The 144,179-nt window shown below is 44.5% G+C and overlaps 1 protein-coding gene across 4 annotated transcripts; it reads left to right on the forward strand.

Annotated features, from left to right (window-relative positions):
* Nucleotides 1-3,262: 3,262 nt before the first annotated feature.
* Nucleotides 3,263-112,621, forward strand: LOC137377778 (sodium- and chloride-dependent neutral and basic amino acid transporter B(0+)-like). 4 transcript variants are annotated; one of them, XM_068047822.1, is made up of 15 exons: nucleotides 3,263-3,450; nucleotides 3,701-3,854; nucleotides 4,837-4,968; nucleotides 41,590-41,757; nucleotides 68,922-69,060; nucleotides 72,733-72,865; nucleotides 74,033-74,173; nucleotides 76,898-77,126; nucleotides 79,356-79,481; nucleotides 82,189-82,307; nucleotides 102,392-102,491; nucleotides 103,297-103,406; nucleotides 103,512-103,682; nucleotides 106,561-106,652; nucleotides 110,553-112,621. In XM_068047822.1, exons 1-15 carry the CDS (start codon nucleotides 3,379-3,381, stop codon nucleotides 110,734-110,736), a joined length of 2,070 nt encoding a protein of 689 aa, XP_067903923.1. In that variant the 5' UTR covers nucleotides 3,263-3,378; the 3' UTR covers nucleotides 110,737-112,621. The 4 variants fall into 4 exon arrangements, with proteins under 4 accessions (XP_067903923.1, XP_067903924.1, XP_067903925.1 ...); XM_068047823.1 differs by lacking the exon at nucleotides 106,561-106,652; XM_068047824.1 differs by lacking the exon at nucleotides 41,590-41,757.
* The last annotated feature ends 31,558 nt before the right edge of the window (nucleotides 112,622-144,179 follow it).

Consider the following 144,179-nt stretch of genomic DNA (forward strand, 5'->3'; position numbering starts at 1 on the left):
CCTAATCACTTTGCTCGTGTTTGTCGCTCATTAGCAAAATCAACTACTGAGACCAATGCCAAAAGAAGGGTGTCTTGTATGTGTACCACAGCAAAAAGGCAACAGAATGTAGCTAAAGTAGAGGCAGATGACTCTGAACATACTTTTGTCCTCTCTCTCAGACACAGTAAACAGCCATGTGTGACCGTGACCATTGGCTGCTTGAACATAGATGCTCTCATAGACACAGAAACGTCAATCAATGTATTGGGAGACAAACATTCAACAAACTTCAGGATTGCCCCATTCTCTGCAAACTAGGGAAATAAAAAAAGTTTCCCTTACAACAGCGACAAACCGCTGAAAATTCCTGGAATTTTTGAAATGCCAGGCTCATTCAAAGACACTAGAACGAAAGCTTTATTCTATGTCATAACTGGAGAATGTGACGTGCTCATCAGTTTCCACACAGCAACAGATCTGCACATGATTGCAATCACATATGCAATTCCTTCACTTAACAAAAAGATTCTTGAACTGTACACTGATTCCTTCACTGGTATCAGAAAACAGAAAGGTGATAGATGCAGGCTGTATTTAGATCTTAATGTGCCCTCAGTTGCGCATCAATGGTGATGAATACCATTTCATGTCAGGAAACAGACAGAGAAGGAACTTCAACATCTACTTGACCTTGACATTATTGAGAGAGTTGGGGATGAGCCTACCCCTTGGGTCTCACTCATACAAGTCATCAAGAAACCCAAGAGTGAGAAACAGAAACGAATATGCTTTGAAATGTGATCACCAAACCAAGCCATACAATGAGAAAGATACTTGACACTAACAATCAATGATATCATAGAGAAAGTGAATGGTGCTAAACATGCCATAAAACTTGACCTCAATGCAGGCTACCACCAAATTGAGTTTGCAGAAGAATTGAGATATCTTACTGTATTCTTGACTCACATCGGACTTTTCTGATGCAAGAGACTCAACTTTGGAGACAGCTCAGCAGCTGAGATATTTCAGCATTTGATTCAGTTTGCACTTCAAGTACTTGAAGGCACACTGAACAACAGTGATGACATTCTCATCTATGGTTGCACTGAAAGGGAACTCAAAACACGCCCACATGCATGCCTACAATGTCTCAGAGAATGTAACCTCACTTTGAACAAAGACAAGTGCGTGTTCAATGAAAGCAGAATTGAATTCTTCGGTCCTGTGCTCCGTAGTGGAGGAGTATCACCAGATCTACAGGAAGTTGAAACCATTGCAAATGCTGCAGATCCTAAAAAACATGCAAGAAGTCTGGAATCTGCTCGGACTCATCACATACTGCAGTCGTTTCATTCCTGACCTCGCGACGCTATCTGCCCTCCTACGCAATCTGACAAAAGAGACCACCAAGTAGGAATGGACTAAATCACACAAATAGGCGGTACACCAGATCAAATGACATTTGCCAGCAAGTTGCACAAGTGCCTATTTTCACCCTAAGAAAACCACCCAGCTAGTCATGGATACAAGCCCGATTGGCTTAGGTGCAGTTCTCATACAGAAAGACAAGACAGGGGTAACCCATCAATGGTTGATATGGCAAGTAGATTGTTTATGCCTGTAGAGCAACGTTATTCGTAAACAGAGAGTGGGAAGCACTCTCAATCACAGAGGTAATTTTACACTATTATCTCTATCTATATGGAAGCAAGTTTAAAGTAATGACCGAGCTTAGACCACTAGTGGGCTTGTTCAACAATCCACATAGCAAACTACCCACTCAAATAGAAAGTTGGATGCTCAAATTACAAAAATACAAATTTGGTGTTAAGTATCAACCAGGCAAGCTCAACCCAGCGGACTATCTTTCATGACATCCGTTGCCAACAGTCAGTCCTACTAGTCGTGAGGAATAAGTTGCTGAACAACATCTTAACTACGTGAGCATAAATGCGGTGCCAAAGTCGCTAAAACTAGCAAACGTTAAAGCAGCAATGAAACAAGATGGGGCTTTGCAATTATGTATGAAGGTGGTCACTAATTGGCTGCTGAACCTGTCTCCATGTCATTTAAGGCGTCGCCTCCATGAAAATCGTGCTTCAATTCTGTTTTTCCCCAAGAGCGGGTTTAGGACCTGGAGACGCTCCCGACTTCCGTTTCCTGCCCCTGACATGAACATCCAGCCTGTGATCTAATAGAGGTCTTTAAAATGATGAGAGGTTATAATTGAGAAGATAGAATAAGAATGTTTCTGTTTGTGGGAAACAACAAAATAGAAGCCATCACTATTAGATAGTCACCAAGAAATCAAATGGGGAATTCAGAAGCAGCTTCTTTACTCAGAGAGTGATGAGAATGTGGAACTCCCGAGCACACGGAGTGGTTGAGGTAAATGGCATAGGTGCATTTAAAGGGTATAAGGAAGAAAGAAATAGAGGGTTATGCTAATAGAGTTAGATTAGGAAGGATGGGAGAAGGCTTGAGTGAAACATAAATGTCAGCATGGACTGGTTGGGCTGAATGGCCTGGTTCTGTGCTGTATATTCTATGCAATGCTATGTACTGAGTATTGGACACAGGGTTAATGTATGCTACTCTGTATGGTTGGTTAGGGTGTTTACGATTAATGTTTTGTCAGTAACATGCAGTGAGTTATCAAATTGATTATTATCTCTAGTTATGCAAATCTATTTAAAGGATAGGAGGGAATTATCCAACAATTCTGTCCCATTCTTAAGCAAATACATTCAGAGCCCTGCATTAATATTAAATAAAAACAGGAAATGCTGGAAATACTCAGCAGGTCTGGCAGCATCTGTGGAGAGAGAGTTAACGTTTCAGGTCAGTGACCCTTCTTCAGAATTGGCCAATATCAGAAATGTAAAAGGTTATAAGCAAGTAAAGTGCGGCTGGGGCAAGAGATAACAAAGGAGAAGGTGTAGATAGGACAAGGTCACAGCATAGCTGACCAGAAGGTCGTGGAGCAAAGGCAAACAATATGTTCATGGTGTGTTGAAAGCATTGCCTGAGCTCCTGATTGGTCCAGGTTCACTTGGTGCTGTCTCCTTTAAAAATACAACTGCTGTCAAACCTGTAGATGCAGAATAAGTGCACTTTGTTGGTGAGTGTTCGGAAACTAATGCAATTAACCGGAAAAATTAATGTTTAATCTGCAAATTGATTATCAATAGAAATAGTCTGAGAACCTGGATAACAGCTTAAGGGACTGGCTTCTGACTTTGGAAGAATCATTGCCTGGTGTGGAGCTTAGTAATCCTTAACCAGAGTACCGAAGCAGTATAAAGTTTGAAAATTTTTGGACCAAAGTGTCTTCCTCAAGATTTAAATCCAAGTCCCCGAGCAAGTGGAAGAATCGATCATCACTGTCCAAAAATGGACCAGAGGGAATTGGTTTTATCTGGGTTCTCACAGAATAATCACCAAACACACCCTACAAAGGACATTGTGAGTATTTTATCAAAACATGACAGTAAAACTCATGTAAAACCCTGAGAGGTGCTGATGATTTGGGAATTTTGGTTGTGAATTGCAAAGACTCTCAGCGGGGTTCAGGGTGTTTCCAAACCACAAACTGATTACAGCGAAATGGAGAACAACACAGTGCATGTGCAATGAGTGAATACTGTACTTGTTGCTTGGGTTCTAGTCTGTTAAGTTAAATTTCTGAGTTGGACATTTCCTCTCTTTCCCCCAGGCTGCAACCAATGAACATGTGGGTGAAAGTGACGAGAATGTGGAGCGAGGGAACTGGTCCTCGAAGACTGACTACTTGCTCTCAATGATCGGCTGTGCTGTGGGTCTGGGCAATGTCTGGAGATTCCCTTACCTGGCTTACAGAAATGGAGGAGGTACTGTCGTGAAATCCAAAATACAGGGGAGTGAAAGGCAGAAATAAAGGGGACAATTTATTGATTTATAAAGAATATTAAATTCAATGAATTGGGAAACCATTTATTGTATGAGGTAAATAATATAGGGTTAAACAATGCTAGTTGTAAGAAATGATGAATTCAATGTCACAACTTTAAATTATTTGTAAGGTATTTTTTCTTGGGATGTAGGTGATGTTAAGGTGGTAGTTTAAAGTTATAGGTAAGAGTGTGATGCATCAAATAGATGGTGTTCTAAAACAAATATGAATGAGCCTTGGCAGATGTGTAGAATTGAAGATTTATTAATTTTGTATATTTTTCAAGTGTTATTGTTTAAAATACATGAACCGTACACATCAGACACAATTAATGTACAATCTCTGAAATCCTCAGTTATCAGTTACCTCAGTCAGGCTTTGGGGTCAGGATTGTAAATTGGGGTCATACCTGCTCTTATCAGGTGCTCTTCACAACCCCCCAAAACTGGATTGATAGAAACCAAGAACAAAAGTGTGAATATGTCATAACACGATTGCAGAAAGGGACAGAAAATAATTTGATTCAGGTAGAGTGAATTTTACAAGGTGGGAATTTCTTTGTAACTTCATTTTTTAACTGAACTTTTGGAACTGCAGCTGAGAGCTAAACATTTCTCATATTATGTGCATTCGCATCATAAAATCTTATTACAATCCTGAAATGGCCAACAAAATAGGGGAGAATGAAGATAAATTGATTTTCCGTATAGGGATAGATGGAAGTAAAAATATTTCTGGACAGATAGATAGACAGATAGACAGATTAGATAGATAGCGACAGAAAAACATGTTTCCATGGAGGTTTCAGGGTTAATTTTTAACCCAATTTGTTTGGTGGGAACGAGGAGATTCAGCTTGAAAGCCTGTTTTAGTTCCACTCGATGTTATACTCTGTTGAAGTCCTTTTCTCTATTTTCCAGGTGCATTTCTTATTCCCTACACACTCATGCTGGCACTTACTGGGATACCACTGTTTTTCTTGGAATCTTCCTTTGGACAGTTTGCCAGCCTCGGACCTGTTGCAGTGTGGAAAGCTGTGCCAATCCTACAAGGTTAATGTTTATTTAGCAATGTGAGCTTAGCAACAGTTTAAATGAGTATAAACGTTTAAACCGTACTAATATACTGTTATATTTTCCTTATTAACAGAGGCTTAATCTAGATGTGCTGAAGTACTGTTTATAAACTGATCTATCGTATACTTTACAAAGACAGATACAGACAGTGGAGAGACAGGCACAGCGAGTGAAATGTTTTCTTTCCTGATTCTAAATTTAATTGGATATTAGACCCTTCTTCATAGGCTGTCCCTCGGGATCAAGGATGATTTGATTCCACTCCGGTTCGATGGGTTTTGAAATGGATGATTAGTTCAATGTGTGATCTGCAGACTCTGCAACATGAGGGACAGGTGGTGCTTGAAGGGTCAGGTAGATGAGTAGTTTGGAGGTTTGTGTGCGAACTCCAACACCTCAACTTCGCCTCCGCATGTTCACGACGAAGTCCCTCGAGGTGTACACTGGCTCCCGAATGATCTTTGTCCATCTAGGATGGTCATGAACCAGGGACACCCATGATTCAATGGGGATGTCTGATCTCTTCTGGGATGCTTTAAGGACATCTCTAAAGTGTTTCCGCTGTCCTTTTTTTTATTCATTCAGGGATATGGGCATCGCTGGCTAGGCCAGCATTTATTGCCCATCCCTAATTGCCCTTGAGAAGGTGGTGGTGAGCTGCCTTCTTGAACCGCTGCAGTCCATGTGGGGTAGGTACACCTACAGTGCTGTGACCAAGCTCTGAGTAGAACAACTGCTTCAGAAATCTGATGTAAGACATGTGAATGACATGTCCCGCCCAGCAGAGCTGGTTTTGAGTGATTAGCTCCCCAATGCTGGGCAGGTTGACTTGGGAGAGGACATTGCTGTTGAACCACCGTTCTTGCCACTGGATTTGGAGTATCTTGTGCAGGCACCTCTGGTTGTGCTTCTCCAGTGCTTTAAGGTGCCTGCTGTAGGTTGTCCAAGTCACTGAAGCATATAGGAGCTCAGGGATCACTGCTGCCCATGCTCTTAGTCTCGGGTTTGAGATCCTGATCCTCAAATACTTGCTTCCTTATTTGGCTGAAGGCTGAGCTGGCACATTGGAGGCGATGATGAGCCTTGTCGTCTATATCGGCCTTCAACAAGAGGAGGCTCCCAAGATATGGACAATAGTCCACATTTTCCAGGATCTTGCCATTGATCTTGATTGAGGGGGAGGTGTGCTGTGGGAGCTGGTTGGAAGAGGGCGTTTGTTTTATGAGTGTTTAGTGAAAAACCCATTTTCTCATATGCTTCAGAGAAGCAGTCAACAATGATCTGGAGCTCAGTTTCAGAGTGACTGCACACATAAGCGTCATCAGCACACTGAAGCTCGACAACTGAGGTTGGAGTGATTCTAGTTTTGGATTGAAGGTGGCATAATTTAAACCGTTTCCTGTCTGTTCTGTCGATTATCTCCATGCTTGCAGGTAGTTTGCTGAAGGTGAGATGTAGCATGGTAGCAAAGAAAATGGAGAAGAGGGTTGGTGCAAAAACATGGCCTTTCTTGACCCAATACCTGTCTGTCTGTCAGTCAGGTATTAACACTGTTATGCTAATGTGTTGGATTCACATTTTAATTTTCTAAAACTGTTGTTGATTATTAGAGATTGTGTTGGAAGAAATAAAATCAAAATACTGCAGATGCTGGAAATCTGAAATAATAACAGAGTGCTGGAAATATTCAGCAGGTCTGGCAGCAGCTGTGGAGAGAGAAACAGAGTTAATGTTCCAGGTCTGTGACCTGGCCTGGAACTCACAGACCCTTAGTCCTTGTGCCATGAGATAATGGGAACAGCTTTTCTTCGTCTACCTTATTTAAACTTGTCATAATCTTGTACACCTCTATCATATCTTCCCTCAATCTCCTTTGCTTCAAAATCAACCCCAGGTTCTCCAACCTTTTAACTAAAATCCCTAATTCCTGGAGCCATTCTGGAAAATTTACTCTTCATCCTCTCAACGACCCTTGCAATCTTCTTATAGTGTGGTGACCAGAACTGAATGCAATACTCCAGGTGTGGCCAAACTAGAGCTTTATAAAGATTTAGTATAAATTCCCTGCTTTTTACTCAATAACTCTATTTATGAAGCCCAAGATCCTATATGCTTTGCTAATTACTCTCTCTCTATGTCCTGCCACCTTCAAAGATCAATACACATGAACCCTCACGTCCCCCTGATCCTCCACATTCTTTAGAACTGTATCATTAAGTCTATATTGCCTTCCCCAGCCCCTTCTGCCAAGATGCATCATCTCACACTTCTCTGTGTTAAATTCCATCTGCCACTTGTCAGCCCATTCTGCCAGTCTATCTCAATCCTACTGTACGATTGGTATCAACCTTACTTTTTGCCACACCTCTTATATATAAAGCAGTGGTCCTAGGACTGACCCTTGGGGAATATCACTGTCTCCCATCCTCCATGCTGAAAAAAAAACATTTACCACCACTCACCATTTTCTTTCCTTAAGCCAATTTTTTATCCAAGCTGACACTGATCCTTGAGCCTCAATTTTGTTAACCAACCTTTTTATCTGTTACTTTATTAAACACTTTCTCAAAATCCATATAGACAACATCCAATGCATTCCCTTCAACAACCTTCTCCATTACCGCATGAAAGAATTCCAATTAGATAAGTCAAACATAATCTGCTTTTTACAAATCTGTGCTTGCTGTCCTTCATTAACTGAAACCTCTCCTAGTGCCTGTTATTTTTTTCCTGATTATTGGTTTCATTTAGATGCTGCAAGTGGGGTATTGAATGAGGTTGAAGGATTTGGATAAATATTGTCCATTGATTTAAAGTGGTTCAGGGAATTCAGTCTCTACAACAATGGTAGTGTGCATCTGAATGTGGTGCATGATGAAAAATGGAAACAAATTAAGAGAGGTTAGAGAGAAATAATAAAAACTGAAGTGCTGCTTAGAATTAAAGAGCAATTTAAAACACATGTGTAGTTCAACAGTACAGCGAGTCCTGGGTACTAGAGCTGTTTGGATGTCCTTGGACTAAGGAGAAAAAAAATAGCCAAGGATCCTGTCACTGATTGCTAACTCCAGCAAAAAAGTACATCTGTGGGTGAGGATAGGGCTGACCCAGATGGGATGACCATCCTGGTTAATAGTTACCAATTTTCACTGTTTAGGTTCGTGCATAAAGAGTCATCATGGCACAGAAGGAGGCCACTCAGCCCATTGAATCCATGCTGGCTCTCTGTAGAACAATCCAATCAGTCCCATTCCCCTGCTCTATCCCTGGAGCCCTGCAAGTATATTTCCTGCAAGTGCCCATCCAATATCCTTTTGAAATAATTCATTGTTTCTGCTTCCATCACCCTCGTAGGCAGTGAGTTCCAGGTCATTACCACTCATTGCTTAAAAAAATCAATCCCCCTGCCTCTCTAGTAATGATAAATGTTATTATTATTGATAAGGTTTATTACTAGTGGTGATGTTGTTACTACTATTGATCATGTTTTAGTATTGGTAGGGTGTATTACTATTGGTAGGGTTTATTAGTATTAGTGTACTATATTAGTCAGAGTGTAGTTAAAATTAAATGAGGATAGTAGGCTTTGAGTTTATTTACAGGGGTCTTATCTCTAAGGCATCTACATTAACACTGAGCAACATGAGCTTCAGAATTGTGACATCACATCCTGTGATGAGGCTTAAGGTCTATATACATAACCTACCCAGCAACAGCTTGTGTACATTATACTATATCTCCCCCCAAGTCTCTGACTTCATTCATCAGGTCTGTAATGCTGTGGAGTTCTCATGAGTCTGCCATAGCATGTTCTTCTTTCATTTGTTTGGGGTATTGGGTCTTTCAGTTCTTCTTCCTCACTTTCCTGTGTCTGAATGGAACTATCGGATGACTCAGATACTCTGTCTACACTGTTGTTGGGGGTTGATCTGTTGTTGGTTGTATCACCAGTTTATCAGCTTGCTCTGGTAGCTGACTCTCTTGATGTTTTCCCATTTGTTTTTTTTCTGTGATGTCTGCACCAAAGATCTTCTATTTCTCCTCATCCATCGCTGGTCTGTCTAGACTCTGTAGGATCGAGGATATGGAGATTTCTCCATCACTTCCCCATATCGACCCTGATCTTTAATCCAAACTAAATCTCCAAGTCATAGGTCTGTTTGATTTTTTTTTGCTCTGTAGCGTCTATCAAGACTCTCTGTTGGGATTGACCTCTCTTTCTCTTCTTTCACCCTCACCTTTTGCCAGTCTTCTGCACCGATTCATGGATGAAGGGTTCTTGGGAGTGTTGGTAATTGTGTCCTCAATCTCCTACCCATTAGCAACTCACATGGGCCCAACCTGTTCTGGAGTGGTGTTGATCGATAGTTTGATAATGCCAGCTGAAAATCCTCATTCCTTTTCAGCAGCATTTTCATGTTTCGAATGCTTGTCTCTGCTTCTCCATTGTCCTGGGGGAACCTCAGCGAACTTATAACATGGGCAAACCCATACATTTCTGTGGAATCTATGAAGGCTTCATTCGTGAATTGTGGACCAATATCAGAGAGCACTAGGTCTAGAATGCCATGTGTGGTGAGAATTTATTTATATGGTAGGATTGTGGCTTCAAAACTCAGGCCATGTATTGGTTTGACTTCAACCATCTGGAGTCAAAATTAACGACAATAAGGAAAATGCTCCTTTTATGTTCAAACATATCCATTCTCAGGCAATCCCGTTGCCTGGACCGAAACGAAGATGACATTGGTGGCTCTCTAGAGTTTTGTTTGGTAGTAGCACATCTGATACACCTGGAAATCATCTCCTCGATCTCCTTGGAAACATCCAGCCACCATACCGAGTTTGTCACTCTTGCTCTACACTTGGTGATTCCTAAGTGCTCTTGGTGTAGATTCTCTAGGAGATTTAACCTATTACAACTGAGGTGGGAGGAGAGCACTGTCTTTTCTAGTCCCACTTCTCCACAGATCACAACATATATTTAAATATTTACCAATTACCGATACGGTCAATCGTAGACTCTACTCTTCATCCCAGAATAAAATATACCAAACAGGTTTCTTTTATAAACAACAAAATTATCAGCTTATTATAAAACAAGACTTATCCAGTAAAGAAGCAAAGGATTATCATTCAGATTTTAATACGGAGGTTCCCTTTTTAAATACCACCCCCACCCCAACACACACACGCGCATACACACAGACCCACACACAAACACACACACACACAAGTTATAGAAAAATAAAGGAATTTTCTCTGCAAAGCTCCTCTACAAAAAAGAAACTAAAAAGAATACTTTGTCCAAATACTTGATCATTCTTGAAGAAAAAGGATGAGATATGGCAAAATGTCATGCAGTCTGGCATCCAAGTATAAGTGGGTGGGTCACTCTGAAGCAGTTCCTTTCAGGAGGCATTGAGAATTAATGTGGCAAGTTTTTCCAGCTTCTCATGAGAATTGCAACATCAAGGGTTACAACTCTTACACACTGGATTGTTGCAGGGTTTTGCAGAGATGGGAGGAAAGAGATGCGCTGGGTGTTTCTCTCTTGGCAGGTTGATCTCCAAGTGCTTTCAAACAGAGTCCACACCCTAAATGAACCAACACAATATCTCAGAAGCAAAACCCCAAACAACAAGTCAGAACCTTCTGACCGCTATAAATCTTGACATGTCACTGCTTTGTAAACATCTTCCCCAAGTCACCAAGGTTTCTGATGTTTATTGAGCTTAAGACATGTGATATCCAGTCAATGCTTGTTTTCAAACAAGACCTCTCAGTGACCCTTGTAAGAAACATCTATGGAGTCTTTTGAGTTTTCCCAAATAAACCAATGTCCATAATTCTAACACACGAATCCTCAAAAAGATTTTTTTATTAGGAACACTTTCATAACAAACCTTAAAGCCCTTGGAATAACTAGTCTTTCATCATAGACTAGTAAGCCATCCACAATAGCAAGGTGGCTTCTTTGCTCGTGATATTTTCTTAAATCTGGGTTATTCGGCATATATTCTGGCCAACCTTCTTGGCAAAGTTATCTTTCTTTGTGCAGACTTCGTCCTCTTTCTGTAGGTTTCTAATTTGGCGTAATCTTTGAGTAGTTTCTGGCAAATCGTTGGTTATAGCTAAAGCAAAGACTTCCACTTCCTCCAGGAATGAGACATCTCCCACTTTCAGGTATAGCAATTGATGCTCTTGATAACACGTCAGCTGTCACCTGATGTTTCCCTGCGACATATTCAGCAATTGTGGCATATCTCATTAGTCGTAGTCAAAATCTTGAGGGTATTTTTGTTAACTGCTTTGAATTAAGCAATGTCATTAATGGTTTGTGGTCAGTTTCAATCTTGAGCTTAAGGCCCGGTACACAGTCCAAAAATTTCTCGCTCACCTATGTTTCTGCTAATGCTTCCTTTTCAATCAGTGTGTACCTTCGTTCTGTCTCTGACAACGAATGAGAAGCAAAGTACACAGGCCTGCGTCATCCATCTTTTTGAATCTGGAACAGGAATCCTGTTGCCGATGCATCTGCTGCAATCATAGTCTCTAGCTCTAGATCATAGTGTGCAAATACTTCTGATGAAGTTAACATTTCCTTGATTTTCCCAAAATAACTTTTCTGGCAGTTTCCCCAGCACCAGGTATTGTTGCTCTTTAGTAGTTGTTGTAAAGGCTCATTAATAGTGGCTAGGTTTGATAGGAACTTTCCTACCTGGTTAACCATACCCATGAATCACTGTAAATCTGTTATGTCCTTTGGCTCTGAGGAATCCTTTATTGCCTCCGTCTTCTGTGGATCTATCTTTGATGCCAAATACATCAATTATGTGGCCAAGGAACCTCACTGTCAACTGTGAGAATACACACTTCTCATTTAGTGTGAGACCAGCCTCTTGTAATCTGTGTAATACAGCTCTTACTCTTGTGTCGTGTTCTTCTTGCTTTACCTTATGAATCAGAACATTGTACATGTGGCAGATAATGCCCTCTAACCCTTTCAGGATTGTTGACATTGTCCACTGGAATATCTCTGGTGCTGACGCAATACCGAATGGCAATCTGTTGAAGGGTACATTGGAGGTAGCTAACAATTTAGACTCTTCGTCTAAAGGCAGCTGCCAGAATCTGCTATTCGCATCTAATTTGGTGAATATGGAGCTTTTTCCCAATTTGGCAAGGCTGTCATCAACTGACTCCATATGGTTCATTTCTACAGCTTTACTGAGTTGGGTAAGGTCCACACAAATTCGAATAGACACGTTTGGTTTCCTTCCTGTAACAATCCCAGAGCACCACTTAGTGGGTTTAGTTACTGTGGAAATAACTCCTTGGCTTAGCATGGCATCGATTTCCTTCTTTACTTTTTCCAGGAATGGATGTGGGACCTTTCTCGGAGTGAACAAGCATACCAGTTCTGTCTCTTTGTTGAGAGTAATGTGATACTCTGTTTTTAATTTTTCTAAACCTTCAAATAATTTTGGGAATTCATCTCTAAAATCGCTGAGCTGTTTCTGTTGTCCCTTGATCTCGTCCACCCTGCATAACAGCTGTAAGGCTAACCAAGCTTTCTTACAGAGTAGCGAACAGGTTTGGTTCTTTTTAACTTATTGGGTTCTGTAATGTTGTTTATCCTGTGTGTTGAGGTTGTTTGTATTTTTGCTACAACCTGTATTTGAACTTCTCCTGGCTTGTATAAGTTCTTGTTGGTTTTCCTAAGTTTCCTTCCTCACCCAGGTTGTTTTGTCAGATGGAACAGAAACTGTTGCTCCTGTATCTAACTTGAAGTTGGTTTTATTTTTCCCCACTAAGCTTTCTGTTTCCCAGCAATCTTCGTTTTTCTCTTGCACTTCCCCAAGGAAGGGAGTGTTGATTGCTTGTTTCGCTTTAGTTCATCTATTTTTTTGCTGGTCTGCAGTGTTTGTTTCTTGCTGCGACAGACCTACTGAAAGTGCCCTCTTTTCTTGCACTAGAAATATTCAGCTTTCCTGGCTGGGCAATTTTCCCACCTATGCCTCTGCTGGCCAAACCTACTGCAATTCAGTGCTGCTGCCTAAAGATATCTTTCCTGCCTCTCAAGGTTTCTGATGCCATTAGTCACTGTCTTCTCCACAGACTCAACTGATTCTAGAATTTTCAGGGTTGGACTCCCCCAATCCCCCTGAACTAGTAGTCGATTAAATTTTTGGACCTTTGCCTACCTGCTCAACAGAATGGCTTTTTACAAAGTCAAATCCTCTTTCAACCGAAGCTGGTCTGACAGCGCTTCGACTACTATTCTGTCCTAAATCAGTTCTTCTCGCAAGCTCCCGTAGTCACAATCCTCTGCTATTTTATATCAATCATTAATGAATAAATCGATACTTCCGCCAACTATTTGGGTATGTTTGTTGAATTTCACCCTTTCCACAATAACATTCTTTCTGATCTTAAAATATCCCTCCAAGGCTTTTATTAACTTTGCCATATGGCGTTTCCTTTTCAGCGATCCCTACAATAGTTAAAATGTCATCCACACTGTCTCCCATGGCATAAAGTAGAGTACTGATCCTGTTCCCTGTAGACCCAACACAGAATGATACTTGTCGAATTTTCAAATCCATCTCGGCCACACATCGGCCTGGTTGGGCCCCGCCACTCACTCTAAGCTCTCCGGTAAGGGTATCGAGTTTTCAAGGCTTCTCTCCGATGTTTTCGATATCCTTCATCTTTACCCTACAAAAGTTATTTTTACCGCTGCCACCATACAATATACTGCACCGTTACTATTAAATGAGGATAGTAGACGTCGGATCAAAGTAACAGGAGTTTATTTGCAGGAGTCTTATCTCTAAGGCATCTCCATTAACATTGAGCAATACAAGATTCAAACTCATGACATCAGATCCTGTGATGATGCTTAAGGTCTATATACATAACCTACCCAGCAACAGCTTATGGAAATTATACTACAAGTAGTAGCAGAGCTTATTAGTAGCAAGGTTTATTTGTAGTACCAAGGTTTATTATCTAATAGATAGTGGAGTTGCAGGGATGCTCCAACCTCTGGAGTGCACATCCTGTGCTATGCGGGAACTCCAGGACATTTCTCGTGTCTTGGATAATCATATTTGCAGGAAGTGACATCAGATGCAGCAGCCTGAGCTCCGGGTTCTGGAACTTGAGCAACAGCTGGTGTCACTGTGATACGTCCATGAGGTTGAGAGCTTTGTGGATAGCACATCTATTGATGTACTTAAAAGTATGCAGGGAGAGAGGGAATGGGTGACTGCCAGACAGTCAAGAAGAAGCAGAAAGGTAGTGTAGGAGACCCCTGCACTCTCACTCTCCAACCGGTATTCACTTCTAAATACTAAGGAAAGTGATGGTTTATCTGGGGAGTGCAACTAGAGCCAAGGCCATGGCACCACAGCTGGCTCAGTCAGATAGGGGGGCACAGAAAGATTGGAAGAGCGATAGTGATAGGGGATTTGATAGTCAGGGGATCAGTCAGGCATTTTGGTGGCTGCAGATGTGAATCCAGGATGGTGTGTTGCCTCCCTGGTGCCAGGGTCAACAATGTCACTGAATGGCTGCAGAACACCTTGATGGGGAAGAGTGAACAGCCAGCGGTCGTGATCCACATTGATACCAACGATATAGGTAGGAAGAGAGATGTGGTCCTGCAAAAAGGGTTTACTGAGTTGAGTAAGAAATTAGCAAGCAGGACCTCAAAAGTAGCAATCCCAGATTACTCCCTGCACCATGCAAAAGTGAGTATCGAAATAGGAAGTTAGTGCTGATGAATGCGTGGCTGGAAAGATGGTGCAGGAGGGAGGGCTTTAGATTCCTGGGACACTGGGACCAGTTCTGGAGAAGGTGAGAACTGTACAGGTTGGACAGGTTGCACCTGAACAGAGCTGGGAAAATTTCCTTGCGGGACGATTTGCCAGTGCTATTCGGGAGGGTTTAAACTGACTGGGCAGGGGTGTGGAAACCAGGAGGAAATGTCATAAAGGAACACCAAGGTGCACAGAATACTGGGAGAGATATATAGCATTAGAGTAGGGAATAGTAAGTTATTAGGTGGGGTCAGAGTAAGGGAGTAAGTAATAAAGTCTCAATGAGGGTTAATGTGCATGTATGTGAATGCACGGAGTGTGGTAAATAAGAATGGTGAGTTACAAGTGCAGATTGACACGTGGAAATATGATGTTGTGCTATAACAGAGACTTGGCTCAAAGCAGGGCTGGGTGTTAAATATTCCTGGACACAAGATGTTCAGGAAAGATAGGTGAGGGAAAAAAAAGAGAGGGGTAGCAGTATTGATGAAGGAGAGCATTGCAGTGCTGGACAGAGAGGATGACCCCGAGAGGTCAAGGATAGAATCTATTTGGCGAGAGCTAAGGAACAAAAAAGGTGCGATTACATTGCTCAGTGTAGTCTATAGGCCGCCAACTAGTGGAAAGGGTGAAGAGGAACAAATTTGCAAGGAAATTATAGAGAGATGCAAGAATTATACAATAGTAATAATGGGGGACTTTAATTATCCAAATATAGACTGGGATAGTTGTAGTGTAAGGGGCCGAGAGGGGCAAGAGTTCCTAGAGTGTGATCAGGAAAATCATCTACAGTTGTATATTTCTAGCCCAACAAGAAGGGAGTCACTGCTGCACCTAGTTCTTGGAAATGAGGGAGGCCAAGTGGAACAAGTATCAGTAGAAGAACATTTAGGGGAGAATGATCATTGTATCATAAGGTTTAGGTTGGTTATGGAAAAGGGCAAAGAACAATCTAGAGTAAGGGAGAAAGCCATATTCAATGGGGTAAGAACGGATCTGTGCTGAATAAATTGGAATCCGAGGTTGACAGGAAAAACAGTAGTTGAACAATGGGCTACCATCAAAGAAGAGAGAGTGAGAACACAGTCCAGGTATATTTCCTCAAAAGGGCAAAGAAATCAAGAGCTCCCTGGATGGCAAAAGCAATAGTGATGAAGATGAAGAAGAAAAAGTGTACTTATGACAGATAATACAATGGAGAACCTGGCTGAGTATAGAAGGTCCAGAGGGGAAGTGAAGAAGCAAAGAAAGAGTATGAAGAGAGACTGACGGCTACGTAAAAGGGAATCCGAAAGTCTTCTTTGGCATATAAATAGTAAAAGGGTGGTAAAAGGTGGAGTCGGGCCAATTGGGGACCAAAAGGGGGATTTACACATGGAGACAGGGAAAATAGTTGAGGTATTAAATGAATAATTTACATCTGTCTTTACTAAGGAAGAAAATTCTACCCAGGCCACAGTGAAAGAGGAGCTAATAAAGGTATTAGATAGTCTGTCTATACTTAATGTTGCTAAAACACCAGGGCTGGATGAGAAGCATCCAAGGATACTGAGGGAAGGGAGAGTGGAAATTGCACTGGCCATAAATAGATGGAGTGAAGGGGCGCATGGAGTGGAGAATTTGCTTGAGTGAGACGTAGTCAGAGTGTGAAGGTGGGACTTTGGTTCAGGTGGGAATTCGGTGCAGAGGGGGAAAGAGGAATAGACATGTGATGTTCCAGCATAGAAGGTAAGTGATTGGCTGGTGAATATTTTCTCTTTTTTTCCTATCTGAACTAAGAAATTTTAATTGAGGTTAATGGAACATTAATTGTTATATCGTGCTGGGATCAGAGTTCTAGCGAGTCATATAAATAGGGAACTAGAGAGGGCTTTAAACTAAATAGAGGGGGTAGGATCATGCAGAGGAAGATTGAGTAAATTAAAGGGAAATGACAAGGTAATAGATCAAGATGGCAATAAAGGTAATGATAATAAGAGTATGGCAGGAAGGAACAGCGATTGCAAATTTAAGAGTGTGCCAGCAGATAGGCCCAGAGTTTACAAAAACAGTGAAAAAAAACTGAATTAAGAGCTCTGTATCTGAAGGCCTGCAGCATTTGCAATAAAACAGATGAATTGTCAGCTCAAATAGAAATTCATATGTATGACCTGATAGCCATTATAGAGACGTGGCTACAAGGAAACCAAAACTGGAATCCTAATATCCAAGGGTACGTGAAGCTGGGAAAAGGTGGTGGGGTAGCTCTGTTAATTAAAGAGGGCATTAGTACTAGTAGTGAGAGATGACCTTAGATCTAAAGATCAAGAAGTAGAATCAGTTTGGGTGGAACTAAGAAACAGCAAAGGGCAAAAACATTGGTGGGAGTTGTTTATAGGAAACCAAACAGCAGAGGTAATGTCAATCACAGTATAACTCAGGAAATTAGAGGTGCGTGTAACAAAGATAATACAGTAATCATGGGGCCTTTCAATCTACATATAGACTGGGTAAACTGAATTAGTACTAATGTTGTGGAGGACGAATTCTTGGAATGTTTTTCTGGAACAGTACATTGAGAAACCAGCTAGGGAATAGGCTATTTTAGATCTAGTATTGTGCAATGAAAAAGGGCTAATAACCTTGTTGTAAAGGAGCCTTTAGGAATGACCATAATTGTTGCAGAAAATCCAGATTGTGCCCAATTGCTGAACAAATTCTCCGGACTCAGACGTTGAGAACAAACACTTTATTGCATGATATCATGGGGTAGCACACCTTACCTAAAGGCGGTCCAGTGCTGTTCCCAAAGAGCTACAGATCGCTGTGGATTTATATAGTATAACAGAGGCAGAGCTAACAATTTCACAATTAGATAAACGCCCACAAGATGATCACAACACTGCCTACGTGACTGTGCACCATGCAGAGTCCGAGGTCAGCAAAACATCAGTTTCAACAATAACAAGCTAGTTCCTTAATTCAATGCCCACTCCAGATACCATATCTGGCCGTAATGTCTGATTGTGGTTAGCTGCTCTGTCTACAATTTATGACTGTTGGTTGTGGTTAGATTAGCTACAAGCTGTGTCCTGTTTTTCTGCTTCTACAAAGTTAAGTAATAATTAGCAAAGCTCAGAAAAATTCTCCAACTATAATATGATAGAATTATACATTAAGTTTGAAAGTGATGCAGTTCAATCAGAAACTAGGGTCATAAATCTAAGTAAAGGAAACTATGAAGGAATGAGGGGCAAATTGGCTATGGTGGATTGGGAAACTACGTTAAAAGGTATGATGGTAGACAGGCAATGGCTAACATTTAAAGAACTAAAACATAGATACAACAAAAATCCATTCCTTTAATGCACAAAAATCCAGCAAAGAAAGTTTTTTTTTTTTACTCATTCATGGGATGTAGGTATCACTGGCCAGGCCAGCATTTCTTGCCCATCCCTAATTGCTCTTGGAAGGTGGTGGTGAGCTGCCTTCTTGAACCGCTGCAGTCTATGTGGGATAGGTGCACCCACAGTGCTGTTAGGAAGGGAGTTCCAGGATTTTGACCCAGCGACAGTGAAGGAACGGCAATATAGTTCCGAGTCAGGATGATGTGTGAATTGGAGGGGAACATGCAGGTGGTGGTGTTCCCATGCATTTGCTGCCCTTGTCCTTCTAGTTGGTAGAGGTTGCGGGTTTGGAAGATGCTGACTAAGGAGCCTTGGTGCGTTACTGCAGTGCATCTTGTAGATGGTACACACTGCTGCCACTGTGCGTCGATGGTGGAGGAAGTGAATGTTTGTGGATGGGGTGCAAATCAAGCGAGCTGCTTTTTCCTGGATGGTGTTGAGCTTCTTGAGTGTTGTTGGAGCTGCACCCATCCAGGCAAGTGGAGATTATTCTATCACACTCCTGACTTGTGCCTTGTAGATGGTGGACAGGCTTTCGGGAGTCAGGAGGTGAGTTACTTGCCTCAGGATTCCTAGCATCTGAACTGATCTTGTAGCCACGGTATTTATATGGCTACTCCAGTTCAGTTTCTGGTCAATGGTTACCCCTACGATGTTGATAGTGGGGGATTCAGTGATGGCAATGCCATTGAATGGCAAGGGTAGATGGTTAAGATTCTCTCTTGTTGGAGATTGTCATTGCCTGGCACTTGTGTGGCACGAATGTTACTTGCCACTTATCAGCCCAAGCCTGGATATTGTCCAAGTCTTGCTGCATTTCTACACGGACTGCTTCAGTATCTGAGGAGTTGCGAATGGTGCTGAACATTGTGCAATCATCAGCGAACATCCCCACTTCTGACCTTGTGATTGAAGGAAGGTCATTGATGAAGCAGCTGAAGATAGTTGGGCCTAGGACACTACCCTGAGGAACTCCTGCAGTGATGTCCTGGAGCTGAGATGATTGACCTCCAACAACCACAACCATCTTCCTTTGCGCTAGGTATGACTCCAACCAGCACAGAGTTTTCCCCGATTCCCATTGACTTCAGTTTTGCAAGGGCTCTTTGATGCATACTCAGTCAATTGCTGCCGTGATGTCAAGGGCAGTCACTTTCACCTCACCTCCACCTCACTGTTCCAACTTGGCTCGCAAAAGAAATCAAAAATTGTATTAGGACGAGGTGTATAAAGTTGCCACAAAAAAAAATGGTGAGCCTGAGGACTGGGAGAATTTTAGAATTCTGCAAAGGAGGACCAAGAAAAAGAAAACAGAATATGAGAGTAAACTAGTGAGAAACATAAAAACAGACTGGAGAAACTTCTATAGGTATTTAAAAAGGAAAAGATTAACAAAAAACAAATGTGGGTCTATTACAGCGGAACAGGAGAATTTATAATGGGGAATAAGGAAATGACAGAGAAACTAAATAAATACTTTATGTCTGTCTTCACAGAGGAAAGCACTAAAAACCTCCCAGAAATAATGGAGAATCAAGGGACTAGTGTAAATGAGGAACTACAAGATATTAGTATTAGTAAATAAAAAAGTACTAGGGAAATTAATGGGACTTAAAGTAGATAAATCCCCTGGACCTGATTATCTCCATCCCAGAGTGTTGAAAGAGGTGGCTGCAGAGATAGTAGATACATTGGTGATCATCTTTCAAAATTCTATAGACTCTGGAATGGTTCCTGCAGATTGGAAGCTGCCAATTGTTATCCCGCTATTTAAGAAAGGAGGGAGAGAGAAAACAGGGAACTACAGACTTGTTAGTCTAACATCAATCATAGGGAAAATGCTAGAATCTATAATAAAGTGCTGACCCTCAAACTAGTGTGTCAACCGATGTGGCGGACAAAAGACACCTACAAGAGATACTTCGTATAAACACTTTTATTGATACATAAATCACTTATTAAGCTACTCATTATTTCATTTGTTAAACTATTTGTTACTTGTTATAATAAATCACAAGACTCACAGCTTGGACTTAAATACTACCCGTTGTGAGGCAAGGTGATTAGTCTCCCTCCAGATGGGTTCCCTTCACTGAATCCCGGACTCAGGGTTCCCTTCCACAATAGCTGTTCCTGCAGGTCTTCGCTGCGGAGGCTCCTAGCCTCCCTTTTGTATCCAGTTGCTCCCAGCATCAAGAATGTCCTTAGTCACGTACACTCATGACTTGGAGTCATCTGTTTGCTTAGCTACTAGTTGCAAGACAAAATACATCTGCTGGCCTTGTTCTTCTTATCTATCCTTGTCTAGCAACCTTCGCAACCGCAGCAGTCTCATACATCTTATCACACGCCGTCTATTCAGCAAACTGAGTTCGTTAAACTGTAACCGCAGCTGTTTCACAGTCCTTGTCCTTGTGTAAGGCTGGCTATTTTTCCCTTCATGCTTTGCAGATGCTGAGCTGTTAGCCATCCGGATACAGTCCCCACTTTGATCCGTTAAGCATTCGCGAATTGGATCATAAAGGAGCCCTGATCATACCCCACTTCATGATAGCAGATATTGAAGTCCATGTCGTGTTACATTTAGTTATATCTATCATTTGTTCGCATTTTTGCACTTATCAGTCCCACGTAGTTTCCAACTTTCCTTCCATTTCAACTTTCCAACGTTTAAACATAATCATAGTATACATTTGATACATCAAAATCACATTCATACCAATAATCACAATGTGCGAAACAATTCTTCTCCACGGATGTATCTGTATGTAGATATCCCAATTCAAAATATCATCCCGCCAGTTGGTTACTCTAATTGTTTCAATCTTTCGTTTATGTATTAAAACAAGAAATACTCAGCAGGTCTGGCAGGATCTGTGGAGAGAGAAGCAGAGTTAACGTTTCAGGTCAGTGACCCTTCTTCAGAACCCTTCTAGTTTTTATTTCAGGTTTCCAGCATCGGCAGTATTTTGCTTTTATTTTGCTTTTATTTTTGTTTATGTCTACCAACTCCATCTTTCCTACTCTGGTTGGTATTTGTGGGTTGTAACAGAACGTACTGTTGCTCACTGGACAAGCCCAGTTATGCCCATTCTGGTACTCCTTCACCGTGGTGGTTAAGCAATATCTCCCCTTTCCCATATAGGCCACATGGGTTAGCCCTGACAATGCTTTCCTAGTTTCCATGGTGCAATTCTCAGTGACATTAAATCCACATTTTGACTCTGCTGTTTTATATATAGGATGAGGACGTATGACCACCTGGTTTTCCAGACTACACTCAGACAATGTTGTTCCAACTATCTCTTTTCCAATTTCCACAACATAGGGTATTGTATCATCGCATTTTATGTAATCTTTTCTCTTTATCACCCCTATATTTTCTACTTCGTATAATTGCATCCCTAACTTATCTCTTGTAATTGCAGGTATTCCCAATACTACTCCAAAACTCATAGATTGCGTATTTACACAGTCCTGACCTTTCCAGACCTGAACAAGTTTTCTGAGTTGGCACCTGGTAATTTTATCATTTGTGTGACTAGCTAAGTACTCCAACTGGGTGTCATTTATCCAAACTGGCACCTGTCCCCCATCGATTTGCCTTAAATTTTCCCTCGTTTGTTCTAACATCCATGAGCTGTATGTACAACAAACACATTCATTGTTGTAGTAGTACCTTATACAACTCTCGGGTCTTCTCAGGGCACCAGTCGGGTAGCTGGATATCTGAGATATTCAATATTACCGTTACCAGCTCATGCTGTATATCATATACAATTTTATTAGTTTTTATTATCGCAAGTCCATTTTCTGGTCCTGCAGTTAAGGCAGGGCAAGGGAGATCAGTCACTTGTGGCTACTGGGTCGTAACCCTACTCGTGAGTAATTCGGATGTGCGGGTAACCGTGGTGGTTGGTACTTCTTGTCCCTTGATCGGTTTCTACAGTCTTTATCATCGCACTGCCATACAGGGAGCTCGGGCCCGCTGGTGGGTCCCTTAATGTGGTCCCTTTTGGGCATTCCACACAGACCCACTGTCCGATAGTAACGTTTACAAGAAAGACTCACCGCAATTCGTCCCTGAGTCTGGGACTTCCATCTTCCTGTACATGTAATCCACACCCTGTCTGCCTAATCCCGTCCTCCCCTGTAGAGGAACCGTCAACAAAAATTTTGATTGCTGGTTTGATTGCTGGTTCCTTCCCTTGTACACATTCCAATGATCTTGAGACAAAAGGTCCCTTGATGGCCTTTGCTGTCAAAACCTGACATTCTTGTGCCAGCGGTATGGACCAGAACTCATTGCTAATATCCAACACAGTAAACCGCTTAGACTGTTTTTGTTTTTTTTTTGTTTTCTACAACTTTGATTGTCCTCTTAAATGTCAGATAAATTTCCCTTTGAGTGCTTTAAATAACCACTCATATCAATTTAATTTTGTTTATCGATTCCAATTTCTTATGCCCAGACTTGGTGGTACTGCATTTTTTTTCATTAAAGACAGAAGTGCTTGCAGCTATCTCTCCTTCTCAAGCACTTTGTCTCATTGATAAAGATGCTGTGACACAGAACATAGAACATAGAACAGTACAGCACAGTACAGGCCCTTCGGCCCACGATGTTGTGCCGACCCTTTAACCTACTCTAAGATCAAACTACCTACATACCCTTCATTCTACTATCATCCATGTACCTATCCAAGAGTCGCTTAAATGTCCCTAATGTACCTGCTTCTACTACCACCGCTGGCAGTGCATTCCACGCACCCACCACTCTCTGTGTAAAGAACCTACCTCTGACATCTCCCCTAAACCTTCCTCCAATCACCTTAAAATTATGCCCCCTGGTGATAGCCCTTTCCGCCCTGGGAAAAAGTCTCTGGCTATCCACTCTATCTATGCCTCTCATCATCTTGTACATCTCTATGAAGTCACCTCTCATCCTTCTTCGCTCCAATGAGAAAAGCCCTAGCTCCCTCAACCTTTCTTCATAAGACATGCCCTCCAGTCCAGGCAGCATCCTGGTAAATCTCCTCTGCACCCTCTCTAAAGCTTCCACATCCTTCCTATAATGAGGCGACCAGAACTGAACACAATATTCCAAGTGTGGTCTAACCAGGGTTTTATAGAGCTGCAGCATAACCTCGCGGCTCTTAAACTCACTCCCCCTGTTAATGAAAGCCAACACCCCATACGCCTTCTTAACAACCGTATCAACTTGGGTGGCAACTTTGAGGGATCTATGGACGTGGACCCCAAGATCCCTCTGTTCCTCCACACTGCCAAGAATCCTGTCTTTAAGCCTGTATTCTGCATTCAAATTCGACCTTCCAAAATGAATCACTTCACACTTTTCCAGGTTGAACTCCATCTGCCACTTCTCAGCCCAGCTCTACATCCTGTCAATGTCCCGTTGCAACCTACAACAGCCCTCCACACGATCCACAACGCCAGCAACCTTTGTGTCATCAGCAAACTTACTAACCCAGCCTTCCACTTCCTCATCCAAGTCATTTTTAAAAATCACGAAGAGCAGAGGTCCCAGAACAGATCCCTGCGGAACACCACTGGTCACTGAGCTCCAGGCGGAAGACTTTCCATCTACTACTACCCTCTGTCTTCTATGGGCCAGCCAATTCTGTATCCAGACAGCCAAATTTCCCTTTATCCCATACCTCCTTACTTTCTGAATGAGCCTACCATGGGGAACCTTATCAAATGCCTTGCTAAAATCCATATACACCACATCCACTGTTCTTCCTTCATCAATGTGTTTTGTCACATCCTCAAAGAATTCAATAAGGTTTGTGAGGCATGACCTGCCCCTCACAAAGCCATGCTGACTATCTCTAATCAAACTATGCTTTTCCAAATAATCATAAATCCTGTCTGTCAGAATCCTCTCCAATAATTTGCCCACCACCGATGTAAGACTGACAGGTCTGTAATTCCCAGGGTTATCCCTATTCCCTTTCTTGAACAAGGGAATAACATTTGCCACCCTCCAATCATCTGGTATTACTCCAGTGGACAGTGAGGATGCAAAGATCATCGCCAAAGGCGCGGCAATCTCTTCCCTCGCTTCCCGTAATAACCTTGGGTATATCCTGTCTGGCCCCGGGGACTTATCTATCCTCATGTCTTTCAAAATTTCCAGCACATCCTCCTTCTTAACATCAACCTGTTCGAGCATATCAGCCTGTTTCACGCTGTCCTCACAAACGACAAGGTCCCTCTCACTAGTGAATACTGAAGCAAAGTATTCATTAAGGACCTCCCCTACCTCCTCCGACTCCAGGCACAAGTTCCCTCTACTATCCCTGATCGGCCCTACCCTCACTCTGGCCATCCTCTTGTTCCTCACATAAGTGTAGAACGCCTTGGGATTTTCCTTAATCCTACCCGCCAAGACTTTTTCATGTCCCCTTCTAGCTCTCCTAAGTCCATTCTTCAGTTCCTTCCTGGCTACCTTGTAACCCTCCAGAGCCCTGTCTGATCCTTGCTTCCTCAACCTTAAGTAAGCTTCCTTCTTCCTCTTGACTAGCTGTTCCACATCTCTTGTCATCCAAGGTTCCTTCACCCTACCATGTCTTCCTTGCCTCATCGGGACAAACCTATCCAGCAGTCGCAACAAGTGCTCCGTAAACAACCTCCACATTTCTGTTGTGCATTTCCCTGAGAACATCTGTTCCCAATTTAAGCTCCCCAGTTCCTGCCTAATAGCATTGTAATTCCCCCTCCCCCAATTAAATATTTTCCCATCCCGTCTGCTCCTATCCCTCTCCAGGTCAGGGAGTTGTGATCACTATCACCAAAATGCTCTCCTGCCGAGAGATCTTCCACCTGGCCTGGTTTGTTGCCAAGCACCAAATCCAACATAGCCTCCCCTCTAGTCGGCCTATCTACATATTGAGTCAGGAAACCTTCCTGGACACACCTGACAAAATCTGCTCCATCCAAACTATTTGCACTAAGGAGGTTCCAATCAATATTAGGGAAGTTGAAGTCACCCATGACAACAACCCTGTTACTTCTGCACCTTTCCAAAATCTGCCTCCCAATCTGTTCCTCCGTGCCTCTGTTGCTATTGGGGGGTCTATAGAAAACTCCCAATAAAGAGACTGCTCCTTTCCTGTTTCTGACTTCCACCCATACTGACTCAGAAGACAAACCCTCCTCGACGACCTCCCTTTCTGCAGCTGTGATACTATCCCTGATTAGCAATGCCACTCCCCCACCTCTTTTACCTCCCTCCCTATTCCTTTTGAAACATCTAAACCCCAGAACATCCAACATCCATTCCTGCCCCTGTGATATCCATGTCTCCATAATGGCCACAACATCGTAGCTCCAAGTACTGATCCATGCTCTAAGTTCATCACCCTTATTCCTGACGCTTCTTGCGTTAAAATAGACACACTTCAACCCATCATACTGGCTGCAACTTTGCCCTGTCAACTGTCTAACCTTCCTCACAGACTCTCTGCACTCTTTATCTGCCTGTTCAACAGCTACCCCATCCACTGATCCGTAGCTCCGGTTCCCATCCCCCTGCCAAACTAGTTCAAACCCTCCCGAACATTTGATGTCTACAATTAAGTTCTTAAATTCTTAAAGCTGCTGGATCTCTTGCTGTGGCATCAGTTCTCATGTGGCCTTGGAACCGACTGTCACCTGCTTAAATAAACACAAAGAATCCATTGTGGCTCTGCCCTGAGCCCAATGGGTTAATTTGTCCAATTATATCTGTCAATTTAGAAATTTAAGATTTAATAATGTCCAATATATATAAATTTTGCTGTCAGCAACGGAAAAATTGTGTGGTGGATTAAATGGAAAAACAGTAGCTGCAGCAGGGTTAATTTTTTGCTTGTCTCCAAGGGAGCGGAGCAAAACATTCAAAGCTGCGTTACTTTACGTAACCTTTTTTTTGCAATCAAAAAGAACTACTCACCATTTTAAACTTTTTTTTTCAATTCTTTTTGTATCCTTATGGTTTTAAAACAACAAAACCATTAGTAACAGTGTCAACTTTAAAGGAAAGCATCCCCATCAGGAAAGACAGCATTTTATATTAAACTCCAATTGTTTACAAACTTTTAGCATCTTTTGTAAAAGGTTTCTAATGCAGAAATTTTTTTTTTTATAGAACAAAGATGATTCCAAATTCCAATTCACGGCAATAAACATTTAAAAATCAAAACTGCCAATGTTATATGAGCGAGTCTTATGTCCAGAATTAAAGACTACCTAAAAACTTGACATAATAAACTTGAAAGTTCATTGTGGCCACAAATGAAATTTCCAGTTTTCTCAACTTAACAGGTTAGTTAACCTTAATAGTATAAACTTAATTCAGACTTATTAACTTATAATACTTATTAACTATACACAGAACAGAATAGCACATGCTTCTTTTTAAAGATAGGCAAATTACATCATTTTTCTTGTTCTTTCTTCAGACGCCTTTTCAAATGACTGTAATAAAACCAAAAACTAAAGAAAAAGTTATTTAACATTCTTAAAACAAAAGATTTAACACCAGCTTCTCAAACAAATTTTAAACAGACAGAATCTTTCTCATATCTCCTTTGTTTAGCCTTCTCTCCCTTAAACCAATATCCAATTCCTGACATTTGCTACTTTAAACAGTCTTTAATTAAAACTGCAAAAATAAGAGAACAGATTTTAAACTGGAACTCCAATTAAAGCAGTGTTTTAAACTTCAAATTGGATTTCTGCCAAACATCTTCACACCGTCAAGGCTGAAGCTTATCTCTTAGAAAATTGTTCATTCTCTTTTCACAGTTGCAAAACCAACTTTTAACATAAAATTAAAGCTTTAATTTAAAATATAATTAAATTTTATATTCAATTCCTGGATGCACAATCTTAAATTGAAATGAACACACTCAACAATCACTTTTCATACTCATTTAATTCCAAACAACTTAGAAAATTGATTCCTGTAATGGGTTATGAATTCAAAGTACCAAAATCTGTGTCAAATTCCCTGTCCTGATGCCAAGGAACACACAGGTTCAACTAGTTCACAACCAAAACATGACTCAAGGTTCCCACAAAATATACACGTGTAAAAAAAAAAGAACAAGTAACAGACTCATGCTTTCAACATTAAGGCCAGACAACAAAGAGTTAACGACTGTCAGTTCTACAGAATACAAGTTGCACCTCCCAAGGACATTTATTTCATTTATGGAAGCTTCCAACATTGCACATTAGAATCAAAAGTCACAGTAACTTGTTTTTACTCACTTGAAATTTCACTAAAACATAGTCTTTTTATGTCACTCTGCCGTAAACTTAGTTAGTTTGGTCCCCTCGAGTTCTGCTTTTAACCTAACAATTTCCATTTTCTTTTCACACAATTCCCTCACGCAACTGGCTATTGCTATAGCCTTACTAAGCTTAAAGGCGTGTTTCACTTGTTCTTTCCTAGCCTCTTCCCAGTGTTTCTGTCCAATGGGTCCCGGAACCTCAAAAACCTTATCAGCATATTCGACCCACTTGGGCCATTTGCGCTTTAGGTACTCCTGGAGCACCTCCTCCCAATCTGGACAGGCATCCATCATTCTGCTGTTTGTCCGGCACGTCTATGGGTCGGACACGGTGACTTTAAGGTGATCACTTAACCGTGCCCACTAGGGATTCCAAAATGTTGACCCTCAAACTAGGGTGTCAACTGACGTAGCGGACAAAAGGCACCTACACGAGATACTTCATATATACACTTTTATTGATGCTTAAATCACTTATTAAGCTACTCATTATTTCACTTGTTAAACTACTTGTTACTTGTTACAATAAATCACAAGACTCACGGCTTGGACTTAAATACTACCCGTTGTTAGGCGAGGTGATCAGTCTCCCTCCCGATGGGTCTCTTCACTGAATCCTGGGCTCAGGGTTCCCTTCCGCGATGGTTGTTCCTGCAGGTCTTTGCTGTGGAGGCTCCCAGCCTCCCCTTTTTATCCAGTTGCTCCCAGCATCGAGAATGTCCTTAGTCATGTACACTCATGACTTGGAGTCATCCGTTTGCTGAACTACTAGTTGCAAGACAAGATACATCTGTTGGTCTTGTTCTTCTTATCTATCCTTGTCTAGCAACCTTTGCAACCATAGCAGTCTCATACATCTTATCACACACTGCCTATTTAGCAGGCTGGGTTCGTTAAACTGCAACTGCAGCTGTTTCACAGTCCTTGTCCTTGTGTAAGGCTAGCTATTTTTCCCTTCATGCTTTTCAGATGCATAGCTGTTGGCCAACCGGCTACAAAAGGATGTGATAACAGGACACTTAAATAATGGTAGGATTGGGCAGAGTCAACATGGATGTATGAAAGGGAAATCATGTTTAACAAACCTGATGGAGTTTTTTGAGGATATACGTTTTGGTGGCAGCAGCTTTGACAGTAGCGGAGATGCGGAGCGAACTTGCAGCTGAGAGGTCAATTTCAGTGTAAGTTAAAAGTTAATTCCCTTTTGTTTTTGGAGGACCAGGGGACTGCTGGGTAAGTAAAAACTATATATTTGGGTGGTTTAAAATCACTTTCTTTTAGTTTTGGTGGCAGCAGCTTTGACAGTAGCGAAGGTGCGGAGCGAACTTGCAGCTAAGGGGTCAATTTCAGTGTAAGTTAAAAGTTAATTCCCTTTTGTTTTCGGAGGACCAGGGGACTGCTGGGTAAGTAAAAACTATATATTTGGGTGGTTTAAAATCACTTTCTTTTAGTTTTGGTGGCAGCAGCTTTGACAGTAGCGGAGGTGCGGAGCGAGCTTGCAGCTGAGGGGTCAATTTCAGTGTAGGTTAAAAGTTAATTCCCTTTTGTTTTCGGAGGACCAGGGGACTGCTGGGTAAGTAAAAACTATATATTTGGGTGGTGGCTGTGCCTGAGACACTACACATGTAGTGTCTCCCACCCACCCTCCTCCTCTAACCAAAAAAAAGGACTCTGGTGTGTTGATAAGGTAAGCTTTTTATTTAGAAAGTTCTGTCCGTTGGATTGCTAACCTAATAAGTTTTGACTTTTTTTTTTGGTTTTTCAGTAGATTTGTTGGGAATTTAGAATAGTGGGAATGGAGGTTAAGGCAGTTGTATGTTCCTCCTGCAGAATGTGGGAGGTAAGGGTCGCCAAGAGTGTCCCTGCTGACTGCATCTGCGGGAAGTGCACCCAACACCAGCTCCTCGAGAACCGCGTTAGGGAACTGGAGCTGGAGCTGAATTAACTTCGGATCATTCGGGAGGCGGAGGGGGTTATTGAGAGGAGTTATGGGGAGGTCGTCACACCTCGGGTAAAAGAAGTAGGTAGATGGGTTACCGTCAGGGGAAGGAGAGGGAACCAGCAGGCAGTGCAGGGATCCCCTGTGGCCGTTTCCTTCAACAACAGGTATACCGTTTTGGATACTGTTGCGGGGGACGACTTACCAGGGGTAAGCAATGGGGTACAGGTTTCTGGCACAGAGTCTGTCCCTGTTGCTCAGAAGGGAAGGGGGAAGAGGAGCAGAGCATTAGTCATTGGGGACTCCATAGTTAGGGGAACAGATAGGAGGTTCTGTGGGAACGAGAGAGACTCACGGTTGGTGTGTTGCCTCCCAGGTGCCAGGGTTCGTGATGTCTCTGATCGTGTTTTTGGGATCCTTAAGAGGGAGGGGGAGCAGCCCCAAGTCGTGGTCCACATAGGCACCAACGACATAGGTTGGAAGAGAGATGGGGATTTAAGACAGAAATTCAGGGAGCTAGGGTGGAAGCTTAGAGCGAGAACAAACAGAGTTGTTATCTCTGGGCTGTTGCCCGTGCCACGTGATAGCGAAGCGAGGAATAGGGAGAGAGAGGAGTTGAACACGTGGCTGCAGGGATGGTGCAGGAGGGAGGGTTTTGGTTTCCTGGATAATTGGGGCTCTTTCTGGGGTAGGTGGGACCTCCACAAACAGGATGGTCTTCACCTGAACCAGAGGGGTACCAATATCCTGAGGGGGGGGAAATTTGCTAGTGCTCTTCGGGGGGGGGTTTAAACTAATTCAGCAGGGGAATGGGAACCTAAATTCTAGTTCCAGTGTACAGGATGTTGAGAGTAGTGAGGTCAGGGATAAGGTTACAAGGACGCAAGAGGGCACTGGCAAGCAAGAACCTGGTTTAAAGTGTGTCTACCTCAACGCCAGGAGCATCCGGAATAAGGTGGGTGAGTTTGCAGCATGGGTTGGTACCTGAGATCTCGATGTAGTGGCCATTTCGGAGGCATGGGTAGAGCAGAGGCAGGAATGGATGTTGCAGGTTCCGGGATTTAGATGTTTCAGTAAGAACAGAGAAGATGGTAAAAGAGGGGCGGGGTGTGGCATTGTTAATCAAGGAGAGTATTACAGCGACAGGACGTTTGAGGACTCGTCTACTGAGGTAGTATGGGCCGAGGTTAGAAACAGGAGAGGTGAGGTCACCCTGTTGGGAGTCTTCTATAGACCTCCGAATAGTTCCAGAGATGTAGAGGAAAGGATAGCGAAGATGATTCTCGACAGGGGCGAGAGTAACAGGGTAGTTGTTATGGGGGACTTTAACTTTCCAAATATTGACTGGAAATACTATAGTTCGAGTACTTTAGATGGGTCAGTTTTTGTCCAGTGTGTGCAGGAGGGTTTTCTGACACAGTATGTAGACAGGCCAACCAGGGGCGATGCCACATTGGATTTGGTACTGGGTAATGAACCCGGCCAGGTGTTAGATTTAGATGTAGGTGAGCACTTTGGTGATAGTGATCACAATTCGGTTAGGTTTACCTTAGCGATGGGCAGGGACAGGTATATACCGCAGGGCAAGAATTATAGCTGGGGGAAAGGAAATTATGATGCGATTAGGCAAGATTTAGGATGCGTAGGATGGGGAAGGAAACTGCAGGGGATGGGAACAATCGAAATGTGGAGCTTATTCAAGGAGCAGCTAGTGCGTGTCCTTGATAAGTATGTTCCTGTCAGGCAGGGTGGAAGTTGTCGAGCGAGGGAGCCGTGGTTTACTAAAGAAGTTGAAGCGCTTGTCAAGAGGAAGAAGAAGGCTTATGTTAGGATGAGACGTGAAGGCTCAGTTAGGGCACTTGAGAGTTACAGGCTAGCCAGGAAGGATCTAAAGGGAGAGCGAAGAACAGCAAGGAGAGGACACGAGAAGTCATTGGCGGATAGGATCAAGGAAAACCCTAAGGCTTTCTATAGATATATCAGGAATAAAAGAATGACTGGAGTTAGATTAGGGCCAATCAAGGATAGTAGTGGGAAGTTGTGTGTGGAATCAGAGGAGATAGGGGAAGCGTTAAATGAATATTTTTCATCAGTATTTACAGTAGAGAAAGAAAATGTTGTCGAGGAGAATACTGAGATACAGACTACTAGGCTAGATGGGATTGAGGTTCACAAGGAGGAGGTGTTAGCAATTTTGGAAAGTGTGAAAATAGATAAGTCCCCTGGGCCAGATGGGATTTATCCTAGGATTCTCTGGGAAGCTAGGGAGGAGATTGCAGAGCTTTTGTCCTTGATCTTTATGTCGTCATTGTCGACAGGAATAGTGCCGGAAGACTGGAGGATAGCAAATGTTGTTGCCTTGTTCAAGAAGGGGAGTAGAGACAGCCCTGCTAATTATAGACCTGTGAGCCTTACTTCGGTTGTGGGTAAAATGTTGGAAAAGGTTATAAGAGACAGGATTTATAATCATCTTGAAAAGAATAAGTTCATTAGCGATAGTCAGCACGGTTTTGTGATGGGTAGGTCGTGCCTCACAAACCTTATTGAGTTTTTCGAGAAGGTGACCAAACAGGTGGATGAGGGTAAAGCAGTGGATGTGGTGTATATGGATTTCAGTAAGGCGTTTGATAAGGTTCCCCACGGTAGGCTATTGCAGAAAATACGGAAGTATGGGGTTGAAGGTGATTTAGAGCTTTGGATCAGAAATTGGCTAGCTGAAAGAAGACAGAGGGTGGTGGTTGATGGCAAATGTTCATCCTGGAGTTTAGTTACTAGTGGTGTACCGCAAGGATCTGTTTTGGGGCCACTGCTGTTTGTCATTTTTATAAATGACCTGGAAGAGGGTGTAGAAGGGTGGGTTTGTAAATTTGCGGATGACACTGAGGTCGGTGGAGTTGTGGATAGTGCCGAAGGATGTTGTAGGGTACAGAGGGACATAAATAGGCTGCAGAGCTGGGCTGAGAGATGGCAAATGGAGTTTAATGTGGAAAAGTGTGAGGTGATTCACTTTGGAAGGAGTAACAGGAATGCAGAGTACTGGGCTAATGGGAAGATTCTTGGTAGTGTAGATGAACAGACAGATCTTGGTGTCCAGGTACATAAATCCCTGAAAGTTGCTACCCAGGTTTATAGGGCTGTTAAGAAGGCATATGGTGTGTTAGCTTTTATTAGTAGGGGGATCGAGTTTCGGAGCCACGAGGTCATGCTGCAGCTGTACAAAACTCTGGTGAGACCGCACCTGGAGTATTGCGTGCAGTTCTGGTCACCGCATTATAGGAAGGATGTGGAAGCTTTGGAAAGGGTGCAGAGGAGATTTACTAGGATGTTGCCTGGTATGGAGGGAAGGTCTTGCGAGGAAAGGCTGAGGGACTTGAGGTTGTTTTCGTTGGAGAGAAGGAGGAGGAGAGGTGACTTAATAGAGACATATAAGATAATCAGTGGGTTAGATAGGGTGGATAGTGAGAGTCTTTTTCCTCGGATGGTGATGGCAAACATGAGGGGACATAGCTTTAAGTTGAGGGGTGATAGATATAGGACAGATGTTAGAGGTAGTTTCTTTACTCAGAGAGTAGTAGGGGTGTGGAACGCCCTGCCTGCAACAGTAGTGGACTCGCCAACTTTAAGGGCATTTAAGTGATCATTGGATAGACATATGGATGAAAATGGAATAGTGTAGGTCAGATGGTTTCATAGGTCGGCGCAACATCGAGGGCCGAAGGGCCTGTACTGCGCTGTAATGTTCTAATAAAAAAAAACTAGCAGAATAGATATGGGGAAACTGGTGGATGTGGTATATTTAGATTTTCAGAATGCTTTTGATAAGATCGCACGCAAGAAGTTAATAAACCAAATTAGAGTACAAGGGATTGGGGGGAATACACTGGCATGGATTGAGAACTGGTTAATGGACAGAAAACGGAGAGTAGGAATTACAGGTTCATATTCAGGTTGGAAGGCTGTGACGAATGGGGTAGTGTCAGGATTAGTGCTTGGGCCCCAGCTATTCACAATCTTTATTAATGATTTGGATGTGGGGATTAAATGTAATATTTCCAAGTTTGCAGATGACACAAAACTAGGTGGAAGTGTGAGTTGTGAGGAGGAAGCAAAGATACTATGAGGGGATTTAGAGAGGCTAAGCAAGTAGGCAAACATTTGGCAGATGCTAACATGCAGGTCCAGCAAGCAATTAAGAAGGCAAATTGTATGTTGGCCTTTATTACAAGAGGATTTGAGTATAGGAGTAAAAATGTCTTACTGCAATTATATAGAGCCTTGGTGAGTCTACACCTGGAGTATTGTGTGCAGTTTGGTCTCCTTACCTAAGGAAAGATATACTAGCCATAGAGAGAATGCAACAAAGGTTCACCAAAGTAATTCCTGGGATGGAGGGATTGTCCTATGAGGAAAGATTAAATAGACTGGGCCTTTATTCTCTGGAGTTCAGAAGAATGAGAGGTGGTCTCATTCAAACATACAAAATTCCGACAGGGCTCGATACGGTTTTATAATGAAAGGATATTTCCCCTGGCTGGAGAGTCCAGAACCAGGGGACACAGTTTCAGAACAAGGGGCAGGCCATTTAGGACTGAGATGAGGAACCTCTTCACACAGAGGGTGGTGAATCTTTGGAATTCTCCTCACCAGAGGGCTGTGGAGACTCAGTAATTGACTATGTTCAAGACTGAGATTGATAGATTTCTACATATTAAAAACATCAAGTGATACAGGGATATTGCAAGAAAATGGTGTTGATGTAATCAGCCATGATCTCATTGAATGGCGGAGTGGGCTTGAAGGGCTGAATTGCCTACTCTATCACCTTATTTCTTATGTTCTTATGTTCTAATCTTCCTTAGACTCAGGGTTGGTGTCAGAGGACTGGAAAATTGCGCATGTTATACCCTTGTTCAAAAAAGGGTGTAAAGATAAGCCCAAAAACTACTTCCGTGGTGGGGAAACATCTAGAAACAGTAATTCGGGACAATACTAATATTCACTTGGGTAAATGTGGGTTAATTAAGGAAATCCAGCATGGATTTTTTTAACAGAAAATCATGTTTAACTAATTTCCTGGAGTTTTTTGAAGAGGTAACAGTGAGGATTGATGAGGGTAATACTGTTGATGTGGTGTACATAGGCTTCCAAAAGGCATTTGATACAATGCCACACAACAGACTTGCGAGCAAAATTAGAACTCATGGAATCAAAGGGATAGTAGCAACATGGATACGCAATTAGCTGAGTGACAGGAAACAGAGCATAGTGGTTAAAGGATGCTTATCAGGCTGGAGGAAGGTTTCTGGTGGAGTTCCCCAGGGACACTTGCTCTTCCTGATATATATTAATGATCCAGACATTAGTGTACAGGGAACAATTACAAAATTTGCAGATGATACGAAACTTAGAACCATTGTGAACTGTGAGGAAGATAGTGTGGAACTCCAAAAGGACATAGCCAAGTTGGTGGAATAGGCGGACAAGTGGCAGATAAAGTTCAATGCAGAGAAATGTGAACTGATTCATTTTGGTAGGAAGAACATGGAAAGACAATTTAAAATAAAAGGGTACAATTCTAAAGGTGGTGCAGGAGCAGAGCGACCTGGGTGTATATGTGCATATGTCATTGAAGGTGATAGGACAGGTAGAGAGAGCGATTAATAAAGCAGACAGTATCTTTGGCTTAAATAAAAGCAAAATACTGCGGATGCTGGAAATCTGAAACAAAAACAAGAAATGCTGGATTCAACACACCATTAACATATTGTTTGCCTTTGCTCCGTGACCTTTTGGTCAGCTATGTGGCCTGGTCCAATCTGCACCTTCTCCTTTGTTATCTCTTGCCCAACCCCCACCTCACTTGTTTATAATCTGTGACTTTTCTAATATTTGTCAGTTCCGAAGAAGGGTCACTGACCCGAAACGTTAACTCTGCTTCTCTTTCCACAGATGCTGCCAGACCTGCTGAGTGAATCCAGCATTTCTTGTTTTAGTATCCTTGGCTTTATTAATAGGGGCATAGAATAGAAGAGCAAGGTGGTTATGTTAAATAAAAACAAGAAATGCTGGAAATACTCAGCAGGTCTTGCCGCATCTGTGGAGAGAGAAGCAGAGTTAACGTTTCAGGTCAGTGACCCTTCATCAGAACTGGCAAATATTAGAAATGTAAAAGGTTTTACACAAGTAAAGCAGGGCAGGGGCAAGAGATAACAAAAGAGAAGTTATTGATAGGACAAGGTCACAGAGAATAACTGACCAGAACATGAAACAATGGCAAACAGTATGTTAATGATGTGCTGAAAGACAAAGCATTAGTACAGAGAGGGTGTGAATTGACTGTAAAGCACAAAGCACTCCAATCACAAACATAAAAAAATATAAAAAAAACAGAAACAGTGGGTAGGCACAGTAGAAACAAACTAAACACACTAAAAAAACTAAAATAAAATAACCAAATAAAAAAGAAAAAAGAAAAAAAAACTAAACATAAAAGAGGGGGGCCCGTCATGCTCTGAAATTATTGGACTCAATCTTCATTCCGGTAGGCTGTAGTGTGCCTAATCGGTAAATGAGATGCTGTTCCTCGCGCTTGCATTGATGTTCACTGAAACACTGCAGCAATCCCAGGACAGAGATGTGGGCATGAGAGCAGGGAGGTGTGCTGAAATGGCCAGCAATCGGAAGCTCGGGATCATGCTTGTGGACTGAGCAGAGGTGTTCTGCAAAGCGGTCACCCAATCTGTGTTTGGTCTCCTCAATGTAGAGAAGACCACATTGTGAACAGCGAACGCAGTATACTAAATTGAAAGAAGTACAAGTAAATCGCTGCTTCACCTGAAAGGAGTGTTTGGGGCCTTGGATAGTGAGGAGAGAGGAGGTAAATGGGCAGGTATTACACCTCCTGTGATTGCAGGAATGGTGCAGTGGGAAGGGGACGAGGTGGTGGGGGTAATGGAGGAGTGACGAGAGTGTCGCGGAGGGACCGATCCTTTTGGAATGCTGAGAGGGGAAGATGCGTTTGGTAGTGGCATCACGCTGGAGGTGGCGGAAATGGCGGAGGATGATCCTTTGCATCTGGAGGCTGGTGGGGTGGAAAGTGAGGGGGGGGAATCCTGTCGCTGATCTGGGAGGGAGGGGAAGTGGTGAGGGTAGAGGTGCGGGAAATGGGCCAGACACGGTTGAGGGCCCTGTCAACCACAGTGGGGGGGAAGTAGACAGCCTATACCCGGAGATGGAGACAGAGAAGTTGAGGAAGGGAAGGGAAGTGTCGGAGATGGACCACGTGAAGGTGAGAGAAGGGTGGAAATTAGAAGCAAAGTTGATTATGTTTTCTAGTTATGGGAGGGAGCAGGAAACGGCACCAATACAGTCATTCTACTAATATTCATTATAAGCCCACGGACTCCCACAGCTACCTCTACTACACTTCTTCACACCCTGCCTCCTGTAAGGATTCCATCCATTCTCCCAAAATCTGTTTCTCCAATGCATCTGCTCTGGTGATGCTACCTTCCACGACTGTGCTTCTGATATGTCTTCCTTTTTCCTCAACCGAGGATTCTCCCCCATTGTGGTTGACAGGGCCCTCAACCATGTCCGGTCCATTTCCCGCACCGCTATCCTCACCGCTTCCCCCCCCCCCCCCCCCCAGACCCGCGACAGGGTTCCCCTTGTCCTGACTTTCCACCTCACCAGCCTCCATATCCAAAGGATCATCTTCCGCCACATCCAATGTGATGCCACTACCAAAGGCATCTTACCCTCCCTTCCCCTGTCAGCATTCCGAAGGGATCGTTCCCTCCGCGACACCCTGGTCCACTCCTCCATTACCCCCCACCACCTTGTCCCCATCCCACGGCACCTTCCCCTGCAATCGCAGGAGGTGTAATACCTACCCATTTACCTCCTCTCTCCTCACGATCCAAGGCTCCAAACACTCCTTTCAGGTGAAGCAGTACTTGTACTTCTGTCAATGAAGTATACTGTATTCGCTGCTCACAATGTGGTCTTCTCTACATTGGGGAGACCAAACGCAGATTGGGTGACCGCTTTGTGGAACACATCCGCTCAGTCCGTATGCATGATCCCAAGTTTCCGGTTGCTGTCCATTTCAGCACCCCCCACCCCTCCACCCTGCCCTCATGCTCACATCTCTGTCCTGGGATTGCTGCAGTGCTCCAGCGAACATCAACGCAAGCTCGAGGAACAGCATCTCATTTACCGATTCGGCACACTACAGCCTGCCGGACTGAACATTGAGTTCAATAATTTCGGAGCATGACAGGCCGCCCTTTTCATGTTTAATTTAGTTTTTCTTTTTTATTTGGTTATTTTATTTTAGTTTTTTTAGTTTGGTTAGTTTGTTTCTACTGTGCCTACCCACTGTTTCTGTTTTTTAAAATTTTTTAATGTAGTGCTTGGAGTGCTTTGAGCTTTACAGTCAATTCACACCCTCTCTGTACTAACACTTTGTCTTTCAACACACCATTAACATACTGTTTGCCATTGTTCCATGACCTTCTGGTCAGTTATTCTCTGTGACCTTGTCCTATGAACACCTTCTCTTTTGTTATCTCTTGCCCCTGCCCTGCTTTACTTGCATAAAACCTTTTACATTTCTAATATTTGCCAGTTCTGATGAAGGGTCACTGACCTGAAACCTTAACTTTGCTTCTCTCTCCACAGACGCTGCCAGACCTGCTGAGTATTTCCAGCATTTCTTGTTTTTATTTAACATAACCACCTTGCTCTTCTATTCTATGCCCCTATTAATAAAGCCAAGGATACTGTCTGCTTTATTAATCGCTCTCTCTACCTGTCCTATCACCTTCAATGACATATGCACATATACACCCAATTATTTCAGATTTCCAGCTTCCGCAGTATTTTGCTTTTATTCTCACTTATCTGATGCCCACTCAGATACTGGCACTGCATGTACCTTAGAGGCTGGTATAAAGTTAGGATCAGCATTGCAAGTGGTGAGTCACCAGGCATAAGTAAGTTGCAACCAGACCAAGGGTAAGGGATGGTTTGTTTACCAGCTCACTGGAGGGTGAGGTCACAGACGAGTTCTGTTGTAGAGGACTCGGACGAGGAGCTCGGGATAGAGGAGAGCACTGATGGACGCACATGGAGATGTTGGATGCATTGGCTGGCCTGCTAGACAGGCTCCTGTCACTGTCAAGGAGCATGGAGGAGTGTGACTCCAAGTTGGCAGAGGGCAGGCTGCAGAGCTTTCCCTCTCTGCATTCTCTGCTCAATCTCCCTGTCATCCTGCAGACCGAGAGGCACTGCCACTGCTGCTTCAACACCTGTCGCAATGTTTGTGTAGACAGGTCATTGACTCCTCTGACCTCCCTGAGAGGATGCAGCAACACTCCCTGACAAATCAATGAAGTCAATAAAAAACCTCCAAAATCACTCCAGTGTAATTCCAGATGTGTTACAGAATAGAAAGTTCTTAAAAATTATCTTCTCTACAATGTGGGTGCCTGGCAGAAGCCCATCCACCAGCAGAAGCCTGGTTGTTTTCAGAGTGATCGATAAAGACATTGGCATGACCTGCATGGTCCAGATTGGAATCCTGGCCTCACATCAGTCCGGTTGGCTGAGCAACATCACGATACTGTCACTTCACTCCTTCCAGAGCATGAAGGGGATGCCCAGGGTGTGCCCGGGTCCTCATAGAACAGCACATAAGCCGGGCAGGAATCCAGACCCCAGTAAATGGCACTGGACCTCTGTGTATCTCTGCCAGCGGCACTACCAAGGGAATTTCATGCCCCAGTTTTCTCCCTCCCTCTTGTGAAAACCACCTGGTCCAGAAGATTTATCTGTCTTCAGTCCCACTTGTTCTCCATTGCTATTTTTTAAAACTTATATTAAAAATTAAATCCAATAAATTAGACAACTTATTTTAGGTTCCATCATATCATTGGTATTTTGTCTGCTTTCTCTAATCTAAAAATGGATACAAAATCTTTATTTATCACTGTATCCATTATAATCTCACCTACATCTATCTTTAATGGGTCTACATTCTCTCTTATTACTCCTTTTCTCAATATATTTATACAAACTTTCACTGTTACATTTGATATCCCTTGCAAATGTTATTTCTATTTTTGCACCTTTTAGTACTTGCCTTGTCTCCCTTTGTTGTTTTTTAAAGCTCTCCCAGTCTGCTGATTTTCCACTTATCCTTACATTTGGATAAGTTTTTTCTTTTAGCTTGATACTGTCTCTTCTCTCAGTTATTGACCATGGTTGTTTCACTGCACAAGTGGAATTCTTGTTTTTTGGAGTATGTTCTCGTTTTGTATTGTACCAAAAGCTTCCTTCAAAATGGAATGTTGGCTTTTATCGCAAGAGGATTTGAGTACAGGAGTAGTGAAGTTTTGCTTCAATTGTATAGAACCTTGGTTAGATCGCACCTGGAGCACTGTGTGCAGTTTTGGTCCCCTTACCTGAGGAAGGATATGATTGCCATTGAGGGAGTGCAATGAAGGTTCACCCGACTTGTTCCAGGATGGCGGGACTGTCCTCTCAAGAGAGATTGGGGAACTGGGCCTGTATTCTCTAGAGTTTTGAAGAATGAGAGGTGATCTCATTGAAACCTACAAAATACTTAAAGGGATAGACATGGTAGATGCAGCTAAGATGTTTCCCTTGGTTGGGAAGTCTAGAACCGGGGGAAACAATTTCAAAATAACAGGGAAGTCACTTAAGACAGAGATGAGGAGAAATTTCTTTACTCAGAGGGTTGTGAATCTTTGGAATTCTCTACCCCAGAGGGCTGTGTAAGCTCAGTCATTGAGTATGTTTAAAGCAGAGATTAACAGATTTCTAAATACCAATGACATAAAGGGATATGGGGATAGTGTGGGAAAAAGGCATTGCAGTGGATGATCAGCAATGATCGTATTAAATGGCAGAGCAGGCTCGATGGGCTGAATGGCCTACTCCTGCTCTATGTTTACTCATAAACAGTTTATTGTGGTCAATTTAGTTTGCATTCATTCAAATTCCGTACTTAAATTTAAAACTTTGGTTGTGACTCTTGCTTCTCCCACTCAAACGCAATATCAAATGTAATTATGTACAGATATTTCACCCCCTTTCTTATGTATTGGAGTGTCTCTAACATGCTCCAAGAGTGCATTGCTAATTGTAGTGGCGCGCTTTGAAGTTGGAGGTCCGCATGCGCTGAACGCCTATCTCCGCTATATTAGCCGCGGGGGCTCATTTAAATGGAAGGGGCAGAAAAACCACCACCCCTCCCATTACGTAGAGGGGGCCATCCCTGGCAATGGCCTCCGGCAGCACCATGCACGTCTCGCCGCCATTTTTAAAGGGCTTCAAGCCCTGCAGATGATTGAAATTTCGAAAGAGACTATCACATTTTATTTAAATAAAAATAATTATTTCAACATCAAAGCCCCTCTTCCATCCCCCACAATAATCAATCAATATATTTATTTCCCTCGCCCTCCTCGAAAAACCAGTTTTACCAGTCCCAACTTTTCACCCTGAAATGTTATAATCTTTGCCCTTCAACCCCTTCCCACCATACCCTCAGCCAATTGAAACAGCTTTCACTGCTCCCGCCGCCACCCCCCCCCACCCCCCCCACCCCACCTCGCCCTGAGAATTTCACTGATCCCCGCTCCCCACCAGTGTCATGCTTCGGCTATCCGGAGGCACGGGACTTCTGGCCATCAGCCGGAATATCAATGTGGGATGGCCATCGGGACAAGGTGAGTTTATTTGCATGTATTTTAATTAATTTTACTATTAAAATGAAGGCCCGCACCAAGATCTCACCGCAGCCAGTAAAATGCGACGGGGGCTTCTCGGTGTCGGGGGTTGTGGTGGGCCTCTCCTGGTAGAATTTTCTGGGCCCCCCTGCCACGAACCCTGACGTTGGAGGGCTGGTAAAATTCAGCCTAATTGAGCCAGAGTGAGTCAAGGCAGTGACATTTCCTACAGGGGTGATCAGCCAGTACAATCTCACTGGTCTCCATGGTGCCCGATTGCAGCCAAACACAATCGGTTTATCTGACCAGCCACTTCCATATCAAAGAATTTACTTCAAATAGTTATCTCCCAATCTAATCTCCTGTTCATTGTTTTATTTTAAGGTGTGGGAATCACCATGGTCCTTGTGATTACAATTTCCAACATTTCCTACTCCTGCATCATCGGCTACAGTCTATACTACTTGTTCGCTTCCTTCCAATCCCCCCTGCCGTGGGCAGACTGCTTCAGCTGGTGGGGTGCAGATGAAACCTGCAGCAGGATTCCCAAAGGTAATGTGTTAATTTCTATTGGGTAAAGTATAAACACTGACGATTCACATTTCATTCTGTCAGTCTGAATGAGAGAGAAAAGTTGACAATAGTTTCAGTGACCATCTTCATTGTGATCATACAGCAGAAATGCTTGGATAGAAATCAGCAGCAGGAATCATGTTACTGAGTCAGTGGCATTGCAGGATAATCATTAAGGAAATAAAATTGAATGGTGGAAAATTATTAAAGAAAATAGTTGATCTTCCATAGTGTTGCTCATGAGAATAATTTCCCCCTTTTTTCTCGGACGGTTAGTAGTGGACAGGTCTATAAAGCCACAGCTTGTTCTGCTGTGTTTTGCATCAGGTCCCTGTCGTCACTGAGCGGGTGATTAACCCTACCGGTCTCCCCTTTAGTTTCCAGCAGTCAGCTTTTAAATACCCTGCTTTATTACAATAATGGCACACAGGTCTCCAGGTCTCACTATTGCTCACAGCACCTTCCTTTTTGGCGGGAGGAGAGCCCCCTATGTCACCTGCTTTCCTTTCTCTCCTAGGACTGCCTGGGTGGATATCACCTTCCCACCTTTTGGCCTTTTCGGATTTGTGGGGGTGATCAGGAAAGGTTCTCCCCTGGGAAACTGACTTATAAAATAAAGCAAACTCATCAGCCAGAACGGCCGCTTGACGGGCTCCCTGAACCCGCTGCTCCTCTACATGCGTCTTTATTGATAATGGGAGATAGTTTTTAAATTCCTTGAACAGAATTACTTCACTGACAGTCTCATTACTGAGCATTATTTTAAGAGCCCTCAGCCACTGGTCAAAAGCCAGCTGCTTACTTTTTTCAAACTCCAGATAAGTTTGATTAGTTTGCTTTATGAGGGTTCTAAACTTTTGGTGGTAGGTTTTGGGTACTAATTCATATGCCCCGAGGATAGCATTTTTGGTCAGTTCATAATCTGATGAACTCTCATCTGGCAACAAGGAATAAACCTCATGGGCTTTTCCGGTTAGTTTGCTCTGCGCTAAGATAGACCAGGTGGCTATTTTAGCTGCCATGCCAGTTTCTCAAAGGGCACAAAAAATGCTTCCACATCTTCCTCATTGAATTTTGGAATTAGTTGAGCGAGCTCTAGCAATTTTCTATCCAACCCTGAATTCTGCTCCTCCATATTGACCATGCTTTCACTGGGGTCCCCTAGTTAACTCAAGCCACTTCAGCTCTCTCTCTTCGGATTCTTTCTGGAATTATATTTTTCTCTCTCTCTCTCTCCTGTCTCTCTCTTTCTTTCTCCTATGTTTCATTTTCTTCACGTTCCATCTGGAAGGCTTTCTCCCTCTCCTCTCTCTCTCTCTTTGCTTGGCTTCTAATTCATGTTTCCTTTGATCCAATTGTATCTTTGCTAGCAGTACCCTGTCTGGGTCTACTTCCTAAACTGCTTTTGCATCTTCAGATTCAAGGGAAAAATGGTTGGCCACTAGTCTTGGGAGTTCAGACTTCCTAGCCTTGCCACATACAGTGATCCCACACTGCTCAGCCATTTTTCTCAACTCCTTCACAGACAGTGCTTTTAACTTATCCCAAGTTACTTCACCCTGTCTTGGAGAGTTACTCGCTTCAGTTGCAGACATGCTAGTATTCAATCACACACAACCACAAGAAAACCTTTATTAGTCTTGCACTTTTTTGATTGAGAACAATTTGGCTTCCCACTTCCAAATGTTCTCGTTTTTCTGTGGGTAAAATTCCGGACCTTAGCACCCAAATTTCTGTTGTTACGACCCGGTGAGAAAGGTGTCTAGGAGTCCCTTTTAGCCTTCACCTGTCTTATTGTAACAAGATTTAATTTTTAAACAGACTATGTTTTGAGTTCCCCCTTGTTCACTGTTTTCCAATTATAGGGCAAACACAAACAGGCTTTCTCAGGTTTAAAGAAGAAAAGTGAAATTTATTAAAACTTAAACTCTAATTCAGTTAACGCCTATGAATACACGGCGCGCCCCATGCTAGCATGCATACGCGATACACACATGCAAATAGAGACAGAAATGAGCACAAAGAAAAATATTGGAGAGGTTTGAAGCAATCTCTGAAGAGGATTTTTTTTTTACTGTGCTTCGAGCTCACTGTATATTCCTTGATTGCAGGTAGTCTTGCTTTTTGGTGAGGCCCAGTGTTCTTCTTAAACCTTGCTCACTGTCAGAGACTTTTCTACCTTGGGGTTCATTTGTCATCAATGGTTTCCAAAGCTGGTGAGAGCAAGATGAGAGCAGACAGGAGGGAGGTCTTTTCAGTCTGGAGCAAACAGCTTTCTGAGTTTAAATTCTCTGTGGCAAGTTCAAATTCAAAAAGAAAACTCTAATAAGTTAGTCATGTGACTAAATTGGTCTGACCATGTCTGTTTGTGTATTCGGCCATCTTAGCTGTTAACCTGGAATACTAGACTCTCCACCTTCAATATCTGGTAATCAAAAGTCCATTGTGGATTAAATTGAAGCAGGGAGTGGCCCCTTTGTCCATTCCAAGTACTGTCTGTTACTATGCAAATGTCTTTCCAGTCAGGGGCTTGGAAATTAGGGTAGGTGGTGGCGTAGTGGTATTATCACTGAACTAGTAACCCAATGACCCAGGGTATTTCTCATTGGTTCGAATCCCACCAGAGCAGAAGGTGGAATTTGAATTTAATTAATAAATCTGGAATTAAAAGCTAATCTAATGATGGCCATGAAACCATTGTCGATTGTTGGAAAAACCCTTCTGGTTTACTAATGTCCTTTAGGGAAGGAAATCTGCTGTCCTTATCTGGTCTGGCCTACATGTGACTCCAGACCCACAGCAATGTGGTTAACTCTTACATGCCCTCTGAAATGGCCTAGCAAACCACTCAGTTGTATCTAACCGCTACAAAGCCTATAAAAAGGAATGAAACTGGACGGACCACCCAGCATCGACCTAGGCACCGGAAACGACAATGGCAAATCCAGCCCTGTCGACCCTGCAAAGTCCTCCTTACTAACATATGGGGGCTTGTACCAAAGTTGGGAGAGCTGTCCCACAGACTAGTCAAGCAACAGCCTGACATAGTCATACTCACCGAATCATACCTTGCAGACGATATCCCAGACACTGCCATCACCATCCCCGGGTATGTCCTGTCCCACTGGCAGGACAGACCCAGCAGAGGTGGTGGCACAGTGGTATACAGTAGGGAGGGAGTTGCCCTGGGAGTCCTCAACATTGACTCTGGACCCCATGAAGTCTCATGGCATCAGGTCAAACATGGGCAAGGCAACCTCCTACTGATTATCACCTACCGTCCTCCCTCAGCTGATGACTCAGTACTCCTCCATGTTGAACACCACTTGGAGGAAGCACTGAGGGTGGCAAGGGCACAAAATGTACTCTGGGTGGGGGACTTCAATGTTCATCACCAAGAGTGGCTTGGTATCACCACTACTGACCAAGCTGGCCGAGTCCTAAAGGACATAGCTGCTAGGCTGGGTCTGCAGCAGGTGGTGAGGGAACCAACATGAGGGAAAAACATACTTGACCTCGTCCTCACCAATCTGCCTGCCGCAGATGCTTCTGTCCATGACTGTATTGGTAGGAGTGACCACCGCACAGTCCTTGTGGAGATGAAGTCCCGCCTTCACATTGAGGATACCGTCCATCGTGTTGTGTGGCACTATCACTGTGCTGAATGGGATAGATTTCGAACAGATCTAGCAATGCAAAACTGGGCATCCATGAGGTGCTGTGGGCCATCAGCAGCAGCAGAATTGTACTCAACCACTATCTGTAACCTCATGGGCCGGCATATCCCCCATTCTACCATTACCATCAAGCCAGGAGACCAACCCTGGTTCAATGAAGAGTGCAGGAGGGCATGCCAGGAGCAGCACCAGGCATACCTCAAAATGAGGTGTGAACCGGGTGAAGCTACAGCCTAGGACTACTTGCATGCCAAACTGCATAAGCAGCATGTGATAGACAGAGCTAAGCGATCCCATAACCAAGGGATCAGATCTAAGCTCTGCAGTCCTGCCACATCTAGCCATGAATGGTGGTGGACAATTAAACAACTAACTGGAGGAGGTGGCTCCACAAATATCCCCATCCTCAATGATGGGGGAGCCCAGCACATCAGTGCGAAAGATAAGGCTGAAGCATTTGCAGCAATCTTCAGCCAGATGTGCCGAGTTGATGATCCATCTCGGCCTCCTCCTGAAGTCCCCAGCATCACAGATGCCAAACTTCAGCCAATTCGATTCACTCCGCGTGATATCAAGAAACGACTGAAGGCACAGGATACTGCAGAAGCTATGGGCCCTGACAATATTCTGGCAATAGTACTGAAGACCTGTGCTCCAGAACTTGCTGCGCCCCTAACCAAGCTGTTCCAGTACAGCTACAACATTGGCATCTACCCTGCAATGTGGAAAATTACCCAGGTGTGTCCTGTACACAAAAAGAAGGACATGTCCAACCCGGTCAATTACTGCCCCATCAGTTACTCTCAATTATCAGTAAACTGATGGAAGGTGTCATCAACAGTGCCATCAAGCGCCACTTGCTTAGCAATAAACTGCTCAGTGACGCTCAGTATGGGTTCCGCAGGGCCACTCAGCTGCTGACCTCATTACAGCCTTGGTTCAAACATGGACAAAAGAGCTGAACTCAAGAGGTGAGGTGAGAGTGACTGCCCTTGACATCAAGGCAGCATTTGACCGAGTGATGGCATCAAGGGGCCCTAGCAAAACTGAGGTCAATGGGAATCAGGGGGAAAACCCTCTGCTGGCTGGAGTCATACCTAGCGCAAAGGAAGATGGTTGTGGTTGTTGGAGGTCAATCATCTGAGCTCCAGGACATCACTGCAGGAGTTCCTCAGGGTAGTGTCCTAGGCCCAACCATTTTCAGCTGTTTCATCAATGACCTTCCTTCAATCATAAGGTCAGAAGTGGGGATGTTCGCTGATGATTGCACAATGTTCAGCACAATTCGTGACTCCTCAGATACTGAAGCAGTCCGTGTAGAATTGCAGCAAGACCTTGGACTGATAAGTGGCAAGTAACATTCGTGCCACACAAGTGCCAGGCAATGACCATCTCCAACAAGAGAGAATCTAACCATCTCCCCTTGACATTCAATGGCATTACGATCGCTGAATCCCCCACTATCAACATCCTAGGGGCTACCATTGACCAGAAACTGAACTGGAGTAGCCATATAAATACCGTGGCTACAACAGCAGGTCAGAGGCTAGGAATCCTGAGGCGAGTAACTCACCTCTTGACTCCCGAAAGCCTGTCCACCATCTACAAGGCACAAGTCAGGGGTGTGATGGAATACTCTCCACTTGCCTGGATTGGTGCAGCTCCAACAACACTCAAGAAGCTCGACACCATCCAGGACGAAGCAGCCCGCTTGATTGGCACCCCATCTACAAACATTCACTCCCTCCACCACCTTGCACAGTGGCAGCAGTGCGTACCATCTACAAGATACACTGCAGCAATGCACCAAGGCTCCTTCGACAGCACCTTCCAAACCCGCGACCTCTACCAACTAGAAGGACAAGGGCAGCAAATTCACGGGAACACCACCACCTGCAAGTTCCCCTCCAAGTCACACACCATTCTGACCCGGAACTATATCGCCGTTCCTTCACTGTTGCTGGGTCAAAATCCTGGAACTCCCTTCCTAACAGCACTGTGGGTGTACTTACCCCAAATGGACTGCAGCGGTTCAAGAAGGCAGCTCACCACCACCTTCTCGAGGGCAATTAGGGATGGGTAATAACTGCTGGCATAGCCAGTGACGCCCACATCCCATGAATGAATAAAAAAAAAATCCTTGTGATAGGCCTTCTTTTCTTCTCAGCCACAATTTTAAGTATTAATGTTCATGTGGTGAAATAATGTGTGCCTCAGTCTTGGCAGGTGGGAACCTGCATGACACTGTGCTGGATTCTTTTTCTCTTCATGTGAGTTTTTCCCAATGTGTCTCCCATCTTCTGTATATTTCTTTCTCTGTTTGGCTCTCATAAACTCGCTCCTCTTTCTTCTCTTTGATTTCAAAGTTTTGTCTCTTTCCCTTTCCTCTCACCTCCCACATAAACCTGCTTTTCGATTCATGACACCACAGATTTATCTCTAAAATACTGAAGATTAATTTGGTTCGAACAGAACAGAGCAAGTTTGAAAATCTTAAGTGTAATGGGACAGTTTGAAACTCCAGAAAGAGAGGAAAGGAATGCTATGACTTTGAAAAAGATCTTATTATACAGACTGGGATTGTGGGTCATAATATAATGGACAACGATATTGGCCTACAATGATAGAATGATATAGCAATCAGAAACATTAAAAAATATTTTCATTGGAATCCAGGAAAAAAATTCCACTACCAAACAAAAACGTTCTAAGTAGTGGATGAATAATGATATTAGAGAAAAAGTGAGGGTACGGAAAGAGGTATACACTAAGTGCATGACCAGGAGGGGAGAGTGTGACAAGACAGAATACAAAGAAGTCAGCAAAGAACTCAAAACAAAAACAATGGCCAGAATTTTATGCCCCCCCCCCGCCCCCACAAAGAGCTGGAGGGTGGTGCGGGGGGCGGGGAGGCTTAAAATGGAGCTGGAGGCTTGGGGGGCCCTTCCTGACCCACTCCTGCCTCCGCTGCCACCTTACACAGGGCAGCGGTGGTGAAAAATGGCCCACCTGCCCCAGGCTAATCAAGGTCCTTTAGTGGCAAGTTAACGGCCATCTAAAAGCTTCTGCCTGCCCCCACGGGGATCTTACCCTTGGCTGGCGGCTGGCCCAGGCCCAAGAAAAGCCGCCTGTTAAAAGTAGGTGGCTTTCTGATGGCCTTGAGGGGGGCCCTCCTAATCAAGCACCCTATGCCCGATGGAGGGCTTCCCCCAATGCCCCAACTGCCCCCAATGCCCAACATGCACCCCCCTCCGTCTCCCCAATCAACCGTCCTTGCCTCACCAGGGCCCAACCGATCAACCTTGGCGAGGCCCCAAGCACTTACCCGTTCTCCAGGCTCCCCAACATCTTCCCTCTTCAGCTGGGGTGCAGTCCCAGCAGTGGCCACCGCTCCTGGTGGCGCTGCTGGGACAGAGAACTGCCGGCCCTTTGATTGGCCAGCTGCTCCATTAGGCGGGACCTCCTGCCTCAGTGAGGTGGAGGACCCGCCTCAGACCAATTAAATGCCTGGGAACCGCAACATTTGGTCCGGATCCCCAGGCCAGATGGAGGCAGGTTCGCCACTGACTTTTCAGTTGATGGATGGCTCCCAAGGGAAAAATCCCAGCCAATTAGAAAGTTGAAGAGAAACTCTGAAAATAAATTATCATGAAAATAAAATAAAATAGTAAAATATTCTACAGTCACATCAATAAATAAGGGAAGTCAGGATGGGAATAGGCTACTGCAAGAATGGCCAGGATAAAATCACAAGCAGCGAAAGTGAAATGGCAGAAATATTAAATAATTCATTTTGCTTCAACATTTACGATTGACATTTATGACATGGACATTGGAAGTAGTGATGCAAGTTAATAAGGCCATAAAAAACAGCAAACCAGGCACCAGTGTTTATTTCTACAGGGATGGAATTGGAAAGTAGAGAAGTTGCGCTCAGTTTGTATTCAATCTTGGTTAGACCACTCTTGGAGTACGGAGTACAATTCTGGTCATCATATTAACAAAAGGATATAGAGGCACTGAAGAGAATGTATCTAAAGAATTTGCAAGGATGATATCAGAACTGTGCGGTTATACCTATCATCAAGGGATGAACAGGCTGGATCTCTATTCTCTTCAAAAGGGAAGAATGAGGGTGACCTAATAGAGGTCTTTAAAATTATAAATGGTTTTGATAGACAGAGAAAGAGTGCTTCCACTTGCGGGGAAGAGGAAAACTTAAAGGCTGTCAAGATAAGATAGTCACCAAGAAATCAAATTAAGAAAAAACACTAAAATAAAAGCAAAATACTGCGGATGCTGGAAATCTGAAATAAAAACAAGAAATGCTGGAAATACTCAGCAGGTCTGGCAACATCTGTGGAAAGAGAAGCAGAGTTAACGTTTCGGGTCAGTGACCCTTCTTCGGAACTGACAAATATTAGAAAAGTCACAGGTTATAAGCAAGTGAGGCGGGGGTGGGGCAAGAGATAACAAAGGAGAAGGTGCAGATAGGACAAGGCCACATAGCTGACCAAAAGGTCATGGAGCAAAGGCAAACAATATGTTAATGGTGTGTTGAAAGACAAAGCATTAGTACAGAATAGGTGTTAACGGACTGAATATTGAACAGCAGCAAGTGCAAACATGGAAAAAAAACAGTGCGTAAGCAAACTGAACAAACGAAGATGAAATGAAATAAATACAAAAAAAGGTTGTAAAAAATGTAAAAAAGAAAAAAAGAAAAAAGAAAAAACAACTAAAAATGAAACTAAAATGGGGGGCTGTCATGCTCTGAAATTACTGAACTCAATGTTCAGTCTGGCAGGCTGTAGTGTGCCTAATCGATAAATGAGATGCTGTTCCTCAAGCTTGCGTTGATGTTCAGTGGAACACTGCAGCAATCCCAGGTCGGAGATGTGAGCATGAGAGCAGGGGGGAGTGTTGAAATGGCAAGCAACCGGAAGCTCAGGGTCCTGCTTGCGGACCGAGCGGAGATGTTCCGCAAAGCGGTCACCTAGTCTGCGCTTGGTCTCCCCAATGTAGAGGAGACCACACTGTGAGCAGCGAATACAGTATACTACATTGAAAGAAGTACAAGTAAATCGCTGCTTCGCCTGAAAGGAGTGTTTGGGGCCTGGGATAGTGAGGAGAGAGGAGGTAAACGGGCGGGTATTACACCTCCTGCGATTGCAGGGGAAGGTGCCATGGAATGGGGACGAGGTGGTGGGGGTAATGGAGGAGTGGACCAGGGTGCCGCGGAGGGAACGATCTCTTTGGAATGCTGACAGGGGAAGGGAGGGGAAGATGCGTTTGGTAGTGGCATCACACTGGAGGTGGCGGAAATGGCGGAGGATGATCCTTTGGATATGGAGGTTGATGGGGTGGAAAGTGAGGATAAGGGGAACCCTGTCACGGTTCTGGGAGGTAGGGGAAAGGTTGAGGGCAGAGCTACGGGAAATGGGCCGGACACGGTTGAGGGCCCTGTCAACAACAGTGGGGGGGAATCCTCGGTTGAGAAAAAGGAGGTCATACCAGAAGCACCATCATGGAAGGTAGCATCATCAGAGCAGATGCGTCGAAGACAGAGAAACTGGGAGAATGGAATGGAGTCCTTACAGGAGGTGGGGTGTGAAGAAGTGTAGTCGAGGTAGCTGTGGGAGTCGGTGGGCTTATAATGGATATTAGTAGACAACCTATCCCCAGAGATGGAGACAGAGAAGTCGAGGAAGGGAAGGGAAGTGTCAGAGATGGACCATGTAAAGGTGAGAGAAGGGTGGAAATTGGAAGCAAAGTTGATAAAGTTTTCCAGTTCAGGGCGGGAGCAGGAAACGGCACCGATACAGTCATCAATGTACCAGAAAAAGAGTTGGGGGAGGGGGCCTGATTAGGACTGGAACAAAGAATGCTCGACATATCCCACAAAAAGACAGGCATAACTAGGACCCATGCGGGTACCCATAGCGACACCTTTTACTTGAAGGAAGTGTGTGGTGTTGAAGGAGAAGTTGTTCAATGTGAGAACAAGTTCAGCCAGGCGGAGGAGGATGGTGGTAGATGGGGACTTGTTGGGCCTCTGTTCCAGGAAGAAGCGGAGAGCCCTCAAACCATCCTGGTGGGGGATGGAGGTGTAGAGCGATTGGACGTCCATAGTGAAGAGGAGGCGGTTGGGACCAGGAAACTGGAAATTGTCAAAATGACGTAGGGCGTCAGAAGAATCACGGATGGAGGTGGGAAGAGACTGGACCAGCGGAGAAAAGATAGAGTCAAGATAGGAAGAAATAAGTTCAGTGGGGCAGGAGCAGGCTGACACAATGGGTCTGCCGTTACAGTTCCGTTTGTGGATTTTGGGAAGGAGGTAGAAGCGGACTGTCCGGGGTTGCGGGACTATGAGGTTGTAGGCTGTAGGGGGAAGATCTCCGGAGGAGATGAGGTCAGTGACCGTCCTTTGGACGGTGGCTTGATGTTCGGTGGTGGGGTCATGGTCCAGAGGGAGGTAGGAAGAAGTGTCTGTGAGTTGGCACCACCCTTGTCTGCAGGTTTGATGACCATGTCGGGGTTAGACCTGAGAGAACGGAGAAATTAAGAAGAAAACTCTTTTCACAAACAGTGGTAAGAATGTGGAGCTCACAACCACAGGGAGTAGTTGAAGCAAACATTATAGATGCATTTAAGGGGAGGCTAGGTAATCATATGAGGGAGAAGGGAATTGAGAGCCACGCTGACAGAGGTTGATGAGGAAGGGAGGAGCCTTAGGTAAAGCATAAATGCTGATGTAGATTAGGTGGGCCTTTTGTGCTATATATTCGACATAATTCCATGTAATTCTATAAAATGTCTGACTTTATTGTACAATTGGGGCTGTGCCTAATTCCTGGGGTAGTGGTAATGTCACTGAGCTAATAATCCTAAGGCCCACGTTAATGTCCTGAAGCCATGGGTTCAAATCCCACCATGGCAGCTGCTAGAAATACTCTGGCAGCATCTGTGAAAAGAGAAACAGAGATAATAGGGGGAATTTTATAATCTCCTCTGTGGCAGGCTTGGAGGTGCCAGAATAAAATTTCCCCGACGTTTTTGGTCTGTGACCAGTTGTGATTCAAGGTCACAGACCTGTAACGTTAATTATGCTTCTCTCTCCACAAATACTGCCAGACTTGATGAGTATTTCCAGTACCTGGTGGTTTTATTTAATTAATTAAATTTTGGATTTGAAAGCTAGGCTCTGTAATGGTCATCGATTGTCATAAAACCCCATCTGGTTCACTCATGTCTTTTAGGGAAGAGAATCTGTTGTCTGTACTTGGTCTGGCCTACATGTGACTCCAGAGCCACAGCAAAGTGGTTTACTCTTAATTGCCCTCTGAAATGGCCTAGCAAGCAATTAGGGATGGGCAACAAACGCTGGCCTTGACAGTGATACCCACATTCCATGAAAGAATAAAAAAAAATACAGACTCTGGGTGATGTCTGACATTATTACACAAACTGGGACTGTGGGAGATGTCTGACCTTACTTTTTTTTTTACTCATTCAAGGGATGTGGGCATCGCTGGCCAGGCCAGCATATATTGCCCATCCCTAATTGCCCTTGAGAAGTTGGTGGTGAGCTGCCTTCTTGAACCACTGCAGTCCATTTGGGGTAAGTACACCCACAGTGCTGTTAGGAAGGGAGTTCCAGGATTTTGACCCAGCAACAGTGAAGGAACGGCGATATAGTTCCAAGTCAGAATGGTGTGTGACTTGGAGGGGAACTTGCAGGTGGTGGTGTTCCCATGAATTTGCTGCCCTTGTCCTTCTAGTTGGTAGAGGTCGCAGGTTTGGAGGGTGCTGTCTAAGGAGCCTTGGTGCATTGCTGCAGTGCATCTTATAGATGGTTCACACTGCTGCCATTGTGCAAGGTGGTGGAGAGAATGAATGTTTGTAGATGGGGTGCCAATCAAGCGGGTTGTTTCGTCCTGGATGGTGTCGAGCTTCTTGAGTGTTGTTGGAACTGCACCCATCCAGGCAAGTGGAGAGTATTCCATCACACTCCCGACTTGTGCCTTGTAGATGGTGGACAGGCTTTCGGGAGTCAGGAGGTGAGTTACTCGCCTCAGGATTCCTAGCATCTGAACTGATCTTGTAGCCACGGTATTTATATGGCTACTCCAGTTCAGTTTCTGGTCAATCGTAGCCCCTAGGATGTTGATAGTGGGGGATTCAGCGATGGTAATGCCATTAAATGTCAAGGGGAGATGGTTAGATTCTCTCTTGTTGGTGATGGTCATTGCCTGGCACTTGTGTGGCGCGAATGTTACTTGCCACTTATCAGCCCAAGCCTGGATATTGTCCAAGTCTTGCTGCATTTCTACACGGACTGCTTCAGTATCTGAGGAGTTGCGAATGGTGCTGAACATTGTGCAATCATCAGCGAACATCCCCACTTCTGACCTTGTGATTGAAGGAAGGTCATTGATGAAGCAGCTGAAGATGGTTGGGCCTCGGACACTACCCTGAGGAACTCCTGCAGTGATGTCCTGGAGCTCAGATGATTGACCTCCAACAACCACAACCATCTTCTTTTGCGCTAGGTATGACTCCAGCCAGAGGAGGGTTTTCCCCCTGCTTCCCATTGACCTCAGTTTTGCTCGGGCTCCTTGATGCCATACTCGGTCAAATGCTGCCTTCATGTCAAGGGCAGTCACTCTCACCTCACCTCTTGAGTTCAGCTCTTTTGTCCATGTTTGAACCAAAGCTGTAATGAGGTCAGCAGCTGAGTGGCCCTGAACCCAAACGGAGCATCACTGAGCAGGTTGTTGCTAAGCAAGTGGCGCTTGATGGCACTGTTGATGACACCTTCCATCACTTTACTGATAATTGAGAGTAGGCTGATGGGGCGGTAATTGGTCGGGTTGGACTTGTCCTGCATTTTGTGTACAGGACATACCTGGGCAATTTTCCACATTGCAGGGTAGATGCCAGTGTTGTAGCTGTACTGGAACAGCTTGGCTAAGGGTGTGGCAAGTTCTGGTGCACAGGTCTTCAGTACTATTGCCAGTATATTGTCAGGGCCCATAGCTTTTGCAGTATCCATTGCCTTCAGTCGTTTCTTGATATCATACGGAGTGAATCAAATTGGCTGAAGACTGGCATCTGTGATGCTGGGGACTGCAGGAGGATGCCGAGATGGATCATCAACTCGGCACTTCTGGCTGAAGATTGTTGCAAATGCTTCAACCTTATCTTTAGCACTGATGTGCTGGGCACCCCCATCATTGAGGATGGGGATATTTGTGGAGCCACCTCCTCCAGTTAGTTGTTTAATTGTCCACAACCATTCACGGCTGGATGTGGCAGGACTGCAGAGCTTAGATCTGATCCGTTGGTTATGGGATCGCTTAGCTCTGTCTATTGCATGCTGCTTCGGCAGTTTGGCACGCAGATATTCCTGTGTTGTCGCTTCACCAGGTTGACACCTCATTTTGAGGTATGCCTGGTGCTGCTCCTGGCATGCCCTCCTGCACTCTTCATTGAACCAGGGTTGGTCTCCTGGCTTGATGGTAATGGTAGAGTGGGGAATATGCCAGGCCATGAGGTTACAGATTGTGGTTGAGTACAATTCTGCTGCTGATGGCCCACAGCACCTCATGGATGCCCAGTTTTGCATTGCTAGATCTGTTCAAAATCTTTCCCATTTAGCACAGTGGTAGTGCCACACAACACGATGGAGAGTATCTTCAATGTGAAGGCGGGACTTCGTCTCCACAACGACTGTGCGGTGGTCACTCCTACCAATACTGTCATGGACAGATGCATCTGCGGCAGGCAGTTTGGTGAGGACAATATCAAGTATGTTTTCCCCTCTTGTTGGTTCCCTCACCACCTGCCGCATACCCAGTCTAGCAGCTATGTCCTTTCGGACCCGGCCAGCTCGGTCAGTAGTGGTGCTACCGAGCCACTCTTGGTGATGGACATAGAAGTCCCCCACCCAGAGTACATTTTGTGCCCTCGCCACCCTCTGCTTCCTCCAAGTGCTGTTCAACATGGAGGAGTACTCACTCATCAGGTGAGGGAGGGCTGCAGGTGGTAATCAGCAGGAGGTTTCCTTGTCCATATTTGATCCGATGCCATGAGACTTCATGGGGTCCATAGTCGATGTTGAGGACTCCCAGGGCAACTCCCTCCCTACTGTATACCACTGTGCCACCACCTCTGCTGGGTCTGTCCTGCCGGTGAGACAGGACATACCCAGGGATGGTGATGGCAGTTTCTGGGATATTGTTTGTAAGGTATGATTCCGTGAGCATGACTGTGTCAGGCGGTTGCTTGACTAGTCTGTGGGACAGCTCTCCCAACTTTGGCACAAGCCCCCAGATCTTTGGGGTGGCACAGTGGCGCAGCGGTTAGCACCGTAGCCTCACAGCTCATCTGAGTACTTCTTAAATGTTGTGAGGGTTCCTGCCTCTACCAACTCTTCAGGCAGTGACAGCAGGGATTTATGAGCTCCCCCTTCCCATACATAGGAACAGCAGTGAGCCTTTTAGCCCCTCAAGTTTGTTCTCTAATTAAATGAGATCATGGCTGATATGTGACCTATCTCCATATTCCTGCCTTTGCTCCGCATCCCTTAATAACAAGAATCTAACAATCTTAAAATTGACATGTGACTGAGCATCCAGTGCCATTTACGGAAGAGAGCTCCAAACTTCTACCAGCCTTTGCATGTAGAAGTGTTTCCTAACTTCACTCCTGAAATGCCATGCTCTAATTTTTAGACTATGTCCCCAGTCCAAGACTCCCCAGAAGTGGAAATAATTTCTCTCTATCGATCAACCCTATCAGCTCCCCTTAATATCTTGAAAACTTGCATCAAATCACACCAGTACCTTTTAAATTCCAGAGAATACAACTTTAGTTTGTCTAATCTCATATGATGAAGGACACCCATCGACAATGAAAAGACATGGGTATCCACCAGAATTCAGAGATGGAGCTCTTGATCTCCATTGGCCAGGAGTGTCTAGAATAGAGATTGAATCTACACCATATGTCTCAGAATCAGGAATACTACATCGGAGCCAAAATCTCACTCCAATATTAAAGGGATAATGTTTGGGCCATAATTTGCCATAGCAGGCCATTTGTTAGTTTTATCCTTACATGGTAGGTTTTTGAGTTTTTTTGCATGACAAGTTGCTGAAAGTGCTAGTTGATAACAGTGCAGTGAGGGAAACTGTGTATCTGGGAGCAGACTGAACGGGGTAAGTCACTGTATATCTCATTAACCAATCAGATTGAAGCATTGTGAAATCAGCAGGACAAGGACTGAGAAATGTAAGTGCAAGTGGGTGAATTTTGTATCAAATCAGTACAGAAAGACAAAGGGAGAGAAAGAAAGATTGGATTAAGACAAAGAGAAAAAAACAGATTGGAAGGAAAAATAAACAAAGTAAAAAGTGTAAATTTTACATTTTTAAAATCTCCGACAATTGAAACCTGAGGAAATGAGATTCCATATTTGTACTAATTCATTTTCAGTGTCAGAGAGGTTGCCTGGTAGAAATTAATGCCTATCACACTGTTAAAAGGGTAGTTAGATTTAAATAGACAAGACAAGACATGTGCAACATGTTCGGTTCGTGTTTACTGTGCAAATGCAACAACTTTGTGTGTCTTGGACAACAGCTATTAGATATCCGCACTTATCCACACACAGGCCCCGTGCCTGAAGCTGATTTATCATTTGTGCACAATTAACGGTGAGCACCATTAAAATCGCCATTAATTTGACAATGAAATCTGGTCCATGATGTTGATTTTCTGGGTAGTAAACTGATGCAGTAGTAGTTCACATGCCATGTGTTGGTTGGCATCGGGTCCATGGGTCTCCAGGGGTTCCTGAAACTCACTAGTGAAAGCACAGGGGCAATTGAGATTTTTGATCAGTTTCATGGAAATACAGCAATAAACACTCAGTACTCTCAGCTGCTTTCTTACCTGCTAGTGCGAAAGAGTCACACTACTTTTGCTGGGAGGCTACTTTTTGCCATTTGGAGGTTTGATCTGGTTGGCATCCTTCCATCTACGAAAGACGAAAGCATTGTCAATTATTGTAAAAACCCATCTGGTTCACTAATGTCCTTTAGGGAAGGAAATCTGCTGTCCTTACCTGGAATAAAATACATGTGACACCAGACCCACAACAATGTGGTTGACTCTTAAATGCCCTCTCAAATGACCTAGCAAGGTACTCAGTTGCATTAAACTGCTATAAAGTGTACGAAAAGGAATGAAACTGGACGGAACACCTGGCATCGACCTAGGCACTGGAAGCGACAATGGCAAACCCAGCCCTGTCGACCCTGCAAAGTTCTCCTTACTAACATCTGAGGGCTTGTGCCAAAATTGGAATAGCTGTCCCACAGACTAGTCAAGCAACAGCCTGACATAGCCGTACTCACCGAATCATACCTCGCAGATAATGTCCTAGACACCACCATCACCATCCCCGGGTATGTCCTGTCCCACCAGCAGGACAGACCCACCAGAGGTGGTGGCACAGTGGTATACAGTAGGGAGGGAGTTGCCCTGGGAGTCCTTAACATCGACTCCAGACCCCATGACGTCTCATGGCATCAGGTCAAACATGGGCAAGGTAACCTCCTACTGATTACCACCTGCCGCCCTCCCTCGGCTGATGAATCAGTGCTTCTCCATGTTGAACATCAATTGGAAGAAGCACTGAGGGTAGCAAGGACACAGAATGCATGCTGGGTGGAGGAACATCAATGTCCAACACCAAGACTGACTCGGTAGCACCATTACTGACCGAGCTGGTCGAGTCCTAAAGGACATAGCTGCTCTACTGGGTCTGCAGCAGGTGGTGAGGGAACCAACAAGAGGGAAAAACCTACTTGACCTTGTCCTCACCAATCTACCTGTCGCAGATCTATCTGTCCATGACTGTATTGGTAGGAGTGACCACCGCACAGTCCTTGTGGAAAAGAAGTCCCAACTTTACATGAGGATACCCACCATCGTGTTATGTGGCACTACCACCGTGTTAAATGGGATAGATTTCAAACAGATCTAGCAACTCAAAACTAGGCAGCCATGAGGCACTGTGGGCGATCAGCAGCAGCAGAATTGTATTCAACCACAATCTGTAACCTCATGGCCCGGCATATCCCCCACTCTACCATTACCATCAAGCCAGGAGACTAACCCTGGTTCAATGAAGAGTGCAGGAGAGCATGCCAGGAGCAGCACCAGGCATACCTAAAAATGAGGTGTCAGCCTGGTGAAGCTCCAACACGGGACGATTGCATGCCAAACTGCGTAAGCAGCATGCCATACACAGGGCTAAGTGATCCCAAAACCAACGGATCAGATCTAAGCTCTGCAGTCCTGCCACATCTAGTTGCGAATGGTGGTGGACAATTAGACAACTAACAGGAGGACGTGGCTCCACAAATATCCCCATCCTCAATGATGGAGGAGCCCAGCACATCAGTGCAAATGATAAGGCTAAAGCATTTGATTCCATCTTCAGCCAGAAGTGCTGAGTTAATGATCCACCTTGGCCTCTTCCTGCAGTCCCCAGCATGACAGATGCCAGTCTTCAGCCAATCCAATTCACTCCACGTGATATCAAGAAACGGCTGAAGGCACTGGATAGTTCAAAGGCTATGGGCCCTGACAACATTCCAGCAATAGTACTGAAGACTTACACTCCAGAACTTGCCGCACCACTAGCCAAGCTGTTCCAGTGCAGCTACAATGCTGGCACCTACCCAGAAATGTGGAAAATTGCCCAAGTAGGTCCTGTACACAAAAAGCAGGACAAATCCAATCCAGCCAATTACCTCCCTATCAGTCTACTCCCGATCATCAGCAAAGTAATGGAAGGTGTCATCAACAGTGCTATCAAGCGGCACTTGCTTAGCAATAACCTGCTCAGTGATACCCAGTTTGGGTTCCAACAGAGCCACTCAGCTCCTGACCTCATTACAGCCTTGGTTCAAACATGGACAAAAGAGCTGAACTCCAGAGGTGAGGTGAGAGTGACTGCCCTTGTCATCAAGGCAGCATTTGACCGAGTATAGCATCAAGGAGCCTTAGCAAAACTGAAGTCAATGGGAATCAGGGGGAAACTCTCGACTGGTTGGAGTCATACCTAGTACAAAGGAAGATGGTTGTGGTTGTTGGAGGTCATTCATCTGAGCTCCAGGACATCACTGCAGGAGTTCCTCAGGAGAGTGTCCTAGGCCCAACCATCTTCAGCTGCTTCATCAATGACCTTCATTCAATCATAAGGTCAGAAGTGGGGATGTTCGCTGATGATTGCACAATGTTCAGCACCATTCATGACTCCACATAATTTGAAGCAGCCCGTGCCCATTTGTAGCAAGACCTGGACAATATCGAGGGATTGGGCTGATAGGTAGGTAAGTAAAATTTGCACACGCAGGTGCCAGGCAATGACCATCTCCAACAAGAGAGAATCTAACCATCTCCCCTTGATTTCAATGGCATTATCATCACTGATTCCCTCATATCAACATACTGGGGGTTATCATTGATCAGAAATTGAACTGAACCAGCCACATAAATACTGTGGCTACAAGAGCAGGTCAGAGGCTGGGAATTTTGCAACGAGTAACTCAACTCCTGACTCCCTAAAGCCTGTCCACCATCTAGAAGGCACAAGTCAGGAGTGGGACGGAATACTCTCCAAATGCCTGAATGGATGCAGCTCCAACAGCACTCAAGAAGCTCGACACCATCCAGGACAAAAATCCCACTTGATTGGCACCCCATCTACCACCTTCAACATTCACCAGCTTCACCATTGACGTACAGTGGCAGCAGTGTGTACCATCGACAAGATGCACTGCAGCAACTCACCAAGACTCCTTCAACAGCACCTTCCAAATCCACAACCTCTACCACTTAGAAGGACAAGGGCAGCAGATGCATGGGAACACCACCACCTGCGTGTGCCCCTCCAAAATTATCTTTCAAAATTCTGTAGATTCTGGCAAGGTTCCTGCAAACTGGAACATGGCAAATATAAACCCACTATTTAAGAAAGGAGGGAGAGAGAAAATGGAGAATTACTGACCTGTTCGTTTGACATCATTAGGTGGAAAAATGTTAGAATCTATTACAAAGGATGTGACAACTGGACAGCTAGAAAATAATAATATAATTAAGCAGAGTCAGCATAGATTTATGAAAGGGAAATCATGTTTGACAAAACTGTTGGAGTTTTTTTGAGGATGTTACTTGTAGCATAGATAAAGGAGAATCAGTGGATGTGATGTATTTGGAATATCAAAAGGCTTTGGATAAGGTCCCACACAGGTGGTTAGTAAACAAAATTTGAGCACATGGGATTGGGGATAATATATTGGTATGGATTGATAATTGGTTAACAGATAGAAAACAGAGTATGAATAAACGGGTCATTCTCAGGATGGCACGCTGTTTCTAGTGGGGTACTGCAAGGCCGGAAGACCGCTGAGGCTGGAACTGTTCATAATCTATGTAAATGATTTGAATGTGGAGACCAAATGTAGTATTTCCAAATTTGCTGGTGACATAAAACGAGATTGGAATGTAAGAAAAGCAAAATACAGCAGTTGCTGAAAATCTGAAATATAAACAGAAAGTGCTAGAAATACTCAGCAGGTCAGGCAGCATCTGTGGAGAGAGAAACAGAGTTAACATTTCAGGTCCGATGAAAGGTCACAGATCTCGTAAATCCTCGGTTTTTCAACCGAGGATCCCCCCCAACTGTGGTTGATAGGGCCCTCAACCATGTCCAGCCCATTTCTCACACCTCTACCCTCACCCCTTCCCCTCCCTCCCAGAACCGCAACAGGGTTCCCCTTGTCCTCACTTTCCACCCCACCAGACTCCAGATCCAAAGGATCATCCTCTGCCACTTCCACCACCTCCAATGTGATGCCGCTACGAAGCGCATCTTCCCCTCCCTTCCCCTGTCAGCATTCCGAAGGGATCGTTCCCTCTGCGATGCCCTCGTCCACTCCTTCATTACACCCACCACCTCGTCTACTTCCCATGGCACCTTTCCCTGCAATCACAGGAGGTGTAATACCTCCCATTTACCTCCTTTCTCCTCACTATCCCAGGCCCCAAACACTCCTTTCAGGTGAAGCAGCGATTTACTTGTACTTCTTTCAATGTAGTATACTGTATTTACTGCTCACAATGTGGTCTCCTCTACGTTGGGGAGACCAAACACAGATTGGGTAACCACTTTGCGGAATACGTCCGCTCAGTCCGTAAGCATGACCCCGAGCTTCCGGTTGCTTGCAATTTCAACACTGCGCCTGCTCTCATGCTCACATCTCTGTCCTGGGATTGCTGCAGTGTTCCAGCGAACATCAACGCAAGCTCAAGGAACAGCATCTCATGTACCGATTAGGCACACTACAGCGTGCCAGACTGAACACTGAATTCAATCATCTCAGAGCATGACAGGCCCCCCCCTTTTTATGTTTAGTTATTTTTTCTTTTTTCTTTTTTATTTGGTTATTTTATTTTAGTATTTTTAGTTTGGTTAGTTTGTTTCTATTGTGCCTACCCACTGTTCCTGTTTTAAATTTTTTTTTTAATGTTCGTGCTTGGAGTGCTTTGTGCTTTACAGTCAATTGACACCCTCTCTGTACTAATGCTTTGTCTTTCAACACACCATTAACATACCGTTTTCCTTTGTTCCATAACCTTCTAGTCAGTTATTCTCTGTGACCTTGTCCTATCAACACCTCTTTTGTTACCTCTTGCCCCACCCCTGCTTTACGTGCTTAAAGCTGTTTACATTTCTAATACTTGTCACTTCTGAAGAAGGGTCACTGACCTGAAACGTTAACTCTGCTTCTGTCTCCACAGATGCGGCCAGACCTGCTGAGTATTTCCAGCATTTCTTGTTTTTATTTCAGGTTTCCAGCATCTGCAGTATTTTGCTTTTATTACAGGAGTAATAATATTACAGGAGGGGGAGTTTAGGGAGTTAGGTAGTAAGTTAAAAAAACAGGACCTCTAGGGTTGTAATCTCTGGATTACTCCCTGTGCTACGTGCCAGTGAGGGTAGAAATAGGAAGGTAGTGCAGTTAAACACGTGGCTGAGCAGCTGCTGTAGAAGGAAGGGTTTCAGATATCTGGACCATTGGGCTCTCTTCAGGGATAGATGGGACCTGTACAAGAAGGACGGGTTGCATCTAAACTGGAAGGGCACTAATATCCTGGCTGCAAGGTTTGCGAGCGTCACTCGGGAGGGTTTAAATTAGTGTGGCAGGGGGGTGGGAACCAGAGCAGTAGGACAGCTAGTGAAGTAAATGAGAAGGACATAGTAAGTAAGGCCAGTAGGACTAAGAGGAAGAGCGGGCAGGGAGATGTTGCAGAGCACAGTGGGACTGGTGATCTGAAGTGCATTTGTTTCAATGCGAGAAGTATAACAGGTAAGGCAGATGAACTTAGAGCTTGGATCAGTACTTGGAAATATGATGTTGTTGCTATTACAGAGACTTGGTTGAGGGAAGGGCAGGATTGGCAGCTAAATGTTCCAGGCTTCAGAAGCTTCAGGCGGGATAGAGGGGGATGTAAAAGGAGTGGGGGAGTTGCATTACTGGTTAAGGAGAATATCACAGCTGTACTGCGGGAGGACACCAAAGAGAGGTCATGCAGCGAGGCAATATGGGTGGAGCTCAGGAATAGGAAGGGTGCAGTCACAATGTTGGGGGTTTACTACAGGCCTCCCAACAGCCAACGGGAGGTAGAGGAGCAGATATGCAGACAGATTTTGGAAAGATGTAAAGGTAACAGGGTTGTAGTGGTGGGTGATTTTAACTTCCCCAATATTGACTGGGACTCACTTAGTGCTAGGGGCTTGGATGGGGCAGAATTTGTGAGGAGCATCCAGGAGGGCTTCTTGAAACAATATGTAGATAGTCCAACTAGGGATGGGGCCATTCTGGACCTGGTATTGGGGAATGAGCCCGGCCAAGTGGTCGAAGTTTCAGTGGGGGAGCATTTCGGGAGCAGTGACCATAATTCCATAAGTTTTAAGGTACTTGTGGATAAGGATAAGAGTAGTCCTCGGGTGAAGGTGCTAAATTGGGGGAAGGCTAATTATAACAATATTAGGCAGGAACTGAAGAATTTAGATTGGGGGCGGCTGTTTGAAGGTAAATCAACATCTGACATGTGGGAGTCTTTCAAACGTCAGCTGATTAGAATCCAGGACCAGCATGTTCCTGTGAGGAAGAAAGACAAGTTTGGCAAGTTTCGGGAAGCTTGGATAACACGGAATATTGTGAGCCTAGTCAAAAAGAAAAAGGAAGCATTTGTAAGGGCTGGAAGGCTAGGAACAGATGAAGTACTTGAGGAATATAAAGACAGTAGGAAGGAACTTAAGCAAGGAGTTAGGAGGGCTAAAAGGGGTCATGAAAAGTCATTGGCAAACAGGATTAAGGAAAATCCCAAGGCTTTTTATACATATGTAAAGAGCAAGAGGGTAACCAGGGAAAGGGTTGGCCCACTCAAGGACAGAGATGGAAATCTATGCGTGGAGCCAGAGGAAATGGGTGAGGTGCTAAATGAGTACTTTGCATCAGTATTCACCAAGGAGAAGGACTTAGTGGATGATGAGCCTTGGGAAGGGAGTGCAGATAGTCTCAGTTATCTCATTATCAAAAAGGAGGAGGTGTTGGGTGTCTTGCAAAGCATTAAGGTAGATAAGTCCCCGGGCCCTGATGGGATGTACCCTAGAATACTGAGGGAGGCAAGGGAAGAAATTGCTGGGGCCTTGACAGAAATCTTTGCATCTTCATTGGCAACAGGTGAGGTCCCAGAGGACTGGAGAAGAGCCAATGTTGTTCCTTTGTTTAAGAAGGGTGGTAAGGATAATCCAGGAAATTATAGGCCGGTGAGCCTTACGTCAGTGGTAGGGAAACTATTAGAGAGGATTCTTCGGGACAGGATTTACTCCCATTTGGAAACAAACGAACTTATTAGTGAGAGACAGCATGGTTTTGTGAAAGGGAGGTCGTGTCTTACTAATTTGATTGAGTTTTTTGAGGAAGTGACGAAGATGATTGATGAGGGAAGGGCGGTGGATGTGGTAGTAAGGCCTTTGACAAGGTCCCGCATGGCAGACTGGTGCAAAAGGTGAAGTCACACGGGATCAGAGGTGAGCTGGCAAGATGGATACAGAACTGGCTCTGTCATAGAAGACAGAGGGTAACAGTGGATGGGTGTTTTTCTGAATGGAGAGATGTGACGAGTGGTGTTCCGCAGGGATCAGTGCTGGGACCTTTGCTGTTTGTCGTATATATAAATGATTTGGAGGAAAATGTAGCTGATCTGATTAGTAAGTTTGCAGACGACACAAAGGTTGGTGGAGTTGTGGATAATGATGAGGATTGTCAGAGGATTACAGCAGGATATAGATCGGTTGGAGACTTGGGCGGAGAAATGGCAGATGGAGTTTAATCCGGACAAATGTGAGGTAATGCATTTTGGAAGGTCTAATGCAGGTGGGAGGTATACAGTAAATGGCAGAACCCTTAGGAGTATTGACGGGCAGAGAGATCTGTGTGTACAGGTCCACAGGTCACTGAAGGTGGCAACGCAGGTGGATAAGGTAGTCAAGAAGGCATACGGCATGCTTGCCTTCATCGGTTGGGGCATAGAGTATAAAAATTGGCAAGTCGTGTTGCAGCTGTACAGAACCTTAGTTAGGCCACACTTGGAATATTGCATGCAATTCTGGTCGCCACACTACCAGAAGGACGTGGAGGCTTTGGAGAGGGTACAGAGGAGGTTTACCAGGATGTTGCCTGGTCTGGAGGGCATTAGCTATGAGGAGAGGTTGGAAAAACACGGATTGTTTTCACTGGAACGACGGAGGTGGAGGGGTGACATGATAGAGGTTTACAAAGTTATGAGCGGCATGGACAGAGTGGATAGTCAGAAGCTTTTTCCCAGGGTGGAAGAGTCAGTTACTAGGGGACATAGGTTTAAGGTGAGAGGGGCAAAGTTTAGAGGGGATGTGCGAGGCAAGTTTTTTTACACAGAGGGTGGTGAGTGCCTGGAACTTGCTGCCAGGGGAGGTGGTGGAAGCAGATACGATAGCGACGTTTAAGAGACATCTTGACAAATATATGAATAGGAAGGGAATAGAGGGATATGGGCCCCGGAAGTGCAGAAGGTGTTAGTTTCGGCAGGCATCAAGATCGGCGCAGTCTTGGAGGGCCGAATGGCCTGTTCCTGTGCTGTACTGTTCTTTGTTCTTTGAGTAAAGATGTACTGCTGCAATTGTATAGAGCCTTGGTGAGACTACACCTGGAGTATTGTGTACAGTTTTGGTTTCCTCATCTAAGGAAGGATCTACTTACCATAGAGGGACTGCAACAGAGGTTCACCAGACTAATCCCTGGGATGGCAGGATTGTCTTATGAGGAGAGATTGCAGATACTGGGCCTGTATTCACTATAGTTTTGAAAATGAGAAGTGATCTCATTGAAACTTACAAAATTCATACAGGGCTCGAAGGGTGGATGTAGATAGGATGTTTCCCCTGGCTTGCGAGTCTAGAACCAGGAGAGACAGTTTCAGAATAAGGGGTAGGGTATTTAAGACTGAAATGAGGAGGAATTTCTTCACTCAGAGGGTGGTGAATCTTTGGAATTGTCGAACCCAGAGGGCTTTGGATGCTCAATCACTGAGCATGTTTAAGCCAGAAATCGTTGGATATCCAGATGCCAATGACATCAGAGGATATGGGGATAACACCGGAAAGTGGAGTTGAGGTAGGTGATCAGCCATAATCTAATTGAATGGCAGAGCAGGCTCGAGGGGCTAAATGGCCTACTTCTGCTCCTATGTTCCTATGGCTTGCCCTGTGATAGACCGAGGGAGAGTCCTCTGTAGTTGCTGCATTCAGTCTTGTCTCACTTCAACACATGCAGGTCATAATGACAACAGACACAAGGGAGGTGAAATTGGGATCAGTAGTAATTGTTTTTTGGAAGCTACTTGGCCCTTTGAGGTTTGAAAATGGCATCCACAGAGCACACGCACACACATTTCTGACTGCAGTTTGCCGTACATCATATTGGTAAAAAGGGTTAGAGCATACATACCTGGGGCTGGATTTTCCAAGTCCTCGATGTTGTGATATGTGACGGGGGGGTGGTGCTTGAACGTGGCTCCGGATGAGGCCCGCCACGGACCTTGTCGCCGCAGGGCCAAGCCCGATCCTCCCAGAGGTGGCGAGGCACTGTGGCAGCCACCCCCACTGCTGGGCGACAGGACCACAATTTAAATATACAAATGAATAAAATTAATGAATTTACATACAGTTACCTCCAATTTCGATGGCCCACCATGATCTTCGGCGCAGCCGGCGGCCCTCCCACGCTTTCAGATCTTCGTCCAGGGAAACGCGGCACCACACTGGTGGGGAGGGTGTGCAGGCATCAAATAAATGTAATGGGTGTAAGGGATGGCGGGAAGGGTTGGACCTTAAACTTTGTGCAGTTTGTGTGGGGAGGGATGATCAGATGTAAAAGGTAAGTGTTTTGTGGGGGAAAGGGCAAATAATTTTTATGGGGGGAGGGAGCTGGGAAAAGGGCATTAGAAATGTATTTATATTATCTTGGAGGTTAGGAATTTGAATATTTAAATTGGGCAGCAGGCAGGCTGGCCTTTAAAAAATGGACCAGTGTCTGCGCACGGGCAATTAGTGCCATTACCAGGGACAGACAGTCCACTTCCTCTGCGAGATTGGGCGGGGGGAGTGGCGGGCCACTGCGCTTGAGATTGTGGTGGCTGTTTGGTGTGCAGGCTGCTATTTTTTGAGCTTGGCGGCGGGCTCTTAAAATCCAGCCCCTAATGTCTGCTGGTCATATGGAGCAGGCACATTATGATGTTAATCAGTGTGCACTGCTGATCTGATACAAGCACTGCCATTCTGGAACTTCACACTCTCTCAGCCTCACTCAGCTGAACCCGGGGTTTAGTAGCATGAAGGACTTTCATAGAGCTACTAAAAGGGTCCAGCAACTACTCACAAGTTAGTTGTTGGATTATTTCTTCTGGTTGTTGTTACAATTCCACATGTTTTTGCTGCTTTCCATATTTGCTTCAAGTTTTAAAAAGTGCTCAGGGAGGGGTGCGGCAGCTGCTGAAGTGCTTTTTGCTGATTTCAAAGCTTCTGTACAAACTACTGGCTCCCAGACATGGTTGCACTGGCAGGACTTCCTGTTGGAATTGAGCATGACTGAGAGAATGAGCAGTGGCCACGCAGAGCAGGACAAGCTACTGAAATGGGGAGGAGGAGGAGGAGGGTAGAAGGGCTCCAAGCAGAAGGATATAACCCCCCAGGGATTTTCAGGGAACAAATCTTCAACCTGAACTTCAGCGACGAACAATGTTTGAGACATCAGTGCTTCACTAAGGAGGTCATCACTGAAATCTGTTACCTGCTGTCGCCACGACACCAACCTCAGAACAGAGCAAGGATCACATTATGACTGTGAAGGTGACTGTGACTATGAATCTTTATGCATCTGGCTCCTTCCAGGCAGCTACTGTAACTATTAGCAACAGTTAGGAGTGCAGTGTTGCATAAGGAAGTTCACCGAGCCTCTTGATTCAAAGAGAGATAAGTTTATTTCGCTCCCTCTTGCCAGAGAGAATGAGGCAGAGTGAACACGAGGATTTCCAGTATTGCACACTTCCCTATGGACCCCATTGACTGCATGTACATTGCTTTGTGTGCACCTCACGTCAACTCTGCCTCGTATCTGAAACTAAAAGGATTCCTCACCCTAAACGTGCAACTGGTGTGTGACATCGGAAGTACATCGTGCAGGTTAATGCACGGTAACCTGGCAGCAATCATGATGCATTCATTCTGTGGCCATCGACTGTGCCAGCTGTAGTTCAGCCACTGCTGCAGATCAAAGGAAGGCTACTGGATGAGAAGGGCTATCGACTGTTGGCAATCCTCATGACTCTGGTTTGTACCCTGTGCACACATGCTCAGTGTACTTACAGGATAGTCTCACCAGAGTGGGCAGTCACAAGGGAGTGTCCCTGGGAGTCCTCAACATTGACTCCGGACCCCATGAAGTCTCATAGCATCAGGTCAAATATAGGCAAGGAAATCTCCTGCTGATTACCACTTACTGCTCTGAGCAAGCGCAGGCTAATCATGCAACATGATCCCCTCACTCATTTTTGGGGTCCATGCAATTTAATCCCCATGGAATGTAATTGTAGCTATGGGGAGCAATTAAAACTTTCACCCATGATCCACAAGGTTGTCATAAACAGAGGTCTAGGACCATGTGTTACCAGAGGGTCATGTGATACCCATAAATTTGGGCCCCAAAGTTCATCAGTTGATTCTGTAGAAATGACAGCATCATTCCCAATGAAATGTAATTCTAAAACACATTCCACATTTTCTAGATCCACTCTGCAATCTCACTCTGGATGATGGATATTTTGAAATAGTTAATACAACATGGCTGCATGCAAACAATGAAACTTGCCCAAATGGATCAGAAATCTACATTCCTCACCAGGGTCCAAGTGAGCAATACTGGGAGTAAGTAAATTACTACAGATGTGGGGAGGTGGTGGCATAGTGGTAATATCACTAAACTAGTCCAGTCTAATGCTCAGGGGACATGGGTTTGAATTCTACCACAGCAGATGGTAAAATTTGAGATCAATTAATAAATCTGGAATTAAAAGCTAGTCTAATAGTAACCATGAATTGATTGTTGTGAAAACCCAACTGGTTCACTGATGTCCTTTAGGAAGGAAATCTGCTGTCCTTACCTGGTCTGGCCTCTATGTGACTCCAGACCCACAGCAATGTGGTTGACTCTTAAAATGCACTCTGAAATGGCCGAGGAAGCCATTCAGTTAAAGGGCAATTAGGATGGGCAATAAATGCTGGCCTTGCCCAGTGATGTCGACATCCCACAAAAAAACAAATAAAAAACAAACCTATAACCTGCACAGTTGTACCAGTAGCTTCCTCTTGGGAAGGTTAGTTGGGTGAATATCCTGTTTAATGAGGGAAAACTGTTTGATTTCATAGAGGTACTATTTACATCATACATTTGTTACAAAATATCATAAGACCCTTTAATAAATTAACAGCTCCCTGGTTTCTAACACTCCCAATTTACTTTAACAATATTTAGACAGTGAAACCTTTATTGAACATTTTTTCCTTTCTTTTTCATCAAGAAAGAATTCCTAAACATAAAATAGTTCAAGTTACCTGTGACTGACATCTCTTTCTTGTGTTTTTAATTGAATGCAGTATTGTGTTTAACCCATGAACCTGAAAACTGAATTATAGAAAGTTTACGACACAGAAAGAGGCCACTTGGCCCATCGTGTCTTGTGCCGGCCGATAAACAATCCACCCATTCTAATCCTACTTTCCAGCATTTTGTCTGTAGCCCTGCAGATCACAGCACTGCCACCCCTTCCACCTGCCCATCTTCATTTTCTAAAACTAAGTCTAAAACTGAACCCTCTTTTGTCGGACTTGCTACATACTGGTCAAAAAATTTCTCCAAAATGTACCTCAAGATTTCTGCTCCCTCAATAGCTTTCACTTAAAACTATCCCAGTTAATATTGGGGTAGTTAAAATCCCCTACTATGACTGTCCTATTGTTCTTGCACTTCTCAGAGATTTGCTGACATATCTGCTCTTCTATCTCCCTCTCCCTGTTTTGGGGTCTGTAGTACACTCCCGGTTGGTTGGTCAATTTTTTCCTTAGCTCAATTCATACGACCTCATTTGATGAACCTTCCAATATATCATCCCTCCTCACAGCAGTAATTGGTTCTTTGACCAAAATTGCTACTCCCCCTCCTTTCTGATCCCCCTCACTATTGCGTCCGAAAACCCTGTAACCAGGAACATTGAGCTGCCTTTCCTGTCCCTCCTTAAGCCATGTTTCAGTAATAGCTATGATATCATACTGCCACGTGTCTATCTGTGCCCTCAGCTCATCTGCTTTATTTGCGATACTCCTTGCATTGAAATAAATACCCTTGAGTACTGCCAAGCTCAATTTTTTATTTTCTAACCTTTGTTTCTTCTGTCTTCCAGACTCATCCATTAATTTTCATTTCTGATTTTTTCCCAACTGAGTCTGCCCTCAGGTCCCCACCCCCCTGCCAAACTAGTTTAAACCCTCCTCACCAGCACTAGCAAAATTACCTGCAAGGGAATCAGTCTTGGCTCTGTTCAGATGCAACCTGTCTGGCCTGTAGAGGTCCCATCTCCCCCAGAGCTCATCCCAATCTCCCAGGAATCGAAAGCCCTCTCTCCTGCACCATCTTTCCAGCCAGACATTCACCTGTCTTATGCTCCTATTTCTATACTCACTTGTGCGTGGCACTGGGAGTTATCTGGAAATTACTACTTTTGAGTTTGTGCTTGCTCATTGCTTACCTAGCTCCCTAAACTCAGACTGCAAGACCACGACCCTATTTCTTCCTACGTCGTTGGTTCCGATGTGGACCATGACTGCTGGCTGTTCACCCTCCCCCTTCAGAATGCTCTGCAACCACTCAGTGACATCCTTGACCCTGGCACCAGGGAGGCAACACACCATCTTGGATTCATATCTACAACCACAGAAATGCCTGTCTGTTCCCCTGACTATTGAATCACCTATCACTATGGCTCTTCCAGTCTTCCCTGTACCCCTCCCCCCACCCCCGTGCAGCTGAGCCACCTGTGGTGTCATGGACTTGGCTCTGGCTACACTCCCCAGATGAACCATCACTTTCAGCAGTATTCATAACTGAATACCTGTTGGATAATGGATGCACTCAGGGGTCTCCTGCACTACCTGCCTATTTCTTTTTGACTGCCTGGCAGTCACCCATTCTCTCTTTCCCTGTTTTCTCAAGCTATGGGGTGACCACATCTATAAATGTGTTATCCATACAGCCCTCATCCTCATGAATGCACCGCAGTGTCGCCAGCTTCCGCTCGAGTTCCAAAACCTGGAGCTCAAGCTACTGCAGTTGACAACACTTCCTACACAAATGGTTATCCAGGATATGGGAAGCATCCTGCATCTTCCACATAGCACAGGAGGTGCATTCTCGAGGTTGAAGCAACCCTGCCATTCCTTTATTTATTAGTTGACCCTTTGCTACTGCTAAAAAAGGAAATGTTACCTATACTAAAACATCTTAAAACTCTTAATAAAACCTTACTAGTACTCATGAATTCTGCTACTAATCAATACAGTAACTAGTTAAAATACACCTTATTCAAAAAAGATGATATTCACCAGCTACTCACTTGTTCCTTATTATTAATACTTAATTTTTTTCCCTCATTTGTAGTCTGCTAGTTGTTGAGACATAGTCCCTAAGCTGCAAAAGTCACCAGCCAATCACCTACCTGCTTCCTTGTGAAGTCACACCTCTTTTTTTTCTCTTTCCGAATGTGGGCTCCAACTGGTTACAGGTGACAGCGAGTCCGGCTGGTCTCGCTGATTATAGGCCAACTGGTCTCACTGATCCGACTGAACTCTCTCCTTCCTTCTCCTTGCTGTTTCTAGCCCTGCTGATCTCTCTGATTCATGCTGCTCCGACTGAACTCTCTTCTTCCTTCTCCTTGATGTTTATAGTCTGGCTGGTCTCGCTGATTCGTGCTGCTCCGACGTTGAGAACTGATGAGATTCCCTGGAGAGCTGACTTGAAGGAGTTCCTGATGGTGCTTCATTTACTACCTTACAATGCACTGTTAAAACTACCTGGTTTAGTCACTGTACCTCCCAATGAGTTCAGCTCCTTCATTTTGTTCAACATGGTACCTGTTCCCAGACAGTTCTGTGTGGGAACAGGTACCATGTTGAACAATATGAAGGAGCTGAACTCATTGGGAGGTACAGTGACTAAACCAGGTAGTTTTAACAGTGCATTGTAAGGTAATAAATGAAGCACCATGAGGAACTCCTTCAAGTCAGCTCTCCAGGGAACCTCATCAGTTCTCAATGTGTGAACAAAGCCTTTTATTTAAAAACAAACAATAGGAATGGTGATAGAAATCATAAAGGATATCAAATTTCATCTCAATTCTTGGTAGCAATTCACTTATAAAAAAACAAAATTTAAATTGGATATTTTTCAAATCCATGTATATTTTACTTAATACTGTGATGCTTAGTATCGAATGGTGACTGTGTGCAATTCTTATATGCAAGGTTTTCTGTTGTCATTTTATTTAGTAAAGTGGTTTTATGCCGTACCAGTTCAATGGATGAGACTGGGGAGATCGTCTGGTATTTAGCCCTCTGCCTGCTTCTCGCCTGGCTGATAATTGGGACAGCGCTATCTAAAGGAATCAAATCTTCAGGAAAGGTAATGGTGATGAATGGAATTAAAACTCGTTAAAAAGTACAGATTTCTGTAACTGTGGAACCTGAGGTGAGCCACCCTCGGACAAGTGGTGTGGGTTTGCCTGGTCAGTATATTTCTTACACTAACTGTTCCTTAGGAATGTGCCATGTCTTGGTGATGAGATAAGAAGAGTGTTGTTGAAGCAGAATGTACTTTTCTGTCTCACGCTGTGGACTGCAATATCAGCTGCAAGGCCAATGGTGAGATAAATGTGTAAATGAAGGATTGAAATAATGCTGTATCCCATTGGAATAGAGCAAATGCTCAACTGCAGTATCATTGGTGTCTTTGAATGCAAATTAAGGATTGAAATTATTATTGTAAGACTGTTAGTTACAGAATACTATAATTGCCACTGTTTTGCGGAAACTCTTTAGAACATTACAGTGAGCCCCACTGTGGGGCGCGCTGTGGCTGTTCTCTTTGTGCACAAGTCAATAAAAGTCGGTTGCGAGTACTTACCGTGCCAAGTCTGTTTATGTCACAACATAACAATAAAACTAGAATATATAAATCATTTGTGAAGTGGGCTGGTTTATCCCATAGATGATGTTAATTCTTTGGAAAGTGTGAGATCCATAATTCCTGAGCACTGCAGGCCTGACTGAGATCTGAAAATCTTTCTCCTGAGTGAAAGAACGGCAGCAATTCCCCAAACCCCTGAAATGTGTCCCTCATTCCAAGGGTTTCTGTCAGTGATTCAAGACTTTGGGTGAATTTCCAATTACTCTGGAAGGCTGGGCAGGGCTGGATAAATGATTGAGCTGATTAGGGTCATGGTTTTATTTGAATGAAATAAGATATCTCAACAAGGAAAATGGTAAGAAACCTGAGGAATAAATGTGAGGAGATAAATATATTCAACAGTCTGTTTTATTCTTTTGTTTAAATGTGTTACTTTCCTAAATATGGGATATAAATAAGTTAGAATTCTGATGTGATATTTAAATTCAGAAACAATACGTAGCTCAGTTAAATAAACCCTTCATGTAGTTACGCCTCCTTCAATAATCTTCTGGTTCATTCTCTGCATTGATTACAATCTGGTTTGCCATTCAATTGGATTCAATATTATAAATGTTCTACCAGCAACACAGGAAAATCTAACAAGCTTCTCTCCATGGTCAGGTGGTTTATTTCACAGCGACATTCCCTTATGTGGCTCTGACCATACTCCTGATCCGAGGTGTTACACTGGAGGGAGCCGATAAAGGAATTGAATTCTACATTGGAAGGCAGTCAGATTTCTCAAAACTGGCTGATGCTGAGGTAAATACAACAATGTAATTGATTGAATTTTACGTGTATTTTTTAGTGAAATTGTTTAATGTTTCTCTTATTTTTTGTCTGTAATAGTAAATTTAAAATCTGAGTGTTGCTTTTGCATTCTTGTTTAAATGTGGGAAAACTAGTTCAGGTATTGCCAAGTTTTAACCGAGATCTTGGGCTGAATTTTACCAGCGCTCTGGAGACTGGTTGGGAGGTGGGAAGGCTCCTAAAATGGCAGTGGAAGGTACTGGAGGGAAGTCCGACATCTTCCAGCCTCGACAGGATATTCCCAGAAGCAGTGAAGCCACCCACTGACTGGAGACAGGCGGTTTATTAATTCAATTAATTGGCCCATTAACAGCCACATTCTACCCCATCTGGCATTTTACTGGTGTCGGGCCCGGCCTCCGCCACGTGTGGAGATCGCCAGGTATATTGAGGTGCTCTCCCAGGGGGTTTCCAGGGAAGGCCTTCCTTTATAGCATTTTCATGGCCCATGGATGGGCCCCCCCAATGACAATGGCTGCCCCCTTGGCTCAGACGCCGCCGCTGGAGCGTTCACTCCTCTGATTGCCGGGATCTGCCTGCTGGAATTGGCACAATAAAAAAAAACTCTACCTGCCCTTCGAGGGCAGCTCAATATGAAGGCACCCTCTCCTTCACCCTGCATCCTTAGTAGTAGTCACCTCTATTGATGGCAATGCCAAGGCTGTCAAGCTGCTGGCCTTCTGATTGGGCTGGCACCTCTGAGAGGCGGGTTGATGTTCTTAATTGGATGTTGGTCCTGATGAGCTGCCATTCTTAATTGGCCACCATCAGTAATATCACCCCTGGGGTTTCACCATCTGTCCGCGTGGGCCCAGGACCAGCTTTCGGTCCCAGCAGTTGGGCTTCCAGAACTCACGTAAAATCCCAGCCCTTGTGTTTAATTCCAATGAATTACTTTACAGCTTTTATCATCTTGATGTTTACAGGTGGGAACAGATAGCAAGGGCTGTGATGGGAATAGAAAAGACGGGATGCAATTGGATGAGATGGAGTGACAAGGAATGGGATGCAATGGGATTTCTTCTTGATGCCCACTTCTTTTTGAAACCTTGAAACAGATTTAGTAATAAGATATTTTGGTAAAATGCCTCATCAATCTATCGGGTAAATATTGGCATAAAATTGGCAGTAGCAGGGTAATGAAAAGTGCCCACTCTTCATTAGACTTGTCCTTACACATTTAATGTCAATGATATTTGGTGCTTCAAGTAGCTGGAAGTGGGAGATGGAAACGGCACAACATCATCTGCATCTGGGATCTGAGTGAACATGGAAAGCAACTGAGTATCTCCTTAACCAATCAAATTGTAGTATTGTGAAATGACCAGCACAAGGACTGAGGCAGAGAAAGAAGTTTAAGTTAGAGTGAGTGAATTCAATGTCAAATCAGGTACAGAAAGAGAAATAAAGAGAATTCTTTTTGAAAAATTAACTTTTTCTCGATCTCCAACAATAATTATACCCTGACTCCACAACTGTAACAGTTAATTTTAAGAGCTAGAGATATTGACAGATAGTAATTAATACTTAGCATGCCATTAAAAGACTACATAGATTTGAAATGACTTAAAATGAATTTCTATGGTTTGTATCTATAATGCAAGTACAGGAACTTCATTCCGCTCTATGTATGTAAATGGTGCAGCAAACTGAGATGCCTTTTTTGTGAATTTAACAGCGGAGTGGTGCATATCCGAGAGCAACTTTTGGAATTCTCCATTTAATCCAAATGTGCTGTGGCATTTGCATATAAATAATAATGCCACTATTAGCCTCACCATTACTTTGACAGCATTCTGATTGATTTCCATTGAAAGTATTTGCCCTTTATTTCCACAATCAAAATCAACCTCTATGTATGTAGATTACGCAGTTGCTTTACAGTGGATAATAAAAGTTATGACAAGGTATTTATTGATATTGAGATCTGATTTTTTAATTTGGTGGGATTTTGTTACAATTTAGATATGAGCCTTTAATTTATGCTGAAAGACATTTCTTTGTTGCTGCTTTCAATAAAAGAATGAAGGCCACTGGGTGACAGTGCACATGCTGCAAGTAAAGAATTGAGTTACAAACCAGAAAACATAACTATTGGGAGAAAATATCAAAATTCCTGGATGGAATTTGGCAGTAAGTAGTAGACAGGGAGGGAAAATGATGGTCCTACAGTGTAAGGGAGATACTGTTTATTTTTTATTTAGAGATACAGCACTGAAACAGGCCCTTCGGCCCACCGAGTCTGTGCCGACCATCAACCACCCATTTATACTAATCCTACACTAATCCCATATTCCTACCACATTCCCACCTGTCCCTATATTCCCCTACCACCTACCTACACTAGGGGCGATTTATAATGGCCAATTTACCTATCAACCTGCAAGTCTTTGGTGGTGGGAGGAAACCAGAGCAACCGACGAAAACCCACACAGACACGGAGAACTTTCAAACTCCGCACAGGCAATACCCAGAATTGAACCCGGGTCACTGGAGCTGTGAGGCAACGGTGCTAACCACTGCACCACTGTATTGCCAGAGAGAACTTCATTCAGTCAATTCACCATGAACTAACCACAAAGCCCCCATCGATCTCATGGTTAATGTAATTTTACCTGTTGAACCAGTTTGTGTAAATTCTCCCACTGCTGACTAATTCTACTTTCTATTTACCAGGTCTGGAAAGATGCTGCAACACAAATTTTCTACTCTCTCTCAGTGGGTTGGGGAAGTTTAATAACACTGTCATCCTACAACAAATTCCACAACAACTGTTACAGAGATACCATAATTGTCTGTGTTGTTAATTGTGCTACGAGTGTGTTTGCTGGATTTGTCATCTTCTCCATCCTTGGTCACATGGCTCATGTACAAGACAAGCCTGTTTCAGAGGTTGCAAAATCAGGTAAACCAGAACTGATAAAATAAATCAACCAGGGTCACACAACCTTAACCATCTCTCTGAAATCAATCATCTGTTAGATATGAAATTACAAAGTTCCAGTGTATGGACACAATAATGAATACTTGAATCCACAGCAGTAATTCTGGTGAAAAGTGATATTCAGCCTGTGAAGTATCACACAATGAAATGGTGTTTGGTTTATACTGGACAGGGATTGGAGCTGAATAATGAGCTGGAATATCTGTAGATTGACAGATTTGTTTGTTCAACCTTTGCTGTTAAATGTGAGCTTTTCAAATAATCACAGAACAGGAAGTCACAAAGAAATAAATTAACATTATAAGACACAATAGAGGGTCAGTTATTTACATTATAAGTACATTATATAGCACCTATGTTTTACATTTTATGAATGAAAATGTTTAATGAATTCATAATGTGAACCACTTTGAGCATTTAATGGATTTCTGAGTAAATCAGAGGTAGTTTTTATTTATTGATATCAATTACTGGCACTATATTATGTACTCAAATTGTAAATTACTAACGGTACATTTTGTTTATATAATATCTTGATATGAAAAGCGTGATCCATGTAAACATTCTGTGCAAATTTTGGGTGGTGCAGTGGTGCAGTGGTTAGCACCGCAGCCTCACAACTCCAGCAACCTGGGTTCAATTCTGGGTACTGCCTGTGTGGAGTTTGCAAGTTCTCCCTGTGACTGCGTGGGATTTCGCCGGGTGCTCTGGTTTTCTCCCACAGCCAAAGATTTGCAGGTTGATAGGTAAATTGGCCATTGTAAATTGCCTCTAGTATAGGTAGGGGGATGTGGGAGGAATATGGGATTAGTATAAATGGGTGATCGATGGTCAGCACAGATATGGTGGGCCGAAGGGCCTGTTTCAGTGCTGTATCTCTAAATAAATAAATACCAGTTATAGCTGTAGATGTTGCTGTGATAAGTAATTGGAATGATGACCAGGTAACATTACATCAAAACACAGTCTACATATCCAATCTGGCTACTTAAATGTCCTGGGCACTGTGTGGTGCTACAGCATGTATCTGACAAGTAAATTCTCTATTCAGGTATTTTCTCCCATCCCCATTCTCCTCCATTACAGTCTGCTGTCAAATGCCAGATTCACTGAACAGATGTAGAGATTTTTACCTTGCATGTAAACATCACTCAGAACTCACAATGTGTTACTCATTCTAGATATTATAATTACCTAATGGGAGTTAATGAATTATATTGTAAATACATATCATTGCACCATTGTAATATTCATGCAATGATACATTTAGAAAATTTTGATGAATATTGCCAATCTGGATTCTAAATAAATTAATGTATTTTCAGTAAATAACACCAGTTTACACTGGGCTGAATTTTATCAGTGCACTGCACTCTGCAGCGGCACACTGTGAAAGAGGCGACCTTCCGACACGGAAGTGCTGCCGCACAGTTCCTGTGATATTATGTGTGGGGACTGATTTAAATGGAGAGGGCCGAGCAGCTACCCCTGAAGACATAGAGGGGCGGCCACTGCGTCCCCGGCTACGGCATCCAATGCCATTGCGCAGGCACCGGCGCCGTTTTTAAAGGGTCTCAAGCATTTCAGGATATATTTAAATATTTAAGGGTGCTGGTTAGCTTAAAAACATCAATAAACCTTTAATGTAGCATTGAATTCCCCTATCTCCGACCCCCAACTGAGTCCTGAACGCATAAATTGACCTAAACCCCCCAAAAATACACTTATGGAAATTCTGACCTACCCCCCACCGAACCTCAATATCTTTGACCCTCTACCCCTTCCCATCATCCCCACAACCAATGGGATTAGTTTTCCCCGCTCCCCCACCTTGATAATTTTATTCCGCCACCCCCTTCCCATCAGTGTCTTGCTTCGGACCTCCGGTTGGCCGTAAAATCGGCGTGGGACAGCTGCCAAGGCAGGTAAGTTGATTTGAATTTTATTAATGCTCATTTAAATATTTTAATGAAGGCCTCGCCATCAAGCGGCGGAGGGGCGCACCAAGGCCTCACTGCTAATATCCGGTGGGGACTTCCTAGCATCGTGGGTTGAAGCAGGCTGCTCCCCCTAGCATTTTAGGGCCTCCCCGCCACTACCCACGGCGTCCAGGGGCTGATAAAATTCAGCCCAGTATGTCTCTTTTAAGCACCATTAATTACACCATTTCCAATTGTATCCACTGTTTAGGTTTCAGTTTGGCTTTCATTGCCTACCCAGAGGCTCTTAGTAAATTACCATGGGCACCTTTATGGTCCATTTTATTTTTCTTCATGCTGGTCACTCTGGGACTCGACACTCAGTTTGCAGCTTCAGGTAAGAATGGCATTATATCATTTAACCAATCTCTTTCCACTTTTATAAAATGAAGTTATATAGATTATTATGTTATCATATCTGGTGAGAAATTACCATTGGTGATGTTTGTGAGTGAATGCTCACTGGCGTAATGGAGCATCAATCTGTTTGACTTAACAGCTGCATTAAAGTAACATTCAGGGAAATTCCCGCCCCCTGACATTCACCCCAACATCAGGAACATTTCACAATACAATTTCTGTGGGATATTTGTTGCAGTGGTTTTGAATCACACTGTTCAGGTTATATTTCCTTTCCCTGTGTTTTTTCCCAAACTCCACCCCCTCACATTTGCTTGACTGACAGGGACAGGGCTAGTCAGAAAGTCATGGGGAACCTGCAATTTTAACTCCACAGGGGTGAAAGAAACTGCGGCCCGCCCGTGCCGGCCTCATGTTATGGAGTCGCCGCAATATTCTGTGCGGCAGCTCATTTGAATTGCTGGTGTGAGGGGGTGGGCTGTCTGTCCCTGTCAATGACATCAGCTGCCTGTGTGCAGGTGCTGATGCCATTTTTAAAGGGCCTTGAGCCCTTTGGTTAATTTTAAAGATTTGAAGGTACAGTTAATAAAAATAAATACATTAATTTTGCCCCCTCCCACTGCCCCCCCCCCAATAACCATCAAATTAATTATTTTCCCTCTCACCCCCAAAACACAGACCTTGTCCACCTGACCTTCCCTCTTCCCACCCCCTGACATAGTGCATAAACTTTACCTAAAACCCTTCCCACCATCCCCTACACCAATGTTGTTACTTTGATCCCATTCCCCCACTCCTACACGGAGAAACGTACCTCCTCCCCCCTCCCTACCGGTGTGGCACCTCGTTTCCCTGGACGGGGATCCGAAGGCGCTGGACTGTTCGCCAGTGGCATGAAAATCGCACCGGGGGACAGGGGGTGGGAATGTAAGCATAATTAATTAATTAATTTTAATTTATTTAGGTATTTAAATTGGGGTTCCGTCGCCAAGTGGCCGGGTAGCCGCCACGAGGCCTCGCTGCCACCAGCAATATTAGGCCGGGCCCACCCGGCGTCTGGGTGCATGGCGGCCCTCTCCCAGAGGCATTTTCAGGCCACCCCCGCCAAGGACCCTGACACTTGGGGGAAAACTAAATTCAGCCCACAGTGTGTCCAGGATGCTGCCAATCAGTTTCCTGCCCGGATACCAACCTGATTGATCGTCTGGGCCTCCAGTCAGGTGGGGTGTCGGGTGATGAAGGTCCCAGGACCAGTAAAGTTGTTGGAGGGATTCCTGACTGTGGAGGTTCCTCAGGAAGGCACTCGGATCCAGCAGGGTGTAAAGGTTTTCTGCTCCTGGATTCACCAAGTCCCCTCATTGATTTTACTGCTGAGTTTCCCGAGGCTCATAAAATCTGGTTTACAGCAGTTAGATTCCTAAAGTAGAATGACATTGAGGCTCACAGTCTCATTATCATATTTAAAGTACCAACACGCCTCCTTGGAGTGGGTTTGCTGCCCGCCCACCTTCCAACCTCAGTTAAAGCCGGAAATGGGTGGGATGGAGGTGTGTTTACTGGGGACCAGATTTCTAGGACTTTAACCACCTCCCCCTTTCCCCCCCACCCCGGATTCAAACCCACCCAGTTTTTAATGTTAAAAATCCCCCGATGTGTCTGAGGATAAGAATTATTCAGTTTTCCTTAAAGCTTCACAGGCACCAGAGTAATAGGAACGTGATTGGGTAAAATGTATGTTTCAGAGAGTGGGGGGGGTTGGTGGGTAGTTTTATGGAGGCGATGGCAGTCTCCGCCACTGGCTGGAGAGCCAGGGAGTGACCACCTCAGCCTCCTTCTGGGAAAGCTCATCAAATTACTGAACAATCAGGCAATTAACAAGACACTGGCGGGCCTTCCCCGGAATCAAGGTGCCAGGGGCAGGAAGTTCCGCCCACTGAAGACTGCCAGCCAATCAGAGACCGGCGGCTCTTTTGCTCAGCAGCGCCATCAGGGAGGCAGTGGCTGCTGTTGGAATGACACCCACCAGAGGCCCAGGATTTTGGAGTGACCCAGGCCAAAGGTAAGTGATGGCAGGAGGGGTTTCACAGGCAGGGGTAGTGGGGGAGAGATGGAGTAGGGAAATTGACCGCAAGGGCAGGGGGCGCCTCTCAGTCTCTCAGCGGGCCCCCTCCTTCCTCATACCAGGTCCCTTGATCAGGCACTGAGTGCCTTTGAACGAGGGACACCCCCCCCCCCCCCACTCCCTATCCCCCTCCCCATGGGAGACCTCAAGCAACACTGCATGCGTTTGCATGTCAAGCTACCTGCGTGGTCACAGGCATGCCCTGGGTTAATCCCAGCGGAGGTGGGAAGAGGCCCTTAGTTAGGCATTATTTGTCCCTTAAGAGCCTCAACTGATGACGGGGCGGGAAGGCTGTCCATGGCATTTCCTGTCACAGACTTTATCAGGATGGAGGCGGGAAGGTTGCGGGGAGAACACCCACCACCATCTCATCCGATTAAAGCTCTCCCCACCTCCAAACTCACCACAGGGGAGAGCAGAAAATATCACCCATGGTTAGTGGAATCTGTCCTCGCCTGCTCCTCTGGTCTACAGGGTTTTAGTCTCTCCAATGGTGGGTTTCTCCAGGACTTTGTAAATTATGAATTAGTTACTGATCTCATTTAACATTTTCTTTCATCAGAAGAAATTATAACAACCCTCCTGGACCAGTTCCCTAATTTTCGACAATCGAAGCGCCTTTATCTGTCAACTGCTGTTTGCTTGTTGTTTTATTTCCTTGGCCTTGTATTTGTAACACAGGTATGTTGTCCTACCATAGTTTAAACTGTTTCCAGGTCTGATTGTAACTCAAAGGTGATAAATTTCACAGGATTAAATAATAAAGAAGGACCTGGTGTGTTGGTCCTGTTGTTTTCCACATTTTCAATATTGTGCAGTGATGGTGTGGGACTGACTGCCCTTCCCCATCTGCTGTTACTAAATGCAGAGCCTGGTTAAACAGATAAAACTCAGCTTTGTCAACACTGTGTGAATCAGATTTACATTGTGTTCATTTTAAATCAGCAGGATAGTGTTTGAAATCTTCTGTGTAGGGATGACACTTTGTGAAGTTTCTGCCTCAGTGCTGACTTGGCTCAGTTGAAGATACTCTGGGCTGCATTTTAAAAGCCTGCTGCCAAAATAGGTGGCGGGCAGAAAAACGTGTGGCCTGTACACACGGGGCCCATGTTGTAGAATTGCGAGGACTCATTAACGTGGTGCGGGCGGGCGAGCCGTCCCTGGCAGCGGCGACTAGTGCCAATCGGTACGGGCCCTGCTGGCATCAGGGTCGGTGGCAGGCCTCATCCGTTGCCATCTTCATGCCCCCCGGCATCAGGAACCCTTTAAAATTCAGCCCTAAATGATCATTTAAATTTTTGAAGACACTGTTAATATAACATTTATAAAAATGAATACAATATTTTTTCCATGCCCTGTCCCAACCCCGCAATGGCATTACACATCATTCCCATTCCCGCCCTCCCAAGCCCCGGAATACCTACCATTAATATTTGACCTTCCCCTCCCCACCACCGCACCCCTCCCCACCCCCCCCACCACAACGCCCAAGTTAGGAACCTTTGCCCTTTACTCCTTCCCATCACCCCCTCGACCAATCCAAAGATTCTGACCCTGTTCAAACCCTCCCGCACTGGAAAAATCACCTCCTGCCCCCTTCCCAAAGGTGTCATGCTCGTTTTCCCAAACTGGGATTCAAAGACACGACATTGCTGACGTCGGAATGAAGATCCCAACCTGCTGACAGAATCGCTTCGGCCTGCATATTAATGAAAGGTAAGAAGGCATTTGCAAATTATAAGGCCGGTCACGTCACCAAGCGGCAGGGCGGCTGCCACAAGGCTTCTCTGCCACCGAGATCGGTACAGGCACTGCCATCGTTGGGGTTGGTGGCGGCCCTCATTTGTCACAATCTTCATGCCCCCCCATCACCGTTCCTGGTATTGAGGACTCTTTAAAATCCAGCCCTCAACCTCTGATCAGAAGTTTGTGGTTTGTAAATCCAGGATTTAAGCATATTATCCGGGCATACACTTCAGTGAAACACTGAGGGAGTGCTGCATTGCCAGAATTAAAGGAATTTGTAGTGTTTGGGAGCTCTGATGTGATCTGAATATCAGGAACATGAGTAAATTCAGAATGTGGAAATTAAAATAACATTTAGGGGTTTACAATGTCCCGAAAAGACCAGGTGAACAAATAAAAGTTGCTGGTTCAGGCCAGATATCAGGGACACCTGGGAGGGAAATGAAGTTGCTCCTGTGGGAGGTAGAAAGCTACAAAATGAACTAATTTGATTAGAAATCTTTAATGTAGAAAATCCTAAATTAACACTCTGGAGAATGTAATGTATCGAGAGCAGGGACTGCAGAGAGGATGAGCAAACTGACCACAGCACCATTGTACAGGGGGTCATTCAAGTTGGGGGAGTGAAAAGGAATGTAGTTGTAATAGGGGACAGTATAGTTAGGGGGATAGATACCGTTTTCTGCAGCTGAGAATGTGAGTCCCGAAGGCTGTGTTGCCTGCCCTGTGCAAGAGTTAAGGACATCTCCTCGTGCTGGAGACTGACTTGGAGCAGACATGGATGGATCCAGTTGCCGTGGTCCACCTAGGTACCAAAGACCTAAGAAAGGTCTTCTACTGAGGGAGTATGAGCAATTTGAGGCTAAATTGAAAAACGGAACCACAAAGGTAATAATCTCTTGATTATTACCTTAGTCATGGGCAAATTGGCAGAGGGTAAATAAAACCAGAGAGTTAACTGCTGCAAGTGGTTCCCGCTTCCATTTGCTCCCTTACTGATGGTTCTTGACTTTAGGATTTTATAAAGGACAAATTACACAGACACAGGGTTAGGCTGAACCACAAACTTGTTTATTTAAAAAAACAAAAACCCTCCTAACACCCTATTACAAAGACCTCTAAACTAATTTAAAGGACACCACACAACGCCTTGATTGGTTAGTCCGATTTAAATCCCTCCACGATTTTACCTCGGCGTTCACCCAAACACAAGTCACCATAACTTATAAAATAAACCTTTTCGAAAAACCATAGGCAAAACCCCATGTTTCTGCCCCAAGTTCACTCAATTCAAAACCCAAACCCTCCCAGAATTTGGTTGCTACACTTAAGATTGTTTTAAAACTCTCAGCCTCAAATTTGGATTTGGCTGATAACTTACAATCCTCCGTGCGGTTGCTGCTTCCGGTGAGAATTGTAGGTCCACGAGCCATTTTATTCCCAAAAATATACTTTATTCATAAAAATCTGTAAAAAATACATAACAAAACAGTTCAAAACAGCACCAAGTTGACATTCCAAAAAGTGCAAAGGAAATCAGTTTTCTTCAATACAGGAGTGAGTTGCCTTCCATTCCATTTTACATGCCATGTACATTTTACAGCAAACCCATATTTGGTGTAGACAGCCCAAGGGGTTTCCCATGTGTCCAGCCCCTCAGTTCACTATGGCGGGAGGACCTTACACAGAGGTCTCTCCCCATTGAGCCTTTGCAGCAGCTGCCCCAAGCTTTAGTGCGTCCCTCATCACGTAGTCCCGGACCTAGGAATGTGCCAGTCTGCAACACTTAGTCATGGACAATGCTTTGCGCTGGAAGGCCAGCAAGTTTCGGGTAGACCAAAGAATGTCCTTCATCGAAATGATGGTCCTCCAGCAGAAGTTGATGTTTATCTCAATGTGCGTCCCTGGGAACAGCCAATAGAGCGCAGTCTCCTGTTACAGAGCTGCTTGGGATGAACCTTGACAAAAACCACTGCATCTCTTTCCATACCTGCTTTGCAAAGACAAACTTCAGAAGGATGTGGGCAACCGTCTCTTCCCCACCAAGAGCCAGGTTGACTGTTCCTGACCCTCCTTCTTGACGGCGGTGCCAAACCCTTCGATCTTGTCCTTTTTATGATGATCCTTATTGAAATATCATAACCACATCTACTGAAGCCATCCTGCTGGATGCTCAGCACTTAGTACCTTTTAATCTTATTCCTCTGTAACCTGCCTGGTCCAGTCAGATCCATTTAGTGCTGATGTGATTTCCCTGACCGAGAACAATGAACTCCACCAAGGTGAGGTAATCCAGGCTCCAAAGCTAATATCCATGAAAGAGGTTTCTCTCCTGTCTTGACAGGAGTGAATGCTGTGGTCTGGGTGTGGTTATTTGAAGCAATTGCCTCCCCAATCACAACATGATGGCAGTTATCATGTGTCACTGTTATAATAATGTCCCAAATTCCAGTCCTTTAACAGTATCAGTTCTGTTGTGATGTTGGGATGTTTGAAAATTGACCCGTCGGAATGCAGCCTGCCTCTGTGTGCTTTGTGTTGAGGTTTGGCTCTTATTCACCGTGCTAGTGCCCGTGGGGGTTGGGGTTCCTTCCCCATATTCCACAAAGTCCAGTTTTACAGTCCGGCTGTGGGGAAGGAATTCCGATCCCACATCTCCCCCTTTTAATATCTCTCATGCTAGAGATATTACCTCTGATGAAATCTTCTGTTGCGTTACCGGAATTGTGAGCCTCAGCCAAATCACTATCTATACATTAGAATCCATTATCAAACCCTTTCTTAAACAGTTCCCCATGCTTGCCTTTTGGTTTCTCGTTTCAGTTTACACAACAATCTTATCACATACAATATTATAATCATTTGTACAATCACCAACATGTGCAAAGCAACTCGAATCCAGGAGGGAATTTCAATATTGAAACCAATATCCCACCAGGGTGGGGAGGCTGTTTCCCTAATATCATCCCCCGTGTCTCTGTTCCTCTGTTCCAAAGTGTAAAAGTGCTTTCGCGACAGTTCCACCTCCTTCTCCAATTTCGTTAGGTGCTCGGGCAGGGATGGAATATCATATCCAAAGTGGGCTATGTATTCTTGGAGGTTTGGGAGGGCAATGCCTATGGTGAGGTTCACCGAAGTATGATCCCAGATAGGGATTATCCTTTCCTGCAAAATCTGAACCTCCATCAGGGGCTTAAAATAGGTCAGGTCCTGGATCGGGCACCATGTGTCATTGTTTAGCCTAAACCGGCTCGCGCTGGTGTTAACACAGTATGTCCCGCTGCTCTCATATGTTACCTGAGGTGGACCATGGTCCTGAACCATCACTTCCTTCCAATGTAAACCCACACACCGGTCAGTGGAATTCATTCAGATGGTATGGACGCAACACCACATGCAAACCCCTTTCCTGACACCCCTTCATGTCTGTACCAAACATGGAGATCCCCCATTTAACCACATACGGAGGGGCCTTTTGATGCCGCACATGCACCCTATTTCGGATGACCCCAACATTCTCCACTCAGTAAACTGGCACCAGTCCATCACTGGCATCCTGAGAACTCCCCCCCCATTATAGTTTGGTTATAATGGCCACAGTCCATTGGAACTGGGTACGCTACTGAGGCCAACCACAGCTGGCACGGGTTCATGAGGTTGTCGTGGGTGCTCATGGCCCTTGAGTGTCTGTTGTCGACCCATGATGGTACGCGACCCTGCTTCAAATCCTCCAAATAACTCCGCCCTTCACTTAGCAACCACGCACCATACATAATGCACGCATCGTTCTGGGCGGCCTGGTCTGACGCGTTATAGTCCTCTTTTATTAGTTTGTTTATAGTCTGGGCATGACTTTCCAGCTCAGCTATTATTTCTTTCAGATGGATTATCATGACTTGGTTTTCTTGTATCTCCTGCCCTTCAACCTCATTACCTTCCCCTAGTATTTTCTTTAACTGATCCCACAAGGTATTGACCTGCAGTTGGAGTTGGACACTATCTAAACTATTGATCAATGATGTCCCTGTATTAAACACTGTGACTGTGTCATTGATCAACTTCCTCTTCCCTCTTCCTGAGCCGGTCTGCCTGTTACTGCCCAATTCATACAAATCCAACCGATTTTTGTCCCCATAATCTAGCTCATAGAATTGTCGGAACATTTCCTTTAACAACTTCTCATATAGCTTCTCCATCTCTGCTGAGCACCACTAGGCCAGTCGTACCTCTGTCAAATTGAGGATGACAGATGCTGTCTCATAGTGCAAGTTATGGCACAACACCTTCCCTGTTGGAGCAGCACCAATCCGTTTCTGGGTCCGGGTGTTGTTAGGGGACACTTAACTTTTATAACCTAGGCCTTTTGGGCCCTGGGTGGGGGCTGTTTTTCAAGTGCTGTCAGTTTGGTAGCATCGGCAGTGTTCGGGGGCTCTGGGACCACGCTAGAGTCTAGACTCTGAGTCCACTCCAGTCCAGATCCAGAATCCTGCCATTGGCATTTGAAAACAATGGCTGCCCCCTTCTGGCATTTATTTTCTGATCCCTGCACACACACAGATCCCTTACTCCTCCTTCCACCATTTGTCCCAACACAATTTTGCTCCCCACTTTGTCCCAGCGACCTGTCTAAATGAATTGTTTCCCAATCTTTCCCAGTCCCCTTAGTCGGACCTATCTTTCACAACCACCACCACCATCCCACTGAGTTGCTCCCCTGGCACTCCAAGCAAACTTGCCTTCCTTCTTTCACCTGTACCTTGCTGCTGGCTGTAATATTTAATCTTGGGCAGGGCACTGATACTTCACCGAACTGGTATCCGGTGGAATTGGAGTATTTGGTCGAATTTGACCCCAAACAATCCTGTCCCTTTCCCTCATGGGAATATATGGCTGCCCCATCTGTGTCCCTTGTCTCGCCCCCTTGTGTTACGATGGGTCCAGCTCCCCCCATACACCCATGGGTGAAAGACATCTCAGTGTTGCCCTGATCCATCTGTCCAGCTCCCACCAGGAGTGCCACCACGCTCAGCCACAAGGTACGTCCCATCGCGTGTCCTTGGATCTGATTTGCTTCTAAAGAAAAGAGGAAAAGAAGAAAAATAGCACTAGTCTGTGAGGGGTCCTCCCTCCACAGGTCAGACTTTAGTTATGTACAAATTTACAGGGGGTGCCCCAATTACCACGTTGTCCCTTCCTGTCTGTCAGGGTGGGGTCTCTTGCGGCTCAGAGTTGGTGTGCTGGGAGGAGTCCAGGGCACCCTGGGTTGGGGTGCCTGACTGCTCCTCCTTACCGCCCTGCTGTCTGGGTCCTCGTCATCATCCCAAAACATGGGGGAAGGACTCACATCCATCATGGCTCATGATTGTATCTTTGGCCCTGATTTGTTTTACCTTCCTTTCCTCAGGGTCATAGAGTTTACACTGGTTAATATGGAACCATTTTGGCCATTTTGGGAGCTGCACTACGTATACTATGGGGCTCGCCTTGTCCACGATACTGTATGTCCCCATATATAGCGGGTCGAATGTTCCTACCCGGGCATAATTCCTCACCATGACCTGGTCCCCTACCTTCCACTCCTGTACTCTCTGTGGCTCCAGCAACATTTGTTCTTCTGATGCTGGCTTCCCATATTATTTGCTGCCTCCTAATGGATTTCCCTGAGAGTCTCAAAGATCCTTTACAAACCAATCCCGGCTGATCTCTCTAGCCTGGGTTTCAGTCAGGCCTGGCACCAATACATGAGTTGGGGTCCGCATCGCCCTCTTGGTGGTCAGTTTGTGTGGAGAGTGCCCTGTGCTTTTAGAGAGGCTGGCCCTGATATTCATTAGGTTTAGTGCAGGACCTCCTCCCACTTCTTTGAGTGCTCCTCTATCTCTTTCCTGAGCCTTTCCTTTAGGGTTTGGTTCATCCTCTCTACCATACCTGATGACTGAGGGTTGTGGGCTACATGCCATTTCCCCTATCTCTAAGAGCTTCAGGGTGGCCTGCATAACATGTCCTGTGAAATGGCTCCCCTGATCTGACTGCACTATCTGAGGCAGTCCCCATCGGGAGAACACATCCTTTACCAGGATCCTGGTGGTGACCAATGCCTTGGCTGTTCTACACGGGAAGGCTTCCACCTATTTGGAAAAAGCATCTACCAAGCGATATCTGTTGCTGGATTTAGTGGTAGGCAGTGGCACAATAAAGTCTATCTGTATGGATTGCCAGGGCCCTTCTACCCTTCTGTCCCAGCAGGGCTTTCCTGTGGCAGGGATCTGGGTTATTAGCAGTTCACACCAAGCAGCTATTGCAGTATTCCCTTACTTCTTCCCTGAGATAAGGCCACCAACCTGCCTCCTCTGCTCTCCTCCAGGTCGTCTCTGGCCCTAGATGTCCAGGTCCTGGTTCCCCGTGGGAGAGCTGTATGAATTCCTCCCGGTATTACATGGGCACGATCCACATTTCTCCTTTAAACAGCATCCCTTCCTTAACCACTACATTGGCTGCTCCACAAGGAGCCTCGATAGGCTCTGCCTTTCCCTTTTTCTTGATCACCAGGTCCTGGTTCCCCCCTGTAGCCTTCAAATTCACCGGCCATAATTGGACGGCAAGCACATCCGGCGCCTTACCCGCGAGCTGCCGGGTCTGCTCGACCTGTAAGAACGGGCAGTTCTGACCATGTCCCAGTGCAACCAAAATCTCATCCTTCAGACCATTTACATTTCCCCCTCCTATCGTAGTGGCCGCAGATAAAGCTTTGGTACACCTTCCCGTCTAGAGAGAGCATGATCAGCTTTTTCATCGCATCCTCATCGCAATTGTTAATCACCTCTATCTGCTCTATGCCAGCGAAGTGGACAGAGGTGTCCCCTCCGTGTTTCAGCTTCGGCACGCCGGTTAGCATTTCCTGTAAATGTAGGGTAGTATAGAGAACCACATAGTCACTCTGCAGCTGCGTTGGACCACCGCCTATTGGGGGCGGGCCGAACTTCTGCTGTCGCAGGGGGAACCGGTCTCGGTGGACCCGGTGCCTCGGGAGCCGGCCGACTCCTGCTGTACTGGATCCCGTCATCGGGACAGTCAGCACACATCAGTTCCTGCACCCATGATGCAGAAAAGTCTAACTTGCTTCCCACATACTTGGATACTCTATCCCCCATTGAGGGTTTCTTGCCCTTGGACCCGTCCATAATTTGTCCTTGACCTTAAACTCCTGCCACGGTTGCCAAATATGTAAGACTGCTCCCATTTGCCCCCTTATTGGTGCTTCTTGACTTTAGAATTTTATAAAGGACAAATTGCACAGATATAGGGTTGGGCTGAACCACAAACTTGTTTATTTAAAAAAGCAAAAATCCTCCTAACACCCTGTCACAAAGGCCTCTAAACTAATTTAAAGGACACCACACGATACCTTGATTGGTTAGTCCAATTTAAATCTCTCCACGATTTAACCTCAGTGCTCACCCAAACACACAAGTTACCACGACATATAAAGTAAACCTTTTCGCAAAACCCCACGTTTCTGCCCCAAATTCACTCAATTCAAAACCCAACCCAATTGGTTGCTACACTTAAAATTGTTTTAAAACTCTCAGCCCCAAATACCCCTTGGATTTGGCTGATAACTTACAATCCTCCATGTGATTGGTCCAGTGAGAATTTGTAGGTCCATGAGCCAGGTTGACCGTTCCTGACCCCCCTCCTCGACTGTACTGTCAAAACCTTCGATCTTGTCCTTTTTATGATGATCCTTATCGAAATATCATAATCACAAACTGAAAAAGTGACGTCACAGGAAAGCTGTGATTGATTGGCTGGTAGGGAATCTGTACTGAATTTGAAAATAAAACTTTGAAAAAAATTGATTAAAACCCGAATTAACTAATTAAATAATAAGTAGAGTAACTAAACTGGAGGGAGGAGATTATTGAATGTAGTTAGCATTCAATATTTATAGTAGAAATCTAGCACTCGGGACCATATAGTTAATTGTGACATAATTTAGTAAGGGTTTAATAAGTATTTTAAATTAATTTATTAATTAGTGCTAGAAAGGTCAGTTAGAGGGGTAAAGTGCTTCACCTGTGAGATGTGGGAGGTCCGTGACGCTTCCAGCATTCCGGACGACTACATCTGCAGGAGGTGTACCCAGTTGCCGCTCCTCACAGACTGCATGGATCGGTTGGAGCAGCAGCTGGATGCACTTAGGAGCATGCAAGTGGCAGAAAGTGTCATATACAGGAGTTTTAGAGAAGTGGTTACACCCAAGGTGCAGGCAGATAAATGGCTAGAAGGGGCAAGCAGTCAGTGCAAGAATCCCCTGTGGCTATCCCCCTCTCTAACAAGTATACCGTTTTGGATACTGTTGGGGGGATGGCCTATCGGGGGAAAACAACAACAGCCAGAGCAGTGGCACCACGGCTGGCACTGTTGTTCAGCAGGGAGGGACAAAGCACAGCAGAGCAATAGTCAGGGGCACAGATAGGCACTTCTGTGGATGTGAAAGAGACTCCAGGATGGTATGTTGCCTCCATGGTGCCAGGGTCAAGGATGTCTCTGAACAGACAGGGGGCATTCTGAGGGGGCGGGGTGGGGGGGTGGTGGGGAACAGCCAAAGGTTGTGGTACACATCGGTACCAACGACATAGGCAGGAAGAGTGATGAGGTCCTGCAGGGGGAGTTTAGGGAGTTAGGTAGAAAGTTAAAAGACAGGACCTCTAGGGTTGTAATCTCTGGATTACTCCCTGTGCCAGTGAGGCTAGAAATAGGAAGATAGTGCAGCTAAACACGTGGCTGAACAACTGGTGTAGAAGGAAGGGTTTCAGATATCTGGATCATTGGGATCTCTTCAGGGACAGGTGGGACCTGTACAAGAAGGACGGGTTGCAACTAAACTGGAGGGGCACAAATTTCCTGGCTGTGAGGTTTGCTAGCATCACTCGGGAGGGTTTAAACTAGTGTGGCAGGGGGGTGGGAACCAGAGCAGTCGGACAGCAGGTGAAATAACTGAGGGGGAACTAATAAATAAGACCAGTAAGACGAAGAGGAAGAGCAGGCAGGGAGATGTTGCAGAGCACAGCAGGACTGGTGGTCTGAAGTGCATTTGTTTCAATGCGAGAAGTATAACAGGTAAGGCAGATGCACTTAGAGCTTGGATTAGTACTTGGAACAATGATGTTGTTGCTATTACAGAGACTTGGTTGAGGGAAGGATAGGATTGGCAGCTAAATGTTCCGGGATTTAGAAGCTTCAGGCGGGATAGAGGAGGATGTAAAGGGGTGGGGGAGTTGCTCACCTCTAATCCCGTGTGATTTCACCTTTTGTACCAGTCTGCCATGCGGGACCTTGTCAAAGGCTTTACTAAAGTCCATATAGATAACATCCACTGCCCTTCCTTCATCAATCATCTTCGTCATTTCCTCAAAAAACTCAATCAAAGTTGTAAGACACGACCTCCCCTTCACAACACCATGCTGTCTCTCGCTAATAAGTTCATTTGTTTCCAAATGGGAGTAAATCCTGATCCGAATAATCCTCTCTAATAGTTTCCCTACCACTGACGTAAGGCAAGCCGGCCTATAATTTCCTGGATTATCCTTGCCACCCTTCTTAATCAAAGGAACAACATTGGCTATTCTCCAGTCCTCTCGGACCTAACCTGTAGCCAATGAAGATGCAAAGATTTCTGTCAAGGCCCCAGCAATTTCTTCCCTTGCCTCCCTCTGTATTCTGGGGTAGATCCCTTCAGGCCCTGGGGACTTATCTACCTTAATGCTTTGCAAGACACCCAACACCACCTCCTTTTTGATAATGAGATGACTGAGACTATCTGCACTCCCTTCCCTAGGCTCATCATCCACCAAGTCCTTCTCTTTGGTGAATACTGATGCACAGTACTCATTTAGCACCTCGCCCATTTCCTCTGGCTCCACACATACATTCCCATCTCTGTCCTTGAGTGGGCCAGTCCTTTCCCTGGTTACCCTCTTGCTCTTTATATATGTATAAAAAGACTTGGGATTTTCCTTAATCCTGTTTGCCAATGACTTTTCATGACCCCTTTTAGCCCTCCTAACTCCCTGCTTAAGTTCCTTCCTACTGTCTTTATATTCCACAAGTGCTTCCAGCCCTTACAAATGCTTCCTTTTTCTTTTTGACTAGGTTCAGAATATCCCGTGTTATCCAAGCTTCCCGAAACTTGCCAAACTTGTCTTTCTTCCTCACAGGAACATGCTGGTCCTGGATTCTAATCAGCTGACGTTTGAAAGACTCTCACATGTCAGATGTTGATTTACCCTCAAACAGCTGCCCCCAATCTAAATTCTTCAGTTCCTGCCTAATATTGTTATAATTAGCCTTCCCCCAATTTAGCACCTTCACCCGAGGACTACTCTTATCCTTATCCTCAAGTACCTTAAAACTTATGGAATTATGGTCACTGCTCCCGAAATGCTCCCCCACTGAAACTTCGATTACCTGGCCGGGCTCATTCCCCAATACCAGGTCCAGAATGGCCCCATCCCTAGTTGGACTATCTACATACTGTTTCAAGAAGCCCTCCTGGATGCTCCTCACAAATTCTGCCCCATCCAAGCCCCTAGCACTAAGTGAGTCCCAGTCAATATCGGGGAAGTTAAAATCACCCACCACCACAACCCTGTTACCTTTACATCTTTCCAAAATCTGTCAACATATCTGATCCTCTACCTCCCGCTGGCTGTTGGGAGGCCTGTAGTAAACCCCCAACGGCGTGACTGCACCCTTCCTATTCCTGAGCTCCACCCATATTGCCTCGCTGCATGAACTCTCCGAGGTGTCCTCCCACAGTACAGCTGTGGTATTCTCCTTAACCAGTAATGCAACTCCCCCACCCCTTTTACATCCCCCTCTATCCTGTCTGAAGCTTCTAAAGCCTGGATCGGCTAGGGTTGTTTTCCTGAGGACAGAGGAGGCTGAGGGGTGACTTAATTGAGGAGTACAAAATTATGAGTGGTCTAAATGGAGTAGCCAGGAAGGACCTGTTTCCCCGAGCGGAAAGGTCAATTTCCAGCGCTCACAGATTTAAGGTGATTGGTAGAAGGATTAGAGGGGACATGAGGAAAAGCTTTTCCACCTAGAGGGTGGTGGGTGTCTGAAATACTGGAACTCGGCGGTGGGGGGGTGGGGGTGTTGCTGTAGTGGGGGCAAGTGGCAAAAGAGATATATTCAATTTGCCTTTAAATATTTAAATTAGCCGGTAGGGTTGACAGCCCTTTAAAAATGGCGTCAGTGCCTGTGCACAGGCAGCTGACACCATTGCCGGGGATGGACAGCTCGCCCCCCTCCATGAGTTTGCGGGGGAGAGTGGCGATTGGTATTGGCTGTCACGCTTGAGACTGCGGTGGCTCTTCGATTTGCGACCCGCATGGGCGGGCCACCATTTTTTGAGCTCTTAAAATCCAGTCCTCTGTTTCCTGTTAGTTAGTGAACCCTCTATCCATGTTAATATCTTGTCCCCAACAACTTGAACTCTTATCATGTGCAGTAACCATGTTTGTGGTAGCTCATTGAGTGCCTTTTGGAAATCCAAATGCACTACATCTACTGGCTCCACTTTATCCACCCTGCTTGTTACATCCTCATAGAGCTCTCATAAATGTTTCAAACACCATTTTGCTTTCATAAAACTATGCTGACTCTGCTTGTTTGTATTATGATTTTCTAGATGTACTGCTATTACTCCCATAATAGTGGATTCCAGCATTTATCCAGTGACAGTTGTTATGCAAACTGGCCTCCAGTTTCCTGCTTTCTGTCTCCCTCCTTTCTTGAATAGGTGTGTGACATTGCTAGTTTCCAATCTGCTGGGGTCTTTCCAGAATATAGGGAATTTTGGAAGATTACAACCAATGCATCCACTCTCTCTGCAGCTACTTCTTGTAAGACGCTAGGATGCAGGCCATCCAGGGACTTGTCAGCCTTTAATTCTATTAGTTTTCCTAATACTCTTCAAGCACTGTCTGTTAATATGCAAATGTCTTTCTAGCCAAGGGTCCATTGTGCATTGAATGTGTCAGGGAATGGCTGTTTTGTGCTTCCAAGCACTGTCTGTTAATATTCAAATATCTTTCCAGCCGAGATCTGGCAATTTTTTAAAGCAAATCCTTTCTTCACTTCAACAACAGTTTTGAAATTTAATGTCCATGTGGTGAAATTAATATGCTTCATGCTTGGCAGGTGTGTGCTGCATGACAGTTTCATTCCTGTTGGGTGAGGTATTCTAATGTGGAAATAATCGAATGCTACTTGAAGTCTTCACATGAATTTGATGAATGCCTGTTTTTGATAGGCATTCAAACTCTTCGCTGCAGCAGGCATCAAGACCACCGGTAAATTCCAGAAAATATAGTCAATCAAGAGAGATTCAATCTTGAAGCAAATACTTCCTGGCTTGGAAGTATAGAAAAGGAGGTTTGCTCCTTTCAGCAATACAAAATGGTCTTTTTTTTAAAAAAAAGGCTTTCTCTTTCTTTCGGCAATTAACTTAGCCTGTAGCTCCTTGTAGAATTTCTGCTGAGAGAATAGACAGCTCTTTCTCCAGTAGCAAACTTCGCTGTTTGCTGGTTTAGACCGATTTTTGCCAGTTTTACACACAGTTGAATTGAAACATTATACTATGTGACCTCTCTCTCTCCTGCTGTGGCCTAGGGACAGGCACAGCTGGCACTCTGCGCTCAGTCTTAAAGGCACGCAGTTTTCAAACAGAGTCTTAAAGGCACACACTGTTTTAAACCTGAGGAGAAAAAAAATACAAGCCTGCGACAGTATAAGTATATCCCAAAAACAGCATTCTCAGACTAAATCAAACAAAAATGTATATTTATATGGCGCCTTAAACATAATAAAATGTCACAAGTCGCTTCATAGGGATATAACAAAACAAAAGTACAACACCCACCGACACAAGGAGCGATGAGGTCAGATGACCAAAAGATTGGTCAAAGATGCAGTCTTCAGGGAATATCTTAAATTAGAAAAGAGAGGTAGAGGGGAAGAGAGGTTTAGGGAGAGAATTCCAGAGCTTAGGTCCTAGGCAGCTCAAGGCACGGCCACCAATGTTGGAGCGATTAAAATTGGAGTGCTCGAGAGGCCAGAATGAGATGTGTGTAGGTATCTTGGAGGGTTTTGGAGCTGGAGGAGATTACAGAGATAGGGAGGGATGAGGCCATGGAGAGATTTGAAAACAAAGATGGGAATTTTAAAATCAAGGCATTGTTTGACTGGGAGCCAATGTAGGTCAGCAAACACAGGGTTAAAGGTGAACAGGACTTGGTGTGAGTTAAGACACAGGCAGCAGAGATTTAGATGAGCTCAAGTCTACAGAGGGTAGAACGTGGGAGACCAGCCAGGAGTGGGTTGGAATGGTGAAGTCTGGAGATAACAAAGGCATGAATGAGGGTTCAGCAGAAGATGAGCTTGGACAGGGGCAATGTTACGAAAGTGGAAATAGGCAGTCTTAGCGATGGTGCAGCTATGTGGTGAGCAGCTCATCTCAGGATTAAATATGACACCAAGGTTGTGTACAGTCTGGTTTCGTCTCAGTCAGTTGCCAGGGAGAAAGATGGAGTTGGTAACTACGGAATGAAGTTTGGAGCAGGGACAAAGATAATGGCTTCAGTCTTCCTATTATTTAATTGGACGAAATTTCCACTCATCCAGTACTGGAATTCGGAGAAGCAGTCTTGATAATTTAGTAGCAATGGAGGAGTCGAGAGAGATGGTGCTAAGGCAGAGCTGGATGTCACCAGCGTGCATTGAAAACCAGTGCTGTGCTTTCAGATGATGTCGTCAAGGGGCAGCATAGAGGTGAGAAATCAGAGGGGGCCAAGGATTGATCCTTGGGGGACACCAGAGGTAACAGTGCATTAAATAAACATGAGTCTAAATTAGCAAACAGACTAAAAGTCAAAAAGAGAGGAAAAATGGCTTCTACAAAACCTGCAGGACGATAAGAGACAGGACTTACTGCAAGAAAATGCAAAAGCACATTTCAAAAGTAATGAGATGTAAAGAGCGATCTGGTAAAAGGCATCACAGTTGAGGCTCAGCTTGATAATAGAGTAACTCCTTCAGTATCACAACAGCAGTAAAGCAGCAAAGAGGATGTAAAAACCATAAAGGATACAAACAGCTTGGATCTGAAGATCAACACAAAGTAGTAAATATTCTGAATAATGATTGTCTCCAAGTATTCACAAGATAAAACAAGGGCAACTAACCCTCTCCAGACAAAGATATCCCAAGGAAAATCAATAGCTTCTTCAAAAACTACAGGGAAGTTAAAGGCAAAGTGTTTGTGAACATGTGTCGATATGCAATTGTTGAAAAACCATGGCAACAGTACAGATTTCCTCACGAGTCCTGCATTAGTTTTCAAACATGTGCAAGACAAACCTTGCAGCCAGAAGTTAGAGCAGTGACACGGTGGAGTCACTTTTGCATTTAAAGGACCATACCAAAAACCGAGGATGGCAGAGAGGTGCTCTAGGCTGGCCCCATAGTGCAGCGAAGCCTCCCCGATCACTGTCCTCCAGGCTGTGGGGGCAAGGTGGGAGGTCCTTTTCACCAGTGAAGGTAAGATGAGGCCCTCCCGCCTGAACAAGGCAGTCTGGATGGAGATGGCAGAGGAGGTAAGCAGCCGTGGGGCCATCCGCCATCAAAGGATCCATTGCTGGAAGGGGATGAACGAGCACTCCCTCTGCCAGCCAGGACCCTCTAGGCCTCGTGCATGCAGGGTACGCGCGCCAAAGTGATCCACAGCCAAAGGGCAATCAGATCAGCAGCCTTCCTCCAGTCAAGTTGATAGCACAGAGGTTGCACCGAGAAGGGGCACTCGCATGTGTTTACAGAGAACGCACTGACACAAATGGGAATGCACGGGTGTCACAGCAATGTATATACATCTTTCACTAAATGTTCCTCACCAACATGTGTGTCATTTACTCTGTGTGAATGGTGGGCGCCAGCATGTAGCGCCAATGTCATCCCTTTGTACCGTTGGCCCTTCAGGAGAGCTAACGTATGCAATATCATTGCCATGCCACCATTACTCATGAGCGTCTCCACAGATGCAGTGACATGGACATTGGCTCAGTCAGCTGCTGCCTCTAATGGTTTACACAGGGGTGTTGCAGATGTGGACTGCGGCACAGCAGGTGAGCGAGGGTGATGTGTGGCTTGCAGAGCTCATGTCAATTCCTATGGAGCAGACAGCCTTTGATAAGCCACTGCCATACGTCCCTAGCTCACTGCTAGCCCTGCGCGCAGAGCTTGGGTGCTATCTGCCCTCCCATGTGTCTTTGCTGTTGTAGGTCCTCAGCGTCCTCATAGTCGGAGGAAGAATCCTGTTGACGTCTCTCCTCATCATGCCAGGCCTGCCCTTTATTGGGTGCATAGTTGTGCAGAGCACAGTGAGCAACAAAGAAAAGAGTTGGCCTTTTCAGCCCATAGTACAGGGCATCACCCTATCTATCCAGGCATTGGAAGCGTTCTTTCGGCATGCCGATCGCCTGCTCAATGGTGGCTCATGTTGCTCAGTGGCTGGCGTTGTATCTCTCCTCTGCAGCAGTGGTGGGATCTGTCACTGGTGTCAGGAGCCTTGTCTGCAAGGGATAGCCCTTTTCTCCACGAAGCTCCACCTGAGCCAGTGCAGTGAACAGCGGTGGCAGCTGGGACTGGCGCAGAGCCCAGGTGTCATGGCAGCTGCCTGAGAGACGGGCACAGATTTACATGAAGCATTTCTGGTGATCACATACCAGCTCCACCAAGATTGAGAGGTGCTTTCATGGATCAACTATATGGCGTGAAATGGCATTGCCCATCTTGGCCAACACTGAGTGGCACAGCATGACCACATCAAGATCCTACCAGCTACATCGATTGCCCCCACCATCCATATAACCTTAACACTCCTGCCCTTTCTGGCACCCTGCCCACACATAGGGTGAATAGAGTGCTATTACTCCTTCACACACGCTAACAAATGCAGGGGGTACACTGTTTACAGAGGGAGGGTACACAGTACCTCCTTTCATGCCTGCACAGCTTTCCCTCCAGTAATCCCAGACCCCCTGTCTCCTCCCTTTAAGAATTCAGAGTGAGACCCCTGAATGTCCTCCCTCCCTCCTCCCTTCCAGTATGCAGAGTGAGACACCTGAATATCAGAACTCGCCTTCCGTAGCGAAACCTTCTGCCTCCAATGACCTGCTGGCTTTTATGTTTGTGAACGGGACGGCACGTGACGGCTGCCCGTTCAACGTAAAATCTGGATGTGTGCATCGAGAGGCGGCGGGCTGCATAATCTGCAGAAGTAAGTACTGTTCTGAATATGTTTAGTTTAGAGATACAGCACTGAAACAGGCCCTTCGGCCCACCGTGTCTGTGCTGACCATCAACCACCCATTTATACTAATCCTACACTAATCCCATATCCCTACCACATCCCCACCTGTCCCTATATTTCCCTACTACCTACCTATACTAGGGGCAATTTATAATGGCCAATTAACCTATCAACCCGCAAGTCTTTGACTGTGGGAGGAAACCAGGGCACCCGGAGGAAACCCATGCAGACACAGGGAGAACTTGCAAACTCCACACAGGCAGTACCCAGAATTGAACGGGGGTCGCTGGAGCTGTGAGGCTGCGGTGCTAACCACTGCGCCACTGTGACGCCCAATTGGGTAATATGGTAATTGGGGTGCCGCACTGAGGTCCCCCCGCTGCCAGTAATAGGCGGCGGGCCCTTCTCGACATTGGGGTTCGAGGCGGGCTTCTCACCGCAGAATTTTACCAGCTCTCTCACCGTGACCCGCAGCGTCGAGGGGCTGGTAAAATTCAGCCCATTGTGAATAATCAAACTGTGGAACCAGGGGCATGGCTTCAAACTAGGAATGGTAACTTTAGAGCTGATATCAGGAACCTCTTCAATACACAAAGAGTCATCTATGTATGGAACTAATTTTTCATCGGGCAGTGGAGACTAGAACCTTTGTTATGAAAGTGCTTCCATTTTTAAAAATATTTTTTGAGGATTCGTGTTTAAAAATTGGGGAAATGGATTACTTTGAAAGACTGAAGAGATTCCATTGATACTGGACTATGTTTTTTTTTGAAAAAATAGGTCACTGGAAGGACTTGAGATTTTGTTTAAAAACAAACCTTTACTGGAAGTCACTTATCTCAAGCTAAGTAAACAGCAGGAGCCTTGGTGACGCGAAGAGTTGTTTACAGAGAAGTGACACGTCAAGATTTATGGTGGTCAAAAGTTGGTTTCATTTTTGATATTGTTTTCAGTCAGTTGGGGGTAAGCTTGCTAGGAGAGAAGATATCAACTCATCCTTTTTCCATCTCTTTGAAAAATCCTGAGAATCCATTGTGATAGCTGAAACCCCTGATGCAGTGATTCTCCTCGAAAATCTGCCAGACTATTCCTCGACGTCACCCGAAAAGAACTGCTCCAAAAATATCCCAGTGACAACTGTCTATGCGTATTTGGCCGCCAGAATAAGGGATCACCTGGGAACATACCATATCTTATCCTTTTCCTTCAAGAATTAACAAGGATTTGGCCAAAGTAATTTTTTTTGTCTTTTTTTGTAAAGAGATCTCTGCAGAGAAAACGTCCTTTTTTTTTAACTGGTGTGTGGGTGTTTGTGTATGGGTGTTTGTGTGTGCGTGTGTGTGTTGGATTACTTTGGAAGGAAACTTCAATATTTCAACCTGTGTGTTAATAAGCTTTGCATCTTTATTGAATAAGTCTTGTTTTATAATAAATTAGTAATTTTGCTGTTTATTAAAGAAACCTGTTTGGTGGATTTTATTCTGAAACTAAAATAGATAAAGTATATTATTAGCCGTATCAGTAACTGGGTAAAACATTTTAGTTTAGTTTAGAGATACAGCACTGAAACAGGCCCTTCGGCCCACCGAGTCTGTGCCGACCATCAACCACCCATTTATATACTAATCCTACACTAATCCCATATTCCTACCACATCCCCACCTATCCCTATCACCTACCTATACTAGGGGCAATTTATAATGGCCAATTTACCTATCAACCCGCAAGTCTTTGGCATGTGGGAGGAAACCGGAGCACCCGGAGGAAACCCACGCAGACACAGGGAGAACTTGCAAACTCCACACAGGCAGTACCCAGAATTGAACCCGGGTCGCTGGAGCTGTGAGGCTGCGGTGCTAACCACTGCGCCACTATGCCGCCATGTGATATGTTGTGATCCATGGAGAAGTGGAACTAGAGAAAGACAATGCAGTCCTCCAGCCTTGATCGTAACACCTTGGAATCATTGAAGAAACCAGCAGATGTTGCAATGTTGGGATCTTAGCAAACTTTTAATGGTTGATTAAAAATGAACGGAAAGACCTTCATCATACATAATTGTGTTGTGGTCACTAATCTGACAGTTTAATTTACCTACTTAACGATGCTAATGGAACATAAGGCCAGAAATGGCAGATGCAATTTAATAACAGGAAATGCAATCTTGTGAGATTCAGCAGAGGGAAGGTTGATGTGGACTATGTGTTAAATGGGAATGTAATTGAAGTATTGGGAAGGGAGAGAAATCTTGGGGGTTTTGATGGACGTCTCATTCATACTGTTAGCACCATGTTCCGAGGTTGTTGAAACATAAGACAGGATATTGAGATGCATAGCAATGGACATTTTTCATACAAAACCAGATAGGTATTTGACTCTATTGAGAGCACATCTGGAGTATTGCATGCAATTTGGTCTCCTTATCTCAAAAAGGATATTTAGCCATTGAAGGGGTGCAGAGAACAGATACACAGTTAGCTCCAGATCTAAAAGGAATGAGGAAAAATTTAGCAGACAAATTAGAATTGGATGTTTTATCATTGAGTAAAAGTGTAAATTTTTCACAGTCCTTTAATCTCTTATTTTTGAATGTTTGGGTGTTATGGTTTACTCAAGCAGCATTTTCCAATTTTCCATTTAATTTTAGGCTGGAATTTACTGGTTACATTTAGTGGATTATTTCTGTACTGGATGGATTCTCATTACAATAGCTCTGCTGGAACTCATTGGTCTAAACTGGATTTATGGTGAGGACAACAGGAAAAACACTGAAACAAAATAATTCAATCATAAAGCAATTTTGTGGATCTTCATGTCTCTTTAGAAAAACCAAGACAAATGAATTGGGTGATGCTGTGTAGATAGTTCTTCATATCTGAAGCTGAAGAGAATTCAAGTTCTCTCCTTAGTTGTCAAATATATTTCCTCATTTGGTTCCAAAATCCAATATCAGGCAGTCAGTGCTTTCTGTATCCGACACTCATGATCTCCTTGTACTTGCGAGGTTATAGCTGCTTGTTAACTGGGGTCAATTTTCCTTCAGGCATTTTCCTGCGAATTGCTCATGGGGATATTGTTCAAACAGCTTCATCCTGACATATATAACTTTTTACCACTCAATTCAGTCAGTTACCAGTTTCTCCCAATGATCAAGGTGGTTGGAACAACAGGTCAGACTCTGCTTCAGTGTGTTCATGATGTTTCTTCTGGGATCCATTTGCTATTCTTCAACTCCTGACAAAAGGCTCACTTTGATAGTCCATCCTCCCCCATTCTGAATACAGGGGACCTGTCCATCTCAGCATGGATATGAAACATGGGCCTTTCCTAGAGTGAGTTCTTCAGGATTTGTACAAACATTTTAATTTCATAAGCAATCAGGTTGGTGACAGGAACAGTTTAGTCACCCTGTTTGAAATCTGGAATGTTCTCTTCTCTGATTTAACCTGCTTATTAGTAACACCCTGTATGAAATAAACTTCTACAGTAAACCAGCTGCCCTGAAGGAAGAACAAACTAAGTGATTGTGTCTCTCTGACTTCTTGTTCACAGGGATAAACAGATTCATCAAGGACATTGAGATGATGATTGGCGAAAGGAATTGGCTCTTCTGGCTGTGGTGGAGAGTGTGTTGGTTTTTCATTTCTCCATGTTTGCTGGCAGTAAGGAGATGTTACATCTTTTAATCATTTAAACTGAAAATAATCAAGCTGCTGACAGTCTCTCATTCTGTACCTCATCTTGTTTTGTGCAATCATTTCATTCAGGCAATCTTAATCTGGTCCTTAGCAACATTTGCCCCACCAACATATGGACCTGTTGAGTATCCTGTCTGGGCAATAGCACTTGGCTGGTGTATGATAATCTTCTGTATTATGTGGATCCCCATTGTCGCCATTGTGAGAGTTTCCCAGTCTGAGGGCTCCACCTTGTGCCAGGTAACAAAATACTTTGATGTCTTTTAAAGATTAAGGAACAGAGGGTGGAAAATTGGCCTCTGCAATGATGGTAGTTTCCGTGCTGCAAATGCACGTTAGAACCAAAATGGCATCTATGATGGTTCTGCTCATTACTGGTGTGCCCACGCCTGAATGCCATCTTGGTAAGGGTGTTAGTGCACGAGTAATGAATGTGTGCTGGAAGTAGTGGGGGAAATGATGGGGGCTGGGTTCAGGTGGGGGGAAATTTAGAAAATTAATAAGAAAGGACAAGGCAATAGTGCGGGGTAGCAATATGAGAAATAATAACTAGAGGGTGACAGGAAGGTACAGAGCGTACAAACATAAAAGTGCAACAGCAAATCGGGTCAGAGTAGGTAAAAATGGTAAAAAGACAAAATTAAAGGCTCTTTGTCTGAATCTATGCTCCTTCGTAACAAGATAGACAAATTGATGACACAAATGGAAATAATTGGTTATGATCTGATATCCATTACAAATTCGTGGTTACAAGGTGATCAAGGCTGGGAACTAAATAGTCAGAGGTACTTGATATTTCAGAAAGATAAGCAGAAAGGAAAAGGAGGTGCTGTAACTCTGTGAATAAAGGAAAGATCAGTGCATTAGTGAGAAATGATCTTGGATCAGAAGATCAAGATGTAGAATCAGTTTGGTGATAAGAAATAGCAAGGGAAAGATGTCATTGGTGGTATGGCCTATAGGTCCCCTAATACTAGCTACACTGCAGGGCAGAGTATAAATCAAGAAATAGTGAGGGATTATAAGAAAGCTATTCTAATGCTCCTGGGTGATTTTCATCATCATATAGATTGGACAAAACAAATCACCAAAGGTAGCCTTGAGGACAAGTTTATAGAGTGTATTCGGGACAGCTTCTTAGAAGGATACATTGTGGAACCAACCAAGGAACAGGCTATTTTTGCACTGGTAATTTGTAATGAGACATGATTAATTAATGATCACATAGTAAAGGATCCTCTAGGGAAGAGTGATCATAAGTTATAGAATTTCACATAATTTTGAGGGTGTGAAACTTGGGTTTGAAACTTAAATTTAAACAAAGGCAATTACATATGTATGAAGACAGAGTTGTCTGAAGTGGACTGGAAATAGATTAAAAGGTAAGACGGTAGATAAGCAGTGGCTGACATTTAAGGCGATATTTCATAATTCTCGACAAAGATATATTCAATTAAAAAACAAAGACTGCATCGGAAGGATGAACCATTCATGGTTAACAAAGGAAGTTTAGGATGGTATTAAATTGTAAGAAAGGATATACAATGTTGCAACCAAAATTACTGGTAGGCCAGAAGGCTGAGAAAAGTTTAGAAACCAACAAAAGATGACCACAAAGAAATAAAAAAGAAAAAATTAGAATATGAGAGTAAACGAGTAAGAAATATAAAAACAGATAGTAAAAGCTTCTACAAGTATATAAAAAGGGAGACAGTATCTAAAATAAATGTTGGTCCCTTCGAGGAGGAAACTGGAGAATTAATAATGGGAAACAAGGAAATAGCAGGGACTTTGATAAAGTATTTTGCAACTGTCTCCATGGTAAATAGATCCCAAGAATAGTAGGAAATTGGGAGCAAAAGGGAGGGAAGAACTTAAAACAATCATTATCAGTAGAAAAAAAACTACTAGGCAAACTCATGAGATTAAAGGTTAACAAGTCCCTTGGACCTGATTACCTGCATCCTAGGGTCTTAAAGAAAGTTTATGCAGAGATGCATTGGTTGTAATCTTCCAAAATTTCCTAGATTCTGGAAAGGTCCCAATGTATTGGAAAACCACAGATGTGATGCCCCTATTGAAGAAAAGGAGGGTGTTAGAAAACAGGAAACTATAGGCCAGTTTGCCGAACATCTGTCATTCGGTAAATGTTGGAGTCCATTATTAAGGAAGTAGAAGCAGGACATTTAGAAAATCATAATACAATCAGGCAGAGTCAACATGGTTTTATGAAAAGGAAAACGTATTTGACAAATTTACTAGATCTCTTTTCGGATGCATTGAGCAAGGTGGATGAATTGCAACCAGTAGATTTAATGTATTTGGATTTCCAACCAGCATTCGATAAGGCGTCTCATAAAATCTTACTGCACAAGATAAGAGCTCATGGTGTTTGGGGTAATATATTAGCATGAATCAAGAGTTGGCTAACAGAAAACAGAGCATCAGGATAGATGGGTCATTTTTATGCAAACCGTAACCAGTGAAGTGCCACAGGGATCAGTGCTGGGGACACAAAAATTTGCAGTCTATATTAATGACTTGGATAAAAGGACCCAGTGTATTGTAGACAAATTTGCTGACAGTACAAAGATAGGTGGAAAAACAAGGGGCAGCATTTTACATGTCTGCCGCCGATGGTAAACAATGGTGGTCTGCCCGTGCAGACTGCATGTCATGGAGGCTCTGCGATGTTAAACACGGCAGCTCATTTAAATGGCCGGGGTGAATTGTCCCCCCCCCCGCCCCAATGACATGGAGGGGGCAGGCGGTCCATTCACGGAAATGGCGTCAACAGCCTTTTTACAGGTGCTGACGCCATTTCTAAAGGACTTCGAACCGTTCCATTCAATTTAAATTTTTAAAGGAACATGTTATGAAAAATTTTAAAAACATTTAATATGCCTGTCTCCCAGCCCCCACCAAAACCATGTAATTAACTGCTTGCCTTCTCCCCACCAAAAAACGTCCCCTGCCCAACTGACCTTACCCCGACAAAGTTCATAAACTTTAATCTTTACAAATTACCACCATACCCTCACCCAAAGGTATTAGTTTTACTTCGCTCAACCCTGCTCTAGCACTGAAAAACTAATCTGCTCCCCCTATCCCCCACCAGTGGTTCACCATAGATCCCCGGACTGGGACCCGAAGGCGTGGGAGTGCCGGCCACCGGCACCAATATCACTTGGGAACGGATGGCGGGAGTGGGTAGGTTATTTATTCGTTAATTTAAATAATTTAAACATTTAAATTTGTCTCCCGTTGCCTGGCGGGAGGGCCGCCACAAGCAATATTGGGCTGGGCCTTCCCGGTGTTGAGGCCTGTGGCAGGCCTCTGCCATAGGCATTTTCTGGCACCCCCCCCACCACGACCCCTGATGTCAGCAGGACTGGGGTTTTACCTTCTTAACCAATCTCCCATACAGGACCTTATCAAAAGTCTTACTGAAGTCCATGTAGACTACATCAACTGCTTTACCCTCATCTACACACCTAGTCACCTCCTCGAAAAATTCAATCAAGTTTGCTTGACATGATCTCCCCCTGACAAATCCACGCTGACTATCCCTGATTAATCCCTGGCTCTCCAAGTGGAGATTAATCCTGTCCCTCAGAATTTTTTCCAGTAGTTTCCCAACCACTGTTATTAGTCTCACTGGCCTGTAATTACCTGGTTTATCCCTGCTACCCTTCTTGAATAATGGTACCACATTCGCTGTCCTCCAATCCTCTGGTACCTCTCATGTGGCCAGAGAGGATGTGAAAATTTGTGTCAGAGCCCTTGTTATCTCCTCCCTTGCCTCACATAACAGCCTGGGAGACACCTCATCTGGGCCTGGGGATTTATCCACTTTTAAGCCCGCTAAAACCACTAATACCTCCTCCCTTTCAATGCTAATTTGTTCAAGTATATCACAATCCCCCTTCCTGATCTCTACACCTACATCATCTTTCTCCACAGTGAACACAGATGAAAAGTAATCATTTAAAACCTCACCTATGTGCTCCGGCTCCACACACAGATTACCACTTTGGTTCCGAATGGGCCCTACTCTTTCCCTGGTTATCCTGTTGCCCTTAATATACTTATAAAACGCCTTGGGATTTTCTCTTATCTTGTTCGCCAGTGTTTTTTCATGCCGCCTCTTTGCTCTCCTAATTACTTTTTTAAGTACCCCCCTGCACTTTCTATACCACTCTAGTGCCTCCACTGTTCTCAGCCCTCTGAATCTGCCATAAGCCTCCTTTTTGTTCCTGATCCAATCCTCTATATCCCTTGACATCTAGGGTTCCCTGGACTTGTTGGTCCTACTCTTCACCTTTATGGGAACATGTTGGCCCTGAACTCTCACTGTTTCCTTTTTGAATGACTCCCCTTATCCTTAGATTGTGATCCCTAATCCTGGACTCTCCTGCCATCGGGAACATCCTTCCTGCATCTAGTCTGTCCAGTCCTGTTAGAATTTTGTAGGTTTCTATGAGATCCCCTCTCATTCTTCTAAACTCTAGCGAATCCAAGCCTAATTGATCCAATCTCTCTTCATATGTCAGTCCTGCCATCCCAGGAATCAGTCTGGTGAACCTTCGCTGCACTCCCTCCATAGCAAGAACATCCTTCCTCAGATTAGGAGGCCAAAACTGCACACAATACTCCAGATGTGGTCTCACCAAGGCCTTGTATAATTGAAGCAAGACATCCTTGTTCCTGTATTCGAATCCTCTCGCTATGAAGGCCAACATACCATTTGCCTTCTTAACTGCCTGCTGCACCTGCATGCTTACTTTCAGCAACTGGTGCACAAGGATACCCAGGTCTTGCTGCACCTCTCCCTTTCCCAATCTATCGCTGTTCAGATAATCTGCCTTTCTGTTTTTGCCACCAAAATGGATAACCTCACTTTTATCCACATTATACTGTATCTACCATGTATTTGCCCAATCACTTATGAATAGGTTAAGTGAGTGGGTAAAAACTAAGCAAATGGAGCATAGGCCGGAATTCTACCTAGCTTAATCAGGTCAGTTCGGCGGCGTGCGGGTGGTAAAATGGCGTGTGATGACACGGGTTGGGTCCCTGGCATCATCACGCACAGACGCCATTTTAGGATTCAGGAAGTCGGGTGCGATCGAGGCTCGAGTGGTCTTCAAAGTTGACATCAGCGGGATGAGCAGCCTTGACCTGCCGTATGCTCATCTGAGTTTGTGCTCTGATGGCCTGGTTCAGGGAGGCTACACTCCCCCTGCGATGACGGATGGCTTCCAGTATTGGCTCCTCCATTGCAGTCGCCAATCTGAGAGTTTGTGGCAGACATGCCCTGGATGTAAGTTTCCAGAGTATGTGCTATACCTCACAGTGTCTCTGGCACCTCCGCCAGATATTCATGCACCGCATGTTGAACCTGCAACATCTCCCGCCGAATAGATGTTCTCAGAGGCGCGTCATCAGCTTGGGGCTCTGCACTGGCCTGGCCTTCCACACTCCTCCCAGTGCGTGAGGCATCTGTCGGTTCTGCCTCAGTGGCTGGTCCAGCTACTGTTTGTGATATCGTTTCCACGGAGATGATAATCCCAACCGTGGTGGAAGTATCTGCCTTTGGTGATTGACAGAGCTGGAATTTCATTGGACAGACTGAGGGCCTGTCAGACCAACAAGAAATATTTACCCCTCCCCCATCCAGATTGAAAAGTTCTTCTGTATTGACATGGAGTTTCCCCCAAAGGAAATCCTCCCTTCTCCAAATTAATGGAAAAGGAGAATGAGGAAAGCAGAATGGAAGAAACGAGAGTGGTTACTGTCCAATGGACAAAGTGTCAACTCTAGACTTAATTATTCCGCTGCTCTCCTGGCTGCCCCCCCCCCCATCTTCCACCCTCAGTAAACTAGAGCTTCCAACACTCTGCTGCAAGTATCCGAACTGACATTAAATCCTGTCCACCCATTACCTCAAGGCCTCACCTCTCCCTATCTCTCTAACCTCCTCCAGCCCTACAACCCTCCAAGGTGCCTCCAATCCTGTAATTCTGGCATCTTGTGTATCCCTGATTTTAATCGCTCCACCAATGGCTGCCATGCCTTGAGCTACAGAGGTCAAAAACACCGGAATTTCCTTCCTAACACTCTCTGACCTTCGACCTCTCTCTCCTTTAAATTTCCTCCAACTAAATATTGGGATGACTGAAACCATTGTCTTTTGTCTCAACCACGAACTCCATTTCCTGCCTATTGTTTCCATCCCTCTTCCTGTCAACTGTCTGAAGCTGAGCCACTGTTCACAACTTTGATCTTGTGTTTGACCCAGAGATGAGTTTCTGATCACATATTTGCACCATCACCAAAACTGCCTATTTCTACCTCTGTAAAATCGCACGACTTCACCCCTACCTCAGCTCATCTGTTGCTGAAGCCTTCATCTTTGCCTTTGTAAGCTCCAGACAATGACTCTGGGGCTAGTCTCCCATCTTCCACCTTACAGAAACTTGCACTTATGCAAAACTCTGCTGCCCGTATCTTGAATCGCATCAAGTCTCATTCACCCACTACCCTGTGCTAGCTGACCAATAGGGGCTCCCGATCCAACAGCACCGCAATTTTAAAACTTCATCCTTGATTCACATCTTTCCATGACCCTGCCCCTTCCCTACCTCTGTATCCTCCTCCCACCCTCAAGCCATCTGCACTCCTCCAATTCTGGCATTTTCTTCATCCCTCATTTTAATCGCTCCACCATTGACGGCTGTGCTTTCAGCTGTCTTGGCTCTAAGTTTTGGAATTCACACCTTTACCTCTTCACCTCTCTATCTCTCTCACCTGCTTTAAGATGGTTATAGCTGCAGTAAAGTATTTTCAACAGTGATTATTTAGATGTAATAGACATTCCTTTAGTGTATCTCACTGCCAGTATACTTCATGAGAAATTAGAGTTTAGACATGGGAGGATAATCTCTGATAAACATCCATTTCAATATTTTTAGGTACTTTTTAAGTGGTCTCGAGTTGTAAAACACTGTAGGATAATCTGATTCGGATCTGGATTTTTTTCTAACTGGATGTTAATGGTCAGTAAAAATCAGGCAAAAATGATTAAACATTTCACTTTTCCATTCACAGAAAATCTCTGCTGCTTGCGCATCAGCTCCTGATTGGGGTCCATACTTGGAACAACACAGAGGGGAACGATACAGAAATAGACCTGATTCTACAGAAGCCCCTAACTGTGTGCAACTTCTGCACAATCCTGAGATGTGAAACTTTAAGGGAAATTTTCTGTTCAATTTGTAAACAATGTTCCTAAAAATCCATCACCATTCTGATGTATGCTCAACGTAACTTTCGTGGGAGTTCTCCGGAACATCCGGCAACTCAACCGGGAATCAGATAGAACTTTGGCTGAAGGTTCCTCTGCCCACAGCAAACATGGGCATCAATTTGGTGCAGGGTGGGTTGTGGTAGAATTACTGAGCATTAGAGTTCCAGCATAATGAGCCTTCAGTCATGCTGCTACCTGAGTCCTGGAGCTAATCTACCAGATTCCAGCCACTGCCCATTGTGGACAGAAACTCCGGCTCTCATAACAACTGCCACATACAGTATGCAGTGGCTGGGTTTCCTCCCATTAGACACAGAGGGATCTAATCTACACTGATTTTTGTCACCAAATGCTGACACAATGGACTGGATTTTCAAATCGGGGTCAGGAACCAGACGCCAGGATAATTTCCAGGTCAAGACCCTGCTCTATGTCTATGTCTCTCACACGATGCAATGTTCAAATTCTAATGCGTTAATTGGGCCGGAGGTGAGCTTGGGACCCAATTAGTGGCCCCGAGCTCTGCGAGGAGGGGGAAGATGCCTGTTGGAGCAGGAGCCACAAAGGCAGACAGCAGCCATTGCGGGGCCTGTCGCTGCTTCGAACAGGAAAGGAGGCAGGAATTTGGAGGGCCAGAAGCCTCAGCCCACAGAGAATCGACCAAACAGCCAGGCAAACGGTACAGTGTCTGATCTCACAGTGTTACACTTAGTGGGAAAAATGTTTCCCTTCCGTTAAAAAATATTTTACAGTTCCCCAATTGACCCTGACAGCTGTGCACTAACTTGCACCAGACTGTTCCGGTTTGGCAATTCCCGCTTTGAAAATCACCTCCTATCCCTTCCTGTCCCATTAACAAACTGCTCAAGGAGCCCAATGGGCCATTAATTGGAGGTGAGCAGGTTCTTCGTTCCTGCCTCTCTCCTTCCCTCTGAAAATTACGTCACTGTCTGGAGGTGTCGTGATCCAGTGATTCCTGTGTGAACACAATTTTTAATGAACACCTGCACCCCTGCTTACCCCCTCCTGCATTTGAAAATCCAGCCCTCTGACTCAAAATACTGACTGTCCATGTGTGATACTGATGGTTGGTGTGTCCGCAGACACAGTTCAGTCAGGACTTGTTGTCTGGGCCTAACTCTCCCCAGAAACTGAGCTTTAAAATCAAACAAATCATTAAATCTCATCTGATCAATTGATGTTGAGTAATTACTTTCTGCTCGACTTTTCAGGTGGCATTTTTACAACTGCGGCAAGAATTCTTCATTCTCATTTAGTAGATATTTTTGGAATCTTTGTTAATCTGTGATATAATCTGTAACACTGCAATGTACATGATAGATTTAGTGTGATTTAAACAATTTAGAACAAGCTCAAACTGGCATTAAGGCATCAGTTTTCAGCTATAGAGCTTGTAATGGAAAATATTAACAGGACAATTTCAGTGTGCTCCATATAATGGGAACTGCCAGTTATAAATCTGGAATCTGTAAGTTGGCTATCCCCAAAAAGGTTTACCTATTGGCAATAAACCCATCCTTTCGTAACGGCAATGGTCATGACTGAAATGATCTGGAACAGTATCAAACCAAAACCTGGGGCATTTTCAACACAGTCCTTGGAACAGTCCCAACACTGTCCCTGGGGCAGTCCCAACACTGTCTCGAGGGCCGTATCAACGCTGTATTTGGAGAGTCTGAAAACATTTCCTGGGACAGTGCCAAGCCTTTGGGCAGTGGGAGTATTTTTTAAAGCTGAATTCATCTTATGCAACAGCAACAATATCTGAGCTGGCTTCACTCTCACCTCCCACTGATCTCAGACAGGCTTTCAATGAATGAATGTAAACTCTGCCCACTGCTGTACTTAATACACTGTTTCCATTAGTGCTTATTTGTAGTGTTTCAATGAATTTCCTGATTATCTCCAACTACATAAAAAACGTAAGAAATAGGAGCAGGAGTAGGCTGTACGGCATCTCAAGCCTACTCCGCCATTTAGTAAGATCATGGCTGATCTTTGAACTCAACTCTACTTTCATTCCCTTTCCTCTCTTAGACTCCAGAAATTGATTGATCTCAGCCATGAATATACTCCACGACTGAGCACCACAATCTTCTGGGGAAGAAAAATACCAAGATTCACAATCCACAGAGTGTTGCTTATTTTTTTTCATGGGATATGGGCATCACTGGCAAGGCCAGCATTTGTTGCCCCTGCCTAATTGCCCTTGATAACTGAGTGGCCTGCTAGGCCATTTCAGAGGGAGGTTAAGAGTCAACTGCTGTGGGTTGGAATCACTTGTAGGCCAAACAAGGTAGGCAGATTTCTTTCCCTAAAGAATATTAGTGAATCAGATAGGTTTTTACAACATTAATTGAAAGTTTCATGACATGGTTACTGAGACGAGATTTCAAAACAAGATTTTTAAAATTAATTAATTGAATTTAAACTCCACCATCTGCCCTGGGGGGATTTGAACCGGTGTTCCAAGGTCATGGTCCTGGGCCTCTGAATTACAAGACCAGTGACTTTCCCACAATGCCACCAACTTCCCCGTAGTAGTGAAGAAATTTCTCCTCCTCAGTCCTAAATGGCCAGCCCTGTTCTCTGACACTATGGCCCTGAGTTCCAGACTCTCCAGCCAGAGGAAACAGCTTCCAAGCATCGAACCAGTCAAGTCCTCTCAGGACATTGTGGCTGCAAAATTGGGCTCTGTAGTGCCTGTTGTTACATTGCGAAAGGAACCAGTTCTGGAACAAAATGGTGGGGGTCTGTTCCCGAGCACGAACGATATGGCCTGAGCCTTGTTGTGAAGGGCAATAGCGCGGGCGTCTCATGTGAGCTGGAATTGTGCAGAGTAGGTAAATCGTGACCTCAGTCTCTGTCTAACACTGATTTGATGACAGACCTGCCATTTTCAAACTTGCTGCTCCTGTTAGCGTCCTCTCTTAATGACGCATCTCTTCAGCTGCACGAGGGACCCCCTCCCCACCAACACTATTTAAAGGGATCACCATCCAAATTTCAGGTAAGGTGCTTTTCACTATCTACTTGCTGCTGCAGTGCTAGTGGAAGTGATGTGTTGTTGGAGGAGTTGACAGAAGTTCTTTCAGTCTGAAGGGAGTGGTGCTGGACCTTTAGGAGGAGTGGTGTGGTTTTGAAAGTCCTCTGAGCACAATACTTGCACTCAGACATGGGGGATATAGTTACAATTCCCCATGGGCTGCAGCATCACAGGGAGATGGAGCAGAGACAGCAGAGAATTTGTTCACAGAGGGAGGAGGAGGAGGAAGAGGGCTCTCAGCAGGAGGCCTTACCCACCTAGGCTCTTCAGAGAGCATTTCTCCTCAGTCAGGAGCAGTGTCTGCAGTGGCTATGCTTCAGCAAGGATGTGGGCACAGAATTGTGTCACCTTCTCAAAACAGACCTGCAGCCTCAGAGCTGGGCATGCTCGGTGCTGCCAGTGGCTGTCTAGGTCACCGTGGCCCTCAATTGACTAGAGCAGTGGATTCTTCCAGGCTGGAGCCGGCAACATCACCAACAGATTGTAGTTCACCATTCAGGAGGTCACTGAGGTTGCACATGCCAGGAAAGGGGACTTCATTGTCTTCTATCTAAGCAGAGAGAAGCAGGAGGAGTGGGCACATGGCTCTGGCAGGATAATGGGCTTCCTGATGGTGCAGGGAGTCATTGAATGCATGAATATGGCCAAGTAGTCAATCTGGCCAGGTGTCAGGCGGGACTCTGCAGATATTTATTCAAATGACATCCCGCCGTTAAGATTATCAGGGTCTCCAGGTTTGTCATTCGCTACGAGGCTGCCCTGCCACCTTCCCAGTGATTCTGCTGGTCCAGCACCACCAGCACTGAGCTTCTCCTGTGATGACAGCAGCCAGCATGAGCAAGCATTGAGATTTGCATATTTGGCTGACTTCCCACAGGTGCAGGGTGTCATTGACTCTACACACATAACAATCCGAGCAGCCTGGAGCATTTGTGAACCACGAGGGATTTCACTTTTTAGAGGATATTAAAAAGCAGTTGGAATCAGGAAGAAAATATGGAAGCCAGTGTATCATATTCCGTGCCATCCAATCCAATTTTATTCCATCACATTCTGTTCCATCACATCTTTTCTCTTCCTATCCTATCCTATTCTATCTCTACCTCTCCCATTCCATCACATCTCATTTCATCAAGTTCCATATTATCTCTTCATATTCTGTCCACATCCCTTCACATCCCACCCCCTTCCAAAACGCTAACATCAAAATGTCAAAAATTACAAACTAAGCTCATTAAAATGAAAACTTTGTTTTTTGCAGGAACTGAAATGCATTTTTCCACATGTGAAGGGAGATTCCAAAAACATCACACAGCTCTTAGTGCAGGAAAATAGAGTGAAATATGAAATAGTTTGATTTAAAATTACAGCTGAAATTCTGTGGATTATTCTGATGTGTTTACCTCAGCATCAGCCAGTTTTGAGAAGTCTGACTGGCTTCCAATGTAGAATTCAATTCCTTTATCGGCTTCCTCCAGGGTAACACCTCGGATCAGGAGTATGGTCAGAACCACATAAGGGAATGTCACAGTGAAATAAACCACCTGACCATGGAGAGAAGCTTGTTAGATTTTCCAGTATTGTTGATATAACATTTACAGAATGGAATCCAATTGAATGGAAAACTAACAGGATTATAAAGCAAGCAGAGAATGAAGCAGAGGACAATTGGAGGAATAATAACGACATGAAGGGTATATTTAACTCTGAGCTCTATATTGTAACTGTATTTAAATAGCACAGTATTATTCTAACTTATTCATATCTCATATTCAGGGAAGTAGCACATTTAAACAAGAAAATAGAACACAGTATGAACAATATATTTAACTCCTCACATTTACTCCTCAGGCTAATTTGTCATTCTCATTGTCCATAAAAATCTCATTTCACTCAAATAAAACCATGACCCTAATCTGCTCAATCACTTACCCAGCCCTGCCCAGAGTAATTGAAAATTCACCCAAACTCCTGTATCAGTGATTGAAACCCTTAGAATGAGGGACACATTTCAGGGGTTTGGGGATTTGCTGCTGTTCTTTCACTCTTATATTTATGGCCCCCTGTTCTGGACTCACCCACAAGTGGAAACAGTTTCTCTACATCGACCTGATCAAACACATTCATAATTTTAAAGATCTCATTCAGGGCGGCACAGTGGCGCAGTGGTTAGCACCACAGCCTCACGGCTCCAGTGACCCGGGTTCAATTCTGGGTACTGCCTGCGTGGAGTTTGCAAGTTCTCCCTGTGACCGCGTGGGTTTTCGCCGGGTGCTCTGATTTCCTCCCACAGCCAAAGACTTGCTGGTTGATAGGTAAATTGTCCATTATAAATTGCTCCTAGTGTGGGGATGGGGTAGGATGAGTATAAATGGGTGGTTGATAGTCGGCACAGACTTGGTGGGCCGAAGGGCCTGTTTCAGTGCCGTATCTCTAAATAAATAACATTAAATCATCTCTTCTCCAGAAATCAGAGGCCCAGCCTGCTCAATCTTTCCTGATAGCTGCACCTTCTCAATCCTGGTAACATCCTTGTAAATCTTCTCTCCACTTTCTCCAGTGTTTCAGTAAAAGTGGAAATTAAATTTGGTATTATTTCAGAATTTCTCTCAATTTCTATTGATGTTTTGAAATATAAAGCTTTGTTTAAACAGTGAGTGCTGATGAAATTCCCTGGAGAGCTGATTAGATTTGAAGGAGTTCCTGACATTGGTTCATTCACCTCCAGACCACATGGACAATGCACTATTAAAGCTACCAAGGTTAGTCATTGTATCTCTACATGAATTCAGCTCCATCATATTGTTAAACATGGTACCTGCTCCCAGACAGCTTCCCCCAATTCAGTTCTCAGGTCTGTGGATTAAACACAATATTGTATTCAATTAAAAACATAGAGAAGGTGTTACTGGGTGACTAACAGTTAACTGGCGTGAACCATGTCCACACATTGCTCCTGTTTCAGTAAAATAAGTGACAGTCATTCGCTGGTTCATTCCTCAGGGCAATGCCTTGACCAATCAGAGTCAAGCTGCCTGGTTTAAATTTCAAACAAAACTTGGCAGTTAACTGTCAGTCACCATGAACTGTTATATTCCCCATGGCAACACTTCGACCAATCAGAGACCACCTGCCAAACAATCAGCACTCATCTCATCCAGGATAAATTTGTTGCTTCCCTTACATTGGTATTCATGTACATTTTCCTGATGACTGCAAGGTGAAAAGCTTCGACAAAGTTTCTATTTTCAGCAATGCAAAAGTTTCACTGTAGAAATTTTGTTAATTTAAACCCACAGTTTGAGAAAGCAGTGAGCTGTTAACTAATGAAAGGGCTTCTGTTGTGATACTATTTTGTAATAGGCCCCATCTGCCAGCTCGGGTGAATGCAAAAATTCCGTGGCACTATTTTGAAGAAGAGCAAGGGAGTTCTCCCCGGTGTCCTGGTCAATATTTATTCCTCAATCAACATCTCAAAAACAGATTATAACAGTGACTACATTTTAATGGTACTTCATTGGCTGTAAAGTGCATTGAGACACCCAGTGGTCATGAAAAATACAATATAAATGCAAGTTTTTCTTTATTAATAGATGTGTCATAGATGATTCTTTTTTCAGACTTCTATCTAAATGAAACAGCTCATTCAACAGGACATTCACACAACTAACCTTCCCAAGAGGAAGCTACTGGTACAGCTGTGCAGGTTATAGGTGCAGCTATCTGTAGTAATTTACTTACTCCCAGTATTGCTCACTTGGACCCTGGTGAGGAATGTAGATTTCTGATCCATTTGGACAAGTTTCATTGTTTGCATGCAGCCATGTTGAATTAACTATTTCAAAATATCCATCATCCAGAGTGAGATTATTTTATTCGTTCATGGGATGTAGGCATTGCTGGCTAAGCCAGCATTTATTGTCCATCCCTAATTGCCCTTGACAAGGTGGTGGTGAGCTGCCTTCTTGAACCGCTGCAGTCCATGTGGGGTACGTTCACCCACAGTGCTCTTAGGAAGGGAGTTCCAGGAATTTGACCCAGCGACAGTGAAGGAATGGCGATATAGTTCCAAGTCAGGATTGTGTGTGGCTTGGAGGGGAACTTGCAGGTGGTGGTGTTTCCATGCATCTGCTGCCCTTGTCGATCTAGGTGAATAGAGGTCTCGGGTTTGGAAAGTGCTGTCTAAGGAGCCTTGGTGCATTGCTACGGTGCATCTTGTAGATGGTACACACTGCTGCCGCTGTGCGTCAGTGGTGGAGGGAGTAAATGTTTGTGGATGGGGTGCCAATCAAGTGGGCTGCTTTGTCCTGGATGGTGTTGAACTTCTTGAGTGTTGTTGGAGTTGCATTCATCCACGCAAGAATATCCCATCACACTTCCTACTTGTGCCTTGTAGATGGTGGACAGGCTTTGGGGAGTCAGGAGATAAGTTACTCACTGCAGGATTCCTAGCCTCTCATTGCAGAGTGGATCTAGAAAATGTGAAATTGCAAGTGATTGAAAACGATGCTGCCATTCATAGTGATATAATCAGGGCCACTCTTTCACTCTGACTGAATCAATCCAATCCCTTTTATTACCTGGGTGAGGCTGCAGATTTATCAGAACACAGAGATATAGTCTGCACACTCCACTCACAGCACACTCCAGCTCTGGTGCTCACTCTGTGTGTATCAGTAATTTATAAAAAATCTTTATTAATTTGTATAAAACTGAGAGGAGGAGAGCTAGTTATTTCCCACTGTTTTTCCAGGCCTTGCAAAGAAACCAGGCATTTACACAGAGTGACTATACAGCAGAATAATATATTCTGTGTTCCATGGAGTAATGTCTCTGTCCTTATAAAAACTGATTAGTAGCACACTCACTCCCATTCATTTTCTCAAACTCTCTGAAATAGTTCTCATTTTTCAACATGCTTCTCATTCCAGAGGCACTAGGACAGACTGAATTCCCTCCTCAGGTTTATATCAATGGAAAATATTGAACAACATTCTTCAATCCCTATCAATGACCTGATGAGACCCCAACTCCTGCATCTAAAATAAAGCAGTAAAAATAGCACAATTTCAATTGTCTTGCATCTCTTTTAGAAAAATTAAACATGAAACCAACATCAGTTTTAATAAGTGAATAACAGATACAGAGTTCTCCAGGTATTGGGTCAAATACCTGACAGTGCTTCAGCAAGGCTGGTTTCAACCTCCATCTGATAAGGAAGAATAACCAGTACATTAATATATCTATATCTATTGTCCGTCCATCTACCCAAACAAACAACACTATCTATCTGTCTGATTATCTGTCTGTCTGATTATCTATCTGTCTGATTATCTATCCATCCTTTTATCAATGTAAATATGGATTAATATCAGGAAGATTTGAATAGTTCTTTTCTGTACCATGTTCATGCTTTCAATTCAAGCAATGGGTGATCAATGCTTGGAATGGGTTTCTCAGTCAGGCAGTGGAGGTAGAATCTTTAGATTCATTCAAGACACAGTTTGAGGATTTCAAGATATTTTAATTCTGATGATGAGCTGTTGCTAGGTCAAAATCCTGGAACAGCACCTACACCCGAAGGACTACAGCGGTTCAAAAAGGTGGCTCACCACCACTTTCTCAAGGGCAATTAGGGATGGGCAATAAATGCTGGCCTAGCCGGCGATGTCCACAAGCTGCGAACCATGAAAAAAAAAGCTATGCTGGGACTCTGCCCTTCTCATCTGTCTCTACCATGTGATCTTGTTATCTGTTTCCATTCTGTACTTCGAGCTAATGAGACCAATTTAAAAACCTACACAGAATGTCCGAAGAAGGGTCACTGACCCGAAACGTTAACTCTGCTTCTCTTTCCACAGATGCTGCCAGACCTGCTGAGTGGTTCCAGCATTTCTTGTTTTTATTACAGAATGTCCAACTACTTTCAATCAATTTTGGAAGCTACCTTCATTCGGATAACCAAAGTGGGGGCTCTCTTTTGTGTTGTATGTTGGTTTGGTATGCTGCCACCTTAATTAGTCTAGCTGATAGAGATACTTCAGTCTGGGATAACTAGAACATTGATATTTCCTATATGAGTACTATATACATCTTCACACCAGTCTGTTTGACTCCACCAAAGCCACGCTGCAACTAGCACTAAGTCTCTCTCACATGTGACCTCTTGCATCATCATGCTAGGAAGTATTCTTTACACTCTCTCAAGACTAACCCTTTCAGACCCTTATACTTCATCTCCCCACAAGCGTTTATCTAAATATATATTGTTATGAAACTGCTTCTTTTTTAAAAATATTTTTTGAGGACTCATATTTTAGAATTATGGACATTGATTCATTTGAGAAAACTGAAACGATTCCATGGATCTGTCTTTTTTACAAGGATCACTGAGAGGTCTTGTTTGAAAACAAACATTTACTGGATATCACATACCTTATGCTGAATAAACTACAGAAACTGTGAACCAGGTCTGTGAACTTGGACAAGTCAACTCTGCTTCTCTCTCCACAGATGCTGCCTGACCTGCTGGATTTCTGCAGGACTTTCTGCTTTGCTGCCAGATTGACAGCAGCCCCACTCTTCAGCAGTCAGATAAGTATTCTTTGACAGCTGTCAGGAAGCAGGTGCTGGGGTGTTTAAAATATGGCCCCAGCACCTGCTGCACAATTGTCAAAGACTCTCTCACTGCACCGAATGTCCCATCTCTCCCCACGTAATATGAGGAGGGCGGCTCGGCGCCGTGGTTCTAATCAGCCCCCGCAGATAATATCGCGGGGGCTCTGCAGCAGCCACTAACTGCGGGCAGCCTGCTGAATTTAAAGGGTGCCACCGGGCAGAGCGGCACCTGAATAACATTCAGTCCACTGTATTTTGAGCCCCTGCTTGATGAATCCCTGTTCACCACTTTCCAATTATAAGACAAAGAAATTAGCAGAAACAGGCTTTCTCAGGTTTAAAGAAGAAAAGTGAAATTTTATTAAAACGTAAACTTAAACTGTAGTTCAGTTAACGCTTACGGATACACGCCATGCCCCACACTAGCATGCATACGCGATACGCACATGCAAATAGGGACAGAAAAGAGCAGAAGCAAAATAAAATGGAGAGGTTTTTGAGGCAATATCAGAAGAGTTTCCTGTTTACTGTGCTTCGTGTAGTCCTTTTGTTCATAGTCTTTCTTTTTGTTGGGGCCCAATATTCTTCTTAAACCTTGTTCACTGTTGGAGACTTTTTTTTCTTGGGGTTCATATGTCTTCAATGGTTTCTGAAGCTGGTGAAAGCGAGATGAGAGCAGATAGGAGAAAGGTCTTTTCCAGTCCAGGAGCGAACAGACTTCAGACTTCAAAATCTCTGTTGGAAGTTCAAATTCAAAAAAACTCCAACAGTCAGCCAGTCATGTGACCAAACTGGTCCGACCATGTCAGTTTGTGTATTCAGTCATCTTAGCAGTTAACCTGGAATGCTAACCTTTCCACCTTCAATGTCTGGTAAACAAAAGTCCATTGTGGATTAAATTGGAGCAGGGAATAGCTCCTTTGTCCTTTAAAGTACTTATCTGTTGATATGCTAATGTCTCTCTCCAGCCAAAGTCTCCAATTGTTTTTTAAAGCAAGTTCTTTCTTCACCAACAACAGTTTAAAATCAATGTTCACGTGGCAAAATTAATTTTCCTCATTCTTGGCAGGTGGGGTTTGCCTGACATCTCCACACCCAGGGGAATGAAATGTGATTTGAAGAAAAAACAGCACATTTCATTACAGGGTTTGAGAGAAATATAAGATACAGAAAGAAAAACCATGCATTTCTGTCATTCATTTCCATTCATTCACCAATCTTAAAGCTTATTAAAAATGGTCTTTTCTGGGTGCCAGAGCTGCTTTAATTTTCCTTTTTTTCTCAGGCGAGTTAGTAGTGGGCGGGTCTATCCTGAACTCTCTGAGTCATGCAAAGACTTTTGACTTCAGGGGATGGGTGGTTCCCTTTTCCTCTGACTGTGGGGGAGGATTCTTTGTTAATCTCCCCTTTGTTCTTTGGGACACTCCAACCTGCAGGTATTTGCACAGACTTGACTGCACTCTCTTGTGACACTTCGACTAGGTGAGACATCACTCTCATGGTTTCTGTGCCCCCTAGAGGTCTCTCTTTGTTTCTGCAGGTTCCTGTAAATGCTGTTAGCAACTCTGGTGTGGTGCTTCTAGAGTCTGCATTTACATAAGAGGATGTGGGGTCTAACTTTTCACATTTTCCGGGGTTGGTTGACCGGAGAGTAGGGTTTTTGATTTGGGATTCCTCCTGGACTTCCTTTAACCTGCCCTTTTGGTCACTTTTTCCCTTTCTCTTTCTAAACATTTGCCAGCTGTGTGCCTGCCTGTTCCCTTTTGTTTTCGGCGGGGGTCCCTTACAGTTCACCAGCCCTCTGCTGAAGGGTCTTCCTAACACCCATACAGGACTTAGGGGTGAAGATTTTAGTGCAGGTTGGGGTTTCCCCTCAAGTTGGCACATGTAGCAACTCCTACAGTACTCCACCACATCTTTGTGGAGTTTTTGCCAGTCAAACTGCTGTCTTATGCGGGCTTTGGTCTTTCGTATACCGGCATGTACAGCTACTGTAGTCTCATGGGCTCTTAATATTTCTCCCCAGTACCTCTGTGGCACCACTAACTGGTGAACTGCTGTCCACTCCTGGCCCTCAGGTCTGCGAGGAGAACTCCATTTCTTCATCAGTACCTCATTCTTTAAATAATAGCAATCAGAAACTCCCTCTGATTCACTTTCAGACTGGGCAGCCTGTGCTAACTCTCGCAATACTGTTCGGCTCGCTGAGCCTCAGAGAGGGAAAATCCATTTAATTCATTCCCTGGGTCTCCTAACTTTCCAAAGAATGTTTCAGACCAGCAGACCTCATGGTCATCTGCCTGCAGTGCCAATGCAGTCTCCTCTGGGGAGCTATTTGATCAGGGCCTGACTCACTACACATTCAGAGACTCTGCAGGGGACCGTCTCCTGCCACTGCCCTGTCTCTCTGACCTCCTGCTGTCTTTCTTTCACTACTGGGGGGCTGGGGGTGCGGGGGGGTGGCTAGTACCTTCACCCTCACCAGATTATTACCTAGGAGCAGGTCAACCCCATCCACAGGCAAACTAGGAACAATCCCGATGGTCACCAGTCCTGAAACTATATCCCTGGATATAGAGTTTACAGGTGTGATAGAGAGGTCGATAAAAAAGGAGGAGGTGTAGCATTATTCGTTAAGGAATCAATAACAGCTTTGAGGAGGGATGATGTGCTAAATGAATCATCAAACGAGACCATATGTGTGGAGCTCAGAAATAAAAAAGGGGCAGCCACATTACTGGGAGTGTACTATTAGGTTTAATTAGCCCTAGGTTGTAGTTCTGGTCAGGGGTGGCGGCAGTGGGCGGTTCCATTCTGAAATAGCTTTCAGTGCTGTGATGAGTCAAGCAAGGGCTTTTCACCTCAGGGGATGGCTGGTTTCCTTTTTTCCTGAATGTGGGGGCGGCTTCTTTGCTAATCTTCCCTTTGTCCTCTGGGACACTCCTGCTTGTAGGTATTTGTCCAGATTCTGTTGCACTCCCCTGCGACACTCAACTAGATGAGGCATCACCCTCACGGTTTCTCTGCCCCCTGCAGCACTTTCTTTGTCTCTGTAGGTTCCTGTAAATGCTGTTAGCAACTCTGGTGGGGTGCTTCTAGTGTCCGCATATATATAGAAGAATGCGGGGTCTAACCTTTCAAATATTTCAGGGTTGGCTGACCCGACCGTAGGGGTTTCCATTTGGGATTTCTCCCACACTTCCTTTAACCTGCCCTCTTGGTCCCTTTTTCCCCGTTCCTTTCTAACCTGTTGTCAGCCTGGTACCTGCGTGTCCCCTTTTGTTACATACGAACATACGAATTAGATGCAGGAGTAGGCCACTCAGCCCTTCCAGCCTGCTCCACCATTCAATAAGTTCATGGCTGAACTGATTACTCCACATTTCCACCTACCTCCAATAACCTTTCAATTTCTCTGCTTATCAAGAATCGATCTATCTCTGCCCTAAAAATATTCAAAGAGTCTGGTTCCACTGCCTTTTGAGGAAGAGAATTCCAAAGACTCACGGCCGTCTGAGAGAAAAAACTTCTCCTCATCTCTGCCTTAAATGGACGACCACATATTTTTAAACAGTGACCCCTAGTTCTAGATTCTCCCACAAGGGGAAACATCCTTTCCACATCCACCCTGTCAATACCCCTCAGGATCTTATATGTTTCAATCATTCCAGCGGATACAATCTTTCCTCATAAGACAGCCCACCCATTCCAGGTATTAGTCGAGTAAACACTGTTCTCAGCAGGGGTCGCTTACAGTTCACCAGCCCTCTGCTGGAGGGTCCTCCAAACCCTGATACAGGACTTAGGGGTTCAGGTTTCACTGTAGGTTGGGATTTCCCCTCCTGGCATACGTGGCAATTCCTACCTAGAAAGATAGAAAAGAGGAGCAGGAGTAGGCCATTTGGCTCTTCGGACCTGCTCCTCCATTCAAAAAAGATCATGGCTGATTGTCTAATTCAGTACCCTGTTCCCGCTTTCTCCCCATATCCCTTGATCCCTTTGGCATGAAGAAATATATTCCTTCTTGAATCTATTTAATGACTTGGCCTCCACTGCATTCTGTGGCAGAGAATTCCACAGGTTCACCACCCTCTGAGTGACGAAATTTTTCCTCATCTCGGTTCTAAATGGCAAACCCCGTATCCTGAGACTGTGACCCCTGCTTCTGGACTCCCCAGTCATCGGGAACATCCTCCTTGCATCTAGCCTGTCTAGTCCTGTTAGAATTACATATGTTTCTATGAGATCCCCTCTCATTCTTCTAAACTCTAGTGAATATAGGCCTAGTCGACTCAATCTCTCATACGTCAATCCTGCCATCCCAGGCATCAGCCTAGTAAATCTTCTTCCATGGCAAGAACATTCTTCCTCAGATAAGTAGACCAAAATTGCACACAATACTCCAGATGTGATTTCACCAAGGCCCTGTATAACTGCAATAAGACATCCTTGCTCTTGTACTCAAATCCTCTTGCAATGAAGGCCAACATACCATTCAACTTCCAAATTGCTTACTGCACCTGAATGCTTGCTTTCAGCGAATGGTGTGCAAGGACACCCAGGTCTCGTTGCACCTCCCCCTTTCCCAATCTATCACCATTCAGATAATAATCTGCCTTTCTGTTTTTACAACCAAGGTGGATAACCTCACATTTATCCACATTATACTGCATCTGCCATGCATTTCCTGTCTGTCAACGAATTCTCAATCCATGCCAGTATTTTACCCCAATCCCATGTGCTTTACTTTTGCACACTAACCTCTTATGTGGGACCTTATCTGGCTTTCTGAAAGATTGGATAGACTAGGCTTGTTTTCCCTGGAACTGATGAGGCTGAGGGGTGACTTGATTGAGGATTACAACATTATGAGGGGCCTAGATAGAGTGGACAGATAGAACCTGTTTCCCCTGGCAGGGAGGTCAGTTAACAGGGGACACAGATTTAAGGTGATTGGTAGAAGGATTATAGGGGACATGAGGGGAAACCTTTTCACCCAGAGGGTGATGGGTGTCTGGAATTCACTGCCAGGAACGGTGGTGGAGGCAGAAACTGTCAATTCTTTGAAAAGGTACCTGTACATTTACCTGAAGTGCTGTAACCTGCAGGGCTATGGTCCAGGTGCTGGAAGGTGGGATTAGTTTGGGACACTAGCTTATTCGGCCAGCATGGATACCACGGGCTGAATGGCCTCCTTTTCTGCTGTACCTTTTCTATGATTCTATGGCCCTTTCCAGAATTTTATTGCTGCAAAGATTAATATATTTATCAAAAGCTTGAGAGACATCTTCAAATTTATCAGAAGCCTTGTTTACCCCTTGCTTACCAATTACATCATCTGCAATCGCTCCTAATGAATATAAAATGGTTTTGACCTGTTCAACTTCTGACTTTGTATGGCGTTGGAATCTCTTCCTCCAAATAGACCAATTTTAAAACCGTTTGGGTCCTCCTAGCTCTTGAAAACTTTCTGGCATTCCAAATTTTGAATCCCTACTGCTTTCCTCGCTTTAGTAAAGCTTTCTAGGATTCCCCTTTGTTTTAAAATCTTGCAGGCTTGAATGGAGGTTTTCACGGTCTTTTGGGAATTTCCCGCACTTTCCGACTTTTCATAAGAACATAACATAAGAACATAAGAAATAGGAGCAGGAGAATGCCATTCAGCCCTTTGAGCCCGCTCCATCATTCAATGAGATCATGGCTGATCTTCTACTTCACACCATTTTCCTGCACTATCCCCGTATCCCTTGATGTTTTTAATATGTAGAAATATATCGATCTCAATCTTGAACATAATCAATGACTGAGCTTCCACAGCCCTCTGGGGCAAGAATTCTGAAGATTCACCACCATCTGCCCTGTGCTTTCTCTCTGGGGCCTGGATGAACAATGGCTGCCGACTCCACCTGACTTCCGAGTCGTCTGTTCGCCCGTGATTGACTTCTCTACCTGTGGTTTTGACCCAGTGTGCCGTTAGCCGTTACTGGCCCCCTTAAAAATCTCTTAGCCAATCCTGGACCGTTGCCTGGCGCTGAAACTCAGATCTGATTGGTGGACCTGGATGTACCAATGCAGAGCCAAACACTTCTGTCGTGCGGTCTGAGAGTCTGCAGGGCTTTCTCACCGACTGTCTGCGTCGGCTGTGGCTGGAGAGCAGCTGCTGAGTTCAGTGCAGTCCCCTGACTTGATCTGCTGTTTTCCTGCCACCTCTCCACGAGGTAGGGAGATCTTCAAAATTTCTTGGTCATTTTAAACTGTGCCACCAGGTTGTGTTGTTGTATTTAGTACAGTAACAGGGACATTCTGTAGAAAGTCTCAGACTCAGGATAAGGTCAACTAAATCTATTTATTACTTACATAATATGATATGCACTCTCATCAAGCCCCCTAAGCTAGCATCCTTTGTGCTGCTCTCTCTTCTCTCCAGCCGACCTCATATGACTAAGACATCATCACACTTACAGTGGGAGGAGTTTCTCTCACTGTCTTCAGCATTAACCCTTTACATCCATATACTATACTTCCGGCGATGCAGGTTAGCTTTAAGTGGTGCAGGCCAGCTTTAAGTTGTGCAGTTTAGCTTTAAGCGGTGCAGTTAAGCTTGAAGCAGTGCAGACCATCTTCAAGCGGTGCAGTTTCGCTTTAAGTGGTGCAGCCTAGCTTTATGCAGTGCAGGCTAGCTTTAAACAGTGCAGGCAAGCTTGATGTTGTGCAGAATAGCTTTAGTGGTGCATTTTAGTTTGAAGCAGTGCTGATTAGCTTTAAGGAGTGCAGACTAGCTTTAAGCAGTGCAGACTAGCTTTAAGCAGTGCAATAAAAACAAGAAATGCTGGAATCACTCAGCAGGTCTGGCAGCATCTGTGGAAAGAGAAGCAGAGTTAATGTTTCCAGACCTGCTGAGTGGTTCAAGCATTTCTTGTTTTTATTTCAGATTTCCAGCATCCGCAGTACTTTGCTTTTATTTAAGCAGTGCAAGTTGGCTCTAAGCAGTGCAGACTAGCTTGAAGCACTGCAGTTTAGCTTTAAGCAGTGCAGACTAGTTTTAAGTGGTGCAAATTAGCTTTATGTGGTGCAGACGAGCTTTAAGTAGTGCGAGCAAGATATGGCTTTGGATCCTAGGTCGATGCATTCGGCCAATCAACAGTGCGGTTACTGCTGGCTCACGCAGCTATCATGGAAATGAGCAGGCAGCACCAAGTGGTTGTGGTCTCTGGATTACTGAGTTCTGTGAGCAAGCTGTCAGTGAGTGCTGGATTCGTTTGTGGTCGGGGGTGGGGGGCTTGTGAGCCTGCAGGATTCACAAGGCCAGAAAGGGGAGTCTGCAAAGCAGTGCTAGTGCAGTTGACCACAAGCAAGGCAAAGCTGGATATGGCATTAAGTTACTCCGAGATAGGGTCGTGCAGCAATGAGGATCATCATCCTCAGCATCAGATGTAGGCTCCTGTGCATGAGGAGAGCAGAGCAGAGGAATGAGGGGAAGGAAGACAATGAAGGCAGTATCCTCAGCATAGAGTGTACCACCAAAGAATAAGCTACCTTCAACTGTCAGAGAATCAGTGCTGCAGGAGACTGTGCTTATCCAGGCAGATGGTTTCTGAGGAAGATCTCACAGCTCACAGGACTGGTGGACATGAACTGCCAGTAGCTGTTAAAGTCACTGTGGCTTTGACTTCTTTGCCTCTGGATCGTTCCAAGGATTGGCAGTGGAACTTGATGGTGTCTCTCAAACTGCTGCATACCGTTACATGAGGCAGGTCCTGTTTGTGAGAGCAGGGGATGACATTGACTTTCAAATGGATGAGGCATCGCAGGCACAAGGGCAGTGGGATTCACCTCAATAGCTGGATTTCCGCAGGCGCAGAGCATCATCAATTGCACCCATGTGACCATCAAGGCTCCGAATGAGCAGCCAGGAAAATTTCTCATTAGGAAGAGTTTCTACTCCCTAAATGTTCAGCTGATCTGTGACCAAAACAAGTGTTTTTTGTATGTGTTTGCACACGCTATCCTGGCAGCTGCCATGACGCCTTCATCCTTCAGCAATTGTGGGTGATGCTGCTTGTTATGACACCACTGGGATTCCATGGATGGCTTCTAGGGAATAAGGGATATTCCGTGAAGAGATAGCTAATGACACCTCTGTGTGCCCCTGCAATGGAGCCACAGACACGCTTCAAGCGCAGCCATCTGCTCAAAAGGACCACCATCGAGCAGGCCATCAGGCTTCTGAGGATTCGGTTCCAATGCCTTGACCAGTCGTGTGGTGCCCTCCAGTACACTTCCACAAACGTCTCGCACAATCTGGTGATCTGCTGTGCTCTACATAACATGGCCTTCCAGCGAGGTGTGGACCTTGAAGAGGATGAAATGTTGGGAGTGGGTACAGTTCATCATAGAATGAGGGTGAGAATGAGGAAGAGGAGGAGAACATTCTGAAGGGGGAGGGTGAACAGCCAGTTGTCGTTGTGCACATAGGCACCAATGATATAGGTAAAAAACAGGATGAGGTCCTACAAGCAGAGTTTAGAGAGTTAGGAGCCAAGTTAAAAAGTAGGACCTCAGAGGTAGTAATCTCAGGATTGCTACCAGTGCCACGTGCTAGTCAGAGTAGAAATGAAAGAATAGTCAGGATGAATGCGTGGCTTGAGAGATGATGCAGGAAGGAGGGGTTCAGATTTTTGGGACATTGGGACCGGTTCTGGGGGAGGTGGGACTATTACAAATTGGACGGTCTACACCTGGGCCGGACTGGAACCAATGTCCTTGGGGGTGCTTTTGCTAACGCTGTTGGGGAGGGTTTAAACTAATGTGGCAGGGGGATGGGAACCAAATGAGGAGGTCAGTGGACATTAAGGAGGTAGTAACTAAAGCCTGTAAGGAACTAGATAATGAAGTCAGCGTGACTAAGGGAAAGAGTAGGCAGGGAGCAGATGATGAACGCAAAGGGACTGGTGGTCTGAGCTGCATTTGTTTTAATGCAAGCAGTGTAGTAGGTAAGGCAGATGAACTCAGGGCTTGGATTAGTACCTGGGAGTATGATGTTATTGCTATTACTGAGACTTGGTTGAGGGAAGGGCATGATTGGCAACTTAATATCCCAGAATATCGATGCTTCAGGCGGGATAGAGAGGGAGGTAGAAGGGGTGGAGGAGTTTCATTACTGGTCAAATAGGATATCACAGCTGTGCTGAAGGAGGGCACTATGGAGGACTCAAGCAGTGAGGCAATATGGGCAGAACTCAGAAATAGGAAGGGTGCGGTAACAATGTTGGGGCTGTACTGCAGGCCTCCCAACAGCGAGCGTGAGATAGAGGTACAAATATATAAACAGATTATGGAAAGATGTAGGAGCAACAGGGTGGTGGTGATAGGAGATTTTAATTTTCCCAACATTGACTGGGATTCACTTAGTGTTAGAGGTCTAGATGGAGCCGAATTTGTAAGGAGCATCCAGGAGGGTTTTCTAGAGCAGTATGTAAATAGTCCAACTCGGGAAGGGGCCATACTGGACCTGGTGTTAGGGAATGAGCCCGGCCAGGTGGTTGAAGTTTCAGTAGGGGACTACTTTGGGAATAGTGATCACAATTCCGTAAGCTTTAAAATACTCATGGACAAAGACGAGAGTGGTCCCAAAGGAAGAGTGCTAAATTGGGGGAAGGCCAACTATACCAAAATTCGGCAGGAGCTGGCGAATGTAGATTGGGAGCAGCTGTTTGAAGGTAAATCCACATGTGATATGTGGGAGGCTTTTAAAGAGAGGTTGATTAGCGTGCAGGAGAGACATGCTCCTGTGAAAATGAGGGATAGAAATGGCAAGATTAGGGAACCATGGATGACAGGTGAAATTGTGAGACTAGCTAAGAGGAAAAAGGAAGCATAGATAAGGTCTAGGAGGCTGAAGAAAGACGAAGCTTTGAAAGAATATCGGGAATGTAGGACCAATCTGAAACGAGGAATTAAGAGGGCTAAAAGGGGTCATGAAATATCTTTAGCGAACAGGGTTAAGGAAAATCCCAAAGCCTTTTATTCATATATAAGGAGCAAGAGGGTAACTAGAGAAAGGATTGGCCCACTGAAGGACAAAGGAGGAAAGTTATGCATGGAGTCAGAGAAAATGGGTGAGATTCTAAACGAGTACTTTGCATCGGTATTCACCGAGGAGAGGGACATGACGGATGTTGAGGTTAGGAACAGATGTTTGATTACTCTAGGTCAAGTCGGCATAAGGAGGGAGGAAGTGTTGGGTATTCTAAAAGGCATTAAGGTGGACAAGTCCCCAGGTCCGGATGGGATCTATCCTAGGTTACTGTGGGAAGCAAGAGAGGAAATAGCTGGGGCCTTAACAGATATCTTTGCAGCATCCTTAAACATGGGTGAGGTCCCGGAGGACTGGAGAATTGCTAATGCTGTCCCCTTGTTTAAGAAGGGTAGCAGGGATAATCCAGGTAATTATAGACTGGTGAGCCTGACGTCAGTGGTAGGGAAGCTGCTGGAGAAGATACTGACGGATAGGATCTATTCCCATTTGGAAGAAAATGGGCTTATCAGTGATAGGCAACATGGTTTTGTGCAGGGAAGGTCATGTCTTATCAACTTAATAGAATTCTTTGAGGAAGTGACAAAGTTGATTGATGAGGGAAGGGCTGTAGATGTCATCTACATGGACTTCAATAAGGCGTTTGATAAGGTTCCCCATGGTAGGCTGATGGAGAAAGTGAAGGCGCATGGGGTCCAAGGTGTACTAGCTAGATGGATAAAGAACTGGCTGGGCAACAGGAGACAGAGAGTAGCAGTGGAAGGGATTTTCTCAAAATGGAGACGTGTGACCAGTGGTGTTCCACAGGGATCCGTGCTGGGACCACTGTTGTTTGTGATATACATAAATGATTTGGAGGAAAGTATAGGTGGTCTGATTAGCAAGTTTGCAGACGACACTAAGATTGGTGGAGTAGCAGATAGTGAAGGGGATTGTCAGAGAATACAGCAGAATATAGATAGATTGGAGAGTTGGGCAGAGAAATGGCAGATGGAGTTCAATCAGGGCAAATGCGAGGTGATGCATTTTGGAAGATCCAATTCAAGAGTGAACTATACAGTAAATGGAAAAGTCCTGGGGAAAATTGATGTACAGAGAGATTTGGGTGTTCAAGTCCATTGTTCCCTGAAGGTGGCAACGCAGGTCAATAGAGTGGTCAAGAAGGCATACGGCATGCTTTCCTTCATCGGACGGGGTATTGAGTACAAGAGTTGGCAGGTCATGTTACAGTTGTATAGGACTTTGGTTCGGCCACATTTGGAATACTGCGTGCAGTTCTGGTCGCCACATTACCAAAAGGATGTGGATGCTTTGGAGAGGGTGCAGAGGAGGTTCACCAGGATGTTGCCTGGTATGGAAGGAGCTAGCTATGAAGAGAGGTTGAGTAGATTAGGATTATTTTCATTAGAAAGACGGAGGTTGAGGGGGGACCTGATTGAGGTGTACAAAATCATGAGAGGTATAGACAGGGTGGATAGCAAGAAGCTTTTTCCCAGAGTGGGAGATTCAATTACTAGGGGACACGAGTTCAAAGTGAAAGGGGAAAAGTTTAGGGGGGATATGCGTTGAAAGTTCTTTACGCAGAGGGTGGTGGGTGCCTGGAACGCGTTGCCAGCGGAGGTGGTAGACGCTGGCATGATAGTGTCTTTTAAGATGTATCTAGACAGATACATGAATGTGCAGGAAGTAAAGAGATACAGACCCTTAGAAAATAGGCGACATGTTTAGATAGAGGATCTGGATCGGCGCAGGCTTGGAGGGCCGAAGGGCCTGTTCCTGTGCTGTAATTTTCTTTGTTCTTTGTTCTTTGAGGAAGATGCAGAGTAGAACGGTGCCCATACTGTGCAGGGAGATCACTGTGGCCACCTCACAAGTGGAAGCACACATCAGGGTGACATGAACAAAGGGCCAATCTGATCCAGGTTTCACTAGAGCACAGTCATCCAGCAGGATTGTGTGATCTGGTACTCACTTTGCTCTGAACGTGAGAACACACTGACAATACACACAACTTTGATTAGTTCCATTCTTATCACAAATGGATGGATAACATCTCTGCAGCATTTGCAGTGTTCAAACTCACATCCGATTGTGTCTCATGCCCACTTCTTCCCTCCTTAAGACCCCACTCCTGGAGTTTACAGTTTTATGATTCTTTTATTTGAGATTAATGAGAAATTGTACAGGACACTCACAAGTTCTGTTTATCAGGTTTTATTGTATCTTCAAGACAGATTCAAAACCACCACCACCACTCAATCTAATGTTAGTTATAAAAATGTTGCAATGCAAGTAGGACACCAATAATGTTACAAGAGATAACCATACGTGCAATCAACAAAGGTGGTTTATGTGCTCCTGCTGAGATGACTGGCCAAATCACCTCCTTCTGGCTGCAGCAATGAGGTTCCTTTAACTTTTTATACCTTTTTTTCAATAGCAAACAAGATGATAAACTAACAGGACCTCACAGTCCAGTAACAGTCTTTCGTAACATGAATTATCCAATGGAGGGTTGAATTTTATTCTTTGAACCATGAGTAAAAACCCACCCTGACATTGTCCAGTTTCTCATGCTTCCTTTATCCCTTTCTGTTTCTGTGGACAATTTTGTTTTCATAACTCCCTGAAACAGGCACCTCCAGTATTCACACTATCCTTTCCAGAGGCCTTGTTGTTTGTAATTGCCCTGTTATCAGTCTTTTATGAATGGTTATCCAGCCTCATTCCTTATCAGCCAGCAAGCATAAACACTTAAGAACATAAGAAATAGGAGCAGGAGTAGGCCATTCAGCCCCACGAACCTGCTCCGCCATTCAATAAGATCATTGCTGATCTGATTTTGGCCTTAATTTCACTTTCCTGTCTGTCCTCCATAACCCTTGATTCCTTTGTCAATCAAACATCTGTCTAACTCAGCCTTGAATATATTCAATGACCCAGCCTCCACTGTTCACAGGGGAAGAGAATTCCAAATATTAACGACCCTCTCAGAGAAGAAATTCCTTCTCATCTCCGTCTTAAATAGAAAACCCCTTATTCTGAAACGGTGCCCTCTAGTTCTAGATTCCCCCACAAAGAGACATACCCTCTCAGCATCTGCCCTATCAAGTCTCCTCAGAATCTTATATGTTTCAATAAGATCAGCTCTAAATCTTCTAACGCTAATGAGTGTAGGTCTAATCTGCTCAACCTTACCTCATAAGACAAACTCATCATTGCAGGAATCAGCCGAGTAAACCTTCTCCGAACTGCTTCCAATGCAAGTATCTCCCTTCTTAAATAAGTTGACCAAAACTGTGCACAGTACTCTAGATGCAGTCTCACCAAGTTTTATGCAACAATAAAGGCCAACATTCTATTTGCCTTCTTAATTACTTGCTGTACATGCATGCTGTCTTTTTGTAATACATGGACAAGGACACCCAGATCCCTCTGTACTGCAGCATTCTGCAGTCTATCTCCATGTAAATAATATTCTACTTTCCTATTCTTTCTGCTAAAGTGGTCAATCCCATATTTTCCCACATTATACTCCATCTGCCAATTTTTGCTCACTCACTGAACCTATCTATATCTCTTTCCAGGCTCTTTATGTCCTCCTCACAACTTGCTTTCCTACCTAGCTTTGTATCATTATCAAATTTAGATACAATATGCTTATATCCCTTCATCCAAGTCATTAATATAGGTCGTAAATAGTTGAGGCCACAGCACAGATCCCTGTGGCACTCCACGAGTTACAGTTTGCCATCCTTACCATACAGTTTGCCATGGCTGAAGGAGGGACAGGAATGGCAGCTCAATGTTCCTGGTTTCAGGGTTTTCAGATATGATAGGGAGGGGGATAAGAAAGGAGGGCAGTGGCAATTTTGGTCAAGGGAACTATTACAGCTGTGAGGAGGGATGATATGTTGAAAGGTTCATGAAATGAGGCCATATGGATTGAGCTAAGGAGCAATAAAGGGGCAATCACACTGCTGGGAGTGTACTATAGACCCCCAAACAGTCAGAGAGAGTTCGAAGAGCAGATATGTAGGCAAATCTCTGAGAAGTACAAGAGCAATAGGGCAGTAATAGTAGGGAATTTTAATTACCCCAATATTAACTGGAATAGTTATCGTGTGAAAGGAATTGATGGAGCAGAATTCTTGAGGTGCATCCAGGAGAACTTTTTTTGTCCAGTATGTAGCAAGTCCAACAAGAGAGGGCGCAGTTTTAGATTTAGTTTTAGGAAATGAAGATGGGCAGGTGGTAGTGATCATAATTCAGTCAGTTTTAACATAATTATGGAAAAGAAATAGAACATGAGTTAGAGTTCTCAATTGGGGCAAGGCCAATTTTACTAAACTGAGCAGTGATTTAGTGAAAGTGGACTGGAAACAGCTACTTATATTTATTTTTTTATTTAGAGATACAGCACTGAAACAGGCCCTTCGGCCCACCGAGTCTGTGCCAACCATCAACCACCCATTTATACTAATCGTACATTAATCCCATATTCCTACAACATCCCCATCTTCCCCCACCTATGCTAGGGGCAATTTATAATGACCGATTTACCTATCAACCTGCAAGTCTTTGGCTGTGGGAGGAAACCGGAGCACCCGGCAAAAACCCACATGGGTCACAGGGAGAACTTGCAAACTCCGCACAGACAGGACCCAGAATTGAACCCGGGTCACTGGAGCTGTGAAACTGCAGTGCTAACCACTGCACCACTGTGCCGTTGAAGGGAAATCAGTGTCAGAACAGTGGGAGGCATTCAAAAGGGAGATTCAAGGGGTTCAGGGTAAACATGTTCCCACGAAATAAAAGGGTGAGGTGGCCAAATCTTGAGCCCCATGGATGTCAAGGAGCCTACAGGGTAAGATAAGGCAGAAAAGGAAAGCTTATGTCCGACACCAAGAACTCAACACTACAGAAAGCCGAGAGGGGTATATAAAGTGGAGGGGTGAAATCAAAAAGGAAATTACGAAAGCAAAGAGAGGGCATGAAAGAATATTGGCAAACAAAGTCAAGGTGAACCCAAAGATGTTTTATCAATACATTAAAAGTAAGAGGATAACTAAGGAGAGAGCAGGACCCATAAAAGACCAAAAAGGTAACCCATGTGTAGGAGCGAAAGATATTGGTATGGTTCTTAATGAATACTTTGCATCTGTCTTCACAAAAGAGGGGGATGATGCAGACGTTGTAGTTAAGGAGGAAGAGTGTGAAGTTTTGGATGTGATAAACAGGGAGAGAGGAAGTATTAATGGAATTAGCATCTTTGAAAGTAAATAAATCACCAGGGCCAGATGAAATGTATCCTAGGCTGTTAAAAGAAGCAAGAGAGGAAATAGTAGAGGGTCTGACCATCATTTTCCAGTCCTCATTGGATACAGGTTTGCTGCTGGAGGATTGGCAAACTGCTAACATTTTACCTCTGTTTAAAAAGGGAGCAAAGGATAGACCAAATCATTACAGACCAGTCAGTCTAACCTCAGTAGTAAGAAATTTATTGGAATCAATTCTGAGAGACAGGATAAACTTTCACTTAGAAAGGCACAGGTTAATCAAGGATAGTCAGCATGGATTTGTTAAGGGAAGATCTTGTTTGAACAACTTGATCGAATTTTTTGATGAAATAACAAGGAAGATGGATGAGGATAGTGCAGTTGATGTGGTCGACATGGATTTTAGCAAGGTTTTTGATGAAGTCCTATATGGCAGACTTGTTAAAAAAATAAAATCCCATGGGATCCAGGGAAATGCAGCAAGATGGATGCAAAATAGGTTCAATGGCAGGAAACAAAGGGTAATTGTTGATGGGTATTTTAGCGACTGGAGGGCTGTTTCCAGTGACGTTCCGCAAGGCTCAGTACTGGGTCCCCTGCTTTCTGCGATGTATATTAGCGAGTTAGACGTAAATGTAGGGGGCATGATCAAGAAGTTTGCGGACGACACAAAGATTGGCCGTTTGGTAGATAGCGAGGAGGATAGCTGTAGACTGCAGGAAGATATTGATGGTCTGGTCAGGTGGGCAGGGAAGTGGCAAATGGAATTCAACTTGCAGAAGTGTGAGGTGATGCATTTGGGGAGGTCAAACAAGGAAAAGGAATACATGATGAATGGGAAAATACTGAGAAGTGTACAGGAAGTAAGGGACCTTGGAGTGAATGTCCACAGATCCCTGAAGGTAGCAGGACTGGTCAATAAGGTGGTTAAGAAGGTATATGGAATCCTTTCATTTATTAGCCAAGTTATAGAATACAAGAGCAGGGAGGTTATGCTGGAACTGTATAACTCATTGGTTAGGCCACAACTTGAGTACTGTGTGCAGTTCTGGTCATCTCTTTACAGAAAGGATGTAATTGCATGAGAGAAGGTACAGAGAAGATGTATGATGATGTTGCCAGGACTGGAAAAATGCAGCTATGAGGAAAGCTTGGATAGGCCGGGGTTGTTCTCCTTGGAACAGAGAAGGCTGAAGGGAGATCTGATTGAAATGTATAAAATTTTGAGAGGCTCGAATAGAGTGGAGGTCCACTCACCTTAGCAGAGAGTTCAGTGACAAGGGGGCATAGATTTAAAGTGATTGGATTAGAGGGGTAAGGAGGAAAAACTTTTTCACCCAGAGGGTGGTGATGGTCTGGAACTCACTGCCTGAAAGGGTAGTTGAGGCAGAGACCCTCAACTCATTCAAAAGGAGTCTGAATATGCACCTTAATTGCCTAAGCTGCAGGGCTACGGACCAAATGCTGGAAGGTGGGATTAGAATAGTTGGATTGTTTTTCGGTTGGTACAGACACTATGGGCCAAGTGGCCTCTTTCTGTGCCTTAAACTTTTTACGATTCTCTGATTCTATCCTGAAAATGACACATTTATCCCAACTCTCTGCTTCCTGTTAGTTAGCCAGTCTTCCATCCATGCTAATATAGCATCCCTAACACCTTGAGCTCTTTTCTTGTGTAGCAACCTATGATATGGCACCTTATTGAGTGCCTTTTGGAAATCCAAATACACTACATTGAATGGTTTATCTTTATTAACTCAGCTTGTTACATCCTCAAAGAACTCTAATAAATTTGTCAAACACGATTTCCTTTCCACAAAACCATGTTGACTCTGCTTGATTGTACTGTGATTTTCTACACGTCCTGCTACAACCTCTTTAATAATGGATTCCAGCATTTTCCCAATGACAGATATTCGGCTAACTGGCCGATCGTTCCTGCTTTCTATCTCACTCCTTTCTTGAACAGAAGTGTTACATTTGAGGTTTTCCAATCCGCTGGGACCCTTCCAGAATCTAGGAAACTTTGAAATATTACAACCAATGCATCTCTGCCGCAACTTTCTTTAAGACCCTTGGATGCAGGCCATCAGGTCCAACATCAATCTATACCATGGAGCTAATGTAGGCTTCCTTTAACCAAAATTCAAACATCTCTTTGACCAGATAGGTAAACTTAACTTTTGAAGGAAGCCGACAGTCCAAGAAGGATAGAGATTGGTATGATTCACCCTGTTTTCTTGGATCCCTGTGCTGTGCAGAGGCAAAGCCGCCAGAGGCTGGCCCAAGAGGTAGCTGTGACACAAGAGGAGCCTCCCGGACGTGAACAGAAGCAGCTGAGAATGCAATAAAGAGCACAGATACAGCAGCGAGGAGTATATAGAACTTGCCTGATATACCTGCAGATATCTGAGCAGAACTGCTGGAGAAGACAGTGGCTGTCCAGAGAGGTTGTCACACTGCTCAATGACGATTTGCAACCAATGGGTTTTGGTGGTCACCCTATGCCTGTGGCCCTGAAGATTACTGTGGCCCTAAACTTTTATGCCTCTGGATAATTCCAGGGATCAACAAGTGACAAGTGTGGGATCTCTCAATCCACAGGGTATCGTTGCATCAAGGAGGTGACCAATGCTTTACTCAGGAGGGCCGGTGACTATGTGCACTACAGGACAGACCCTGAGGGTCAGATGTTAGGGCCTTTGGATTTGGGGCCATTGTGAGATTCCTGCAGGTCCAAGGTGTGATCGACTGCATGCATGTGGCCATCAAGGCTCCCACGGACCAACCAGCCACCTTCATCAAGGAAGCATTTCATTCCATTAATGTGAAACTTGTATGTGACCATAGAAAGTACTTCCGACAAATGTGTGCCCGCTTCCCAGGCAGCTGCCATGACTCATTCGTAATTTAGCAGTCCCAGGCGCCAAATCATTTCACTCCACCCGCTCACCTTTATGGGTGGATTCTTGGGGATAAGGGCTATCCATTGAGGACATGGTTTCTGACAAATGTAAGGAACCCCAGCAATGATGCTGACGAGTATTACAACACCTGTCATAGCTCCACCAGAGCAACCATCGAGCTGGCCATTGGTATGCTGAAGATGCAGTTCTGGTGCATCACTAGACCTGGTGGAGCCCTTCAGTATGCCCCACAGACGTTTGGGCGCATTGTTGTGGTCTACTGCGTTCTACATAACATAGGACTACAGGGTGGAGGAGGCATTGGCAGAGGAAGATATGTGGGAGTATGAAACTTCCTCTGATGAAGAGGACACAGAGGACACACAAGGCCAAGCAGCCATGGAAGATCCAAGCTGAATGATGGAGGGCAGACATCTTCAGTAGCGAGCAAGGAAGCAAGGCAGAGCCTTATAATGGAGCTTTTCCAAAATGCATGACTTGAAATAAATATACTTCTCACAAATACTCAGCCTCATGCATGTAGTGTCAAGTTTCCAATTCAGCCAGTGCCCAGGGGACATCATTCGAGTAATGAAACAATCATGTTTGTTGGCAGGTTAATGGAGTTTGAGCAAATTGCAGGAGTCACAATCATGCCATGGTGGAATGCCATTATCCATCAATGAAGGCTGAGGATTTGCATCAATGAACGTTTAACTACATTAAACATGAGATAGTTGTGTGTACTCCTATGTGGTACATCCCCTGCAACAGCAGCTGGACTGGAGACGGGATGCTGATCATGATGGCCCTTGGGGATAGATCACCAGATTGATGTGGTAAAAAGACAAGGAGTCTGTATGAGCGACTGTTGGAACAAGTGCTGGACCAAGCCATTAGCCCAGAGACGGGGATAGTGTGTTGGAAACAGTATTACAAGTCTGCAAGGAATGGGATTAAATCAAGGAAAAAAAAAGGGGTTTCTACCAATGTTTCTCCCACAGTTGTTAACATGGATACACTTGTGAATAGTCTGGATTTGGCCTCTCCAGAGGTAGAGATGCAGAAACTAAAGGGGAAAATGAAGGACATTTTGACTAAAGGGAATACCAGCCAGGCTTCTGAGCTAAAGGAGGACCAAGTTATGACTGTTCACCTGAAAACAGGTGGAACAGTTGGAGAATCATGCCAGGAATGATGTGTGTGTTATGCATAGCTCCTGGTTGGTAGAGCAAGCCCATGAAAACAAGAGACAAATTTACAAAGGGGAAATGCCCTCATAGGTTACTAACAACCATTTGAAAACATTGGCTCAATATGAAAACAACATCACTGTGTGTCAGCTCAGATGTTTGGTACAGGTATATCGTGTACAGATAGATTGTAAAAAGGGAAATCTTAAGGTGATGGGATTGGTACTTTACTTTCCAGTAATACTGCATGGGGTGACACCACTCCCAATATATCAGGGCGAGAACATTGGAGTTTTAGAGGGGATAACCATGTGCAGTATCATGATATCCTGCAGGCGAAGTGAAGCAGGAGCCATGTCCTCTGTACCACACAGCGGATGCTGACCTCCTCAGCGACCTCCAGCCAGGCACTCTTGGTCACTTCTCTGGGCCTTCTTCGGCTATCGGAGTTAAATAATATGCCACGCCCCGCCTCCACCACCTGGAGGAGGACCTGCAGAGATTCCTCAGAATCTGGGGGCTGTGGTGAACCTTCTCCTCTCCAGCACTCTGGATTTCTTCTGCAAATTTTTGCTCCTTTCCTGTCCATGGGCACTGTCAGTCTTCCTTCACTTTCCAGTCAGCTGGTCACCTCGGCAGTTACACTCACAACTCCTCCTCTGCTATTCCCTGAGCATCTGCTCCATTGTACTGCTGTATGCCTTTTTAAAGGGCTGACATTGGCCCCACCCCCAAATCCACTGATTCAGCTGGCCACACACGCTCTGTCGGGTGCTGAATACGCCGAGGGGCTGCTAATTGCCCACCCCACACATTATGCCAGTGGACGGGCGGCGCGGAGCGAATTCAGATTTCTCGGCTGCTTCCAACCCAGCCGCCCCGGAGTTGGCGGGATCCGAAAAATTCTGGCCGTTATCTCTGGCACTGTTATCTATCTTCAGATTGGTACAGACAGACAGATTTTCTGAGCTGTTAGCGAGCAAGACCTGAATCTTCCGGGATGCTAGCACTTTTGCAGTTTAATTAGTTTTGCAGATCTTGCTAATTCTGACAAGGCTGTTTCTTGACTAAAATTGACCATCCTGCCTTGCGCTTTCAAGCCCACAATACAGTTCATTAGATGTCTTCAGTTTGGGTACTTCGATGCTCCATTTTGCCAGCATGATACAGACTCCACACACACAGGACTCCATTACAACTGGTCTACATTCATTAATACAAACGATAATAAAGGAACAGTTACGTGGTTAAAAAGTCATTGTACATTAAAGGTAAAATAATACATTGGCTTGCAATCCCCACTTCCTTTAGCAACCTGGGATGCAAGCCATCCAGACCAGGTGACTTATCTACCTGAAATATGACCAGCCTTTTTAGTACCTCCCCACCTCTCAATTTTTGCCTTATCCATTGCCTCTACTCTCTCCGCTTCTACTGATACCTCCTGAGCGAACACTGGTACAAAGTACCCATTAAATATATTAGCCTTGCCCTGCATCTCTGAGAATATTTTACTCTCTTTGTCCCTCATAGGTAATAAAGCTCTCCAGGTATTGGGTCAAATACGTGACAGTGCTTCAGCTGGTTTCAACCTCAATCTGATAAGTATGTATGTCTATGTAATTATTTATCTATCCATCCACTTATCGATCTAATTTTTCACTAAAGCCATCAAGATTTGAATTGTTCTTCTGTGTACCATGTTCATGCTTTCAATTCATACAATGGGTGATCAATACTTGGAATGAGCTTCTCGGTCGAATAGTGGAGGTAAAATCTTTAGATTCATTCAAGGCACAATTCGAGGATTTCAGATATTTGAATTCTGATGATGAGCTATGCTGGGACACTGTCCTTCTCATCTGTCCCTACCTTGTGATAGTTTAGTTTAGTTTAGAGATACAGCACTGAAACAGGCCCTTCGGCCCACCGAGTCTGTGCTGACCATCAACCACCCATTTGTACTAATCCTACACTAATTCCATATTCCCACCTTCCCACCTGTCCCTATATTTCCCTACCACCTACCTATACTAGGGGCAATTTATAATAGCCAATTAACCTATCAACCAGCAAGTCTTTGGCATGTGGGAGGAAACCGGAGCACCCGGAGGAAACCCACGCAGACACAGGGAGAACTTGCAAACTCCACACAGGCAGTACCCAGAATTGAACCCGGGTTGCTGGAGCTGTGAGGCTGCGGTGCTAACCACTGCGCCACTGTGCCGCCTATTGCGCCACTGTGCCGCCCATCTTGTTATAAAGTCATAGAGTCATAGAGTCGTACAGCATAGAAACAGGCCCTTCGGCCCACCGCGTCCATGCTGACCATAATGCCTATCTATACTAATCCCAGCTGCCTGCATTAATTCCATATCCTTCTATGCCTTGCTCATTCAAGTACCTGTCCAGATGCCTCTTAAACGTTGCTACTGTTCATGTCTCCACCACCTCCTCTGGCAGCTCATTCCAGATACCCACTATTCTTTGTGTGAAAAATTTACCCCTTTGATCCCCTTTAAACCTCCTCCCTCTCACCTTAAATCTATGCCCTCTAGTATTAGTCACCCCTACATGGGAAACAGATTCTGGCTATCTACCCTATCTGTGCCTCTCATAATTTTATATACCTCTATCATGTCCCCTCTCAGCCTCCTTCGCTCCAGAGAAAACAGACCCAGCCTATCCAATCTCTCTTTATAATGCAAGCCCTCCCAACCAGGCAACATCCTTGTGAATCTTCTCTGCACGCTCTCCAGCTTACTCACATCTTTCCTATAGTGCGGTGACCAGAACTGCAGACAGTACTCCAAATGTGGCCTAACCAACGTTATGTACAACTGTAACATGACGTCCCAACTCTTGTACTCAATGCCTCGGCCGATGAAGGCAAGCATGCCATACGTCTTTTTCACCATCCTGTCTACCTGTGTTGCCACTTTCAGGGAAGTATGTACTTGCACCCCAAGGTCTCTCTGCTCAACAACACTCCCCAGAGCCCTGCCATTCACTGAATATGTCCTGCCCTGGTTTAACTTCCCAAAATGCATCTCTTCACACTTGTCTGCGTTAAATTCCATTTGCCACTCCCTTGCCCACTTTCCCAGTTTATCTATATCCTGTTGTAACCTTAGACAACCTTCTTCACTGTCCACTATACTACCAATTTTGGTGTCATCTGCAAACTTACTAATCATGCCCCCTACATTCACATCCAAGTCATTAATATATATGACCAACAATAGAGGGCCCAGCACCGATCCCTGCGGCACACCACTGGTCACCGGCCTCCAATCTGTAAAACAACCCTCCACTACCACCCTCTGCCTACTATCACCAAGTCAATTTTGTATCCAATTTGCTAGCTCACCCTGGATCCCATGTGTTCACACCTTCTGGACCAGCCTACCATGCGGGACCTTGTCAAAGGCCTTGCTAAAGTTCATGTAGACAACGTCCATTGCCTTGCCCTCATCAATCCTCTTGGTCACCTCCTCAAAAAACTCTAATTCGTAAGTCATGATTTCCCACGCACAAAGCCATGCTGACTATCTTTAATCAGAACTTGCCTTTTCAAATGCGTATAAATCCTGTCTTTCAGAATCCCTTCCAATAACTTTCCCACCACTGATGTGAGGCTCACCGGCCTGTAGTACCTTGGCTTATCTCTGCTGCCCTTCTTAAATAAAGGCACAATATTAGCTATCCTCCAGTCTTCCGGTACCTCACCCGTGGCTAACGATGATACAAAAATCTCTGCTTTGGCCCCAGCAATCTCCTCCCTTGCTTCCCATAGCATCCAAGGAAACACTTGGTCAGGTCCTGGGGATTTATCCACCTTAATGCACTTCAAAACCTCCAACACCTCCTCCTTTGTAATGTTGATGTACTCCAGGATAACGGTGTGCCCTCCCTTGAATTCCGTCGCTTCCATGACCTTCTCCACGGTAAATACAGACAAGAAGTATTCATTTAAGACCTCGCCCATTTCCCGTGGCTCCACACATAGATTACCATGCTGATCCTTAAGGGGACCTACTCTCTCCCTAGTTACCCTTTTATATACTTATAATATACTTACAGAATCTTTTAGGATTCTTCTTTTGTCTTATCTGCCGGGGGAAATCTCATGGCCCTTTTCGTCCTCCTAATTTCCTTCTTAAGTATACTCCTACATCCCCTATACTCCACAAGGGACTCGCTTGATCCCAGCTGCCTATACCTGACATATGCCTCCTTCTCTGTCCTGACCAGACCCTCAATATCCCTCGTTAACCAAGGTTCCCTAAACTTGCCAGCCTTGCCCTTCCATCTAACAGGAACATGCTG

Source organism: Heterodontus francisci, chromosome 15 (genome assembly GCF_036365525.1).
Source record: "Heterodontus francisci isolate sHetFra1 chromosome 15, sHetFra1.hap1, whole genome shotgun sequence".
NCBI lineage: Eukaryota > Metazoa > Chordata > Chondrichthyes > Heterodontiformes > Heterodontidae > Heterodontus > Heterodontus francisci.

What these genes read in the sequence shown, in the direction of transcription:
- LOC137377778 (XM_068047822.1), top strand. Translation starts at nt 3,379, where the DNA reads ATGGACCAGAGGGAATTGGTTTTATCTGGGTTCTCACAGAATAATCAC. An exon ending in GGCTTACAGAAATGGAGGAG is followed by an intron (nt 3,855 to 4,836) that starts GTACTGTCGTGA and finishes TCTATTTTCCAG; the next exon opens with GTGCATTTCTTATTCCCTAC. An exon ending in CAAAACTGGCTGATGCTGAG is followed by an intron (nt 74,174 to 76,897) that starts GTAAATACAACA and finishes TCTATTTACCAG; the next exon opens with GTCTGGAAAGATGCTGCAAC.